This window comes from Melanotaenia boesemani, chromosome 11 (genome assembly GCF_017639745.1).
Source record: "Melanotaenia boesemani isolate fMelBoe1 chromosome 11, fMelBoe1.pri, whole genome shotgun sequence".
In the NCBI taxonomy this organism is placed as follows: domain Eukaryota; kingdom Metazoa; phylum Chordata; class Actinopteri; order Atheriniformes; family Melanotaeniidae; genus Melanotaenia; species Melanotaenia boesemani.
The window spans coordinates 30,285,609-30,429,787 of NC_055692.1; the positions used below are offsets into that span (position 1 = coordinate 30,285,609).

Genomic DNA, 144,179 nt, shown 5'->3' on the forward strand with positions numbered 1-144,179 from the left:
TTTGGACTTAATTATTAATTTATTTATTTATTTATTTAGTAATAGCAGCTAACAATGTGAGGATTTGTTGTTATCCAAAAAATGCTTATTTATGTCTGTTATTTCTGGCATACTTACAGATGCAACAAAACAAACTGGAAAAACAGAAATTAGTTATTCATTGGGTTGTTTGCTTAATGTGAAAACAGTGGTTCATCCCCTGAGTCAGGTGCCTTTTTGTGCTTGAATGACTCACAGGTCAGTGTTATGTGGCTTACCTAACCAAACAACACAAAGCATTCCTCAAAAAATGGTCAGATACAAGAACTGAATGAGCAGAATGGAAAGAAGCCAACATCCAAAGAAAAACATTGAGAGACTTTTAGCGGATTAGAAATGATGCACAAGACTACTTTAAAGATTACTGGAAAGTCTAGCTTCTTCGAGGCAAAGTATGAAGAAAAGAGGGGTGGCTCAAAATGTTTGAAAATCATTGTGTATGTTCCTGGTTCCAAAAGACCGAATCCTGTGCCAAGCCTTGATAATCATACGGAACCTCCACAATACGCCTTGTACTGGTAATTCCTATTTTTCTAACAACACGTAAATGCATCACAGGGCCTGCATCTTCTCTACTTCCTGTAAGGGAAGCGCAGTCAGCTGTCACAATCTGAGGCGACAAGAGGGAGCACAGACGAGGAGGAACACACAACAACAGCCAAAATGTCCAGTTTTTCCAACAAGTTTAGCGGTTACACGATGACCCAGCTTAACGAATTTTTGGAGGACGACGATAAACTCACAAAAATGATACAGGATATGGACGAGGTATGTTAATCCACACGACATTGAAATACAATGTTAGCTTCTCACTCTTTTTTTTTTCTTCTCGGTCACTGTGTTTTTTTCCTCAAGCCTTTGTTGTGCTTTCCCAACACACGCTCGGTACAGTTTCGGCAACGGTTCAGTCGTGGCTAGCATGTGATGATAAATCTGACCCCAACGCCAATACGGATACTAATCGTTAACCTCGGGATGGAGTATGATCAAGCATTGTTTAAGTTTTAGCACTTAAGGGTTCCCAGTTTAAGACACAGTTTCTCGAAAACCCCCTCCTTCCCCAGACGACAGAAGCCAGACTGTGCTTAGTAATGTTTATGGAGGAGAATACATTTGTCGTAATTATGCTAATGTTATAGCTATTTCAGGAAAAAAGTATTTAAAGAAATGGGCTAGCTTCCACATTGTGTGAGAGGTTGTCATGCCAAACTCCACTCACACTTAAACCAGTTTAAGGCTGACTTGTCTGTTATAACAGGTAGACAGGTATCGAGGAATACTGAAGTTAGCATCTTTAATTATTATTAATATACTCCGTTTATGAGCCCAAAAACCGTACATCCCAACAAACGGGCTTGTATCGAAACAATTGTTTTGTGGATCAAAGCTAGCTACTGAATTCACTGGATTACCTCATAGAGTCGGAATCAAGGTTTTGTTAAAGGAGCCCGACTACATGACTCAACTTGGCAAAGTTACAAAAGAGTTGCATATCATTTGGCTCATAACTGAACTCCATGGCCTGGAAACAGCGCGAGAACCTTGTATTTCCTAATTGACGTGTACCTGTTTTGCCTGCCCTTGTCATGATTAGCGGCTGATAAGCCTCACTTTTTCCATCATCAGAGTGACAAACAGCCATAGTCCCTGGTAAGATTTTACCACAGGCAGACAGATATTTGGCATATCAAAGGGGACGGCTTCAGATTAGCATTTTATACAGGATTTGTGCTTCTAATTATTTCATGCTCCTTCCAAAAATGCTCATTGGCTTTTAATGCACTATAATGTCCTGCTGAATCAGCCCAAGCAGTCTCTGATTTTGGTACAACTTTCCCACCATGTGCCCTTTCATTACTTTTTTTTAGTGGTGAAATCTAAAATCTTTAGAGGACACTTCTCCTTGTTTCCTGTCAAGCTTAACCAAACATTCATTGTCAGGACACATGGATTGGTCTTCTGTGTGTTGTCATGGTACTGGTACATTTTCTTTTCAACAGGCTAGTTTCAGCTTGTTTTGTAGTAGTGGGGACTTGCAGTTTAAACATTGTAAAAGTCTCTTCATAGATGTGATGAACTACAGTGTAAACTACTGTATGTCTGTATGTAAGTGCATCACATCCAGTGCAGCTGGTAAGAGCTAAAAGAAAACAGTGTGCTGTCATTATGTCTGTATGACCGAATGCAGCGCAGTGAGCTGGCCTTTTGTGTAGTTTTGATCCACACCCTGTGGATGTTATCAGTTTCATTTTCCTCATCCCATAGGTTGCAGAGAGGGAGGGACTCTCTTCAGTACACTGACATCAGTACAGTTGTTGACTTAAGTTAATCATGAGATCATGGGATAGATGGAAGAGCATCAGCCAAGTAAAGACATGCCTGAGCCAAAGACTAACCCTCTGTGAATTAGCTTCTTTACAGTAATGTGGATGGGAGCACGCACGGAGAGGAACCAGAAATTACAGAGAAGTACAGTACCGAGTATGTAGTATACAAATACAAGCCCTCACCTCAAGACTCATGTTTTACTGTGGCCACTAATCCTCTCACTTTTTTGTGAAACACACACTAACTACAGCACATGGTGTGTTTTGAATAATGCAAATGGCAATGTCAAGAGTTTGTTTTCAGTGCATCTTGGTTTCCTCTTTGCTCAACTTTCAATGTGTCTGTAGGCTATCAAGCTGTTGGTAGCTTTTATTAAAGATCAGCTATGGCTGTAAAACTCATTTAAAGTTGTGACACATTGCTGAAGCAATACAGCTGATATAATCATCTTATTGATTTATGCATTCACACAGTGTTTTTCATCATATTTCCTTCCTGCTATGGCTGCAGAAGCTGTGTTGCTTTTCAGCTTGTCAGGAATCTATGACTGTGGTTGGTCATCTGCTGGCAAGCCTACCTGTTTGTTTGTTTGTGTGTGTGTGTGTGTGTACATTTTCAGTCAGAAAACTGAGCTGATAACCAGTGTCACCATATGTTTAAAAGAAAAAAAAACATGGTCATGTTTAACTTGCTTTGTACATGTTCCTTATTTGTTGAGTTTTTAAGTTCAGAGTTGTCCAGCCAGATTAGGACTCCAGAGTTCATCAGTCTGTTACTCACTTATTTAAAAACTGTGATTTTAGTTGCGATAGTAGAAGTCATCGTGGTTTGTGTTTGCTCAAGAGGAAGGAGGAAAAAATACATATAACTGCCATTTTGGTAAAAAGAAAAACTGTGGTTGCTCAAAGTAAGGAAGAAAGGAAATATAGCTGCCATTTAAGAAAAATATGTATCATTGATTAAAAAACGTGGCTCCAGTTTGTTAAACTAAACTGTATCTTGTTGTGTTGTTACACCAGCTCTCCAAAATTGATGTCTATGGTTCATCGAGGCAAGTGCTTAACCTACATTTCTTGTGATTATTTTGGTCTTTGTGGAGAGAAGGGAGCAATCTGGAGCACTTCTCCCACAAAAATTATGTGTTTGGTCTGACAGAACAGGACTGCAGGTATAGTTGCTATATAAGGGTCTGCTGCTGCCGTGGGGCTGTTATGAATTAGCCAGTTTCAAATGAGAGACTGGTAACTTCAGGATGTGATGGAAAAAGAAATTCCTGCTTTTTCTACATGATATGTAGTTTTCTTCCATCCAGTCAGACCACCAAACAACACTTAGAAACTGTTCCATAACCATTACCTACGCTGTTGTGTATTTTTACACTACAGTTTTCCCGGGTTTCCTCTCCCAGTCTTGGTTATGTTTGCACATATGATGTGTTGGCTGAACGTGTGAAATGAGTCAGGAGACATTTTCTTTATTTAGTCCTCCAATGTTCACGCTGTTGCTCTTCCCACTTGTCCTCATCATTTGAGTTCAGATTTGCTCAAAAGGCACTCCTCACATAATACTGCTTAGCTTTTTAACCAGCTGTGGATGTACATGTCATTTCCAACATTTGGGGAAAAATATCCAAATGTTGATTATGACTTTGTCAAGGTTTTTGAAAACAAAAAGTGTCCACTTAAAAGGAAATGTAGAAACCAGCAGTTCTGCAGCATAGAAGGGACAAAAAGCAGAATGCTGCATTCTCCTTGACCAACGACTTTTAAAATCTGTCATAGGAAGCTCCAATTTTTATTGAATCATAAGGCCAACTTTTACTAAGCTTTAGCTTGAGTTGTATAACTGAGTGTAATGGTCCTGATGACATGTATTCCTGAGTGTAGATAGGTTGGAAATGGTCTGTGTTTGTATCCAACATTCTTATCAACCAGCATTTGGACATATGTATAGTTTATTTTCTACTTTACACATAAAACTACACAGAGCTGCTTCCCACTATGTGTTTTTATGTGTGAAGTGTCCTAAGATTGCTTTTTGATTTGAATTGGCACTACATAAATAGAATTGATTCATCGTGAAGTCCACCAGTGCATATGCTGGCTTTGCACTGCTTATCAATATACCGGTACTACAAACTGATCCTGAAGAAGAGTGAGTAGTACAATACTTTAGAAGTAGGAAGATTATTTGATTTGACTTAATGTACTTTGAAGTGTTAATGAAGTAAAACTGCAAATAAACTAATAGGTAGATTACAAAACAGAAGTATTTATCCTGAATAAATTAAAGTTCTAAACTGTGATGGAGGTTTTTGTAGATCATGAAAAGACAACGTGAAGTTTGAGCAGCTCGGGTGTATCTGTGGTTTTTTGAAAACACACACAGAGGTTTACGGGAGTGGTGTGAAAACATGCAAAGTTAAAGATTTATGAAAGCTGCTCTTGTCTGTTAACACTGCTTATCTCAGCAAACAGAATGCCATTACAAATTTTACTGGTGTGCTTTTGCTTTACTTTGTAGATGCAGGAGGTCCAGCAGAGCAAGGAGAAGACACTGGCCATCAATCGAACCCTGGCTGAGGAAAACCTCGCCCTGCAACCCAGGCTGGATCACAAGAAAGAGCAGCTCACCAAGCGCTACGGTTGTCTTCAGGAGAGCTTTGAGTCTTATCAGCTTCGCAAGTCGGCTTTAGGTAAAGCAGCTGTGTGGCTGCAAGACACTGAGAGCCATTTTTTATTGACCACTGTATCACAGGGTCCTGAATGTTTAATATTATCCAGCCTTCAAGAAATTTGAGCACACTTGTCCACGAAGTCATGTTGAACTGATACTTTCACAGAAATTAGGGGAAAGCTTCAAACACAGATCATGTTCTCAAACGCAACCAACGTTCTTGTAGTTTTATTCTACAGGCTTCAGTAGTATAACAGGTTGTGATATGAACATCATGTCTGGTCCAGATATTAAATTACCTAATGGAGGAGATGTTAAACTACAAACACTTCAGTCAAGACTTCTGAGCATTTTAAAGTATAATCAGAAAACAAACAATGACGTTAGATAATTTATTAGTTGATGAAGCAGAGACTACAAACATGGATGGAGAATGTACAACCAGAACTGGAGACTTGTGTGTTTGTTTTTACCACATGTCCTCCAGGATGAGCAGAGAATTTTGATCTTAAAAGCCACCAGGGTGACCCATTTAGGTAATAGTTTTTTTTTTTAAAATGTTTATATATAATTTAAATGAGACTACAGCTAATAAATATTTTTTGGTCATGTCCATGAGCCATTTCTTTAGAACAGGGGTCGGCAACCTTTGGCCCTCGTACCATAGGTGGCACCCCGGGGAATAAACTCTGGCACGTTGGCACCTCTCAGTGTCATGACGACCGTCGCTTTATGTGTGGCCTGATGTCTTGGGTTTGAGTGACAGCTCCCTAGGGTTGGGCATCGAGCATCAATTGGAACCGGGACTTACTTTCCAATGCTCCCACAATCGTTCATATTTTTAAATTTCGATTCCTAATTTCAATATTCAGTCCACCGACCGGAAGACGAAGCAGAAAACCAACAAAGAAGAATCCTCTGGACGTCTTTTGCGTTACCGCCCAGTGATTGGCAACACTTGTAAGTGATTGGCTTGAATGACAGCCTATCATCAGACTTCTTTAGGCCGCGAAGAAAAGGAGCGCATGCGTTTTGCGTTAGTTAATTATTCTATTTATTTATTCTGTTTTGCACTTACTGGAGGGCTTTGAAATTTCATTGCACTTGTTGTTCTATTTATGAAATCAGTTTTTGAGTTAATACCAGAAAATTATCTTTAAAAATATGATTGGATGTCCTCTGTATGGATGTAATAAAATTCCAGGTATGTTGGAAATGTTTTTATATTTTGTCATAATTTAACTTTGCGTTTTAGTTGATAATGGCACACTGGTTGAGAAGAAAATTTCAAACTGGCACTCCATGTCACAAAAGTTGCTGACCCCTGCTCTAGAGTATAATAGTAGTATATATATATATATATATATATATATATATATATATATATATATATATATATATCTATATATATCTATATATATCTATATATATCAGCTAAGAGTGACTATTGCATTATTAGTGGTTAGTGCAATCAATAAGTTAACATACAGTAAATTAATAAGTTATTTTCATTTTTACCCCTTTAAGACAAAGTGGGCATGTTGAAGATATCATTATGAAGGACATTATTCAAAATTATTTGTAAAGATTTACTAATTATTGACTAATTAAAAAAATAAGCAGCACATTTGCAGTGAAATGAGGATTAGTTGCTTTTTAAGTACCATATTGCTGGATATAGCTGTCAATGAGATTTTGTGAATCTTTCTAAAATGATATGTAGTTTTAGGTTTTGTGCTGAGCTTGTTGTTTTATTAACTTTTTAATTTAATGACTAGTGTTTGCAGCTTTTCATTATATTCATTTTGATGGGACGGTAACCTCATGGTCTTTCCAATACTACTTCTTATCATGGGAAGTCAACCTGGTTTTCAGTTCCTGTTTTTTTTTCCTGCTCATTGTTTATTCTCTGCGTCACTACATGCTGAAGAGACCTGTTTGACCAGTTCCCTCATTTCCCATCAAGCACTGTAGCAGCCCTATTACCTCAAGCCTGTTTGTCATGTTACTGCAGCTGTAATACAGTTGGCTCCTGGTTGAGCACATTCCAGATCTGATTTAGATCTCCTCTGCTGGATCATAAAAGACTCGCATGGAGGTAAAATCCTTCACTGAAACAAGTTAACATTTCCCTGTATACGAAGAAGACTGAGAGACAATACTTGTGACCTTGTTGATGCAGTGGTTGCCAAGCAACTCTCTCAAAATAGCTTGCCAGCTATTCACTTTTTTGCTACGTTAATAAGTTAGATTTGCCTCCTTCGCTGCAAGGCATCCTGCCTTGTCTGCTCATTGTTGGTTTTAAGGCTTTAAAGACAGTCTTCACAATCTGAAGCGGCATTCAAACTGCAAACTCCTGCTGGATTGCAATTCTCTGTAGCAGCATGGTTTTTTTTGATGACGGCAAGCTCTGGCTTTTGTGAAATGTAGGTTACCCAGTGTCCCCCTGCCCCCCGCCTTCCATGCGCTAGCCGTCCTAGTTGTGGATTTGCTGTTGAGCAGCTGGGCAAGGACAGTCATGCTTGGAGCTGAGAGAAAAGTAGCTGTTTGACCCAGATGAAACATTCAAAATGCTGTTGCTTGTTGTTTTGTTGTTTGCATACATTTGTACCATCAGTTCCACCCCCTTCCCGTCATGTTGTCAAGGAAATGGGACATTGCTTTTTACTGTCCAGTAGCTTCAGAGGGTTAAAATGTCAGCTCCTTGCCTTCGAACAGAACCATCTCCCACTGCTTCAGTAGACCATTGTGCTGCCAGGCAAGCTGTGTATAACACCCTCAGTGGGTGGGAGGGAGTGGTGCATAATGGAACTGGCAAGCAGAGATTCAGAAGGGTGGGAAAGAGGTAGCAAGAGACTGTTGGGCAGGCCCAAAGAACAGCCAAAGTTGATTTGGTTTCATTTACTAAATGGCCATCTCATGATCTCAGGGCCTAGACTGTGTTCTCTCTCTGCTCACACAGAGAAACACAGCTTTGTGTGGAAGAAGTGCCACTTAGATGCCAGAGAGTGCACATTGTTGTGAGCCTGAGTTAAACCTGGATAAAGATTTCAACTACATCTGTAAAGCTAAGTGTTTTTGGAATGTAGTGCCAACAAGTCACAGATAAGTATCAGAGAATCTGAGTTTAACAGAAATTTCACTTCATTCTCTCAAAACTATTTTCTTTTGTCATATTTCAGAGACAACCAGATTTATATTAAAACATATACAAGTTAGATTGTTTATTTAAAGCTTCATTTAGTGACGTGAAAAAGGCCGGTGTGCTGCTTTTCAAGTTAGTCCATAAAGTATTCCTGATCCTGATCATGTGGACTCTGACAAGTCTCAACTGTGCCAACCAGTTTTACAGGCTTGATGGCAGACGTCTGTCATGTTCACGTACACTGCCACTGTTTTCAACATGGCCTTATTAGAAAAGCGTGTTTGAAGCATCTTTGTCTTCACAACTAAAATAATTTGACATTCAGTTAAATTTTTATTACCCACCATTACTGTATGACAGGAAGTTGGCCAAGTACTCCTATTTCTAGGTTTCACTTGGCTGTCAGTTATTTACAGGGTGTGTCTGAAACAGCCTCCCTTATCTGTCACACTTTGTACAGCCTTTTTTAAATGTCAAGTGGCATTTTATGATGTCCTTTTCCCGTTACTGATTAAAACTGTACGTTGTCGTGCCTTTACAGGTTGTCTTCAGGATGTTGTGGCATAAGTTGTGGATTTCAACAAAGTTTATACCCACACGTGTCGGTGTTTTGTTGCTCCTTCTGGGCCACTGTAGAAAGAGGTTGGTGTAAAATGGAGGAGTATGAGGAGAAATTAAATAGATCTTTTTAATATATTAAAGACAAAAACTGTCTGTTTTAACATGGTTCTGTGTTAAAGAGAACATAACTTTGGATGGACATTAATGAGCTAAATCCACTACATCTGGAGATGATTGACCAGCTTCATAAATATGTGTCTAACTTGTTACTCATACTTAAGCTGGCATGCTCAGCAGCATCGCTGCCTGTTATGTGACGGGATGCACGTGGAGAATCGCCCAGCTGTCTGAACAAGTGGAGCTACAGAAACGCTGCACCTGATTAACAGGAGGGTGGAGGAGAAGCTAGCTTGGCAATACATTTATGTCATCATTAGATTTGGTTACTTCTTTTTGTTTCTTTTGCTTTGCACACACTGCCACCACATATTTACCTTTTTAAACTGGCCTTTATGTAATTGAGGAGAGGTGATAAATGACAGTACAAACTGGAGAACTACAAACTTTAACTCAAATCTTTGACAGGTCTTAATAGATATAATTTAACATGTTTTTAACCCGTTGGTACCAGATGTTTTGTGGGCAGGACATGACAAATATGTTTCACTCCCTTTCAAGTACCCACACCTGTTATACACCATTGTAAATCTAAGATTCTTGATATTTGACTTATGTATACCATTGCATGCTACAGTCATAACTACTGTAGTTATCTTTGCATAATTAATTTACTGTAGATTCAGTAAACGCTTATTTCAGACCAGTTGCAAATGCATTTTATCTTTAAAGGCGTACTGTACTCCAGTAGCAGATGCTACTGCAACAAAACAGCCCTGTTGCATTAGCAAGGGTCCATAAAAACCAGTTTTAGGCAGAAATTGCAGGATTTTAAGGGGTTAAAACAGAGATTAACTTCATTTGAAACTCTTATTTTCTCCAGTCTGGCTGTAAATCTGTAGCTTAAAATAAGTTGGTACAGCTGTCTGTGATCCCCTGACTTTCCCGTTAAGCCGTCAATAGGTTGGCAGTTGGAATATTCTACTGACCTTGAAAGATATTTTTGTCCTCCTCAGTATAAATTATAAGGACTTGATTATCTCTTGACTTGGTATTAGTAATCAAACAGACAAATAGAAACAAAACCAATTTTCCTGTGAGTAGCCCCACTTTATTTTTACAAGGTTATCTAGAAATAAAGCAATAACCCAGCTAATAATCCAGCCTAGTGAACATAAAAGCAACAGTATAACTTCACGTTAAGTAAACATAATGCCGTCTTGTTGGAGCTCAAGCTTTTCAGCAACATTAATGGGAGTATTGGGAGGAGGAATAATGCCACAAATAGGGAAAAGGCAAGGTTGGCATACACTGCCTGGTCTGTGAATGAATCTGCATCTGTGTTCATGTTTTTAGTATGTCAGAAAGCCCCAAATAATAAATCAGTAACCTGTGATTAGAGATCTACTATATTAGGTCGAGGCCTGGTGAAATGTCTTAAGTTTGCAGTGGTAACTAGTGCTGTGTCACTCTTCTCATTATCACACTGTGTGCTGTCCCAGCTCCAGTGGGTGTTGACTTTAAGCCCTGCTTCAGCACACAAACAACACAGTGTTCCTCCCCAGAGGCACCAAGGCAGTTTGACTCAGTCCTGCTTTACAGGTTCACATTAAACACAGGTGATACGGCTGTTTGGATGTGTCGGTCCCAGGACCATAATAGACAGATTTCACATTCCCCCTCAGCTTCTGTAAAAGCAGCTCATTCACATTTAAAGCCAAGTATAAATCATAGGAATTAAATGTATTGAAGTTTATGCAGAGGATGCGATTATTTGTAATGTCACAAACGAATAAAAAGGATGTTTGTCACAAGTCGACTAGTAGTATGTGTGCAGTTTGCAGAAACAAATGATCACATCAGCAGTTATTTAGTTCAGTTTCATCAGAAGTGCACATGTGGAAATTATGAGCACATTAACACAAGTTAAACATTTGTGTTGCGCATGACACTGCATGCTGCTTGTACTTTACTGTACTGAATACCGAGTGTGCAGGCTGCTGTGGTTGAGCTACCGGTCTTGATGTCAAACACTATTAAGTCTGAGTAGTACAAAAACACCAGGCATGCCCTCTCAGTTCAGGCCCAGCAGAATAATGTTTGTTTCTCTGTCTTGTTATTTAACAGACCACAAGTCAGGAAACACCTCCCTGGACATTCTGCTGGCCCTCCTGCAGGCCGAGGGAGCTAAAATAGAAGAAGAGACAGAGGTAAGTATTCTGTGGCTCTATCCATGGATGACCTGATGGATCCCGAGTCAGTGATTTGTGTACCTGCTTTTCCAGTTGCTGGCCTTCTTTCCCACAGAGCTTTCATTGTTCTAATCTTGGACCTTTTGTTGGGAAGCCGGGTGCTTAACCAACATGGAAATCACATATTTGACCACCAATAGCTGCCTGTCCAATTAGCATTATAAGCTATCAGTCCAACTATGAAGTCATTTAAGTAATTCTGCATTTTAACAAATAAGAAATTCAATCTGATTTTGTTGCTGCACTTGATGTTTGCCAGCCTCCTGAATTCTGGCCATCATTTGAAACACTGCAATCACAAACCTTCAAAACAAAAGACTGATGACTTATCAATAGTTTGACTGTATGTACAGGAATCTGTAATGTTTACATTTTTCATAAAGTACAAACGCCCTAGTGGTTGATTGGTATTATTATAAACTTTGCAAACAAACCAACTCTGTTACAGTGCATTTAAGCAAAATAAATATCAAAGATCTTCTGAAAGTAATTCTGAAAGTTTTTAATTTTCTGTATATTAACAGATGATTGGCTGGGAACACACTGCTCATTGTAAGATCTGGTCTGACATTAATGTGTTCTCATTGGTGTTAAATTATTTAACTTAATCAGGTACAATTTTTTTAACAGCCTGAAAATGTGAAACAATCAAAAAGCAAATTCCTTAAAGATTTATCACTTCTAGCTTTATTACGTGTATAATTACTTTAGTAGCAATATCTGATAAAATACAAGTTGTTTATGCATGTGCTAAAAATAAGTCAGTCAGACAAAAAATAGCATTTTTTGCACCAACAATATGATTCCCAAAGATTTATAACCTGACTGTTTCTCAGCATGGTGTGCAAAGTGTCTTCAAAAATAAAATGGAGAAACGGGGCTAGAGGTGGAGAAAAGAAGTGTAAGGCCTGTCTACAGCAGATTAACTGGATCTGAAAGTGATGTCTTTAGAAAAAATAGAAAAAGTCCAGCAAAGACCTGAAACAGGATCTGAGAGATGCATCTGGACCTTTTAACTGGTTCATCTACGATGAGACTGAAGTCTCATCAGGTATGGCCTCCATAAGGGTGGCTGGCAAGAAGCAGTTTTTAAGGAAGGGAAACTGGGAGAAAAAAGATGAGGTATGCTAAGTGACACAAAGACTGGACTGAAAATCCGTGGCAACAGGTCTGATGCAGGGATGAATCCTCCCCAACGTCCAGACCTCAATAATACTGAAGCAGTGTGGACGCTTTATACACCTCAACCCTCTCCTATACATGCAGATAATAACTTAATTTCTGCTTTGATAGATGTATTCTGTGCCCCCTCTAAATAAATTTGTAGTATATGGGACGGCATGTGTCATTAATTTAAACATTTTATTGAAACTGAATGAGTGTAAAAATGATTAATTGGATGAATCTTTTAAAAGTGATTCCTGGCCATTTATGTAAGCGGCTGGCTTCATTTCTTGTTCATTCTGGCTCGGTGCTACTTCCATCTTCCTGACTCATGTTGGCTCTTCACTCTGTGTTGAATCAGTCAGGGTGGACGTTAATCTAAAACTCTTCCAAATCTTTTTCCTTCTGCCAACAGAACATGGCTGACTCTTTCCTGGATGGTGACATGACTCTGGATGCCTTCATCGATGCCTATCAGAGCACAAGGAAGCTGGCCCACTTGCGACGCGTGAAAATTGAGAAGCTCCAGGAGATGGTGCTTAAGGGCCAGCGGCTCCCCCAGGCATCAGTCCCTCCCTCCCGATCTCAGGATGTGTCGACAGCGGCCTCCCTCCTCACTGATGATGGCAGCAACAGCTCTTCTCCGGTCGCCCAGCCAAGAAGGAAACCACCGCCTCCTCCATCCCAGCCTGCTCCTGTCCTAAATCCAGTCCCACCTCCAACCACCGCCCCCGAGTCTCCTGTCTTCTATTCAGCTTCACCATACCCTCCAATCCCTCCCAGAACGGGGCAGCCCTTTCCCAACGTCTCCTCTGCATACCCCAGCCACTACCTCTCTCAGTACCCCCCTGCTTTGCCTCAGAGGCCCCCACCGCGCATGGCCCCTCAACCAGGCTTCATCATGCAGTAAATAAAAGAATTTGCCATTCGGAGGACATGTGGTGTTTGTCAAAGACTTCTCACTACTAAAACTCCTCTGAGAACAATTTTTCTATTTCATCTACCTTCTTGGATTACGACCAGTCACAACACAAGAAGGCAGATCCTCACCGGCTGGTCTGGTCATGTTCAGCTGAAGCAGATCTCCAAAAAAACCTCTGAAGATCAGCATTTACCTCTCAAATGCGCCAACACTCCCAACAAAGAATAAAGAAGAAACAAAATGGGCTGCGAGTCTCTCTTAGCCAGAGTCCCTGTAGTAAAACAGACCGCCACAGTGAGGCTGCAGTGACCGATTCACGCCATCAGCCTGTTGGTCTCTGAGCTGGGCCTTACCAGTTAATCAGCACTTTGTCTCTAGTCAGTCCTCAGCCAGTCTCTGCTCCTTCAACCATGTTCCTCAAGCTTTTAAGGAACACTAAAGTTAGTAGAAAAAATTATAAAAAAAAAAAAAAGGGTTAAAAATAGTCATACCCATGTGCAGCATACTAATTTACTGGTAATGTATATGCAAGCAAGGAGAGACCCTAATTACTGTGCAGTTTTAATGAAAATATCATTTCTGGGAATATATTCAGGCAAAAACTGCATCTATGCTGTGATTTTTCTGTTTTTTATTAGTTTATTCTTTGATTAAAAATTGACAAGGTACGTAGGAATATTTGAATTCCAGCATCATCTATTGATATAGTTCTAATGGAGTTATGTTGATAATAGAAGGATAGACTGATTAACATGTGTTAAGGGGCTTTGGATGGTGTCTCTTCTTCTGTATGTGGGTGTGTCTGCAGACTCCAGACCTGCCTGGTTCGAAACAGCCGACTGGTCCATCTCAGGGCGCAAGTCAGAGGGGAGATGAGAGGATTAGCAGCTGAGCTGATGTTACAAGAAGGCCGATGGAGCCTCATCTGAAATGAAGGGTTTATGTATAGCCATACAATACACTCCAGATAAGTGTTTTTATGGGCTCCTGTTGTAATGCAACACTGTTTCTCTGATGTCTGATGTCTTTAACACCCACAGTTGGAACTTTATGGGGAAATGATGCCAACAGTTCTTTGGATCTCATACATGCTGTATGGTTCTGTTCAGTTTTCTGTCACACTGAGCACCAAAGACTTCCCTCCTCACTCTAAGTTTTTAGTTTTATTTGTGAGTGAAATATTTAGTATAATTATCTACCATCATTACCAACATATCTCTTTGATCTCGTTGTGGTCTTTTATGTTTTGTTTGTTTTGGATATTTGGAAGCCAAAAGTCTTCAAGAGGAGCAACCTGGCTTCGGGACAAAGTTGTTTTTCTTTTTTTTTTTCTGGTGTGATCTTTTAAATTCTCCCTATCCCCACCTCTTCTTTTCGACTGCTGTTGCTGTGCACTGTTGAAGAGCCACGAGTGCCTACACTTGAAGTGACGTTGTTCACCTTCTGCTGATTACTTCCTGTGTCTCTATGCTCAGCTGCAGATGTTACGACTTCCCACAGCTCCTCAGATTACAAAGAAGTCTGGTTTAGAAATTGGTCTCCTCGTGATACTCACTTTATTTTTCCTAGTAGGTTAAAAAATGCTTTGTCTCCATTAGACTGACGAGCTTTGCTTAGAAACAGAAATACTTCACATATGCCAGAGAGAAAAGAGACACCCACAGGCTACATGCCAAGTATTTCTGCTTGATCTCTTCTGATGCCTGGGGTGAATCCACATTTTTGCATGTGATGTTGTTTTTGTTTTGATTTAAATTGGTAAAATAACAGGGCTCTGAAATGATTTGTCATATCTGTGAAATATTTCGCCTCAGAAATGGCAGGCAGATACATGAAAAATAGCCAAAATGTCCCAGTGAACCAGCATTTGCAACTAACCACAGATTTTTCTTTTCTGCATGGCCTTTGCCCTTTGTTCAGTTTGAAGACTCCTCTTAAATACTACTTTTGTTTTACCTAATGAGCTGCTTAGGTGTGAACTGATCCTCTGCATCCATGGTTTTATATGTGGTTGGTGATAATTTCAGTGTAATGTTGTAGGTATTTACTTATAATGAATGTTTAAGTGGAATATAATGCTATTTTCAAGTTCAATAAATCTCAGTTTTTTTGTATGTTTTCATTCAGGTTTATTTATTTCTTCACTTCCTGCTTAATGTGTTAAGTTGGAATGTGGTTTTAGATCAGACTGCAACAACTTTGGATGCAGGAAGACTTTTTGGTACTTAAGATAATACAGCACCACCAGGCAATATTTCCAAAAATTAACTACTCACTTTCAGTAATGTGCCTCAGGAAGCCTCCTTTGCCCTGTACTAGAGTATTAAGTGTACAAAGAAAGGAACAAATTATTTGGCCAATAATATTTGCACTGAGGAACTAGACGGTTAATCTGGCCATTCTCTTTATAGAGTGAACCATCTAAATTTAAAAATACCATGGGTTCTCTGCTGTGTAATTGTTCATTTTTTACTCAAACTGTCAAGTTGTCTTAGTTTAGAAGATCAGTTTTACCAAAAGCTCTAGATTGAACCAAGATAGGACTGCATGCTGGTGTTGTGGTTAGCACCGCAGCCTCACTGCAAGAAGGTTGCTGATTCGAACAAACCTGGGGAGGCGGTGACCTTTCTGTGTGGAGTTAGCATGTTCTCCCTGTTTATGTGTCACTGTAAATTCTCCCTAGTAGTGAGTGCGTGTGTGAATGGTTGTTTGTCCTTATCTTTGTTGGACTGCGATGTACTGGTGACCTGTCCAGGGTGTATCCTGCCTCTCACTTACCATAACATCGCTCCAGCCTACCTGCGACCCGTAATGGATTAAACGGTACAGATAATGTATGAACCAAGTTAGCCTGAGTGCTATTGCTTCATCACTGACAGGATTCATAAATGTTTACCTAAACTCACCCTCTTAATTTCTGTCAGAACAGTTTCTGCCCTCTTGTGGTCAAGGATGGAAACTACAACAACAATCAAGATCTATTCAGAAATATTTCCAGTGAAGGCTAATTTTTATTATTTTTTTAGTATTAGAGCATTAGATATTGAGTCATTGGTAGGTACCATTAAAATTATTTTGTTAAAAGCTCTTTTCACATTTTCTCACAATTTTTTTCCACATGCTTCCACCTTATGGAATAATTGAGTAATAACCATTAATAGGAAGCCAATTTTTAAACAAAATTGGTATGAAAGAGGCATTATCTTTGTAATGGACGTTTTGGACATAAATGGAAATATTTTGTCATTTTTCCACTAAATTTATTTTTTATTTTCCTAAAATAGAATTCATTAAGGTCTGCAAACCATTCCTGTACCCCTGCTTATTGTCTTACACAATGGTTTGCAATATTCTCATGTCAAACCAAGTTTAACAGAAACTGCAGTAGAAGGACTTAATTTAATGAAAAAAGTGGATTAACAAACTCATTAGTACATTGTTTAAATCTAAGAAATTCCATAATTATGATCAACACATCAGACAAACAGCAGATTCTAAACTTTTCTCAATGAAAAAGCCCAGTCTTCCTTCATACCTTCTGCAATCAGATGGCATTTTATTCGAAACAAGGATTGTAAATCTTTGTATATAGGAAAACATAGGAAAGGTTTTTTATGTGTATATCATTATTATTATTATTATTATTATTATTAATAATAATATTATTAATTATTATTCATTTTATAGTAATTAATGTTACTGTTATGTTATTACTTTTGCTATTATGTTATTAATATTATTATTATTATTAGCATATACCAATGCTGCTACAATCATATACTGTTATTATTACATGGTCACTTTTACTATTATTATTATAGTATCATCTCACAAGTGCCCTTGAGTGTATCTATTTTTTTTTCTACTTATCTACTTCATTTTATTGTGTATTTTTTTTGTATTTTGTGTACTATACTGGAATTGCTTGTGAGACCCAAAGTCAAGGAAACACATTTTATCACCCACAAATGGCAGAAAGAACACATAGTCTGTTTATCCATTTAAAAACAACTGGTGACTCAAATGCTATGACTAAAACAAAATAATAAGTAAGTCAATTAGTTCCAGAAAACATTAACTACAGCCAGCAGATAATAAGCATCTAAAAAGAAATATTAAACGTGGCAATTCTTTTTTAAAAAGCTGAGTAATCCATGGGTGGTGGTTGGGGCATAAGAAATATTCGACTGAATCTAAATCTATTTAGTAGCTCTGTGGTGATGAGTCTAAGGACCACAGCACGGACCACTGATTTGTTGCCACCCAGTGGCAGGGACCACTCATTGCAGCGGTCCTTAGCAAGAACCACAGAGCTAGTCGCCCCCTAGTGGTCGGGATGACTCATTACAGTGGTCCTAGTCAGGGACATTTTATTTATAGAGCGCTTTTCATGACATGCAAACACGCGTTATAATGAAATACAAGAATGAAAGTGCAATACATTAAAAATATAAATCACCATAATCATACATTAAAAAGAGTAAATCAGTTGCAATGATTAAAAATCCTTTAATGAAAGGATTGTGTGTGTGTGTTTGTTTCTTTTTTCTCTTCTATTGTTTTGCCTTTCCCCCACAGTTATCCCTCTACGCTGCGTGGTCCTTGACAGGTGCATTTACCAAACAATTATACAAATTAGAGTGATTTTAGTGACTAAAAATGAGCCTTGCTTGGTTCTGCACTAGGCCTCATCAGCAGCCATAACTTTATTTCTGTAGGTTATATTTTAAAAATTCTAATTTAAGGGCTTTAAAACATCTCACAGAAAAGGATAAAAGTGTCACAGTGTTGGTCTTTTTCATTACTGTGATGCAACAGACTTCGTTCCTCTTTGGGCTTTGGCGATGAGACACAGCAAAGTTCTGATTTTAAATTTTAAGCACTCTGTGTTCATGAATAATAAAGATGTATAGTGTAAGACTATAAAGCACTTTGAGACACATCACAGATGAGGATCAGCAGGCAGTTTTTACCAAATTTTGTTCATCTGAGGAACTTGGGGCCCAACAGTGTTACTACACAAAAAATGAGCCTCACTTGGCGTGCAGAGTTCTGCACTGGGAGGCTTACACATCAGCAGCCATAACTTTATTTCTACAGGTTATTTTATTTATTTATTTATTTTAACCTGTCCTATCTAGCATCGTAGCAAGCAAAATGATAATCTGGTTGCTGTATCGTGCTGAACAAATTTGCTCTGCCAAGAGGAGGCTTATGGGTATAAGGCTCCTCTTGATAATCTGACTTATTTTTTATTTATTTATTTACTTTGAATAATGGAATCTATGAAATCTTGCTGGACCTGACCGGAGGGGACAGAAAAAAAAGAAAGACAGCAAAAAGAAGCAAAAGGGAAAGAAGAGAGAGGAAACAAAAACACCACAGACAGAAGGCAACGACCCTTCAATCCACACTATCACCAGACAACAAACTGCTACACCCGCACATAAACACACCAAAAAACTTCCCACGGCTCCCACTGGAAACAGAGCTGCCAGTTATTAAGAGTTCTTATATAATAACCAAATCAAAAAGACATTTCACAAAAGTATCACAACAACAACCAGATACTAACTCACAGGGAGAAAAAAAACAGAGAAATTATAAACCCACTGGACAACTCAGTGACTGTGTCAGCATGCAGAGGATGAGGAATAAGGAGTGATTAGTGATGAAGAGTGGTGAGTGAGATCGTGCAAATGCAACCACGCCTCTACAGAGGTTAGAGACAGACCTGGGCAGTCCAGAGACCTGGGCCCTCAGCAGCAGCCCCGGAGCACTAACCCAAGCTACCCCACCCTGAAGACAACTCCAGCCCCTGTGTGTGTGTCGGCTAATTAGGTCATGTGTCTGACAAAGTCCAGTTAGTAAAACTTTATTTTGAGTGAATGACATACAAATGAAATTTCTTGCATACTCATAAATGACCCATCAGTGGTTATCATATATTTTTAAACACCTTATTTTGAAGTCAATTCCGGAAGTAGTATTGTGTTAGATTGTTGCTAACTTTATGACTATGTCACCGTCTCCCTCTAGTGGTCAAAATCTGTAACTGCATTTCACGGACAGTAAAATCAATATTGAGATGAAAATTGGGCAAACTTAGGTAATCTGCTTGAAATCAACATTAGTGCGGGCCATGTTTTATTTTTGTTATTATTATTATTATTATTATTATTATTATCATTATTATTATTATCATTATTATTATTATTTTCATTATAGCAGGGGAGTTATTCCTAATCAGAGACCAGAAACTGACTTGTTGTCTCAGCCAGTTCAATTTCAGAACTGAAGTTTCTACTCCCTCGTGGTCAATATTAGTAACAGCAGTGGAGACAATCAGAAATACCTGTGGCCAAGTGAATGACCTACAAGTTAGACGTCCTGGCATTTTATTCAAAATAAGTATAAGAAAACAAGGATTTAGCGAGAATAATTTGTTTTTTTTGTGACATACTCTATCAAAATTTGTTTTAGTTATCATTGTGTGTTTTTCAGAAACAGATTACAAAAAAATAAAAAAAGATCAGTGACATAGTAGATATTTAGCTAAACCTTATGGGATTTAAGACTTTGACTGTATTTGACGTTATACCAGTGGAATCATATATAAATAAACTTTCTATAGTACTACCAACTCTGCCTCTTTGCTCCCTCTGATCAGAACAGTGGTTTATGCCCCTTGTGGTTAAATATAGTTACTATTTTGAAAGTCAAGTTATTGAAATGAATTATTTCAATTGTGCCATTGTACCATAACTATCACTTGTATAAAGTTTTGTCTTTAACAAAAATAATACATTATTTTTATGATTTTCTTTAAATTATTATAAACCAAAAATGTGTTTTATTTATAGTATTTTTTCAGAACCCTACCCGTTGTTCTACAAGTAGTATTGTGTAATTAATTAGTAACTGTCTCCCTCTTGTAGTCATAATCTGTAACTACATCTTCAAACCCACATTTAAATCAATAATTGGCAAAGAGGTATACAAACACAGGTCACTATTGGTGAGATGGTAAGTAGAGTATTAATCTAGTTGTTAATATTAACTTTGTCATTTTATGCAAAATACTAATTGTAAATCTTTTTGTATTTAATAAAAAGAAAAAATTATGATAGTAAAGTAAACCTTACGTGTAAGTACTTAGACTTTTAAAAATGACTAGCTATGCATGATCTTAAACTTTTAAAACAAAATGATAAAATAATTAACAAAATTATGACATTTTGTAATACATAATGTGCAAATTTGGACATCCAGCTGAAGCTGAGCCATCAAATTCTCTTAAACAATCTAAAGGCTTCCTTTATGTGCATAAACAAGTGCATTTGTTTCAGAAGTCACTGCCTATGTACTCCCATACGTCTCTACCGTTTTCATGGATGTGAGGCAATACATCCACCAGTTTAGAGTTCACCTCTGACTTTCAACATCAGTTTCTGACAATAGCAAACATGGAAAAGATTACAACAATGTATTTTCTCTGCAAGAGACATAAAGGTAGACAGAGCAGTAGACAGCGATATTTTGTGCGCCCACTAATTGCTTCTTCGTTGTTCTTGTTGCTGGTTGCACATCAGCAAGATTATTAACTCCTAGTACTACTAGTTACAGTTACTAGTTACTTCATTCAAAATGTACCTAGGTTTCTTTGTTAATTACTTACACCAAAAAGCAATGTGTTACTGTTAAAATGACCTTTTCAGTTACCTTTTAAAAAACAAACTTTCTTAAAAATTCTGCCATTAATATTCTTACAACTTAGTGTTGTACAAAATATAATACAAGCTCAAACACAAAGAAATTTTTTCAAAACTAATTTATTTAACTCAAGCCAGATTATTTACATTAAATAAGTAAATAGAAAAAAGTAATATAACAGCTGCTCAAAAATGTAATTTATGCTGCATGTTGAGCCCTCCCGTGACTTTCTCCAACTCTTTACGGACATTGTCACCGTCTCTGTCAGATGAAGTGCGTGCGTGCGTGGGCATGAGCGTGCTGGTTAGGATGCCTGCGGTAACCAAGGAAACGGGGCTGTGAGCACTAGTCAGTGTTTCTCGGTCCGCATCCAGTGGTTATTAGTTACTGACAAAGTAGTAACGCGTTACTACCCAACAGGACACACATCCGCAAGAGTCCTGGAAACTGACCAAATTTCGCATGTAAAGGACACATAGGGCTCCATAACTGTTTTTAGCGTGGAGCAGTGGTCTTGGAACAAGGACCACCATACAGCCGAATGGTGTGTGTGTTTCCAACTTTAATATAACTGTTTGTTTAGCACAGAGAAAATATCAGTAGGCTGCCCCCCATCACTTTCATTTTAACCTGTGGTTTCTGAGGTGGAGGGTACTTTTCTTGCGCTCATGGAGTTTTTCCAATCAAGTTACAAAAAAATCATTTTTTTTTCATAAAAAATACCCCATACAGTTGGCAACAGGGACCCTGACAGAGCCGTCACGTGACATGGAGCCTTGTGATTGGCACAGAAGCAGCAGGTTAAATTTGTGCTGTGAGTGAACTGGTGCCCAGCTTGAGATGGTCACAGACCCCTGTTGAATACTTTTTGCATCGAGTATAAATTGGCCTTATGGCAGATTTCTTGTCACAAGAAATCTATCCCTTCTTCACCTAATTTGAGCACAAGATTGTGCTCAAATTAGGTGAAGTTGATATTAAATAAGTAGATAAATAACATGTCTTTTGTCTAATCATTAGAATAATAATAAAAAAAACGATAAATATAATTAGCAATCTCACAGTGACCAGGATTGGTAAGAAAACAAGTAAACCGGATGATCAGAGGATACACAAAGAGCAAAAGACAGACAATACACGATAATACCTGGATAGAAGAAGAAAGTGTCCTGTAAATACAGAGTTTAAACAGTTTGACAATTCTGTCGCACAATACTAAAACTTCTAGGAAGCATAGGCAAAATTGTAAAATAAATAAAAATAAAATAAAATAAAATATAAATAAATAAATAAAATTAAAAACAGATAACTCATAATATCAAAATCAAGACAAATTTTTACTTTTATTCCAGCTGCATAAAAAAAATAATAAGATAACTACACTGTACTCATTTTTATTCTTTAAAATGTATGCAGTTTATTTGGTGTAAATCACTTTAAAATTATGCAACTTTTGAATGAGAATTAATAGATTTATACAGGCTGGGTTGTGCCCACAAAGTTTAAAGAACAAGGACAATCCATGAATTGACCTCATGTAGACAGACGACAAGCAATGATTACAAATATTAAAGAAATCTACAAAACACGTTAACAGGTATTTTAGAAGCAGATATTTTACCTCGTTACAACAGCAGAAGTATCTAACTTAATTTTTTGAGCCCCACGGGACCAAAGAAAAAATGTCAGATTCCTTCCTGGAGATAATTCATGTTATTGAACGCACCCCCAAACCACGTGTTACGTTTCCATAGTCACGTCACATCGCTTCCACCATGTTGTAGGAAATCCGCCGCTGGCTGCTCCTCACTCACTGTCAGATTAGAGTTTAATCCGAGGAGTAGGACACACTGTCAAGACGCTGCCTGCATCTTGGAAAGACTTGCGCCGTTTATGTACACTAAATAAAGGCGATTATACGTGATTCTACCTTTTTCTTTTTTACCATCTTCTTGTCTTTTTTCTTCCTTACAGTTAACGAGTAGCATTTACAAGATGAGACCCCACTCCTCCGTTTTTGCTTATGCCTGTCCACCGACTTGCCAATACGTTAAGATGTTAGCTGGCTAACTAGCTGAAAAAGAGTAACTAAATCGGATTAGCTGCTAACGGCAGCCTCCATCTGGGCTATATCCAGGTATTGTTTGCAATTGTCAATAACTGTTACACACTAGCGGTTGCCTGTTTTTATTTACTGCATTTAAGCAACTGTGTGAAAAACTACTACTTTGAGCTGTAATTATTCGTTAGCATTAATGTTGCTGTGAGCTAGCTTGGTAATTGGCTAGTCAAAACTGCGACAAAACCTGGACCTCCTTTGCTAGCATCTTTACGATTTTCTTTTAGAAAAAACAGAGATTAAAGTTGTGCCTCTGACCATAACCAAAAGTCAAGACGGAGGTGACCGCCAGACTTGAGTGCTAGCTTGTCCTTACGCTAGCTGGATTGTACCAGAACTGTACAAGTTTTTTTTAAATAGCCTCCAGTCGAAAAAAATATGTCAGGAAAAGATAAAGAAAAAGACAAGGAGAAACAGTCCACCACGGAACGGCTGATCAAAGGTGAGTAAACCTTATTACATATGATATTGATAGGTTTAAAATGTTTGCCTAAAAATGATCTGACAGGTTCATTTAGTCGAGCAAATTTAAACCACCTGTTGCTTTTGGAACTGCTTGTCTCTTTAAATGATTTGTGTCAAATGAAAGTGTGATTTAGAGCGGTTAGATCAGATGCCAAATACCATGGGATGCTTGTGAATGATCATGAATCACAGCATCTTTTATGAGTGATTGCTGAGACTGTAAACTTTCACGGCATCAAAGCTGACATACACAATTCCTCCTGATGGTTAGTATGGGTGAAAAGTAACACAAGAGAGATCCAAATCCGAGCCAAATCCGGACCAGGATCAGCATCAAAAGTTAATCACTACTAAGCTGATCCATCCCTGACCACTTATAGAAAAAATATATTATTATTTCTCTTCAGCAATCCACCTAACAAATACAAAAACAAACCAGCTGAACCACTCAAGGGAAAAGCCCACTCATTGTGTAGCAGAGCTTGAAAAGATGAATTCCTTGACAGTGAGGTTGTTATGACTCACTGAACTGACAGTACACCATTTGTTATGTTGGGTCAAGTAGAGCAGAGCGTGAGACAACTCCCATTGAAAAGAACCCCACCCCTTCAGCCACTACCACCTTCACCAGTACCACTAATTAATGCCAGCGCAGCCCACATCCCTGGCTGTGCACAAGGGCACTGGGAGAGTGTCCTGCCAGAGGACTGGAATGCTGAAGTGTGAGCCAGTAGGGAGAGAGTGAGTTAATTGTGGAAAGAATCTCCTCAGTGATGTTCCAAACATGGCCAGCCGTTGTGGAGAGAGAGAGAATGGGGCTGTTACAGGAAAGAAAAAAGAACTGTAACATACTGTAAAGACAGCTTTGGTTTAGGAACACTGGTCAGTAGATTATTTTTCAGCTGAGAATTGACTTCCACTTGTTTGCTTAATAGTTTTCAGCAGACTGAAAAGGTATGCTAAGTCACATGACCTCACTGAAATCAGTAATGCCACATTTGGTTCTGGGAGTCTTGCGTGTTGTTTGTGGTAATGATTTGTTTCATCTTTGAAACATATTGAAATCTGTTATAGCAAGGCCCCTTCTGTCTGGAAAAACAATCAACCAGACCAGAAGGGAATAAATACAAGTACCACTCCACATGACTGACGGCAAATAAACCCTAAGCCTGGCTATTTAGCTCGGGAGGGTAATGCATTCACTGATAATTAGAGCAATCTGAAGTGGACTTCATGATTCATCCAGCCACAGTCCACTCCATTCATCTCTACCCAGCCGCATCTTTGTAATTCAAGCCTCCTCTATTGTGCCCGTTTTGAAACAATAGTGAACATATTCTAGATGCTGGCTCATATCGCTGTTGAAAACATTATCCTCGGTGGGCAGCATGGTAGATAGACTTGTCTTTGTTTCTTGAGTCGTTTGTTGTCACGCCAGAATGTGGGTGTTGATGCAGTGCAGCATTGGCCTACTGTGTTTTTATGGTTTTGAGGCGTTCATCAAACATTAATGCAAATTAGGTCATGCAGTCTGTAGTAAGAAGCCATTCTCAGGGCTGTGGTAGCTTATTATTTTATAATTAGCTTATTCTTTTGAAAAAAAAAAAACATTTCTTAAGCAGGTTATGTGTTAGAAAAGGTGACTCCCTTCACTGTTGTCTTTTTTTCATTATAAACTGGTGTGCTGCAGCAGATTTATTTTTATCTGGTTACACCTTGTGCTTGCAATGTAATCCAGAATTCACTACTTTTCTTTTTGTCATTATTGTTATTGAAAAGCAGGAGGGTAAATACGGTTGAGCTGGAGTGTTCAGTTCTTTGGCATTGAAGCCAGTTATTATGGTCCAGTATGGGGAATAACTGCCAGCCTTCTGGCAAATGCTTGTAAATTTAGTCAAAACAGCAATGGCTTGAAAGGCTTCACGGTCTGGTTGCTTCATGCTCATGATGCTTCCCGTTCTGTCTCAGTGTTTTCATACAGCCTGCTTTGTTCGCATAGGCCCTTCCTTCGGTGTGATGAGGCTTTTAAGTAAACAGTCCCTGAATCTGGAAGCCCTTGCTAATAGAGGCTTTACCTAATCTGTTCTTAGGGCTCGTACCTCAGCTTACAGCTCTCTTCGTGGCCGTGCCTTGTAGGCCTGGGAGCACTTACTGTTTATTTATACCACACTGGCTGCCACATTACAGTCTGTCCTCAACTAGGGTAGCTGCCCACTCTCTGTGGACTAACATCAGTTACCTGTAACTATTTCTTGCAGTCAGACACCACCTACTGTCTTTTTCCTGTTATTGCTAAGACAAAAAGCCTCAAGTGGACCAGCAATAAAAACAATGTTCCAGTATTTCCTTTAAAAAACAAACAAACAAACAAAAAAACCCAACAAACAAAAGCAGTAGATTTTATGTCCTGTCTCATTGGGTCTCTGTACTCATGCACTGCATGACTGATTGGTAAATGCACCCACTCTAAAAATCATTAATACTGCATTCATATTTCACTTTGATTTGCTCTGTGTGGGTGTGGTAATGTTCTCTTAAAGCCGTTCTCTTTCTTGTTGACTACGCCTGGCTCTTCTTTATTATACTGATCTCCACATCCTGATATTGGTATTTGTCCTGTTGGATGGCCCAGGAAATCCTGTGCACTGACCTGTGAATGGATTTGTGAAATATCGGGTTTCTTGAATTATATCATCAGTGCAAGTGAAAATGTTTTTAACCTTTAAAGCTGTAGAAATGTAGTTTATAACTTTCATATTGAGTTATCGCTTTTAATTTTAGTCTTTAAAGCATGGTGGCTCTATAGGCTGACTTCACACCATAAGTAATTGGTGGCATAATGCATTTGTTGCCGGAGTTGTTATTGGGCATACCAGCTGTAATCCTTTTTACCTCTTTTAGTCCTAGGAGCAAAACAGCTTGGATCACAGTCCACAAATGCAGATTAATCTGCTACTATCTGCTTATAGAGTTTTATTAACTGATGAAGCTGCTGCTAGTGTTTATGCACTAATACAGAACACAACCTTTTTTTTTAAAAAAAAAGAAAAACCTTACATGCAGTAATAAAACAAAGATTGATTTGGTAACTTTGCTATTGAAAAAAATGGTCACCATGAGCCAATATTTATATATAAATCTATTTTTCTTTAGTATGCCAAATAACAAAGAGTGTAAAAAATCTTCTCTGTTTCGTGTTTATTTACTACTCGCTCATTTCATTTGAGCTGAATAAAAATCTTTAATAACAAGAAAAAGCTGACTGACAACTAACAGTAAGATGGGCATGGACTCATTTTATATTAGTGCTGATGATGTGCAGATAAATGACAACACAGCAGCCTATAGCTGGGTTCAGTTTACATTACTCAATTAGCTTGCTTTTGCTTTTTAGTGCAAGCATCGTAGCAAACATACAAACACTGTGGCCATTTTCACGTTTGGGTACTTAATTTAATCAGTGATGCAAAAAAGACTTTCTTGTTGACCTGCCAATGTTCTTTGCAATTCACACTACCGAACAGGTAACAGCTGAGAATAGTTATTGTTGCACCATCAATTGAACACAAATAATAACAAAACATTAATAAAAGCCACTGTATGCCTTCTTAAAGTAGAGAGTAGTGGTTTTATTTAAGCTATACCCGATGTAGACATAGTACAACTTTGTCTTTACTACACCGTTGTCCTAGTGATAAACACTCAGTGATTAATGGCCCAAAATTTTCTTGTTGTGCACATAGCTATGTTTTGATGATGAAACTCTCAGGTCTCAGCCTTAAAAGCATTGACCTTTGTGATGACAGTAAAAGGATTGTGTAGGTGGTATAGAAGCTTACTGTGGGAGGGGGGAGGGTTAAGTAAGGTGCTGGTCCTCCAGTTGTTTTTCTTTCACATTTCTTACCTTGTATGATTATGAAGGTGTATGCTTGATTAATACAAAATTCATATCTAGTAATTGCAACTTAAGTAAAGCAACCTGACAAAGAGCTTTTTATTGCTTCACACTTAATTCCTGGATGATATTACCTTTGATTAATATTTTCAGCTAATTCATGCAGACCATAACAGTATAACATTGTTTTCCCTCAAATTACATTGTACTTGTGGCAAGATTATATTACACATGGTACCTTTTGCTTATGAATATCTGCACTGATTGTTATTTGTGTTACAACAAAATGTCAGATGCCATGTGGTCCTGGTTCATTTTGTCACTCATGGAGAAGACTGTGGTGGAGTAGTTACCTGCCAGATACAAGTCTGTATTTTTATCAGTAAATCAGTGATAAAAGGTTGTGCTTGAAGCATAGAGCAGCAAGGCAAGAGACAGTTTTGCATAGAAAGAAAAAAACAAAACAAAACATAAAGTTCTGAAAATTGTCTTAAAATTGCTAAAGTTGCAACTGGGACTGTGTCATGATCCAGTGTGTTTGTGTTGAACAGGAAGGGGCTGATGTAATGGTTTGTTTTGCAAGAAAGAAGGAAGTGGTAGCTGAATCAAAACACTGCACCATGTTCTACTATAGTCAATGTTATTCATTTAAACTTTAAAAGAAAAACTATGTGTTTGCCAAATATGTTTAATATATTGATGATATACTTGGTTTACCCACCCAAGTAATAATTTTGTGTGGGGAAAGAGTGATAAGCTGTTTCTTTGTAGATGTATGGATGCCCTTAAACATGAATACCTTGGCTTAAACTCTTAATTTTTAATACATTATTCGGTTTCTTTTTGTCAACAGCTGTGCCATACCCTCCACAACATAAGCTGACTGTAAAAGAGCTGTTTGAAGATGGAAAACCCAATGCCGAGCTACTCCGCAACCACCTGGTCAAAGAGGGGAGGGTGGAAGAGGACGTGGCTCTCAAGATCATTAATGACGGGGCCAACATCCTCCGTCAAGAGAAGTGCATGCTGGAAGTAGAGGCACCTATTACAGGTAGGCCTGCAGATATACCAAATATCTAAAATATGGAAACATGTCTGATTCTGCTGTAAAGCAGGAATGTTTAACATGGAGGTTTATGATGAATGACTTGCTAGTAGAGGCAGCCTCAAATAGCTATTCAAGGAGCTGCAGCGTTGTCAGTTTTCATGTGTCTACCTGGCAGGTTGCTTGACAGGGACTACTTTGTGACAATAGGTAACTACAAATCTGAATGAACAAAAATAACCTTGGAGTTCATCGATGCTCCATCTTGGGGCCACTGCTGTTCAACATCTGCATTCTCCCACTTGCTAAAATTATGAAAAATGACAAAATATGTTAATATTATTACGCTGATGACAGACAGATTTACATAACCATCTCAGCAGGATACTACAGCCTAATCTAAACACAGATCAAATGCACTGATTAAATTAAAGGTAGGATGTGCTAGAACTTCCTTCAATTGGGACCAGTCTGATCCATTATCGGTATCGGGCACCGATATTGACGTGTTTCATGGTCAGATATCGGGCTGAATTTCCCGATCCACCTCACGGATCCACGGAGGGAGCGTTTGTGGTCCTGTGTTACATTATTATTATAAGTGTTATGCAGGTTTAAGCCAAACAAAATATGTTTACGCAGAATCAGTTCATGAAATATTTCCATCAGAACTCAATAAATAATTACCTCAGCCAAGGCAGAGGTTATGTTTTCAGCAGCTTTAGTTTGTCTGTGTTTCTGTCTGTCTGTTAGCAACATTACTCAAAAAGTTATGGACGGATTTTGATTTAATTTTCAGGAAACCTCAGAAACAGAATAAGGAACAAGTGATTAGATTTTGGGGGTGATGTGGATCACTGCCTGGATCCAGGAATTTTACTATGGGGAGATAGGGCTAAATTTGACAAAGAGCTTCTAACTCTCGGTGTGCTTCTGGTTATATATGATTTAGTTTTTACCTGAATTTCTACTTTAGATGCAGCGTTACCAAACACCTGGTCTGACAAGTCTGATGAAAAAATGAGTTGTCTTTGCTAATTTAGCATGTCACTAATTTAGTTATATATTACTCTGGAAAATTAAAACACAAGATAGCAACTTGAAATGTGTAAAGAGCCAAGCTTTCTGGGGTAAAATGTTGTTCAGCTAAGAAGGGAAGAAAAAATAGTCCAGCAGACACTCCTTAAGCGTTCTAGAGGAATGAAAAACTTCCAGCAGACAACGTGAAAACTGACAGGATTAACCCACAGAAAAGTTGCTCCAATTCGTCTTTCTAGCTAGTCAGTCTATATCTGTCAGGATAATTCTGGAAAAGTCCACTAGCTAAAATACTGTAATACAATGTGACTCACACGAAGAAGGTGAAGGAAGATGTGGGAATCTTCAGCTTGGGTTGTTTTGCTCATAGATGCAGCTTGTTGAGCATGATGGGCTTATTTTACAGCACAAAGTTAGCCATGCTTTCACTAATGTACGTAAACCTGTGGAGCATTTTAAACATTCACAACTGCAATGCAATCAGACTGTCTAGCGTTCCCAGATTATTCACATGCTTCTCTTTCAACACATTCTTTTGAACCTTAAATATTAAAAAGCTAAATTATTACTACCTTTTTTCGTATTAAAATTATGTAGCAGCAACAGACATTGTCTTTGATTTATTTTAGAAGGTTTTTATAAATAATTATTTAAACTGGATTAATTTAATTTATCAGTTGCTCTCTTATTAAGAAGGGACAATCTTCTACAATCTTACTACAATCTAATGAAACCTTACACAATAACAACAACAGCAATAATGACCATAATTACTATAATGTTCACATAAACAGATTTGGTATTGGAAAATATCAGGATCAGCTCGAAATCCCCCCAAAAAACTGACCGGCGCGTTTCTACTTCCTTTAGTTAAATGAAGACAAAACTGAAATAATTGTTTTTTTTGAGCCAAGGAAGAATGATTAAAAGTCAGCACTCTGCTTCAAATAACTAAGTTAAAAACCACCAGCAACGCCAGAAATCTGGGAGTAGTTATGGACTCAGATCTGAATTTTAGCAGTAAACTGATTTTAAAGGTCCCATATTATACACTTTATTCCCAATCTGAGACCATTCATTAATATCTAAATGAAATATTTCCGCCATGGTATGGACAAATCGACCCTCAGTTTGAGTGCAGCGGCTTCTCTTCACCTCCCTCTTTTTAGCAGCTTCAGAAATGTGCCGTTTATGGTGGGCGGAACCCTGGTGGAGCAGCTCAGCTGTTGGCTCCGCCCATCGCATCGCCCGTCATGAGGTGATTGACAGGTTAGGCCTTAGCGGTTACTAGACGCTGATTACAGCGTAGTGAAGGATAAACAAACGCAGACAGTTACCCCTGTTTACATGGTAACTGAAATCAATAGTAATATCCCGACCCAAACCGCGACGCACGGAGAACACAGCTAGCTACGCTCATCAATCTGATGCACAATGGCACCGGATACAAACAGTAGAAACAGTGACTTGGCTACATTTACAACAGTGCTAATGTAACGTGAAGGAAAAAGAAATGTAAAACATTCCACCGAAAATCCTTCATTCGTTTTAAGATTTTTGTTATTATTGTTTTTATTTGGTTTACTGTTTGGAAGCATTACCTTTCTATTTTCTTTTGGAAAGAAAAAAAACTAATTTGGGGTTTCGTTGTTTTAATTTACGTTCGGGATGTCATTGTGGGTGCAGCACTTCCTCCCTCAGTCTGCTTCCGGCTGCTGTGGAGGAAGGAGTCTCAGGTCGGCTGCATTTACACGGTTTCTCATATGCTGCATCCTGTTATTCTGTACAGAATAAATACGCCAAGTGTTTGGGCTGAAATTCCCTGGTTTCCGTGGATAATTCACACAACGCAGAGGGCTGGTGGCAGGTCAGGGAGTCAGGACCGGCTACACTAATATATTTTCAAGCTATCAGACTAATAAGGCCGAAACGATAAAATAACTGCCAGCTCTTACCTCTCCAGCTGTGTCACGGACAGTTGGTATTGAACCTGGCTTCAGCTTCAAACGGTCGGCGAAGCCTGCTTTCCATGCCCCCATGTTGTGGAAACAGTCCTCTTTGAAATGCTGGCCACAGACATGCAAAACCTTTGGAAGTTTTCCGGGTACATTTCCTCCAAAAATAAAATTAATCCACTCAGTCCTCGTGGGTTCAGTGGATGGAAGTAAAAAAACGTTTTCGTGTTCATTTATGCAGCCACAAACAGAACAGTGCTTCTGTCGCTTAGCCATGTCCGCTAACGAGGGTTGCCGAAGAGGGAAAAACACTGGGTGCTAGGTGATTTTTAGAGGGCGGGCTTTGAGAGCCGGTTGGCGGGTCCATCGCTCTGTGGGGAGTGGTTATTGTCCCTTATGACGTCATAACGTACACGCTTTCAAACAAGCTCATTTCAGCGCTTACTTCCCTAGAGGTGGAGCAGGGGGGAGAGAGAGCGCCTGAAAGAGTTTCACACTTACGGGTCTCCTACACATGCGGGGGGACCAGTATGACTGTTCCAAAACCATTAAAAAGTGAATTTTGCATAATATGGGACCTTTAAGAGAGTTGTGAAGTCGGCCCGATGTCACTTTAAGACGCGCTACTGAACTTTTGCAGATTTTTCCCCATAGACCGCTATTTTGGCATCCATCTTGCGTTCACTTTGAGAGCTTTCCAAACAGTAAAAGACAGTCTTATCTTGACTAATTTTCTTGCTCTGTCCCTCTGTCTCTTTCTTTTCCCCTCTTCCTCTGATAATGTCTCATCGTGTTTCTTTGCTGAATCAGCCACTGGCTGTGTTCAAAATGTCCGATGTGTTGATATCCACTTGCTAGCATGAGTGAAACTCAGCTGCAACGTCACACTGCTCCCCCAGAAGAAAAGGTCGTATTGTGCGTTTTCTCAGATTTGGGACATTGCTGGGCAGTGACGGCTCCAGAAATGTGCGTAATAAATGTCCCTGTGCCATCCATCAAGTCAGGAATGCTTTAAGTTCAGACAGTTATGTAGTGCTTCTTTTAAGAACATATTGAGGAGTAAGTGACTGATGACTCAGCAGGATTTAGTCCACGCATTTATCTTTAGTAGACTAGACTATACTGAAACACCGCCCTCACAGGTCTCCCTAAAAAGTCCATTTAACAGCTGCAGTTAGTCCAGAACGCTGCTGCTCGAGTCCTCACTAAGACCAAGAAAGTAGATCATAGAATTCAGATTCTCAGATCTTTAAATGGCTTCCTGTCTGTCAAAGAATTGACTTCAAAATCCTGCTGTTAGTTTAGAAAACACTAAAAGCCAAAATACATTCAGGATTTTCTGGTTCATTATGAACCAACCCGATCCCTCAGGTCATCAGGGTCAGGTCTACTTTCTGAGTCAGAGCTAAGAGTGGAGAGGCAGCGTTCAGCTTTTATGCTCCTCACAAGTGGAACAAACTCCCAGAAAACTGCAGGTCTGCTGAAACTCTCAGCAGTTTTAAATCAAGGTTAAAAACTTTTCTTTTATTTGTTGCTGGCTTTAACAAAACAACCGTTAATTCCTTTTATTCCTTTTATTTCTTGCATGTTATGCCTTGCTTTGCCTTAGGTTACTGCTTAGCAGATCAACTCTGAAAGCCAAAACAGGGCGCATCGTTTACTGTGTTGGTCAAATCTTGAGATGTGATTATTTTCATGTCTGGGTTTGTGCAACAAACTATCAGATGGGCACACTCCTTAAACCAGAGGTCCAGGGTTTTAGCTGACCTGGTTGCCTACCTGTACCATGTAATGAAACAAGAGACCGAACCCCTTGAAGTATTAGCACTGCTGCTCCGTAGCTGACCTTGAGCTGACATGTGAAACATAAGTGCACACATTCTGTGTAGGATCAGCTGTGCGGGATGGTTTTAACTGAACCAAGACAGTGTTGAACACAAAGAGTAAATATGGCACCTGCCTCAGTGTAATTACATTGGAGTGTTGTGTTTCTGTTACTGACAGCTGTTAAACACTTACGTCCTTGTCAGATCAAAGGGCCCCACAAACCAAGAATCAACAGTCATCTCAGTTCTGGAAAACTTTTTCTTTCTTTTCCTTCTCAGCTAATATTGTGTGGCCTCAGTCCAACACATCAAGCACCAAAACCTTCAGATCCATATAAGAGCATTAAGTTTTTGGGTTTTCTCATAACCTAAAATCTAAATGCTGGTGAGAGACTATATATTTTCAGGTTGATTGGAGAAGTTTGTTAAACCTGTGCTGCTGACAGCTGAGATTTTGAAAGTACAATCCAGCCGTGCTGGTTGTTGTGTCAACATGAACAGCACTGGAAACTATTTCAAATAATGTTTAGTTAAAATGTGCAATATTGGCACGGTGCTATGGTGGTGTAGTGATCAACATCTAAAGTAAATTGCTTTCGATTGTGTGAGAATCACTACAAAATACCTTTTCCCAGATGCGTCCCTCCAGCCCTGCCATGATTAGAGAGCTTTGAGTGGTACTGCTATAAGCAGGATATTAGTCATCTTTGCTGAGTACTAATGTTAGCCATTAACAAACATGTGGAAAACTTCCACTTGAAAATATTTGATCTTTGTTCAGTTTACAGTTTGCTTTGGACAAGATGGATTTAATAGATATTTTGTTCAGTCATTAGGGATGTGTAACCCCCGTTTTAACAACTAAATATGAATATGATTATGTTTGTTCTTCGTTTTTTCAATAGTGGTAAAGTTTCCATTTGCTTAACACTATATATGACTGTTTTTAAAATAGAAAAAAACACATCCTCCATATTCAGAATAAGAAAATAGTCCTTGTTGAGCAATTGAAAACTGTGTTATTTTTTTGTTTGTTTTTTGGCAGTGTGTGGAGATGTCCATGGGCAGTTCTTTGACCTTATGAAGTTGTTTGAAGTGGGGGGATCGCCCAGTAACACGCGGTATCTCTTCCTCGGTGACTATGTAGATCGAGGATACTTCAGCATTGAGGTAAGCTTTAGTATTATTACATTTTGTTATCTTGTTAGACATTTATTGTATCCTTAACCTTAATGTAACCTGATGTTAGAGTAGCTCTGTGTTGTCAGGAAGAACACATTACAGAGAAACACAGCAAATGTGTAGAAATTCTTCATGACTTAATCTCTAAGTACAGTTATTTAAAAGTAAAAATTAGGGCTGTCATATTATTACAATTTTTAATCAGATTAATCGCAGCTTGCAAATGAATTAATCATGATTAATCATCATTCACGACTATGTCTGAAAATAGTTTTTACTGTATTCTATTAACAGAAAGAGCAAGTCAATGCTCACTTGTTTTTTTCTTTACTTTTAAACATTACATGATCACTTTAGTTGTAATAATCAGTTCAATATGACATAAAATCAAGACATTAAAAGTTATTAGTGCCTCTGCCTGACCCCCTCATCATTTTCTAGACCTGCCCGTGCATAGCTGTTTCTTCTCTAACAACAGTCAACTACTTTGTTAGAGAAGGGTCCTGCTCTGATTTGTGTTTTAGAGCCTGTTCATAATTTATCTCTCCACATTCATGGTCCATAAATGATCAGACCTGTGTCTCCAACATCTGCACAGCACCAATGATTTAGAGAAGACGTCCCCTTGTTTCCTTTTGCTGTTTCACTCTCACTAGATATCTGAACCTGATCTGTCTTCATAGATGTGTGCCTGGCTGTCTGATGACTAGTAGATTTTACAGCTGTTTCGCTAGCAAACCTCATTCATACTGAAAAGTTATAGGAAATGAAGGGAAACAATATCTAACTGAAATAGTCTGCTGTTATCAACATTTTTCTTTCTTCAGCTTCAGTGACAGTGACTGGTCTGATTGATGCAAGACTAGGTGTGAACCTTGAACCGCTAGTTTCCTCTTTCTCAGCTGAACGATAAACAAACGCAACAAGAGAGACGTACTAGCAACAGAAAAGTTGATCAGCTGATCACCGACAGCCGGTCACGGAACAACAGTAGATGGAAGGAGATGGAGGGAGGGACACAGACCGGAACAATAACGTTTTTTTTTTGTTGTTTTTTTTTTAAGTGCTGGTGTTAAACCTTCACACCAGTAAACATGTGGGTGTTAAAACACCCTCATCCGACACGGGTGTGACCCCCTCAAATCCATCTATAGAACCAGTCAGCTGCTCTTCTTCCAGCTGATCACCTAAATGCCTCACAGTCATATATGACGAATGCTACACACACATTGAATATTTTAATGCAATTAATTACATAAATTAGTTACTGTCGCTAACTCGTTCTTCACAGCCACAGTTAAAACATTTGGGGAAAAAAGAAAATATGTAAATTGTAACCCCCCCCCATGATAGACACATCAGATTAAACTATACTGGAACTTAAACAGTGTAGTACTAACGTGCAATGACGGGTAACAACAAATAAAGTCAGGTCTTGATATAAACTGAGCTCCTATCTATGTGTTGTTGGCATGTATTTTGTGTGAAAAAAGGTCTGAGATTAATTTATGAGGTTCAACATGAAAATATGCCAAATATAGTCAGGCTAATTTTCATTTGTAGTTTATTGATTCTCAGAATGTTTAAATTTGTTGTTTTATGGTTAAAATACAACCAAAAGTACTGCTGCATAGATTCATTGAAATATCTCCAGTTTTTTATTACCATATGGGCTTTTCTGTTTGAAATTTTGTTTTCAAAACGCTGCCGAAGAGTGCTTCATACATGTCAAAGAAATAAGGGAGTAATAAGGCAGAGGACTGAGACATAAAGCTTGTTGTTGTCACTGCTCAAAGGGGACTGCAGTTTCCTCATAATGACCTCTTTCCTGAGAGGTGTGGTTGTAATGGGTTTGGATTCATGGCATGATTTACAAAGAGATATTCATATAAATCCCTGTGTTGCAATAGTTTATTTATGTAGAAAAAAGCTTTTTCATGGAACAGTCCTTATAAGTATTAAATGTGTTAAACAACAACCTCGTTGTTGACATTGTCAAGTTAGGGTGGAAAATGGAATGAAATGGCCTAAGATGTTTTTGTCAGTATAATGCTGAAAAATAGTCATAAACTGTGACGGATTGCACTTGGAAAAAAAGATTAAAGATATGTATCTTGTAGGGGTGGTGTAAATTTCAGAAATTACCTCAATTAACCATATTTGGTGACAATGCCTCCATTTAGAGGTCATGTGGAATTGCTTGTGTTTAATCTCAGTGATGGAGAGGAAGAAATAATTACTTGCTTCTGAGTCAAACACCATGTAAAGTCAAACATCTGTTTTTGGCTCACTCTTTATAAAGCACACTTGCAGACATTTGACAGTAAGAGATAAATATTATCTAACAATGATGCAGAGAGAAAGGAGTGCCTGAAATGATTTGGGATCTAGAAGAGATCTCTCTACATTTTAAAAGGAGAGAGATTGTTAAATCATCACACATAAAGATAAGAAAGAAAAAAAGTGTTGTGGCAAACAGATAAGATGTATCTGCTGCTGGAAGAAGACAGAACCAACAGAATTTCCTCCTGGTTAACCTTGTTGGTTTTAAATGTTTTGTAGAGATGAAGGTGACATGATTTGAGTAACTTAAACACATTCTCAGAATCATTGCAGAAGTGTCCTTTGATTTCAGTCTGGTTTTAAATTGGTCCAGAGAAAAGACCACATCAAGCACAGCTGGTGTAATGCAGCTCAGTGATGGTCAGAGAATGTCTAAACTGTCTCTCATCGCATTTCATTTAAAAAAAAACCCACTTGGATATTAACTAATAGTATTTTATATAACTTTGCAAAACAGTTCCCAAATCACGTCAGAACTCTAAACTCTATGCTCTACACTAAAGAAGGATATAGAGCATTTCTTCCATCTTTTGCATCATTTATGAACGTAATTTAGTCTGTCTTCAAGGCCCCTGTGTATGCGTATCCTGACGGAGCAAATGGAGTAGTACCACTGGAAACCATGAAGGTAGTGTTGAGCAGTATAGCTGACATGTAGCCCATGAAAGGAACAACAAAGAAGCAGAGGCTGTGATTTATTTTTTTCTTTCTGAGAACCTATATAGTATCATGATCTCCCCCATCATCACCATGTTTGTGATAGTCTGAAACTGACGTCAGAACTCAGAAGTGAACTTCTAATTATATATGTAAAAAGAGCATAAATGCATAAATCTGATGGCATGCTCACAGGCAGACCTCAAGAGTTTGATGATAAATTCTCCCGTCTGTTGTCTTTTTTAACTTTTGAAACCAATTAAGCTACAGGTCTGTTTATTCGTTTTTTCCTAAATATTACTAATTAAATTAAATATAATTTTGATATAAAAAAAAAAAACATGTGGAAGCTGAAATTGCTGTGACACCTACAAAAATGATGCAGTTTCTTGTTCAACCATTAGGTTCTTAGCAAAGTGAGAGCTGTACTTTTATTCAAGAACATTTCTGAATAAGGGTGGTGTGTAGCTCAACTGGTCGAGCAGCTGCCCCATGTACAGAGGACACAACTCCTCGGTACAGCCAACACAGGCTCGAGTCCTGGCCTGGGGCCCTTTGCTGCAGGTCATTCCCTGCTCTCCCCAACCTACCTTTCCTGCCCTGTCCAGCTAATATTAAAATAAAGGCCAATGGAGCCCAAAAATTCTTCCTTTTTTTTTTTTTTATTTTTTTAAAGAACATTTCTGAGTATAGGTACTAGATGGCAAATTCCACATTTTGCACCCGCACATAAAATATGCACAAATCTGTGCTTAAGAACGGTTGATAAATAAGCCGAGGAACTTACCATCAGGCTGCAAAGTGGAGGGGGCTGCTGTGCAACAAAAACAATGGTACAGTCTATCAGGTGGGGATGAGCACAGAGTTAAAAACAACCCAGACAGTACAGAGTCTGAACATATTTAATTAATATAGACGAAACAAAGGCAGAATGTAGAATGTGTAAGATGAAACTTATGAGCCAGGTTTTTAACAAGTTCCACATATCAAATATTTTAGAGTGTCCTGAATCACAAAATTGCTTTGTTCAGTATAACTAAAACTTTCAATACACTTTAGAAATTATGTTTAATGTTTTCATTTTAACATTTCTAAACTTAACAAAATGTAGATTGTTGTATTAGTATGATTACTTTGAATATATTTTATTAATGTAGATAGACGTGAGTGCATACATAATAACAATCTATCAAAACTTTGTGAAATTCAACAAAATTACAAAAGCTGACTGGCTCTGTTTAGGTGAGCCAAATGATCTGGATCTCTGTAAAGAGCTGGAGTTCTCATCACTATTGATGATCATTTGGACAGATTTTTGTTTTAATAATGACTGTGATAAACTTACCTTTCTTTAATGGACATAAAAGTGAGAGTTGAGACACTATCAACTAAAGACAAGTGGTTGAATTTACTTATCTTGCCCCATTTCCACCAACGGGTGTGAGGCAAGGCAGGTCAGGATGCATTTTTTTTCTGTTTCCACACGCAAAAAAAATCCGACCTGACCCCTCCTACTTTTTTGGCACCCTTCCGTTGGGGTACCAGTCTAACTGATTCACCCGGATTCACCCCAAAGGCTGGCGTTTGACACACAATCTGTTGAGTGGTTAAAAAAAAAAGTCACCTCCCGTGCGACCTGGCATAAAAACAAAGCATGAACAGCTCCTTGTTTAGAGCAACTGATTTTCTTATTGTTGATTAAATCTCCGTTTAAAATGTAGCACCACCAAGATGAAAGAACACAAACTGTGGGATGATCGCCATTCTCTTCCTTTGTTTTTGAGTCGTATTTTGGTTATACTTTAAGGAAGGCGTTGCTCTGCGATGGCGTCATGCTATTATGTAGCAGAAATACCTAAAGCTGCTTTCCCATTGTAGGAACTTTTTAAAGTTCCTGTAACCTTTTTAGGAACTAGGCCGTTTTTTTTCTCACATTTGGACAGATAGGAACTAGGGATCACTGCCTTCACCATTTTAGTTCCTACTACGAAGCAGGGTCTTCTCAGGGTTCCATAGGAACCAACATGAACTAGGTGTTTGGTGATTGGTAGCTATGCCCCTTGCCGGATTTCCGCTTCTTCATTTCTGCTTCTTGTGGCCCTGCCATTTTTAAAAGCCACTGTTGCAGCTACGGACAACAGCTATATTAGCTTCTTGGTGGTGTTTTTTTCACGTCACTGTTGCAGATGGTTGCGTCACATCGGTCCCTGACTTGTGCAAATGCAAAATGAAACAGTTCCACTGGGGAAGGGCCGTTCATAGAACGAAAGTCATTGAACAAAATTCAGTGCATTGTTAGAACTTCTCTGTCTGAGTGCAGCTTATCACTATCCAACTGATACTCCGCCTCTCAAGTAAGGTTACGGTTGGCTGTGGGAATGCAACGAGATTACAGTTTACAAACCATATCCGCGCCCTAACCGACCCAACGCACACCCATTGGTGGAAACGGAAGATTCGGAGTCACCTCATGTGTCAGTGTAATTAAAGGTCCTCACTCACCGTGTCTCAAGGGCATACTTGATCAGAGATTCTACATCCCGCTGCCAACAGTGGTTCAAACCTTCCTAAAGGAATCCGTTTAATCTACTCAGCTTTTACTGAGTGCACTAAAGGAAAGTATATTTGTTATGAAACATAATCTTGTATGCCATTGGCGCTTTCAGATCTCTGATAGCAATGATTTCACACAGCAGTTGATTGGTCAGAGTGATCAGCTGATATAACAGACAGATTATCTTCCACTGATCTGTAAAGTCAAATAAAACAGTTTCAGTAGAGTAAAAACTCCAGTCGTCTTTTTATTTCTATGAAGTCTGGAAGTGGACTGCCGCACAAAGCTGGGAGGGGAAACACCTGTAGCAGGTGAGTCAGAGCTTGCTGCAGGTGAAGAGACCTGATCTGCTCTGGCTGGGATTTCTAAATAGTTTTTTTTTTTTATGTATTCAAATTTTAAATGTCTTTCATATGCTATTAGTTTGATAGTTTTTAATATTATGTGCACATTGCAGCACTAGTAACTTGTTGTTTTTAAAGTACATTATTAATAAAGTTGCAGTTGCAGTTAGAGTTGAGAACCGTCTGGATCTAAAACTTGCCTGAGTATTTTATTTGAATAACATTAGGTCTGTAAGTGAGGTGATTTACTGTGATAGAGGGAGGGGGGACTGCAAGGGAAACTGAAAATCCTGGTCATTCTTGTGTTAAAGCAATTGATCACAGCAACTTTAACTATGTAATATTAAGTACAGCAGTGATGCTTATATCATTGGAAATACCATCAGACCCATTAACACACTGAATGCAGCCAAAGACGTACTGTTTGATTAGCTGCTACCCAAAGCATTTTTGACTGTTCTGACCTTGATTTGTAATCTGCAAATTCTAATCTTTTTAATTCCACTCAGATTTTCATGAATTATGATTATGATTACAAGACATATGGTAACAGCAAAGACACAAACACACTAAGATGAGTTAAAATAAAACAAAACTTTCAGCTTTGAAATCTGACAGTCTCTTTGCCTTTAGCCGAGGCAAATTCTTTTGGTTTATGATGAATGTTTGGATGAAATTTGGATTTTGAAAGGTCATCCTGAGCTTAAGCAGATAAAGCTTTTCCTGGCAATTTTTAGACAAGCCCTGGTCAGACACGCGCTATGTATTAACATTATGAAATTAATAATGATTTTTCTTCACCTTTCTTAAATATCTGTACCTCTGCCTCTTTGCTGACTGCTGTGTGTTAATGTCCATTGTCAGATAAAGAGAGAAGATAAACAGTTTGCTTATGTCAAAGAGAAGCATGATGGTACACAATCCGACATTAAGCTGACATATTTAGTTGTTATTTTATTTGAATGTCTGAATGGAGCTTTAAACATCTAATGCGTTAGTGAAAGAAGATTAGTAATAAAAAATCATTAGTTAGTGACTCTCAGAGCAAAATGTGTGAAATTTGTCATATCTGTCTGCATAAGGACTTTTTTTGTCTTACAGTTGTAAAGTCGCCAAAACGCAGAACCAAAAGACTAAAATCTCCTGCTTTCTGTGTAATTGCTCTGACTTGTAGGGCTAAAAAAATAGTCTTGATTTTAAAGGCCACATAGCTCACTTCAGTAACACATGCAGTAAGACAGATATAGGAGAACAGTTATCAGGATGTGGTTGCCTAGGTAACATAAAAGAGTCATCACTACCTCTTAATGTGATGCATTACCGTTGCACACCAGCAATTTGTAAGCAGTGTTTCATTCTGTGTGCTCTTCTTTATCTACCTAAGAAATTCTCTCTGATCCAAGATAGTGAGTCCTTGGACAAACTCTCCTAGCTTCAGCCTAGTCAGACCAAAGTGTGTGCACATGTGCAAATGTGTGCATGAATAAGTCTGAGGTGAAGGTAGTGTTTGTCTGCATCAGAGAGCTTTGTACCATTTTCTTTATTCTCCTCCCCCCATCCAGGCTATCTAAAAGAGAGCAAAGGGCTCTCATTAAAACTCATGTCAGCTTCCAGCCGCTCCAAGCATAGCTCTCTCTTTCCGCCTCCGCACTGAGATGAAGTCACACTGACAGCTCCCTCAACACATTTACCTAAACTCCACAGTTCGATATTCTGCCCAATAATAGAAGTGAATAAGATGACAAGAGCCACACCTGCTGGCTGTTGTTGCTTTGGCATCTTGCTCCAGTGACTTAATAACAGACCACAGTTGGTGCATGTTAAGAGTGGGCTGAGAGTGGCAAGTGGCAGCTATTGAACAGCACCTTGTCTGTGCACCGAGGAGAAAGCATGTTCATTTGGATTGTAAATGAGGGTCTCCTTTTTTTTGTTATTTTTTATTAGAGCCTCCAATGTGGTCTGAGGAAAAACGTGCTATTGCTTCTAAAATGAGTCGGTGAGAGAAAAATCTATTTTTTGTGGAAAGATGATTGCACACATCTTTGCACAAATTTTTAGTGGTTCAAAATGATGGCAATATAATGGTAAAAGTGAATTATTTCAAGCTTGATTAGATGTCAAGAAGTCTTGACCTCAAACTTGTAATAAAGGTTTGCTGTTAAATGTATTTGAAGAGAAGAGGCGTTGTGCATCTCTTGGAAGCCTAATCATCCATATGTGCTGCATTGGACAGTATTGCCACTCGGTTAGGGTTATAAATAGATGGTTGTGGTTGCACAAGTGTGAGGATCAGAGACTACTGGAGGTAGAGTAAAAGCAAAGCTTTATGTGTGATTCCAGTGAGGGGAAAAGATATTGTGGGACGCAGCCCTTAAATCCTGCCTAAATGAATTGGAGACTCTTGAGATTTCATGATTATTCTGGTACAAACCTTTACCTGCCACAGATTTACACAAATGCAAAACAAACTCCTCTTTGGTTCTTGGCTAATGATAATTTCAGACCCTTTAAAATTCCATATGATGGGAATAAATAAGCATCCTGTTAAAATTTAAATCTTTTGTCAGCAAGTGTGTGAACTGTGTTGTTATTATTATTAGTTTTTTTTTAATTTTATTTTGAACTTCAACTAGTTTATGAAGCTGGAGTTATTTAAAATCTATCAGAATGATGTAAAAAATTGCAGCCTTGAAATGAGTTGCTCTGACAGCCGTGCCAGCTGGAGTGCAGCAACACCTTCAAGTTTCATTGCTGCAGATGGCTGGATCTACATGGATGTTTGTTTTTATATGTGTGTGTGTGTCACAGTTTTAAGCAAAGGATTTCAGGATTTTTTTGACTTGAGCTTTCCTGTGCTGAAATAATGTTTAAGATAGCAACATTTGACCATGTTGGCCATCAGTCAAACTTCAGTTGAATATGTGATAAAAATTAAACTTTTGTTGACTGATTATTAGTCTGTTCAGTAATATTTCATATGTTTTGTGGCTCCCAACATTTTTTTGTTGCTTCTATTGTATAGTTGAGCTCAAAATATTCATTAGTTCATATCTCTGACCTTTCCACTTCTGCTGTCTCCCCTCCCAGTGTGTTCTCTACCTCTGGTCACTCAAAATCAACCACCCAACCACACTATATCTCCTGCGTGGGAACCATGAGTGCCGGCACCTAACAGAGTACTTCACCTTCAAACAGGAATGTAAGTGCAGCGTTCTTCAGACATTATAAAGTCAAGCAATATGATGTGCTCCTACAGGCTCTGCATCACTTCAGGGCAGCCTGTACCAGTCAGTTTTCAAGGTCTAATAATAGGGCTGTCACAATTATGAAATTTTAATAAACAGTCATTTATAGTCAGTCAGCTATATAGTTGCAATTGATGGTTTATTTGTCTTTATTCATTTTTATGTCACTATGATAGCCTAAAGGCCAATTTCCACTGGGGGTGTGTGTGCCTTGTTCCAGGTGTGCCGCGGCCTCCGCAGCTATTTGCAGCCGTTTTAGTCAATGGTTTGGTTCACACTGGGCGCGTTGCAATGCGTGTCAGAAGCGTCCCAGAAGCTAAACATGCGCACCAAATCTGTTTTTGATGGAGCACGCACCCAGAACAGGGCCAGACAGGAAATCAGACACGGGAGCAGTGTAAAAGTTTCTGGTAAATTTTAAAATAAAAGCCTCCGTGTATATTTGTGATCGCCGAACTTTGTAAACATTACGTCATTAATCAGTCAGGGTTTTCCAATTTTCCTGTGATTTTGTGAACTCGTGGATCCAGCTAGGCGGACTGCACTGACACTCTCCCGATATGGTTTGACTTGCCACGGAGGTCGGAACGAAACCATGGTGCAGCTGGAAAGCAGCACACACGCACCTAGTGGAAATTGGGGGTTTAATCATGCTAAAACACCTCATGAAAAATAATAGTCTTTTATGACTCAAACATAAATAAGAATTCATTCCTTCTTGGCTGAATGTTTGTAGCATCCATGCTTAATTGAAACATTTGACATGGTTGTTTCTGAGTTGTGTTTTACCTAATAATAATTTTAAATTGTTAAACAGTACCATTTCATTGAACATTGTTTTTTTCAACCTTGTTGAATGGCTGCATTTTTGGGGGGTTTTAGAGTTGCATTGTAAAGTTGCACCATTAGATACTGTCACACTTTTGTTTAGTCACTGACTCAAAAGCTTTGTGAATTACCAGTTACAAAGGGAGACATGCAACTTTGACTTTTATTCCAAACAGTGCACTGCGTGGTGTATGCAAAAATGATTCCTGTAGATTAGTGGTGTTAGCACTTCTGATCACCTTTCTGCTGCCAATTTTTCATTTTAGGTCTCCCTTTTCATTTGGCTTTAAACCATGTGTTCCCATGCCTGCGCTGTGATATTGGGTTTAAAATACTGGACTGCAGTTGGTCAGATACTAGTGAGGTGCCTCAGAGTAAACATTGCAGGTGCACACAGGGCACAATATTGAAGGTGCACCAGCCTGTAACTTTATCATTGAATTTAACAGTTGAATATGCCATGGAAATATATTTGTTTTGTTTCACTCTTAATTATAGTAATATATATTTATCTCCAGGGCTTGAAATTCATTGCGGGAGTTGCGTAGAATATAATAATTTCTGCAAACCTAGCTCTGATAATGCGGGAAAAACCGCCACCGCATATAAAGTTATTATTGTGTACACATTACACAGTGGTAAATGTTGAATACTTTAATAATGTAACTGTGGAATCCGATGTCCCAAAGCAAATTCACATTTACACACTGCTGGCAGAGGGTGGAGCTTACTCACCAATTGATGTCAGAACACCAATAATGTGTCTGTTGTTCTGGTTAATTTATTAGGTTGAAGACTGCATTTGTGGTCTGTATTTCTTTTGAATGAACACATTCTGATGGCAGACATGATGAACCAGGTTACCCGTCTTATAACCTAGACTGAGATAAAAGAAAACAGAGGTGCACTTGCAGTTTGAAAATAAATAAACAGGTTTTTAAAACCTTTGTAGCTTTATATCACAAAACTACTAAGCCCGTCTGATGAGATCGACAGAAAAAAAAAAAATAACATTATCCCAATGTCACGCATATAACGTGGACTCGTGTTAGTTAAGCACACATTTATGTGCAAATATCATTTCATTTAGTTGTATTTTAATATTGAAGGTAATTATAAAGTAGTAACTGAGCTTACTGGGTTGTTGATTCATTAGTAATCGTGCCAACCATTTAAGGATGCGTGGCTCTGAGTGTTCTTATTTTCCTTTTTTATTGTTTTATTAATGTCACCAAACGATTTAAGTCCAAAATGAATTGGCTAATGCAAATTTCTCTCATCTGGTTAAATTCATGAAAGAGATTGAGTATCCTTCTAAAAACATTAAGCTATGATAGTTACATGAATGAGAAAGGGTCAACCAGGAATGCACCAAGAATTTACAGGTACATTTGTGAAAGATATTGACAAAGCTGTGCTAAAAGTCCTGTTTTTATTAGTATTGGATGAATCCACTATAAGTAAGAAACTCAATATAATACACAGATTATGATCAGATTAAAACAAAACTGTTAAGGAACTCCTAAAATCATGTGAACATGGATTCAGCACAACCGAGGATTAAAAAACAATTAAGAAATTCACTGAATAACACAAACCTCACCAGTGTTACTCATTCAGAAATTGACCCTCCACAAGACCAGTTTGATTTTACTGCAAGTTTTTTCAAATGGAAAGAGATGAGGTAGAGGAGACAGAGGATAGAATAGAGCATGGAGGGATATGACTTATTACACTGATGCAGCTGAAAGACTTAACAGGTTACAGCAGTAAATTTAGTGTTTATACCAAGAAGGTAAAGACTGATATGTGAGCAGGTTAAGAACATGGAGATGAGACCAGAGAGTTATCTAAGATGACGACTAAGAAAGGAAAAAGAGACGATAAATAGAAGCTGCATATTTATCTGAGTTACGACTAGGACATTGCATGACCTGTAGTTAAGCTCACTGATAATATCCCCTTCAAAATGATAAATCCCTCCTTTAAAAAAAGAATTTCAGGCCCTGATCTCAAATAATTGTATCTGTCTATTAAGTAATAAGCATGTCAGCCATAAGTATTATTGCTGATTGTTTTTGTTTCTTTGTTCATTCTTTTCATTTTGACATACCACAGGCACAAATGAATGAGTTAAAGAGAAAAATATAGACATCTTTAGATGATGACTGTGGTACCAGTGACCCTTTAAAAAACTGCCTTCTGATAAGCAGGACATGCTTATTACACAGCGTGTGAATTTGGGAAGTGCCGTCACAAGATGCTGCAGTTCATCTGAATTAACATCCTGACAGAAGAGTTTCCTTTTCACATTACAGATGAACTGCTGGAGGATGAAGAGCAGCCAAGCACGCTGTTGATGCTTCACAGACAGTTACACACACACACTGACTTCAACACTTTACAGTTGCGTGTGTAAATATGTGTTCGTGTGCAAAGCAGGTGGAGAGAAATTAGTATGCCAACTCAGAAACAAAGACAGTCAAAAAAGACAGCCTTGCCAGCTGCAAAAAGGTTTCACTTGTTAGATCTTCCCTTTACACCCACGCATCTCCTCGTGCACTCATGCACACTGTGCCGCTTTGCAATGCATTTGGCTATGATATAACTTTTATAAAACGTGTCAAGAGCTCTCCCTTAGGGACGGGACTTTCAGAAAAAAGGGGGAGGGCTGGTGATCGTCTTCATAATAAATAAATATAAAACACAAATAAAATAAAATAAAAATCTTTAATGGAACGTGTCACTGTCATCATTTGGCCAATGAAAATAATGCCATTGCTTTTCTTTGGTGATAATAGCAGCTTTTGACGTCTCATTTAGGGACATCAGCAGTTGTTTGGATTGTTATTTTCTGTCAACAGTATAATATGCTGTGTAACACTATGCTGGGAGGAGAGGGGGAGTTTTTTCACACCTTCAGGCGTGGGTTTCTTAAAGTTTGGATTTTGTGCTGTCATTAGAATTGGGAATTAGGGATTCAAAATATAGAAGAATCAATAATTACTAACAAACAAAACCCGGTTCCAGGTACCCATACAAAAAACAGGTTGTGGTTAAGTAGGTTATGTATAATCCCCCACTGGACTGGCTGCCATTACCTCTCTGTAAGAACTGTTGTACTTGATTATGTTGTGCAATGGCAATAAATAGCAGTTTTTGTGAGGAGGTTCCTAATTAATAATAAAAAAAAAAACATTACATTAATACAAAATAATTCATTTTCTGATTGATTAATTAGAATTAAATATTTTTGTTTTCAAAACATTTGATTATATTAAAACAATTCAGTAACATTACTGTCAAATATATTTAAAAAAAAAGTTAAAATGCACATCTGTTATTCTTCAAACGTATTGAAGGCACACACAAAAATTACAATGACTTAAAAGTCCTGGATTTCATTTACTAAAGCCATAAAAAGTTTTCTTAGGCTGGTCAAAAGTCTGTTTACAAGTATTAACATGTGAACATAAAGTGTGACCGTTCACTGAGTAGCAGACATTGCCACTAAAAGAACTGTGATAATGAATTCAGATGCATATCAAGTCTTCACCATGGAGGACTGTTTACTACACACATATTGTCATTTTGTCTCAATTCTCACCATGTGTGATGACTGACTTCTTGGTCTTGTAAGCCTGGCTGTGACCCGTTCTTACTTCAGCTGCACAGTGTGTTAAATCTCTTTATTTGTAGACTTTGGGGATTGGGGTAAATTGGTTTTGTAATTAACTGCCTTATGCATAACATTATTAAAGGTAAATCAGTGGTCAACCTCCAGACTCAAGATGAATTATAAGAGCAAGCAAAAAGCTCAAATTTACACACTTTTTTTCCTCTTTTATATGACCTGTATGTTGTGTTGCATCATAATGTGTTAGCTGCTCCTACTTTATAAAGAGCTGACTTCCGCCCCAATCTGACGTGCAGTATACTCCAAGCAATGATACAACCTAGAAATAATCGTGAGTTGTGCTGCTGCTGAGCCTTTTTTTGTGTTTGTCACCATGTTTTTTTGCTGTAGGTAAAATTAAATACTCTGAACGGGTGTATGACGCCTGCATGGAAGCCTTTGACTGCCTGCCCCTCGCTGCGCTACTTAACCAGCAGTTCCTGTGTGTACATGGGGGACTCTCACCAGAAATCAATTGCTTAGATGACATAAGGAAAGTAAGTTATCAATCATAACGCTATCACATCTATCATAACACAATGGATTGTGTCATCACTGACAAATGAAGTTATGTAAAGTAATGCACCAGCGAACCTAATTATCTGTGCCATACTGATATTTAAAATTGGTTTATTTTTTAGGTAGTTAGTTTGTACATTTACAAAATGTATTTCCTACTGTTACCATGTGTTCCTGAATGTTGTCAGGACAACAACTTGTTGGTATTTGTGGTACTGCACTAAAGTGGTTTACCTCATACCTGACCAATTGAAGCTTTTGTGTACTGCTTGATGACTTGTCCTCCTCTTCGGCATCTTTGTTTTGTGGCGTACCACAAGGTTCTATACTCAGCCCTCTTTTATTCTCACTTTATATGTTGCTACTTGGTTAAGTCATTGCCAGGCACAACAATATCATCGGCATAGCATTTCACTGCTATGCCGATGATATTCAGCTTTATCTCCCAGTGTCACCAGGATGTGGTGATTCGCTGTATCGCTGACATTAACCAGTGATTGCACCACAATTTCCTCTACATGAATGAGGACAAAACTGAGTATGTTTTGTTCGGTGATCCTAGAGCTACTGATCTTGGTGCACTGACTTCTAAACTTAAACCTACTGTGAAAAATTTTGGGGTCATCTTTGATAATTTCAAATTTAAAAAAATACACAGCGTAGTCAAATCTAGTTTTTATGAACTTCGAATCTTTGCCAAAGTAAAGCCATTTTGAAATCGGTCTGAACTGGAGAAGGCTATCCATGCTTTTATTAGCTCCAGAATAGACTATTGCAATGCACTGTATATTGGAGTCTCAAAGCCCTCCCTCAGATGCCTCCAGCTGGTGCAGAATGCTTTGTTTGTAACAAACACGCCCAGGTGGGAGCACATCACTTTGGTTCTGCAGTCGCTCAACTAGCTTCCAGTTTCTTTCAGACTTGATTTTAAGATTTTATTGTTAGTTTTTAAAGCTCTTACTGGCCTCGGTCCATCTTATTCATCGGACATGCTGTCTCTACGGAACCCAAACAGAACTCTGAGGTCATTTAGTTAACTTTTGTCTCTGTGGCTGGGCCCAGACTCTGGAACAGACTCCTCCTGATAGGTGCACTTTAACCGACCTGGGTCTTTTTAAGTCTAGACTCAAAACTTATTTATTCAGACTGGCCTTTAATACATACTGTGACATGTTATTTAATTTTATTGTATTTTATTGATGTACTTCTTGTTTTATAATTTTATATATAATTTGTGTATAATAATTTGTATTTGCACTGGCTTTATTTGAAAGCACTTTGGTCACCTTTGAGGGTTGTAAAGCGCTATATAAATAATTATATATTGATTCATTGATTACCATTAGATCCTGAATGTAAGAAATGTGTGTAAATCGTAATATTTCTAACAAGTCTCTGTTTTGTGCTCAACAGTTAGACAGATTTAAAGAGCCTCCAGCATTTGGACCAATGTGTGACCTGATTTGGGCTGACCCTGGTGAGGACTATGGCAGTGAAAAAACATCTGAACACTTCAACCATAACTCTGTCAGAGGCTGCTCTTACTTTTTCAGGTATAATTTAAAACCTGTGGCTCTGCAGTCCTCATCTGTACTTCTGTTTTCATGAAATTCTGGACTAATTTTTATAAACTAATCTCCCAGAAACTATTAAAGGAGATGTAGTTTCACGGTTTTATAGTTTAATATATTGCAACAATAAGAATAATAAATGCTGTCTTAAGCTGAAGCAGTAGTGAAAGCACAAGCTCAGTGTTCCTCTCATTTTCCTGCTTTTTAACAGCTTAATGTTGCTACTTGTGATTGTGAAAACTGTTCAATTAGCTGCATGGAGCTGCATTCATAATTACATTTCTTTCAAAATAATTTAGAAAAGACATTTGCCCCTTCCTTTATGAAAACAGTCAGGTACTGTATGTACCTTTTCTGTTGTACACCATATTGTACCGTAACTGTGTCACTGCAGTTTCATACAAGCCGCAATGATAAACCTGCCTATAATTCAGGAGAGCTGTCTGCAGTGACAATAACCTTGTTTAAGTTATACAGTACTGTTCCATGCAATAGAAAAACACAAGTAAAACTGCCTTTTGCAGAGCCTTAGGTGCCTTAAAACTCAATTCTGTTTGTAAAATGGATGTTTTAAACAGCGTATATTTATTCTGTTGGTGAAATTACTGGTTTGTTGGAAAAATCAGATGAATCTTTGATTCTCTAAAGAGAAATTAACTTCAGGTTATGTGCTCTTCTTTAAAAAATCTTGGGCGGTTCGAACATGTATTAAAGAGACGTTTTAAGTGATTGTTAAAGAACCAAGTTAGAACTTCCTCTAGCCTCAGTACTGGAATCACTTTTATTTAAACATTGATTGTTTATGGGTTTTCAGTGAAATATCTCGTTGGTTGAGATGTTCATGTTATCTTCATTATTTGTCATGGTGTGGGAAATGCAGCTGAACTTGACTGCTTCTTTTTAGCTGTAGTCGTCAACTTATAAGGAGGCCAGAAGAGTACAGAAGCAACAGAATCAATCAACTTTAAACTCCTGGTTTAACTGGCCAGAGGACACAGCATGCTGAATATAAATATGACAGTATTTCCTTAAGCCAACAACAGTCAGTTTGTAATTGGTCATAAGTGGCTCCATGCAGTTCCCCCATGCAGATTTAAAGTTGGGGTAAGCTTTGACCCGACTCAGTGTTGTAATGAGTCTGCCCTTTCTTTCTCCATTTCTCTTGCTGTTTGCAGTTACTCAGCAGTCTGTGACTTCTTGGTAAATAATAACTTGTTGTCCGTGATAAGAGCCCATGAAGCACAGGATGCAGGGTAAGTGTGATATTTCAGATTCTTTTAACTATATTTCTGTAAAGAGTCTGTTTAATTGGGCCTCTCTTCTTCTCTGAACAGATATCGGATGTACAGAAAAAGCCAGACGACAGGCTTCCCATCATTAATCACAATCTTTTCAGCTCCAAATTACCTAGATGTCTACAACAACAAAGGTTTCTGTCTTTTTCATTCTTTTTGTCTTCCCCTTCTATTTTATTGCATTCATAAGCTTCAGTTCTTGAACCTCTTCATTTCTGTCAATCCTAGCTGCTGTATTAAAATATGAGAACAACGTGATGAACATTCGGCAGTTCAACTGCTCCCCCCATCCTTACTGGCTGCCCAACTTCATGGATGTCTTCACATGGTCTTTGCCTTTTGTCGGAGAAAAAGGTGCTCTTCTGTTTTATTACCAGGGGAAATTAAGTCTGTATTGACTTTTTAATGATTTGTTGACTTTAAAGAATCCAGAATATTTAGCTTCCTATTTATAGTATTTAATAGGAGGGAATTTTAAATATTTATCTAAAAAACCGAGATAAACATGTTACACATATTAAACAAGATACTAAATTGGCCATATTTGTAGTTTTGTATGTTTATGAATGTCCAGTTCTGTTTCTTACAACCTTCCATGAGTAAACCTAAAAAACAAAAACAGAAACTGAATCTGTCTTATTTTGTGGTATGTAGCTGTAGCTGCCAGTTAAATGTGATGAAATTGGGAATGTAATATTTATTAGTATATTTAGATAAAAAAAATGCTCAAGTAAGATTAAGTAGTCACACAAATGTTAACTTAAAATGGTTTTAGACTCTTCTACAATTTAAATATGTCCTCTGTTCTGCAGTGACAGAAATGCTGGTGAACGTACTGAACATTTGCTCTGACGATGAGCTCATGTCAGAAGGAGACGACCTGTATGAAGGTAATTATGAAAATATCCCTTAAATGCATCTTGTCATAAGTGGTTTTGTGAAATAGCCGATTGTATAACAGAAATTGATTCATTTCTGGATGCTTTGGTCTACAGATGAACTTAGTAGATGTAGTAAGCCTCGCTTGTCTGCACGTCTTTCTTGATGTAGACCTGCCAGATCATTTACATGCTACACTTCACTACATCTGTCACACATGGCTGATGTTGATGAGAGTTCTGATCCCTAAAGTACTTCTGCTCTGCTCTCTAAAGCATCTTTAAACACTGAAGTTTATTCTCTCACCTCGCTCATCCCTTCATCATTTCCCACAAGTATTTTATACAATCCATTTTTTCCCTTTGAGCAGAAAAATCAGTAGCCAATGGAGGAAGCGTCTGTGCAGTGTCTTTTTAATCTAGCAATCTGAACTGTTTCCAGGTGGCACGTCAGCGATGCGTAAAGAGGTGATCCGAAACAAGATTCGTGCTGTGGGGAAAATGGCCCGAGTCTTCTCCGTTCTCAGGTTTGCATCTGTCATTTTAATACTCTTCAGCCTTTCTTTTAATTAGTACTGTCACTGGAAAAAAAGGCTTGTGAGCTTGTGACACTTAAATCACTGGAGTCGGTTAAAAGCATTAAGTATCTCTCACAGACATTAAACATTACTAAGATTAATGCTGATGTTGGAGTGTCAGTAGTTCTTTTTACAGTACGAGTCAAAAGTTTGGACATCATTTACCATTAAATCTAATGGGTAAGTGTGTTGAAATCTTTGACTGGTGATGTATGTATCATACAATCGATCACTTTTTTGTCAAAATTTATAAATGTACTAATTTCTCTGCAGCATGAAATCACTGCAAAATGGTCATGTTCAGCGAATTTTAAGAAACTTTTACATTTCTTCATTTGTTAACTTCAATTTTTTTATGACTCCTGAGAAAAGAGTGAAAACAAAAAAAAGAAAAAGAAGAAATATTTCCAGTGTGTCAGGATAAGTGTATTGACACAGATCTTAACACTGACAACCAGTCCTCGACAGTATTTCTTCAGCTGCTAAAGTTGACACAAGTTACCGGTGACCTGCTTACACAACCAGAACACGTTAGCAGTTTGCTTGATGTGTGTGAGAGAGCGTGGTCTAAATATGCACTGATTATCCAACTCATGGCCTCGTAGCCATCAGGCATTTACAGACACCTTTGCTGAAAGGTAATCTGTTTGTGTACCATGTGTCTCTGTGTTTTGTTTGCAAATTAGGGAGGAAAGCGAGAGTGTGTTAACACTCAAAGGCCTGACCCCAACTGGAACTCTTCCAGTGGGAGTGTTGTCAGGGGGGAAGCAGACTTTGCAGAATGGTAAGTGAATTTTATACTTTCAAACCCTTGTCCTTTATTCCTTCATTCTGGCTGCTGTTTAACACAACCTGAACCTCAAAGAACATTTTCTCGGGTCATGTCGTGTTTTGTTTTTGTAAACACAAAATTTACTTCAAGCAAAACCAGCTTTTTTTTGTTAGATACCGGTTACACAGCAATATACAGTCAACAGCTCCTTTTAGAAACTAATACAAAAAAGTCAATAAATTCAATACTTTCACAATAAATACAAATTCTTCTTGAGTCAGTTGGCTTGCAAGGTAAACGCATGGATATTAAAAAAATGGATATTCCTCAAGGCTAATTTATGCTCCACATACACATACAGACAATGCCTTGTATTCATCCTCTGCCGTCTTTATGTGCATATTTTGGTCTGTTTTCAAGCCAATTTATAGATACGTAGCCCGTCATGTCAAACAGAGCAGTAACACCGGAAACGAGGCGATGTGCGGGATAGCTGATATGCAATCAGCGAAAGGAACAAAGAAGAAGTAGCTGACTTTAATGGTTGCACAGACCACTGCCTCTTTTTGTGTCTCCTTCTGAGAATATCTGTGATCTCCACGTCACCATGTTTGCTATAAATTAATGTCAGAACTCAGAAGTGAACGCTGAACTCTGCACTGCACTCTAGCGGCTGTGTTTATATATATAGTTATATTATTATATTATATAGTTAAGGATGCACAGGAGTATGTGGGCAGTGGCATTTGACAACATTTGAATTAGAAGTAGCTATTTATCTATGTAACGGGAGCATAACTGAGTCTTTAAAGTGTTACATTTATGGAACATGTATGTACTAAGTTAGTAGTTCTGTCTTTGCATAAGGATTGGAAAACCCAGGGAAACCGAGAGCCTGGTTTTGTCCAAGGGTAACATCAGCTTCACTGCACTTCTAAATCTAACTAGTCCACACCTTATAACATACATACTAAATATGAAGTGACTATGTAACAAATACCATTCGCTATTTTCTGTGCCAGACTTAAACCTAAGTTGGAGGCATAACTCCCTAAAGTATCTCGTTTCTGTACAATTACTTCCAGTTCCTCTTAGGACAGAGCCAGCCTAGCTGTTTTCTCTGATTTGATTTTTTAATTTTGAGTAGTACAGATTTTATTTGTCCCCATCAAACCCTTGTTAGCAGCACAATAAAAGGATGATTCATATGCATGGTACATGGCATACTGGCATTGTTCTTTCCTGTTTCATCTCTAACAGTTTGGATTTAACACCTTCAAAGGAAAACTCAGAGATCTCCCTCCTCTCTTGACAACAGATTATTTTTAGCTCCTTTGGTGATGGTGGAGTGAATGTTTTCCAACCTGACATCTAGTTTGTGAAGACTAGCTTCCCTGTCCTGCCAGTCTCTTTGAAAGGTTTCAGATCAATGACAGCACGCTCGCCACAGGAATCACTGGCTAGACTTTCAGTCGAGCCCACCCCCCCCTTCTCACAGTAAAAAGTTTTCGGGATGGCTGGGCGGGGAGGTCAGCCTGTCACCTGGAAGTAGCGACTGCCCCTCTGATCTAAAGGCCAACGCCTGGCCTCGCCTGCCAGAGGACATGCTGGGAGCCTCGTTCTGCCATGCTGGAGGCTCACAGACGTTGTAGAGCAATCGAAGGAGAAACCACATGTTGTGACCTTTTGGAGAATGTCATTGTCCATGTCAGCTCCAATAGCCACAGCTTTTAGATCAGCCAAACCAGTTAAAAGAAAAGGCTGAGCAAATAATTGTTTATTTTTCTCCATTCCCTTTTTTCCCATTTTTTTTCCCATTTTTCCTCAATCATGGCTGTAGTATTTTTTTTTAAATTAGCTGTACCATTTCTGTTTTTGGGGGGGAGAGTATGTTCATTATGTTTGAATGTTTTCTCCTTCTGAGTGTATGCACCCAGCTACACTATCAGGCATTTTAACCAAATATATCCCAAATTTAGACTGACCCCACATGTGTGCACCTTCTCATTTGATACAGTTTTGTATTTGATGTAACTTAATAAGGGTAACTTATTGTTGACAGTTCTCCTGCAACAACTGCAGTAGAAGCCAGTCGAATCAGCAAGTAGATAAAAACAGGAAATGATCAGACTTCAAATGGATAAAAACACAGTGTGGATAAATACAGCAGGTGGAAAGCCCGGTGATCAGTGGGTACTGGAAACTTTTCAGATACTAATGTAACTGTGGGTTCTTGGAAAAGCCTGGCAGGAAGTTTTGTAAAGTGAGTCATGTGATTTCTGCATATTTTCTTTGCAAGTTTGTTGAAGCTGTTTCCACATAGTTTTTTTTTTATTTGTGTATTTATTCCTAACGTGCAAATTTGTGTATAAACAGCTGGATTCGACAAGAGCATTAAAACATGGTTGTGACTACAGTTCAGCATCTGCAGACTGATATCTTGACACAGCTGTGATTTATTGGGAATGCTAGCCATTCTCCTGAAGAGGTTATTTTTTATGTAGACATATGGTTGTGCTTATTTAGAGATTGAATTAGACGTGGCCAATCCTCTGCATGAACGGCACATTGAAGAATAAATAAATAAAACAATATGGTTGTAATTAATTTGGTATGTAGAGTACTAAACATCCATATTCATCAAATGTAAGTTCACCTGGGGGATATTTCCAAAGTCCTCCTCCCTTACTTACCCTACTGTTACTTCTGGAAAATTTCCTCTCATTTTGAATTTGAAGCCATTGTACATAAGTAATTGAGTGCTTGTCTGAATGAACATCTGACTGCATGTGTGCTGCAGCCTCGTCTTTGTGAAAGACCAGGATGTACCAGCACGTCACCCTGCCTGGTCATTGTTGCACATCTCGCCCCAGACTTGGACTATAAGTACTCAGCCAAATCCCCCTCAGCTCTCTTCACCTAAGTCCTTATGACCCTTTAACACCAACACCATGTTAAATCTCTGACAGGCGTTTTCATGCTAGCCTCCCTGCCAACTCATTAACATGTTTCGATAATGTTTTACAGCTGCTGCCATTTTGGCCTCCATGTGATTGCGTCATGGGTGTTGGCTGTACTCTGCCACCTGTTCCTCCCTTTATCACATAGAGGTTTTTCAGTTTGATTTTGCTGTTGGATTTACTGTTTCTGGCTGCCTTTGACTCATTTTTTCCTCCTTCCCCAACTCCTATTGACATAGCTACCATTGAGGCAGCTAAAGCAAAAGGTACGCATTGGCTGTGTGGCCTAAGCTTCTTGTGTGTTTTGTGTGCGGTATTCACCCTTTAAACACAACCCCACTTTCAAAATGTGAACTTCCTGTGTGTGTGTGTGTGTGTGTGTGTGTGTTCCCACTGTTTTTATAATAACTGATTGTCCTGTTTTGTGTATATCGGTACTTCTATATGATAATTGCTCTTGCTCTATCAGTGTCTGTTGATCATGCTGTCATAAATAAGTTTATGTATTACTTTCTATTAAAGAACAGTCAGTCATTAATGTAATATGAGATTATAAGATGAGAGGAAAAGAATATCCTATAACATAAAAATATAACTAAAAACGGTTGTAACGGTTATGAGTTGGCCTACTAAAGTGCATTTAAAGAGAGACTTTGAGAATATTATTTTCACCAGGATTGCTGAGCAGTTTTGTTTCTGTACTTGCGAAAAGTAAAGTCTCATATAACAAAAAGGGTTGGGTTTTGGATCCGGCTTGTCCCTTGTTCGTTGTGGTCCTACAGACTTTTCTGGTCCACTCTGGCTCTCCACACAAAGAAAAGCCTGCTAAGACCTGGCTGAGATAAGATCAGGGACATCCCTTCCAGAGATATTTTCAGAAGCTAATCCTGTTACACCATTTGGCTGTTGCTACACTGTCTGCGCCTTCTGGTTGATGGTGATGGTCAATGGCTTAACAGGCTTCATCTTTGTGAAACACTTCAGATCACATCAGGGAGAGATTATTTCACTTAGAGAGCCAAGGTGCCGGTTTTCTTAGGAACATAACTTAAAGCAGTGTTTTCTAACCGTGCGTGCTGGATGTAGTGTAAATGGACTGCATTTATATAATCTTTTTTTCTATTAGTGGTTGGTTGATACCTTATAACTCTTACAGACCTTTTAACACACTGTTAAATGTGTTGAGAGACGCTGTAACATAGAGACTGGGAGGCCAGAGATAAAACTTAAAACTGGTTTGAAAACCATCATTTGAGGTAATAATATTTTAGTTATTAACTTTTGCTTTTAGATAATTATTTGAACTCAATAACCATTCATTTTATTTCTTTTAAATTTAAATTACGGTTTACAGAATATTTGACAATTTTCTCTTTATTTGAAATAACAGTTGATAAACTGATTAGCTAAAACCTTATGAGCTACTTCTAGTTAACCATGTAGTAGTTTAATTATTGGTAATGATTTTAACTAAACCATTAATTGTTGCTTATAATTTAATGTGATCACTACTGTAAGCTTTACATTCAACCATTATTTTTAGATAAAAAAAGTATTTTTTTTTATCATTGTATGGTATACAACATAACTTATTTATATTATGTTATGATTTTTTAGTCTAACACCTAATCAGACAGTTCTTCATTAATTAACAGTTAATCATTTAGTTGTTGAACTAGTTCTTTTCAATAACTATTTTAACTACTCGACCATTATTTTATTTAATCATTGAAAGTGTATAATTCAGTTAAAATAACATCTACTCACTTTCACATCATTAACAGATGTTCACAAACTTTAAAAGTATATGTTTTTCCAGACGAAATTTCAGTAGACTTATTAAAAAATCTTTAAATGCAACCGTTTTAGTGCAGAAGTCGCCCTATTTGAAAGTGAGTGCGCTGGGGTTTGAGTTCAAGAGGATTTTCACAGATATCTGGTTGTGCAAGAGCAGTCTTCCCCCTAAACATTCACCCTGTAAATAACTCCCTTGTTAGTTTAAATTCTGTTTAACTTGGTAGCTTAAATGTGTTGCAAGTGTGTTTAAACATCCTTTACAAGTTTGCTTTTTATTTGCACGTTTTCTGTCTGGTTTCCTTGGCTGTTTCGGGATGCCACCGTAAGTCCACAAAGCGTGAGGTTGTTGTAGGTTGTTGTATTGTTGTAGCTTGTCCCACTGGTTTTTTTACACTAGGAGTCATTGTTTACCCGTGCATGTTTTGTGTTCATGTATCATCCGTACTGTGCTAGGAAATTGTGTTTTGTGTTTATCAAAATATTTAAGGAATTTGATTGAGACTGGTGAAAAGAAAAAACATAAAAGATAGTTTGATTTACAGCAAATTCTTCCAGTGAAGTTTCTGCTTCTGATTCATTTGCTTCTCCTCTGCTCTTCAGCCATTCAAGGATTCTCTCCGACAAGAAAGATCCGCAATTTTGATGAGGCCAGAGGTCTTGACAGGATTAACGAGAGGATGCCACCACGCAAAGATGGCAAGCAGCAAGACGGCACCACGATCAACACAAACGCTCCCAACAAGAATGGCACTGATGGATAAGCAGGGGACACCACCCTCATATCTTCACATAACCCACACCACCTGACTCCCAGACCCCCATCACGCTCTATGTCTCTCTCTATCCCTATCTGTCCGTCTCCTCTGCTGAAGCTTCCTGTCCATCTTCGGCTCACCCAGTCGGGCAGAAAATGGAGGCAGACATATCAGTGGATAAGAACAATAGGAGGCTGCAGCGCTGGACGAAAACTTCCCAGCTGCTCAACAAAACAAAGAAAAAAGAAGACATACTGAATGGTCTGAATGTCTGGGGAAAAAAATCTCATCTTATTTATTGAAAATTGAATATATTAGATATATTGTTTAATAGCAAAAAAATCATTGGTTGTTCAAATGTATACCAATACTGAAGTTATATGTCAGAATTATTTTAAAAAGATTTATGAATTGATTCACATAGAGAAAGTCCTTGTTATTCAAGAGTTTTAGTCAATTTAAGTCTTTTTAAAATGGTTGTTTATGTGTTATATAAGGGAAAAATTACAAATACTGTAGCCTCAATAGCCTCTTTGTTTCTTACAAGAGATCTTGACAAGGCATTTTAGGCTCTACATTCAGTGTGGTTTTAGCTTCTTCTATGTCACTTGAAAGATAAAATTTATATGTATTAAAAAGTGGGAAAAGGAAAAAGGGAAGTCTCTCAGATTAATGTTAAGAATTACAAATAAAGATTTTTATACTTAAAACTGAAATTTAAAGACAACTGAAAGTCTTATTTATATATTTCCAGTGGATCCCCAAAGATGCCGAAGCAATTTTTATTTCAGTATTTTGTTCACTTCCAGCTTGCTGTATTATAATTTATGAATGACACAAAGTGATGGATTAGTTTTGTGTACAGTCATAGTTGATGTTGCTGTCTGTGCTGGGTACGACTTGTGTTCACTTTATGGCAGCTAGGATGTTCTTGCTCCGCAAAACCAAAAGAAAAAAAGAAGGGATTTACATATACAGCATGTTGTATTTTTTCCACTCTAACCAGAGCCACCAGACTTTCCAGAAAACCCAAGTTAAAAGCTCTTCATCTTCTTCTTCAGCGCTGATTGAGCCGACCTCTCTGGGTGTGAGGATTTGGAGTGAAAATTAATCACTCAAGAAGTCACAAGAAAATCAACTGATGCATTAAAGATGAGATTACGTTGGACTAAAGAGGACACATTTGCTAATTGTCTCACAAAGCAGTGGAGCTTCTGGCTGTACTTTCCACAGAACAGACTGACGTTCATCATAGCTTCAGACACTTCAGTGATTTAACAGAATTACGGCAGATTTTCTTTTACAACACTACAGAAATGGGGTTTGTTTTCTAGGCTTTCCTTTGCTTCGGTATTTCCATCCACTGCTGATTTACTGTTGTATGAATAAGGGAAACATTTGACTGAAATGGCAGCACGTTGATGATGCTGTACCCGGACACAAAGGACTGAGTCATTCCGCTCAGCAGGGATGATGATATAAAAGGTACCACCTCCACACTCACAGCTCTCTCTTAAGGCATCGCCGTACTGTAATCATCTCAAACATGGCCGACTTGATGATAGGTTATTTTTACAACTCCTGATAAGACGAAGATGGTGGGTCATTAACACCTGCAGAGATTGCAGGTACTTTTTTTCCGTATTCACGGATCCAGCTCTCCTCTGGTTTGAACATTTTCACTCCTCATCACAGGCACTCCAGACCCTTTAAAGCCTGCTTCCACTAAAGTATTCGAAACTCACTTTACTGGTGCTTTGACACACCTGACTGTAATTCTGTTGTCTTTTTGTCAACGAATGAGCGGACGAAATAAGCTTTAAGATTTATTATTGTCTTGTAAATTTACTCCTTTTTTTTATTTTAAGAAAAATGTAAAAATATTGAGCACCCATGTGCCATGCCACCTTGGCCACACATGTCAAGATCTGTATGTGTGTGTGGATGGAGAACAGAGTCAAGCCAGGAGGCTTTCAGTCTCATGATAAAAGGATTCATATTCAGTAATCTTGATGTTTTTCAATTTCCAAAGTATTGTTGTTTGCTGTTCCGTTAGTAGACTTCTGAGAGAACCTTGAAGATAAAGTATTTCAGTTTACACTGATAACTGTGATGTTGAAATTTGTTGAAGGTAAGGCTTATTGGGTGAGCCATATTGACCTATCAGGTCCTCTACATATCTTGCAGAATGTAAAAACAAGTTCATCTTATCAAATCTTAAAATAGTTGTAATAAAGGATGAAAAAATTGTACCGTATTTGTCATGCAAGGCCATGAAATCTTTTACATAGCTGTATCACTTGGAAAAAAAAAATAAAATTCACTGTGTTTTATTTGACTGGTCTTGATGATGTTGGTTCGTTTAAAGATGCTTCTGATATTTGTGACTAAATGCAGGTCTCTATTTTTTACTTCACAGTTTAACTGCACTTTTCTGTTATTAACTGGCTAAAATACAACTCTAAACTATAACAGGGCCTCCACAATGTTTTACAGATGGCTGACAATTTAAAACAATATCACATTTGACTATATTACTCCATCAGACCTGTTGCTGCTGATTTTTCAGTCTAGTTCTTGTATCAGTTGGCACACCTCAAGTCTTTTCTACCCCATTCCCTTCCTTAATAATAACTTACCAGATGGAGAAGGGTGTAGTCTTTAGCATTTCTTTTATAGTTGCAACTAAAGAAATGCAAACAACTTAGTATTCATCCCCCTTTCATGTTCTGTTGCCTTACAAAATGGATATTTGTTTTATTTTTTATTTTAATTTATTAATTAATTTTTTAAATAGTTTGATTTACCCAACCTGCCAACGGCCTTGAAGATATGTTGTAAATTAAACAAGAAATTGGGAAGCAAGAAAGAAATAATGAAAAAAACAGAAAAACATTTGAGAATTCATAACCATTCAAAATCAGGTTTTAAAAGTCTCTACTTTGTTTTTCCACTTTTTGCTGTAGTTAGAGCTGGATGTCTCCAAGTATGTTTGAGTTTGGCACATGTAGCCACTAGCATTATAGCAATCCTCAGATTCTCAGGTCTGGACTTTGATTAGGTCATCTCAACACATTTAAACATTTCCTCATAAAACTCTCAAGTGATACTTTGACAGTATATTTAGGGTTATTGTCTTGCTGGAAGGTGACCCATCTGCCCCAGTCTCAAATCTCTGGATGAGAAAACTAGCTTTTACTCATGGATTTTCCATTATTTAGCACCATCCATCAATACTTCACTTCTGACCAGTTTTACAGCCCCTGCTGATAAAAATTGTCCCTAAGCATGATGCTTCCATAACCATTCTTCACTGCTAGGCTAATAAATCCAATTTTAGTCTTATCTGACCAGAGGACCTTCTTCCAGATGTTTGAAGTGTCTTCCACATACATTTAGAGTAACTCTTACATCCTCTCTTGTATTTTTTTGGTTTAGCTTCCATAAAGCCCAGCTCTGTGGAGTGTACTTCTTAAAGTGGTCAGATTCAGGAGTCTATGTTGTGGAGCTTGCCAGCTTCCTCAGGGTTACACCTTTCTGATTAATGCCCTCCTCTCCCGGTCTGTGAGTTTGATCCTCTTAAAGCAGGTTTGTTTTGGTGCCATATTTTTTTTCCATTTTCTGATGTTGGATTTAATGGTGCTCAATTGGATTTTCAAAGTTTCATGGTTTTATAACCCAATCATATTTATATTGTACCTTTTTCCAGTTTTGTCCCTGACCTGTTTGGAGAACTGCTTGGTTTTCATAGTGTCACTTGCTTGGTGATCCCTCTAGGTTAGTGTTGTTGCTGTAAGATATAATTTAAAATGGTTCCTTTATTATTTTGTGTGTAATATAAAGACAAATTTGGTGCCTTTTTATACTTAAATAATTTATAAGTCAGCATTAAGTAGCTTAACAAACAAAAACATCTCCAAAAACAAGAACTGGACTGAAAGCCAGTGAAAAAGCAGACAGTATCTAAAGACTTTGAAATACCTTCAGAAAGATTGGATACCTATTGCTCAAGACACTTTAAAAGATGACAAGAAAGTCTGACTTCTTGGAAGCAAAATAAGAAAAAAAGAGAGGGGGGGTAAAGCTTCCACACGGACATGAACTCTTTGTTTCTGTTTGTGAAGACCACCGTCCTGCCCTCTGCCAACTCTCCCTAAAACCACTTAGTTCAGTAACACAGCACGGGTTTATCTGTAATCATCATTTAAGCCACCCTGACCTGTGGTTAAACATGAAGGCGACACTGTTTCTCCCTCTAAAGTACTTGATTCTTCTTACATGAGCAGTTGGCTGACAGCCTTATGCTAACAGCTAAAAATAGCAGCTACTATCTGACCTGTGGAGGACTCTTATCAAATGTGCTGTTTTTCCACTTACAGGAGACACCTCAGGTGAGTAGATAGTTTTTACCTGGACTTGGAGACAAAACAAAAAAAAATAAATAAATAAAAAAATAAATAAGAATTACCCAGGCCATCTCTGAATGTGTTCTGTAAGGTTGGAACTCAGTATGTTGCTTCATTCATTTAAACAGGGCACATGCCAATGTTGGGTTGAGTTTTAAGATGTACATACATTTATCCAGTTTAATCTATATTTGAATAAATTAATTCCTTTTCATTAAGCATTTTTAATTTGAAAACGTCAGCAACAGTCACAACCCCACCCTTCCATCAGTAGCTTAGTCTAGAATTAATGCCTTGCTGAAGATGTTAAAGTAGATGAGTGTGTCACTTCATTCTGTGAGACACTTAGCTGTGTTTTAATGTCCTTCTTAACACAGAACATGAGACAAAATCATTATTTACGTCTAATATATTTGTTGAAGTGGAACAATTAAAGTTGTGTGAAATATGGCTGTTTTAGGATTCTGACTGATATTTACAAGATTTTCAATTAGTATCTCATCTGTTTACTGTTCTGAGCGTCCAGGAGGCATCCTAACCAGATGCCCGAGCCACCTCATCTGGCTCCTCTCGATGTGGAGGAGCAGCGACTCTACTCTGAGCCTCTCCCGGATCACCAAGCTTCTCACCCTATCACTAAGTGAGAGCCCGGCCACCCTGTGGAGAGAACTCATTTCGGCCGCTTGTACTCGCGATCTTGTTCTTTCGGTCACTAGTCACAACTCATGACCACAGGTGAGGGTAGGAACTTAGATCAACCGGTAAATCGAGAGCTTTGCCTTTTGACTCAGCTCCCTCTTCACCACAACAGACTGATGCAGAGTCCGCATCACTGCAGACGCCGCACCGATCCACCTGTCGATCTACTGCTCCATCCTTCCCTCACTCGTGAACAAGACCCCGAGATACGTGAACTCCTCCACTTGGGGCAGGACCCTATTGCAGACCCGGAGAGAGCACTCCACCCTTTTCCTGCTGAGGACAATGGTCTGGGACTTGGAGGTGCTGATTCTCATCCCAGCCGCTTCACACTTGGCTGCGAATCGCTCCAGTGAGAGCTGAAGATCACATCCCTATGAAGCCAACAGAACCACATCATCCGCAAAGAGCAGAGACCCAATCCTGAGGCCACCGAACCGGATCCCCTCAATGCCTCAGCTGAGCCTAGAAATTCTGTCCATAAAGGTTATGAACAGAATCGGTGACAAAGGGCAGCCTTTGCGGAGTCCAACCCGCACTGGAAACGATTCTGATTTACTGCCGGCAATGTGGACCAAGCTCTGACACCGGTCAGACAGGGACCGGACAGCTCGTCCAAGTGAGTCCGGCACTCCATACTCCTGGAGTACCCCCTACAGGAGTCCCCGAGACACACGGTTGAATGCCTTCTTCAAGTCCACAAAGCACATGTAGATTGGTTGGGCAAACTCCCATGCCCCCTCAAAAACCCTAAAGAGGGTGTAGAGCTGGTCCAATGTTCCACGACCGGGACGAAAACCACACTGCTCCTCCTCAATCTGAGGTTTGACTATCCGACGGACCCTCCTCTCAAGCACCCCTTAATAGACCTTACCCGGGGAGGCTGAGGAGTATGATCCCCCTGTAGTCGGAGCACACCCTCCGGCCCCCCTTTTTGAAGAGGGGGACCACCACCCCAGTCTGCCAGTCCAGGGGAACTGTCCCCGATGTCCACACGATGCTGCAGAGGCGTGTCAGCCAAGACAGCCCTACAGCATCCAGAGCCTTAAGGAACTCTGGGCAGACCTCATCCACCCCCGGGGCCTTGCCACCGAGGAGCTTTTTAACCACCTCAGTGACCTCAGCCCCAGAGATAGGAGAGCCAGCACCAGCTACCCCAAACTCTGCTTCCTCATCAGAAGACGTGTTGGTGGGATTGAGAAGGTCTTCGAAGTATTCATTCCACCGCCTCACAACTTCCTGAGTGGAGGTCAGCAGCCTCCCATCCCCACTGTACACAGTGTTGACGGAGCACTGCTTTCCTCTCCTGAGCCGCCGGATGGTGGACCAGAATCTCCTCGAAGCTGTCTGGAAGTTATTCTCCCATGCCCGAGTTTTTGCCTTAGTGACCGCCAAAGCTGCGCTCCGCTTAGCCCACCGATACCCATCAGCTGCCTCTGGAGTCCCACAGGCCAAAAAGGCCCGATAGGACTCCTTCTTCAGCTTGACGGCATCCCTTACTGTCGGTGTCCACCAACGATTTCGGGGGTTACCGCCACAACAGGCACCAACGACCTTACGGCCACAGCTGCGGTTGGCTGCCTTGACAATAGAGGCACGGAACACAGCCCATTCGGACTCAATGTCCCCCGCCTCACCTTGGACGTGGTTGAAGCTCTGCCAGAGATGGGAGTTGAAATTCTTTTTGACAGGGAACTCTGCCAGACGTTCCCAGCAGACCCTCACAATACGTTTGGGTCTGCCAGGCCTGACTGGCATCCTTCCCCACCATCTGAGCCAACTCACCACCAGGTGGTGATCAGTTGACAGCTCCGCCACTCTCTTCACCCGAGTGTCCAGAACATGCGGTTGCAAGTCCAACGACACGACTACAAAGTTGATCATCGAACTGCGACCTAGAGTGTCCTGGTGCCAAGTGCACATGTGGACACTCTTATGTCTGAACAAGGTGTTCGTTATGGACAGTCCATGACGAGCACAGAAGTCCAACAAGGAAACACCACTTGGATTTAGATTAGGACCCAATCACGCCCCTCCAGGTCTCACTGTCATCGCCCACGTGAGCATTGAAGTCTCCCGGCAGAAGAAGGGAGTCCCCGGAAGGGGTGCTCTCCAACACCCCGTCCAAGGACTCCAAAAAAGTTGGGTAGTCTGAACTGCTATTTGGTGCATAAGCCTCCCCCCACCCGAAGGCGGAGGGAGGCTACCCTTTCGTCCACCGCGGTAAACCCCAACGTACAGGCGCCAAGTCGGGGGGCAATGAACAGGCCCACACCTGCTCGGCGCCTCTCACCAGGAGCAACTCCAGAATGGAAGAGGGTCCAGCCCCTCTCAAGGACAGTGGTTCTAGAGCCCAAGCCAGGCGTCGAGGTGAGTGCAACTATAGCTAGCCGGAACCGCTCAATCTTGCGCACCAGCTCAGGCTCCTTCCCCGCCAGAGAGGTGACATTCCAAGTCCCTAGAGCTACCTTTTGCAGCTGAGGATCAGACCGCCAGGGTCCCTGCCTCTGGCATCCGCCCAGCTCACAATGCACCCGACCCCTATGGCCCCTCCTGCAGGTGGTGAGCCCACGGGAGGAGGCATAATAAATCTGTAAAAATCTATTAACATCCACAACCAAATCAGTAATATTAACTTAGAGCCTGTACTGTCACACATTTAATCCAGTCTCAATCTTTGATGGCAGTTTATTCAGCTCAAAATTATTTTAATCCAGTAGCAAACAATTTGTGTATTTATCCTGACAATGTTACATATTTTACATGCAGTATATATTTTTATAGAAAATATCTTTAATGAAGTGATGCACTTGTAAATGATGCAGAAAATACTTAAAAATACTGCTCATTTGTACTCTACATAATGTAACTATAATTTTTATAAACAAAATATAAATATAAACAACTTATTTCACAGTATTTTTAACAAAGACAAAGTGAACACAAAAGTGTGTGGCAGGGTAATTTCAGGTTGCAGTCACACACAGTGCTAGAAATGCTTAACCATCACAGCAAAGCCAGTGTGACACAGTTTAATGCAATGCTTGACAATTAAAACCAGTTAAAAGCGTGTGATGAAAAATATCTTGAAAACGTATGGCTCACATTCAACGCCTGGCCTGTTTCTGCCAGCACTGACTGAAGCCCAGTAGTGTAAAAAAAAATAAAAAATAAAAAATAAAAAACAAAACCGATTTATCAAACAAAAAGTGAATCCCTGCAACAAAGTCCCCACTGCATGGCACACCAGTGTTAGAGTCCAGTTTCTCCTTGCAGATATAAAACCCTTGGTGCTCTAGCACTGCACTGAAGAGCACTGGAGTAACATGTGGAGACAGGACAGCTCTGCCTCTGTGGATCACCAGCAGCCTCTTGCTGAAGGCAAAAGGTGAACCTCCGCTGGTTTGTGAACAGTTGGCCCTGTTGCACATCAGACCTTTGGAGGAGGTACTGGTCTCAAAGCCTAGTGTACAAAAAAGATTAATTCAATAACCAGTACAAATAACAGAGACTTATTTATTTCATCCAGCAAAGACACATTTAACTCAATGTTTTGGTTTTATGGTACAGAATTTCCTTTGTTGGTGCTCGTGCAAACATTTTAGCTGTTTTTGCTATCCATAAAGTTGTAACGCAACCTGTTTCCTAAGGAAAAGTGGAGACAATAAATTGTGAATGCAATGATTTGCAAACTATTTATATCATTTAACTAAAAATAGTTTAGTAGCAGCTGTAGCATCAACCATGTTTCCCTTTGAGGTCAATGGATTGCTGTGCATGTCCCTGTCAAATAAATAAATTAAAATTAAAAAAGTTAAAATGGAACCCACAAAATTTTGGAACTCAAAATTTTGTTGTCAATATATGATAATTTTGAATTAGATGTCAGTTCTATGTCCCACAGAGTTTAGGCATGGCCATGTTTACCACTGTGTTGCACGATTAATTGCTCTGGAAGTGTTTGGGAACTGAGTTTTGAGAGTGAAATTCTTTTCCACTCTTGCTAAATATTAACAGTTCAGGGTTTCCCTTATTGTGTTTTTATTAACCTTTTAGTGAGGAACAGATCTGGGCTGCAGGTGGGCCAGTTTAGATCCCAGACTCTGTTAGTCCAAGTGTTAGGCTACATGTTTCACCTTGCTGAAATGATCTGAATGACATCACATGTTGCTTCAAAACCCGACTTGCAAGGCAATAATGGTGATGTTAAATGTGCAGATTGCTGTGCATTAATCCATGTACCACCACAGATACTGGAGACCGGTGTGCATCAGTGTGGATGCAGTGCATGTCTACTGGCTTAGGTTCTGCTGTGTTTTAACTCGTAAATTTTTAACTACAGAATTGTCTGCTCGACCTGATGAATTTTATCTGCACATGTAAAGTTTTCACATGTTAATACAATGCTCTGTGGGGGTTTAAAGATCATAGTCAGTTCATATTTGTTTTCAGATAACAATTTCTCTAAATTTAGAGTCTTTGTTATTTTTTAAAAAATATGATGATGAATGTTTTTTCCAAATTGAATTTTTAATTGAACTGTTGACAGTCTTCCACAGAGACCAAGATGCTCTTTTAGACCCTGTCATGTTAATATTTTCTTGCCAAGCAGTTTTACTCACTTTTTTTGTGGGATTATGCTCCACCAGCTTATTTTACCTACAAAACTTTTCCAGTCTTATTTCCCCCAGTTGCAACATGTTGCTGGTGCCAACTTTAATGTAAGAATGCACCTTTAATAGACATCTAAAACATTTTATTTAGAAAGTATTTCTCTATTGTTAACTAGATCATTTTCAAATGTATTTATATTCAATTACACAGCACCTCATGTTATTTGAGAACTGTGTCCCATCATTAAGTTGTATTTACAGCTTGTACTGCCCTCAAGTGGTAAAGGTTTTTTTTTCTTCTCAGTTTACACAAAAAACTCAAGTCTGTTTAATGAATTATAAAATGGACTAACACAAGAGCTAACTAGATATTTTTTTCATTTTCTTGCTGCTGAGTTGCATGATAGTGAGAAGCTTGTAAGTTGTGTGCAACAGATCAGCTGAGTCCTAGAGGAGTTGGTTACCTGACGTGCAGCTATGTAGGTCTGAGTTGGGGGTTTAGGCCTGTTTCCTGCTGGAGGTGGTGGAGGTGGAGCTCTGTTGGGCTTTGGTACTGGAGCCTAAAATTTCAGCCAGAATTAGATAGTGTAATGAACAGCTGACATACAGTAGTTTGACGCAGTGTTTTGTTGCATTTTACCTGTCTGACTGACATGGGTTGACCAACAGTCAACTTGTTGATGTGAGGGGCTGAACTGCTCACTGCTGGCTGCTTCCTCTGCGTCTGTGTGCTGTCATTGAAAGAAAAATAAATTTAGCCTGATACCCAACCCTTGTAAACATGCTGAAACCACTTAAAGACCTCCTATTAGGTGAAAAGTACTTACGTTGGTAATATGGGACTTTGCCGTTTTTTCCATATGAATCCCACCGTACCAAAAATGACACCTAAGACCACTAGGATAGCCGAAATAGTGATAGCAATCGTAGTCCCTGTAGAAATCAAATACAAATGAGTTTGGTTAGGATGCAGCATGATGCAGTGTTTTAATTTCACTGTTCACTATTAGACACCTGCTGATGGATCTTACCTATAGGCAGGGAATTGAAACTTGCATCCTTTGAATCACAGTTAGGAGGCAACCAGCCAGGCTCACACTGACACTCACTTCTGTGATTGCACACCTGTAGAACGCACAGATGTTAGCAGCTGTTTGGTTTAAAGATGAAATGGTGCATATGTGATACTAAACTATGCTGAAACCATTAAAAGATATGAGGATTTTCTGCCTTTATTTTCTGTTTGATTATTTTATAAACTAATCAACAGACTGGTTTATAATGAAAACACATTTATTAGCATATACTTACAGCATGGCCTGGGCATTTTGCTGAACAGTTCACATTTCTGTATGCTGTCTCCAGAGTCATACACTGATTCTGGCTGCACACCTTGAAAACAGAGGATAAAACAAGGGTTTTGATTTGTATGAGCAACAACTCATTCTGCTACATTTCTAAAGAGAAAAAGTACCTTTCCATCTCCACATTTACTCCCTGCATCCACCTGGCCATAGTCTTGGGTGTAGTCATCAAAGAAAGCTGCCTTGCAATCCCCAATCATGAGCATGCGGCCGTAGTTTGGGTTGGCATTACCATTGTGACAGAATAATTTCCCACATAAAAGATCTCTGCAAAGGAAACACAAAGTTGGTGTTAACTGCAGTTGAATATCCATCCACCCGTATTCCTGTTACACATTGCTGCTGAGTAACTGTCACTCTTTGCTCTGCTGAACTCACGCTTGTTGGCAGGGGATAAACTGGTCGTTTGAGAGACGTTTGCAGAAGCCAAAGTTTGATCCTCTGGTGTTCTGGCTGTAGCAGGACTGACGGGCCTCTATGGCACCTGAATGCAGGTGGGGATGACATGACATAACCAATTATATATGACCAGACAGTGGATCAGACCAGCTAGTTTGTAAGAACAGAACACTTACCAGATCCATAGAGTCTGATGCACTGGTTTTCTCTCTGTGGACACTGGCCATTGAAGCAGTATCCCAGGTCTCCGTCACATGGGAGCCCATTTACAGCAAACACATCCTCGGGACAGGTGAAGCTCTTTCCATCGCAGTACTCTGCCAGATCGCAGCCATTCTGCTTCCTGCGGCATTCCCTGGAGCGAGGCAAGATCTGTGTGCAACAAGTCCCATCTCATTACATATAACACCATAAATAACTTTTGTTACATGTAAGGTTTTTGATGCTCAACAAGAAAAACACTGAATGGAACATCATGAAACTATATGATTGTGTAAATATTGTTATATAAACACTATAATTTACTTTTTATTCATTTAATTATAGTATTTTGTTTATGGGGCAGTTAACACACATTGTAATATACTATACTTGTAAGTTAAATGTGATTTCTATATTTACTACAGTCCTTATTTCACTGCAAACGGAACAAGTCCAACACATTTCATGTTTAGTCTCATCCACCTTTATTCTACAACACAGCCTGAACAACCTTAGATTAGCTTTCTTGTAATTTCTTTAAGAAGATTCCAGGAATAATTCTCCAGACTTCGTAAAAGTCTTTCCAAAGCTCTTTGTTGAATGTTTGCTGTCTTTTATTTTGTTCTCTGTCAAGATTATCCCACACTGCTTCAATAATGTTGAGGTCCAGACTCTGGGGAGGATTCATCCCTCCAGCAGACCAATGACTTTCAGTCCAGTTCTTGCATCATTTGGCATACCTCAGTCTTATGTCACTGTTTCAGTTCCTTAAGAATGGCTTCTTGATAGTCCTCTCTCCAGTGGCACCATTTCTGAAGAGGCTTCAGTGAACAGTAGGTGGATCTCTAAGCTCAGTTCTTTTTTTCCCCCTATTTCTTATGGACATCACTTTCAGATCCTGGTCATCTGATGTAGGTAGTTTTTTCTCCTCCACTTTCCCCAAATGTTTTAAGGCTACACTGCACACCATGCTGAGATATGCCAAGTATTTAATAATGTTTTGGAAGTCACCATATTGATGCAATTTTTTTTTCTCGTATTTTTTAACGTCTGTCAAACTGTGTTATCTTTGGTGCTTTGTAGATAAAAGAAATAGAAGCAAAAGACCACATTTAAAATTGGTTCTTTGCCAATTTATCTGTTATGTGTCAATACAACAGTGGTTCATCCTGTGAGTTTGATACCTTTTTTTTAACTTTGTTGATTTATATAGGCATAGCAAAAGAAAAACAAAAACAAACAAACAAACAAACTAAACTAAACTAAACTAAAACAACAACAACAACAACAACAAAAAACAAACAAAACAAAACAAAAAACCAACACATTCCTCCAAAAATGGTCAGCTCAAGAAAGTCTGGCAGCTTGTAAGCAAAATATAAGGAAATGAGGAACTGCTTAGCACCCTTTTGACAGAAATATAAGGTTACATTATATCATGGGTTGTGCTTTATCTTCAGTGTTTATCATCCTCCATAGTGAAAATCTATCATTCAAATGACAACATGAGTGTTGAGTTGGAGGTGAGCCTCATAAATATGATATGACCCTGTTGGCACAAGTATTTGTAATACCACAAAAGTCCACTGGAGGGCGGTAGCTGAATAAAGAACTGGGCTATTTTTTGCAACGAGGAAGTGCCAGACATAAAAAGGTGGTAGACACACTGATTAATTTGCATTGACTCACCTTACAGTTGTCACAGCACTCGCCTTCGGCACATTGTGAACCAGCCGTCAGGGTGCAGGTGGTGGCATTGCAGCATGGGTTGGTGCACTCCTGTAAGGACAATATTAACAATTTCTCAGCAGGTTATTGTTATTCATTTAATCTAATAAAACAGTTATCATGAGATGCTGTCCATGATCATTCCCTGGCATCAACACATATCTGCTGCATGCCATATCAACCCCACCCAGCAAACCAATCTTGTTTTGGAAGATGGGAATGAGGGGTGATGAGGCCCACCCCTGTGTAACTTAAAGTCTGCCATCTAAGGGCCTTCTTAATACCAGCGAGCTGGTGACAGGTCTACACATGATTCAGACTGGAATGTTCTAGGTGAAAATGACTTGTTCTTTAACTATTCTGTGCATTTGTTACAACTTTATGTTCACATGTAGAAACAAAAGTCATCATCATCATCATCTTAAAATGCATTTGACAGTCCAAAATGAGGGAATGTGTAGTAAGAATGTGAATATAAATATACATAAATGTAGCACACTGAAAATAACAAAATTTATTTACACAGTAAATGTACTATCTTAATAATAATTAAAAACAACTTATACTAAAAGAAAAAGGATTATAGTGCCATAAACAATGGAAACACTGTACACAGTCAGTAAGTGGCTGAATGAGGTCAGCTGAATGCATCTGTTTCTGTGCATGGATGCAAATGGCTCTAAGACAACAAGACTTTGTTTTGAGATTTTCTCTTAGTTCGGTCAGCAAGAGTTTAAGATAAACATGTTGCAGCATGCTAGACAGATACAAGCTAACAGAACTATGTGTCGAGTTTAGACAAAGAAAAACAAGTTGATGAATTTTAATCTCAAAGCAGCAACAATGAGGCGATGTGAATCATGCATGGAAACTGGGTAAATCTGTATTGCTGCAGTGTGATTTGATTAGTTTTCTTCTTTTTTCCTTTTGGCTTTTTCCCTTCAGCGGTTGCCACGAACAATCTGCTGCCACCTGCATGACCCGGTATAGAAGTTGTAGGATGCATTTGCACATTTATTTGACACATTTTACGCCAGATGCCCTTCCTGACGCAACCCTCTGCATTTATATGGGCTTAGGACCGACCCTCAGAGACCCTCAGAGCTGGCTTTTGCCCCCCTTGGGGCTGCAGACGCCGGGGATTGAACCCTGGAGCACATAAATGCAAAGCACGCATGGCAATTTGATACGTTTTCATAAGCTTTACTCTACAGAAAATATAAATAAATTAGAGTATTAACATGAAAAAAATAATTTTATATATCACAGTTTATCCCAAATATTAATGCCATTTAGGTTTTCAGCACAAGATAAATAAATTTAAGCTCTTGTTAACTGTACTATCTGTGGATAAAAATCACTTAAGTCAACAACCCCTGCTGTCCAAACAAGTGAAGATGATGTTGAATGTCATGTTTTGACTAATTCTATTTGAAGTCTATTACATGAGATGTATCATGCGGCATGCTGGAGCCTTGCCAGACAGCTTTGCTATGTTGGCAGAGGTGATTCTAGGGTCTAGAGACCCAGGCTTTCACAGGGGCCTCTCCAACCAGCGTTCATTGCCCTTTTATCTTGATAATGTATACTTATTACAATGACAATACCATGTTAATAATATTTGGCTTTGTTATAATAACATTAAATTCTTCATTATGCAACTTTTAGATGTTCTTTGGTAACCTTCACTAATCTTTTATATTTTATTATTTTCTATTTTTATTTAAATTAACAGGGGCAATTTAACGTAGGTCAAGTACAGGAGATTAAATTATGTGCTGAAGCCTGCATTATGACTCTTTAGGATAACGTTTACGGCATAATACAGCACATAGATGAAATGAAGCTGTTTTCTGAGGCATAAAGCCTCCTGAGCACATGTGGAAAACAAAATATAAATACCACCTGCACACAGCACACAATAACTTCCATCCATGCATCTTTGTAGTACATTATCTAGATTTCTTGATCATAAATTCTATAGCTCCTTAGCTTGAAAGTTTAGTTTAACTGGAAGCAGTTTTAATTTGACAACTAGAGAAAAAGTGTTGTCCAAGCTATCTGTTTTTATTTTTCAGCCTTGTGACATCCAGGAACTCAACAGGAGGACAGACTGAGATGCTCTGAACTACATTCTATTCATTCTTTTGTAATAGTCAGGTACAAAACCGCTTTTCATTTTAATAAGCCCACTCCCATCTGTTTGTTTACATAAGACACACCTAGTTGCTGTAGGAGCAAGACTTGCAGGTCAGGGCCCCTTTAGGGAGTTCTGCACCGGCCGGCTACTGTTATTGCAAACCATGCACATTGTCACTGCTGGTCAGCCCTCGGGGGCCCCCTTCTGGCTCAGGGCCCCAAGCATTTGCCTGGCATGCCTGTTGGTAAGCAGAGCCTTTGTATACTGGTACTGAGTAATAGGTCAGCCAGTCAGGTAAGTAAAGTAGCTAGCAAGCATTACATGATATTTAGTTTTAGTTGTAATTCCTTTGCTTTTGACTTAAATGTTTAAACCTTTTTTAAGAAAGTCATCTCAAAAAAGAATTGGTTGCTGTGAGGAAGCCTCACAGCTTGCACCCCTGTTTCAGTGAAGGAAAGAACCCACTCCACTTTCATTAAGGCATCCAGAAAAGATGCACATGATAAACACTATGAAAAGGAGGTGGTTGCATAAAATGTCAATAGTAGTGTATAGAGTTAGATTATTCAAGGCCATTTCAATAACAGCATATCAACACTCAAGGGACTGGTGTAAAATACATTCAGTAAGGTTTACTGGTAAATAATGACCCTTTAGACCTGTATTGAGTTTTTGAAAAGAAAAGCTCCATGTCATCACATGAGAGCATGAAAAGGTTGCATAAGAGAGAAAAGCATCAGTGAGAAATGAGTGATTAATTGATTTTACCTTCACAGTGCCACAATCACATTCCTCCCCATTCTCCTTAAAGCCATTTCCACAGAATGCAGGAGCCACTAAACTCTTGAAGTCAGGTTTGTCCAGTATGCAGCTGGGGTTGCGGTCTGTCAGGTACCTCTCATAGCTGCTGCTGCTGCAGCTGCTGAAGGTGCGAGGAATATTATAGCTGAAGAAAAACACATATTCCTTGTTAACTCCACAGTTACATCCTTCCAGCAACATACAAGCCAAATGGTTTTAAGCCGGGACTTCTACTGTTGACTGTCCATAAGAGTTAAAGCAGACATGTAAACTATTAAATCTGTAGTGTACAATTAAGTCAAAACACTGTAAGAGTTCTCTAAAAGCAATGTGAAACTGCCACAACATCTCACTGCTCCTTTCTCCTCGTGGCCACCGGTGGTGTCGCAGTGAAGAAAATCCCTACAGCCAGACATTTTTTCACATAGCCCTTCATTATTAAACAAGAATTTGTTAAACTGTTGGCTATGAGCTATAACCAGGATTCGCTTTACTTTACTTTCTACTTAAAATCTGAATCAAGCTTTTGAAAAGCATCAAAGAAGAAATGTTTTGAAGCTAATTAATTAGGCCATATAGTGGATATTAAATCATATCTGTAAAGATGCCCGTCAGTCATGAGTTTATTGTTTGATCAAACCAGAAACAGTAGATGAGTCACCTCATTTTAATCTTTGCCAGGTCAGATAAAAGTCATAAAGATCAGCTCATGAGAACTTATTTTACTTTATTTTCACATTGGTGGAAGTTTTTGTTTCCTTGTGGTTGTCATTTACTTTGTCACATATTTTAGATGCAAATCCCCAAAAGAAAAGGACACCACCTATTTGAACTTCTCTTAACATCTATGATGCTAGAAGCACTCAAACAGGGTAGACCTCTGCCAAGCCATTGTCATTTTTCTTTTTGTTTCTTTTCTTTTCTTTTTTTTTTATCCCTATTTCCCCATAGTGAGGAACCCTTTTCTGAGAATAACAAAATTATATGTCAAGACATGTGTCTTAACCCTGGCTTCTTAAAAGAAACAAACAAGAAGTTTTGGCTGCATTTTGTCTTTGAATGAAAAATGTAGATGTGTCGTTTTCCTAAAACATCTCACATTTCTGCATATTGTTAAACTAGTAGTTCTCACACTTTTTCTGATATGCCACCCTCTGAAGTTATCAAAGGTAGAGGAAGAATCTAATACAAAGGATCAATGATTAACTAAAGTAAAACTAGTCAGTGTAATTGCATCAGCTTGTTTATTTTCTTATCTAAGTCATTTGCCCTACTTTAATTTCACATTTTCCACTGGTCCCCTCACCTCACTCAGCTAACACATGAGGTAAACAAAACACAGATAAACAACTCAATCTTTGACAGTGCACACACACACACACACACACCCTTTGATTGGGGCTTTATGTTTCTTTTTATTACCTGAGGGCTGCAGCCATGATGCAGCTATCCCCAGAGCAAGCACAGGCACTGGAGTCATCATGGTTCATACCCAAGTTGTGACCCATCTCATGAGCCAGTGTCGCTCCCACTGCAATAGCATTGTCATTATGATCCTGCAATAAGAGGTAGCAAGGCTCACTTTGAGTGGAAACATATTAAAAGTAATCAGCATCCACTCATCCATCATTTAACATCCATTTAAAGCACACAGGCAACAATGTTTGACTTCAAACATGTGAAAACAATATATGTTTCCTCAGTTTGCTTATCTGACCACAGCAATTATGAAAGTGACATATTATGTAATCTTATGACAGTACTCTGAGATTAAAATCTTGTTTCCTAGCAATGCTTCTTACAACTTTGCATATAATCGCAACATTTAAAGTCAGACTCAATAAATACTGAGAGTGGGACTTTGCTAACATGTAGCAGGTGGTGTTTCACACATATTTCTCAGGCCTCTTAGTTTTATTGCAATTTGGTAACAGATCAAACTATACTAACATTGGTCTCTTAATGGTGCTTGAAAAAATTAAGGATCTAAAAGGTCATTTAGGGACAATACGAAAATTTGTACTGATAATGTACAAAAGTGAGGAAACATTTAATTCAAATCCCATAATTTGAGCCACAAGGTTAAACAAGTCCATTCAAATCTGCACATCATCTGGGAAGAAATAAGTTGTGTAAAATATTTTGTTCCGATTCATGAGGTGAGATCTAGAAATATTCATTAAGTATAGTAAAGCAGCATCAACGTTAGGATTCATCCTTGGCTAGCTCACCTGCACTACACCGACTGAGTGACCAGAGCAGAGAGTCCCGATAAAGGCAAGACCCACAGTCGCTCCTTCAAAGTCAATACCACTGAAACACAAAATGAGACACACTTACCCCCTTACACTCTGTCCCTACTTAAAAAAATAAAATAAAAATAAAATGTTCCACAATGTTCAGCCATTCATTTATCAAAATGATGCAGTATATATTCTGTTAGTGGTAAAATCAAACAGCCAAGATGATAATTTTTTTGCTACAGCTGTGCTGTGGGTTGGTTATGAAATGTCATGCAAAAATATATTGCTTCAAGCAGTTCTGAAGCTCTACTAATCAAAAGATAATATTCAAATAAACATTTGTTCAGCTTATCAGTGGACACACTGGTTCCCTTTGACTGTAACAATAAAAGCCATTGTTTAAAGTGTGATTTCTTCTTAATACACAATTTTCTCTGTACTTTCCAAAATTTTGAGATGTGATAATAAGAGCACATTTTGTGACAACAGAACAAGCCGTACAGCCAGTCATGTTCCACTGTGTGAGTTAAGACAAGTTACAAAAGCATTATGTCGAAACCTAAAGAGTCCAGGACATTAAGGTCTTATGTGAGAAAATAGACTTGTGAAACAAACCACGACAGCTTGAGAAAAAGAAGCTGCACGATGTAAAGGTCAGTATGTTAACAAGCTAAATCTGAAAGGAAACTTCACTTTATGCAACATCCTGTAGTTTACAGTCTCCACATAGGATACAGTACATTTTAATGCATTATCCTTACATGGTCTGAGATACACTGGGTTCCATGTATAGAGTTTATTCAGACCTGAGGAGGTGGGCGTTGTCATGTGGTTTTCTCTTCATCAGCTCAGAGTTCCTCCAGTTCATGAAAGCATCCAGGTTTGCCCCAGCTGGGGGAGTCACGGAGATTAGGTCCCTGTCAGACCAGACTTCCAGACCTATGAGAGCAATGAAGGTCCTCAGGGGTTTGTATGCCTGTAGAAGATCAACAGACATTAAGAGAAGAATAACAACTACACTTTTTAACAAAATTTGGTAAATTATGGCTACTGTTGTACAGATAGGGGAGATAGGGAAATGGAGAATATATATTTGAACGTAACTAAAAAGTTATAAACTGTAGCTGGGCAGTTTATGTGCCATTTGTCCAGTGGCGTTTTCTCTGAAAGAAGAAAAGCCCAGACTCACCATGTTGACAAAGTTGACTACTTCAAACACCCTCTTTCTCAGCTCGGTCAGGTCTTTGTTCATTTTAAGGTACTGAAACAACAAATCAAAGTCACATCCCCTAGTGAAATTTTAACACCTTATAAATTCAATTTCTAAGGAAGCTCTGACTCAGGTAGATAAGTTTTCAGGGACTTATTTACAGATCAATAGATCAGCTGTTCAGTCCCTTACTGTTGAAGTGTCCTTGGACAAAACACTGAATCCAAAACTGACCCTAAAGTGCTCAGACAGAAACCCTGTGTTTTTTAGATTAATGAGTAACACTGTAAAGTGCTCAGCAGAATCCAGCCAAAGTTCAAGGTAACTAAACATCTGTGAACCTTTATTTTGAGAAATTATCCACAGGATGAGAAAACCTTACCAAACGGTTATCAGCAACAAGGAAGAGCTCAATGTATTTCTGTTGCTGGACAATAGATGTACCCTGAATAACATAAAATAAAACAAGTTTACTTTATTTGATGCCACATTTAACCTCATATTGCCTAAAGGTGCAGTGTGTTGAGGTGGTAATATACTTGCCGCTGATCTGGAACGGCTGCGGCTTGTTGGAGGTTCAAAGTCATCACTCCAGCTGGTGTTGGTGACGCCACATACAGCAGGTGTTGGAGTCTTGTCATTAAGAGTTCTCACTGCATGGTCCCCTTCATCGTCACCAGACAGGGGTTCAATCAAGTATCTCTGGGCAGATGTTCTGAAGTAACCCCTAAGATTAAGACAAACCAGTCACTCTTTTCAGAAAAGGTAAGTAAAGCAAATAAAGCTAACATTGCTGTTCTTTAATCAGCTTTACAAAGCATTCTAGTTATCTTTTTGTGCCTGTAACCTCATTGATTTGAAGTTATCAGCAGGCAGCTGCTTGCAACTGATAATATACTCTGTCACCTTGCGAGAAAAGGTTTAACTAGCTAACAACAAACATTTAGCACCTGCCTGGCTGGCATTATAATGATTAATTAGCTTGTGATGGGATAGCATTTATCTGTGAAAAAGACACATATATGTCTCCTGAGGTGGTAGACAGTAAACCTTTTGCTCCATACCTGCCTAATATTTACCTAAGCTAACGCTACCTACCTGTGTAAGGTAGGGTTAGCCTAATGTTTTTTTTCATTTTACGTTAATAACAAGGACTTTAGGTTCCATATTATAAACTTAATCCACAACTCTAATTGTAAAAGTGGTTCTCTGGCTGAATCTTTTGTGTTTTACATGAGGCCAAATTTGGTAATACCAATAAACTATGGTTTATATCTACAGACCATAAGGTTGCTTCTCTAGTAACGTCTAGGAGCTTCACAAACAGCTGGCAAAAATAGTCATCTTTTGAGGCATTAATGCAGTTATTAACAGCTGAGGCAAACCTTGGATGCAACATTAAATTTATCCATTTAGCTCATACAACCCTTTACGTCAGGTGTTAGCCTAAAAAATATATCCAAGCAGGATTTCAAGAGAATGAAAATGTAGACAGTTGATTAAAGTATTTAATTAGATCTGTTTTCTTTATTAGTCAATGAGATGAGTTGCTAGCTATCTAGCCATATCATTGTTCACAAACCACTACCAAAGCCTGAATAAACAGCAGGAATTGGTAGACACCCTACAGCCAATCAAAATGGAGCTTTCACCCCAAGCATCACATGATGAGAAAATAAATTGTGAGGACTCACCTGAGCCCATCACAAGTGCTGATGCTAACAGATGATTCACTGTCATTCACAATCTTCCCATGGTAGTAGCAGTGATCCTGTCAAGGACACAAAAGTGATAAGTGAGTTTTCAAGCGAGAAAATCTAATTATAACTTATAAGTATGTAAATATTCAATTTAGTAAGCACAGTTCCCTACAATCTGTGGTGAATCACATCCGCTGGGAACTGAAACTGGTCTACAAACACAAAGACTTACAATGTCATGTGGGACTGTGGTGACTCGAGTTCCATCATCTTGATAGTACGTCTCACTGTATCCACTGGTGAGTAATTCACTGATGATGAGAGTATATAAATCAATAAAAGCTAACACGTTTATCAGAAATTCAGCATTTCTGTTTATATGTGACTTGGTAAAATTTCTTTAAACAGACCAGAAATTCTGTGAAGAAGAAAGTAAAACCGGGAAGTTGCAGTGAAGCACTTCTATAAAGACTTATCTATTCCATATTTCTGTTCCTCTTATGTTTTCCCTCACACATGCGCTTTTATTTTAACAAAAACAATGGTGAGATTAACTGGACAGGGTCAAGTGATCATTATTTACAAATAGTTATGTTTCATTCAAAGTAATTCTTTTAAGGAAGTGAGAACTTACTTATTTTTTTCCAGTTCTATTTCAATGTCTTTTCCTCCCACCGTCATTGCATATTTAGTCGTCAGTGGTCGGAGGTTCTGTAAAAAACAAACTAATTGAAAATTCTGTTCATTTTTTTAATTTCCCCTTTTGCTTCGTAACCAGAATTGTTTGCATGCAAAATCTGTGCTGGAGTGACATGGATATTTTGTTTTCAGTGATGCTTCTGTTAACATAAAAAGTACCTCTGCATGTCTTTTTCTCACTGTGTGAAGTCTAACAGGTCGAACCAGCTCATAGTCTTTTCCCACTTCAAACTCAGGACTGTGACTTTCTGTGGACACAGAAAACAAATTTGAGACAGGTTGACCATATACAATAATGAGTGAAAAGAACCCCAATCACAACCTCTAGATGTCAAGTCAGCCTTGAGAGCTACGATTTTGTCCCATTTTGGTGAGACTGACATTTTTGTTTTTCTAGCTTGATGGAAACATGGTTATGAGTGAGAAGAGGCTCTGACCAGAGATCCTTTTATAGCACCTTGTCATTCGTAATGTATCCATCCCCAACCCTGCCTAAAAAAACCCTATTCTTATTATAAACAGAAGACAAAATCAATCTCCTAGTATATTCTATATTTAAGAGAGCATGAAACTAAGAGTTGACATCATGAACCCATTTAGTTAACAGTTAATGATGTAATGGAGGAGAGGCACAGAGACTTTTTTCCAACCGTGAGCACTGCATCACTGCTGGCCTTGATGCAGGTTTCAATTTTAATTTCTCAAGCTGAGTGAGTGGTATTAAAGTTCCTTTCAAGACTTTATTGTGTTATTTTTCTCTGTTTTTGTCCACCCAAATGGATGCTACTGTTTAGCTGAAAATCTGGAAGTTTGCCTTAGTCTTATTGCACAATGATGCTGAACTAGATAAATTTAAATGACATCTCAATTGAGCTCTCATCTCAAGGCAGATTTCAGTTATGGCTGACTCACTTTTAAGTCAGACAGTTACACAGACTAGAGTTGCAACATGGGTCATGTTACACTGACCACAGGCCAATCTGCATGCAGACTTTTGGGGTTTGATTTGTTTCTAGATTGTTCACTGTCTGAGCCATAGTCCACCAATCAGGACTCTTCTCTGATACTTGCTGATTGCTGTCTACTGCAGGTAAGACACTAACCCCACAGGTCTGTTAGAGGCAACGCCATGATTCATGTCACACAGTACACTACAGTGCTCTGATGAAAACATAATGGCTTTAACCTGGTTAAAAACTATAGCTTTAAAATTTTTACAAATATATTACAAAATGAAACGCTACCTATAAGAAGGAACATAATGCCGCCAAGAAAAAGTGAGGCAAAAGCTGGGATTTAGTGTGGGATATGTGTAACTTCATGAACGAGTAAATGTTAAAACTTAATAGTCAGACACATCGTAGTTTCAGCTTTTGTCAGACTTGATAGAAGTAAAATCAGACGCATTGATCAATGACAGAAATTCTTCCATCTGATGTTAGCTTGCATTCATTGCTGGCATGACTGTACTGAGGCATCCCAGTACAGGAGTGATCTGTACTGGAATGCCCCTTTGACCCATTAGTTGAGGTGTTGGAAGAAAAGAAGATAATGGCTAAGCTCTCGTTAATGTTGAAAGACATTTTATTACCACATTAGTTTGTCTCCTTACATTTATGAAATTATTTGATGACTTCAGTGTTTCCAGCAGGAGAACAGCTGGTTAATTGGTTGTATTCACTGGTAAAAACAGCAGATCTTAAATTGTGTTCTTTTATGTCTTCCTAATTGAAAGTGAGAGCTAAATCATTCAACATTAACAGTGAGTCAGCAGATTTCTGATTATCTTTATGAGCTTATTTGTTATTGGTTGTGGGCTGATTGCCAGACAATTTTGTCTATAAAATCTTTAAAAATTCACTAGGCAATTATGCCATGACAATGTTATACTGATGCAGCAGTTTGTCTACCTGAAAATCCAATATCCAATCCATTATAATACATGACTTAATCCAATCCAATATCCACAGTCTGGACCTGAATGTGTCATTTTGTAAAAAAAAAAAAAACAAAACAAAAAAAAACAAAAAACAAAATCAAAACAAAGAAAAAAACAGACACAGAGACACTATTTCTACACTTTGTCCAGGAACAGATTTCTTCTGATCCATCATTTCTCATTTCTATTCCTTCTGTTTTCTCCATTAAACTCAAAGTGGGATGAATTTTGCTGTAATATTCATCAATGTGCTCCCGTCTAGATTATTATTTTATTAACAAATGACATGTTTTATGGAAGTATTTAAAGTATTCACTCTCACTGCATGGTTTTAGTATCTTTAAGAAGGAGCACAGTAAATATTTACATTTAAGGGGGCACAAACATTTGTGTGAATGATCACATATGGGCTGGTCTTAGCCAAAATGCCAGGGATGATTTTTTTGTCCCAGTCTGCCCCATGCCGAGTCCTACTTCTACTCTGGCTCCTGGTGTGTGCAGCTCATCATATCAAGTACAGAAAAACAGCAACTAATGAGCCCTAGTTGCAAGTTAATATGTGGGCTTAAAAAAGACTGCAGCTTTGCAGACAGGATCAGGATATCATGCTTCACCACACATCAGGTATACAGTCTGGAAAAGATTAGTACAAAGATGCTACTGATTTGCCTGCAAGTGCACTTGCATCTCTGACTTGTGCTCAAATCCTTGAGCAATCATCCTGTACAGTGATTATGAGATTTTCTTTTGTCTGTTTAGCCAGTCATTACACATTAATAGTAAGTGTAGTATCAACACAAAACCCAAAGGGCTGAACCAAGTTATGTTATTTGCTTACAAAAAGGGTTTAAAATCATGAAAACGTGTTTCTTCACTTGAGACCAAAGTATGCATACATCCTGTTGTTAAAGACAGGCTGTGTGTGAAAACATTACAGCATCAAAAGTCAGAGTTCGTTTTATTTAGTCTTATTATCAAATAATGGAAACAGCATTAATATTCTTAATAGTAGTGAAAACATTAACCATTATTATTGTTATAATGTCAGTCCATTGCTGCCAAGATGGATAAAACCAGTGAGTGTGCAGTTTCATTTGATGTTATCTTTTTAGGGAAACAAAACTCTTTGACCAAAGAGACTATTCAGTCAATAAAATCTATTTTAAATAACTGCGTCTGAGTCATGTTTACCTGTCAGCCAGGTACACAATAATACCAAAGGGAGTGGTACCTTTTTTTGTGATCCAAAGTCCATCTCCTACGGAGTGCCATCAAGACATTTAGAGTAATTCCTCTCATTTTGTTGAGAGGTATTATTTTATGGTAACAAGCATGTTACAACCAAATGACAGCAAGGTGTCCTGCCAACCAGGATAAATCCACACAATCCCTCTGCTTCAGCAATCATGTTGTACAAAAGCTTTTGACCCAGTGGTGAGCTTATCTAAAGGTAGATCACCCATAAATTAAGCAGAAAAAGACATCATTCATTACAATTGAACTACTGGAACACTCGTGGATTTATAATCTTCAATTCTTACAATCATTTTACTTAAGATAAATCATCATGCCTCCTTTAGGGAATTCTGATGATCAGTAACAGAAACCTGCACAATAAAGTACTAAAAAATAAATAGGATAGAGCAAAGCTAGGCTTTAGTTATTAATTAGCCTCTCTGCTGAATGGCGGTAATGGTATCCAGTGACTTACCTGAGGACTTTAGAGAGGCATTTAGGATGAGAGCCCACAATAGGAGTGATCGTGTCATTATCCAAGTGCAGACAGTCTCTGTAAAGAAGCAGATCAGGGCTCTGATCAGGCTTTATGCCGTCTACCTGCACGTTGTGTTGCTGTTCTTGTGAGGCCACACCTTTGCCGGCTCTCCTCGACCTGTCACAGCCACTTCCTTACAGACGACAACCTTACACCACACTCCTAAACTGGCCCAAGCACGCCCCTGCTTCTCTGAAAGAATTCAGGAAGAATACTGTTGAGTTTGTGGTGAGAGCGTAACTTCCACTCAGCTGCATGTCAAGACCTAGTCTTCCTGTCTTTTTTTTAATTTATCAGCAGTAATTTTAACACAGAGATTTTCCTGTATTTACTAATAACTTATGGTTTCTTCTTTGTTCACTCATTTGAAAACTACAAATCAAAAGTTTGACCAACTATAAATTATGACTCACTATCTCAATAATAGTACTTACGCCATATGGTAATTTCCGCTTCATCACTTGACCTCATCACATCATAAAGTGTCAAGATGTTTGCCAAATATAGACAGTTGCAGTCAGCTCCATCCGCTGTAGTTTAGGCACTTCTTCTCCTGCCTCTCTGACCCTCACCCACTGAACACATGCTTGGAGTCACAGCAGAGACAAAGTGCCTGAAGACAATAGGGCCAATGTACATGCTCCCTTAATGGCTGACTGGGACAATTCAGGACACAGGATTAAAACTCTCTGGTAGTGTCATAAAGATATGGTGTCAGTTCTGCTTTCTAACACCAAAGTTATTCATCTGAAAATATAAGGAAAACTTCCTTAATAGTTTTTTATAAAAGAGTTTCAGTACGTCAGTGATACAGGAAACAGAAATGCTGAATCTTGCATGTTTGTGGTGTCTAACAAATGATTTCAAGTACACAATGATAGTTTACACAAGTAAAAGAGCAGGTTTATACCAGTTATCTGAACTCTAACTGCAGTATGGAGTGAACAAAACACGTCTGGATTTGTTTATGCCAAATAAAAACTTACATGATTTGTTAAAAAATAAAAACATCCCGATCATAAACATGTTCTTGTAGTTCTATATTGCTCATTTGTTTCATGACAGTCTGCTTACAGAGGACATGACCTGACTGAACAATGCTTCACTGTGGCTGTGGTGACCCCTCTGCACTCACACTGAAAGTCAAAATCTCCAGTTTTCTGGGGGGAGACAATGCATCTTTAACATGAAGTCAGAGACTAACAACATTTCCCTCTGCTTCTAACTCAACATCATTACAAACTCATGCTTTATGATATTTTTTGGTAATTATGCTTGTGGTCAAAATGTACATCCTGAAAATAACAAATAGTTAATTAAATGTTTTAACGAGAACAAAGACTTTTATCTTATGTGTTAGTGTAAATTGCATTGTACATAACAATAAGCTGAAAGATATGACATTATCATGTCGTGATCTGACAGAGACAGTATGCTGTACTTGTGTAGGAGCTTGAAACAAGTTTGGCACCAGGATTCTGTTCCATCATAAAAATCCTGCAGCAGCTTGAAAGAATACTGGAAAGAACAACAACTATGCTTCTAATCTTTTTGCCTTAGGTTCAGTACCTCCCCTGACAGTAAGACAATAAAGAGACTAAATAATAACATGTTTCAGTTCATTAACCCATTGGTACCAGACGCTCCATGGGCATGACCTGACAACTGAATATGTATTTTACTCAGTCTTCCTTCCAAGTACGTACACATGTCATACACCATTGTAAATCTAAGATTCTCAAGGTTTTAAATGATGCATACCATTCCAGGCTACAATCATAGCCATAAACTCAGTAAACACTTATTTCTGACAGCGAACAATGCAATTTATCTTTAAAGCCATACTGTTCTCCAGTAGCAGTGGTTGCTGTTTTACAACAACATAAATGCTCCTGTTACACAAGCAAGGGTCCAGTAGAAGTAGTCCAGTAAAAGAGTTAGTCTACAATGAGATGATATTAAAGGGAGTTATATTAAAAGGAAAAATTTATACCTGATTGGAAACTAGTGTGATGTGTCACTGTGTTGCCTAAACATCAGCCAGGACTGTTCCCTTTACATGCTCTTCTTCAAAAAACACAGAATTCATGTATCAATACAAATGTGTCGACATTCAAGGCAACTGCAGTATGATGACAAAGCTACTTTAAACTGATCTTTTGACATTTGCTGAATTTTATATTGTCTACATAAAAAAGTTTCTACTTCCACAGACTGAATAAAGTGTAGGGTTAAATGTATGAAAAAAACTGGTCTTTCTGTTGTGTTTGTCCCTTTATAAAGCAATAACATCCATTTAAACACAGACAAATACAAGGAAAGAAAGAAAGAAAGAAAGAAAGAAAGAAAGAAAGAAAGAAAGAAAGAAAGAAAGAAAGAAACCTATGTCTGTGCAGAACTGCTGTGAGCTTCCAGCTCCTGCTTTGCATGCCATGCATCACCATCATTATAAAAATGGTAGTATCTTCGTTCGTCTGTAAATTTACATTTATGGTTCTGCATTTTCTAGCTTGATAGAAACTGGACACTGAGATACAACTTCTGAACAGCTTCTTTCCCCAAGTCATCATATCAAAACACCTCGTCTTCACCTCATGTAGCTGGATTCGTTATTTTCCGTTATTAAGCTGGAAGTGAAAACATACTATGAAGGTAAAAATGTGCCAAAATGAACAAACTTGTAGATTTGATGTGAAAACTTGTAGAATACAATGTGAGAAGTTGCGCATCAAAAATCTGAACTGTTTAACAAGTAGCGTGGCCTAGCGGTAGAGAAAAAAAACTAAATGTTACCCCAAGGTTTTATTACTCAGTTTAACCATACAAAATGTCAGCAATCTGAACAACTTCAGAGAAAATATATTAGTAGTAATTTAATTGTATGCCCTGATTATTGTCTCCAAGAAGGTTTGAATGACATTAATGGTGTTTATTATGATGATGAGATGACAGAGAAAAAGTAAGAACAGCCTTTCATTTTCCACATCTACAGATCTGTAAAATTAGATTCAGGGTTTTGAGAGTAGGTGTTACTGATTAAAATGACTTCAGGGAGAAGATAAGCCACATGTTTCAAAAGACTGTCTTTGTTGTGCCACCAGATTAAACCAAAGAAAATTTCAAAATGTCATCACAGGATGTGCAGGTACAGCAAACTTTTGCAACAGCTAGTTTCAAAGTTTTCCATCTGCAGTCAGAGATTACACACATTTAGGCTGTATGGGAGAAAACAACTGAAGTCTCCAATTTGCCAGTGAAATACAGGCAAAGACCAGACCTTTTTGAATAATGTGCTCTGACAGATGGCTCAAAGAGAGCATTGTTTAGCTACTGTAACAGCAGATCGGATCGGTTCAGACCAAATGCAGCTTCGTTCTTTGACGCATTGTGGATGAAATGTTATGGTTAGGGCTACTTTGCTGCCTTGAAGACAGTGTGAGGGCATCTGTGGCAAAGTTGTCTAAAGTGAACTTCTCTGCATGACAAACATTTCCCATTAACTAGAACAAATCTTCCAAGGAATGACTCAAATAGAAGAGACAGAGGGTCATGAGAATGACCTAATTCAAGCCTAGATTTGAGTCTAAGTTATTGTGGAGTGATTTGAAGCAGACAATATGTAAGAAAAATTACAAATATCTTAGAACTGAGTTGAATTTATTACAAAACTGTATAAGTTTGTTTTGCAATGATGCAAATGTAAAGTGAAAAATCTTGGTCCAAATGCAACACCATGGACCCGATGAATAGCCCTATTGTGTGAAAAAAAAGTAAATCAACTGGAATCTATCAGATGCATGACTTAAACCAGCCTAACAAGTCTCTGCGGTAGAAAGTTGTGATCAGTAGTATCACATGTAGCACTAAGCTCCAACAGGACAGGAGAAAACACAAATCTATCATCTGAGGCCATGAGAAGGTCATTGATAACTGTCATCAGTGCTTTTTCTGTGCTATACTGACAGAAACTCTTTAGAATATAGATTCTAATCATTAAAGATACTGAAATGTTCTCAAGGACTTTACCAGTACGAGGGAAGTACATCATGGACTATTGCTGGCATAAACCACCTGGATAAAAGGGGTACTTTAAAATAAAGATTTAATCATAGCAACCTTGAAAGCCTTTAGTATGTAACTGTGGTAACCTTAAAATGTGCACCCCTGTTTGTAATGGTCACCTGTGCCTGAGGGTAATTTATCTTTGATTACTGTGTGGGAAGAAAATATTGCAATGTCCGGCATAAAAACATAATTAAGTTATTTCATATTGTGAAATGTGAAATAGTGATAATCCATGAGGAATTGAAGAGCAGAACCAATGACGCATAACAGTGCTGCACACCGGTTCCTTAAGGTGAGGGACTTCCTCCCCCTTCCCTCAGAGGAAATTCGGGATGAGAAATACATGGTTTGTGTCTTCATTCCTGCGCACATTTTACCTGTGTTTTCCAGGTTAGTACTGTGTTAAAACTACAGAAAACTTTCTCTTGAAGTTAGACCTTATGTATTGACATTATTTACAGCGTTAATAGCAAATTGCAGTGTTAAATGATGAGTTAAAACTATGGATGAAAAGAGAGAATTGACACTCCTGTGAACCTCTGTGCACAGCATTAGCATTACTGTTTACAATAATAAGCATGATTTAACTGCTTGGTCTCGGAATACCTGACAATGTGTTGTGAATTATTGTTGTTTATATTGTTAATGAGTTTGAGAGGTGTGTGAATGGGTTTTGACTCTTTGAATTAATTAGTTTGGTTCTAAACTGGTTTTTCCCGTTCAACCCCTTAAGTGTCAGTCATTGGCAGATCTGTTCAAGAACTTCATTATTTTGGTTTGCAAAGCCATGAAGTTGTAAATAAATTGTAACTTGTAGCTCTAACTACATTGCTTATTGTGGAGGAGCTAGCAAAGCTGCTGAGAAAGATAATTGCACAGAGATAATTGTGTTTTATTTTGGATTAGACTGTGATAAAAGTTTGTGAGAAAAGATATCTGAACTATGTACTTCAAAGCATAACAAGGACTTCGCATTTAGTCCTGGACATTGAAATGGAGACACTAATGCAAGGGAAATAGTGGATGTTTATTCTATGTTCTTTGACACTATAATAAATTCAGAGGAAATTTGGGACGAGAAATATGTGGTTCGTGTCTTCAATCCTGCGCACATTTAACCTGTGTTTTCCAGACTGAAGAGCGTGGACCAAAAATCTCCTGTTGCCGTGGTTCAGCCCTTTTGGGGACCCGTAACATAACCTAAAAGAAATACACTGACCAGATGTATAAGGATAAAGCAGCAGTCTAGTTAGGATGGGTTTTGTTTTTGAGGTTAGCTATTACTATCAGGAGCAGATAAGCAGCAATATTAATACTTCAGGTGATACTAATGGAAAGGTTGTGAGCATTGCTTTCACTAACAGTTTTAACTAAATAAGTTCACAAAGCCATCATAGCTAAAGAAATACAGGGCCTGAGTGAGCTCCTCATCAGCCTTGGAATTGTTCTTGTCCTCCACAAATAATGATGATTAACCAATAACTCAATGAAGCTTCACAGAAAGCTTTTTCATATGTTATCAAATTACATTTGAAGTGTCTGAATTAATTCTATATTAGTGCAGATCTGCTTAAATCTGCTTTAAAGTATGCCACTGTGAATTATATCAAGGAACCATCCTGATCTAAATGATTACAACAAGGGGAAACATTGTTGTATATCAAATCAGATCGAAAGTCAAGACTGTTGGGTAACACCTTAAAAGCAGTTATAACTCAACTTTAGCTTTCATTCTCTTAATAAGCCGGAGGCAGAGGTTTTTGTCACATGCTCTAAAAAATTCAAGCTGACAGCACTTTCGACCACTATTCTTCCTGGATTCTCTGCTCTCTCTCTCTCTCTCTCTCTCTCTCTCTCTCTCTCTCTCTCTCTCTCTCTCTCTCTCACACACACACACACACACACACACACACACAAGTGCATAACAATTACTTAATTCCTTTAGTAAGGTTTACTCATTTCCTGGAACAACTGAGCACTACTAGTTTTTCTGGACTTACTCAAGCAGGGATAATGATGTTTTTGTTTTTAACTGTTTCCATTCATGGATTAAGACATGGTATAAAATTGGTGTATGTGGGACTGATAATCTCTTGTGTCCATATTATCATCTGGTTCCAGGGTGTGTCTTAGTGAAGTGTTTTGAATTGACAACAATGCACAATAACATATAGGAGTGTGACATATCAGGCCTTACATCACACAACACTTGTGCAATTTTGATGATATGACAGGAGAAGAAAAGGATGTCATGCTAAAAGACCCTTATGTTTGTTAAAGGGCTACAACTTGTCCATGATATGTAACTGAAGTGGCAAAGATTAATACGGAAGCTTTTACTGGACATAGCCAGGCAGTGGAGATTTTGGATACATGCAAATGGGAATGTTTTTGTTAAATTTCTATTTCACTGGTCAAAGAAACTATCTTTCCAAAATGTGAAGTAGGTTAGGAACCTGAGGAGTCTCTCATCCTTACAGCAGTCCATACCAGCACCCCTTCTCCTCCCTTCTTGCTCCTAACTTAGAGTGATGTAATTGTTCACATTTCATTTGTCTGACACAGCTTTAGACTATCTGTCTTCAGGAATTTATTAATCAGCCTTAATCTGTGGTGGTGTTATTCTCAGAATTCTTCTCTGACCAAGTCGTTCCTGGACCTCAGGTATCTTCTAGAACAAATAGGTGCAGGTGTCACAGCCCCTGTTCCCAGGGAGTCCTAGCCTGGGTCTGGTTAAGAAAGCAGGTTAAACTAACACTGAGTCTGAAAAGAAACTTTTGGTTAACTTACTGAGTAGAGCAAGTCTGACTGTTTGGTTCCAGAACAGCTGCTTTTAATCAACTCTGAGTATCTTTAGGCAGAGTTAAGAACCATAATAAAAAGTTATCATCAGTGGAGGTCTGATATCTGGGTCTGATACCATGGCAACCTCTGGCAAAATGTCTGCTAGTATTTTCACTCCACTGGAACAAGAGGTTCTCATACAAGCGTATGAGGGATATGAAGAGGCATGCCAATGAAAAAGGAGAACACTACAGCCGCTGCTACTAAGGACAGAGAAAACGCAGAATGCTCACTTTCATATATATATATTGTATTTTAAGAGCAACATTAAAATCAACCCAAACATGACCATGAAGCCTTTCAAGGAGGCCAGTATTAAGCACTATGTTGTTTGGTCTAGAAAATATACACACAGGTGAGCACAAACAGCTGTGTGTGTGTGTTAACTTGTCTTTATGTCCATATGCAGACCTGATCTCTGACATTTAACCAACATTGTGAGGTCATTTGTGTTTGTGAGGACCTTTTGGAGGCACTGAATATGGCCCCTATGGACTCAACGTCCCCTGCCTCCCTCAAGACCTGGTCTCATTTAACTCTGCTCCAACTCCATCCAGTAATTGGTTCTGCTGGTTTACTGTAATGGAAAATGTTAGTTCCCAGCAGGATCTTTTGCAGGTTTAATCTTTAAGAGTCCTTAAAGTGGTCCTGTGGACAGACACCCCAGTATCAGCTGGGGTGCTAAGGAAAGTCTTGACTACAGTATGTCAGATTTTATATATAAAAAAATCTTTTCATTTCCCAATTTTTCCCACAAACATGTACATGATCATAAAGGGCCTGTAGTAATAAAATCTACATTAAGCCCACATCAAAGTACAAGAAAACATCATTTTGAGCATGCTCAATGGGCTGATTCTCTAATAACTGTGTAAAATATAGCTTTGTATCTAAAGTCAACAAAACATTTTGGTTTGTTATGTCATGTTGGTATTTACCTAAATAAGCTGACCAGAATTTTTCTAATAATTAAGAGGGAAAAATTATAATTAATTTAAATATCAGTTAAATACCGATTCAAGGAAACTTATGTGTGTTTCTTGTAGACATGACCTAATATTTATCACCTCATGAAGGAATGTTTATCTATGTTCATTCTGAAACCAGAAACAGATCAGTACGATATAGTCCTCAAACATTTGTAAAGAATACAACATTTGCTCACTGAGTAACCGAAAATAAAATCATATAAACCAAACAGTGGACATAAACCACTGTTAGGACTGATTATGTGACTGTACCAGAAAATGAATGGATGAGTATCTTTAGCCAATACAGAACGAAAGTGTGAATATAGATGTGTTTGGCGGAAACAGCTTCTGTTGCATGTGGTTTTATTGCAGAAGTAAGGGCTACTCTCTGTAGCGTTTTTCTTTGTTGTTTGATCTGATCTTTCTCTACCAGTGGAAAATTACAGAAGGAGGGGCGTCATGTCACCTAGCAACATGTGCCTGCAGCCATGTTTTGGTAAACAAGCTACGTTTCTGTAGTTCTCATCCACACATCACATAGAGGGAAATAAGGTGAAAAGGCTAAAACATTCAGTCGAATATTGAAAAGACTTTTTATACTAACCATAAATGGAAACATAGCTCAAACCACACTGATGCTTATGACAAAAAACACAACAGACATCAGGTGACTAAGCAGCTAGCTAGTTGGGCAGAGTTTTCACTCCATTTATTCCTTTACTGGATGAAGAACCATATTTGCACACTTCTTTGGACATACATGGACTAGCCTCTGCATGTTGGTCCATTAAATCACCACACTGAATTCTCCACACCAATCATCAAACATCAGGCTACATTCCAGCTACTCCCTTGAGATCTGATTGAAATTAGCAAAAGCTGTTAGTACTAACCATCTACTACATTATAACTTCTGTTATTTTAGAAAAAATAAAGTCTTGTAATATCCACATTATAACAATCACAGTATTTTCATTGGTTGAAAAATTAGTTTTTCATGTATTTTAGGGAGTTCCAGATGAAGGGTTAAATAGGGCGATGAGCTGGGGCATCAGCTAGATGATTATCATTGAACATTATCACTGAACAAGAGGCAACAAATAATTAATAAATAAAAACAAATAAATAGATAAAATCAGAAGCAAATGGTAAAATAAATTAGTTAGGCTCAGACACAAAAACTCACATGGTTTATTGTAATATATAAACTGAATGTAATATGGTCACAAGCAAACCACTGTAGAGATTTACAGCCAAACAATGGATGGGAGCCGTCTTTAAAATTAAATAATCACATTTTAAAATGTAGAACTTTGTGTAACATGATATCTAGGAGTGGTAAAGGTATGCTATTGTTGAGTCAAGCTCTTGCAATCCCATTCACAATCACTGTCCCTTCTCAGCCTTTTCCACCAAGAGCCCAACGTGGAGCTTTCTCCCTGGCAAGATCACTTATCAAGTCCTGAAGTCCAGCTTTCTACTCTATCCAGCTGTTCTATTATATAGTATCTCCAATGATGTAATGTCATGTGTAATAGAATCACAATCATTATTTCTGGTGGCCTCCAACTACTTAAAGGTGCTTTCAGTGATTTCGCCAACAATGTCAAGAGAAATTGATTTGACTACCAGTACTCCATGTCATTGTCTCCCTTGAAGTCTAATTTATCTCCAGGTCTGTAGACTCATAGGTGAACCATTAGATTAGTGGGGGAAACATATGGTGCTATATGGTTGTTGCTAGTTAATCTTCTAATATCTAGAAAATTTAAATATTTCTCTGACTGGATTGAAAGCAGTCACCCAGTCTGCTGCACTAGAATTGGGTGTGTGTGTGTGTGTGTGTGTGTGTGTGTGTGTGTGTGTGTGTGTGTGGGTCTACCATGCATCTGCTTTGGTTGCTTTCGTGTCTGTTCAGAACATGCATGATGTTTTTAGCAGCTTGCTAATCGTTTGCCTGCCTTGATTATTTGACTAAAACTGTGAAATTAATAAAATCCAGAGTTTTCTTCAGAAATATGAGCTAACATGGGAGCAAAGTGAGCTAGATTATATTAACAAAGCTTAGAAGAGACAACAAGCTGATGTTCCACAACTTTCCATCAGATGAACTAACTGACCCATCTTGCCTCTGAAAGAACTAGGTGACACACTGTCCACCCCTCTGTTCTCTCTCCAGTCTCAGCTTGAGTATTAGATAATTTTGTTAGTATTAAAATTGCATTGAGGGCCCTTCTGGGTCCCCTGTCAGTCATTGGCCCCTAGAATCTTTCCCCTTTACCCCCCCTTTTCTGTGCCCCAGGGTGTGTGTGTCGCTCCTCCCACAGCAGACCTCTGGACTCTCTTCATGAGAAAGTCTGACAAGCATCAGCTCTGACTCCTCCTCCATCACACCACTTTTTATTTATCTATTTATTTATTTATTTTTTTTACTTGTCCTTTTCAGCAGGTAGCAGCAGAATGATGGTCTGGCAGCTGTGTTGTGCCGAACAAATTTGTTTCACCAAGAGGAGCTTTGTGGGTATAAGGTTCCTCTTGATAATCTGACTTTTTATTTCTTTGTTTAAATATATTGTTTTATCTTATTTATTTGGTATTACAGAATTTATGTAATCGTGTTGGACCTGACTGGAGGGGACAGAAAAAAAGGACAGTAATGAAGAGAAGTTTAAAAGAAAGTGGAAAAACGGAAGAGGAGACAAAGACAGAGTAGACAGAGGAAATGACCTTAAATCCAACCCAACACCAGACCGCCAACTGTTACATCTGTACAGAAACACAACCGAGAATTTCGTACAGCTTTTACGGGCAAATTAGGCTGACAGTCATCAGCAGTTTGGAAAAAAAATAACAGTAACAAGATGTATCACAACAACAACGAAAGTACCAGAAACGCACACATTAAAAAAAAAATAAATGAAAAATACCCTAAATAAAGCTAGCTAGTGTATAAATCCACTGGACCACTCAGTGACTGTGTCAGCATGAACAGGATGAGGAATGAGGAGTGATCAGAGATTAATGTGATCCTGCAAATATGACCATGTCTCCATGGAGGCTAGAGGCAGACTAGGGCGGCCCGGAGACCCGGGCGATCAGCAGCAATCCCGTAGCACAAACCCAAGCCACTTCACCATGAAGATGACCCCAGACCCACCCCAAGGGTGGTAGAGGAGAGCCCCAGCCAGAGCCCCCCGCGGTCATGGGGCACAGGCCCCGGCGGGCCAAGATCGACAGCCGTCGACCCTGCCAGGCACTGCCCATCCAAGCCCCAATAGTCCCAGGACCACCATTATTTCCTCCTCTTGTATATCCTCTTCCATGATAGGTGTTGTGTTTTCTGGTTGTTGCCAAATTTCTTTTTTCTAGATTTTAGATTAGTAGCGGGACAGTAACGTTATGTGTGTGTTGTTCTGTGCTGATATTATCGGAGCCACCACACACAGTACAATCAAACTGTTAAATGCCCGATTTTTATTTTCATGTGTGGGATGAAAAATCTCATCAGATTAAAAAAATCCTTATGTGTGTTAAAGGCCTAAGACCATGAGGATCATGCGTGCAGTGTTAATTACCATCACACCTCTAACATGATCTTTCTGTTTTCGGAAACCAGGTGGACAGATGGATGAAGAAACGTTTATTTCTACCAGCAACTCTTTGACATGCAAACAGAAACGTGTTGGCAGATGAATGTGAGGAAGCCTGAAGTCCACTCTGAGCTGCAGCTCCAGCTGCTTCCTGAGTCTATCTGGTGGCAGCATACACAACATGTGCCTGCAGATGTGTCTCTGATGCAGGCCTGCTGCCTCCTCTGGCTTTGGCCTGGAAACGTAGAGCTGTGTAGTTCACATCAGCTGAGTCCATGTTCTGAAAATCACATTTATTCAGTCACACAACGTCCAAGAGTTTGTCAATAATTATGTAAAAAATGTTGATTTGTTAAATGGTAGATTAATTATATTTATATAGAGTTTTTTTAATCTGGTTGATCCCTCAAAGGGCTTTCATGTGATCACTCATACAGATCCTCTAATCTATACAGTGACAGAGCAAAGCTTTTCTCTGGGTTCACTTGAGTGACCAAATGAATGCTAGGACCACGAAGCAGCCATGATACATATGCTAACAGTAGGCAATTCCAAGCCCTTAGGATAAGTAAGCAAGTAAAATTTTATTTATATAACACCTATCAAGATAAAAATCACAGAGTGTTTCACAAAGAGAAACAAAAACCAAGATAATATGAAAAATAAATGAATCAATAAAAAGGACAGTGGTCCTACTCTAAGCTCCTCCTGGATGTCCAAGCTTCTCCCCCTATCTGTAAGGGAGACTCCACCCACCCTGTGGAGGAAATTCATCTTGGCTGCTTGCATCCAGAATCTTGTTCTTTCAGTTACTACCCACAGCTGGTGAGCTTGGGTGAAGGTAAGAGCTTGGATTGAACGGTAAATTGAGGTTTTGCCTTTCAGCTCAGCACCTTCTTCATCACGACTAACTGATGTTGAGTCTGCACAACTACAGATGCTCCGCTGTGATCACAGTTTATTTCACTTTACGTAAATTAAATTATAAAGGAGATATCTGACAGAAAACCACCTGTTCTGTTTAATTTAAACCAGGAAAAGACCTGATGAAGGTTCGAAGGTTCTGAAACAATAAGCTGATGAATGAATGGTGATGCTGAGCAAATACAGTATGTTGGTTAAAGGTCCCATATTATACACTTTATTCCCAATCTGAGACCATTCATTAATATCTAAATGAAATATTTCCGCCATGGTATGGACAAATCGACCCTCAGTTTGAGTGCAGCGGCTTCTCTTCACCTCCCTCTTTTTAGCAGCTTCAGAAATGTGCCGTTTATGGTGGGCGGAACCCTGGTGGAGCAGCTCAGCTGTTGGCTCCGCCCATCGCATCGCCCGTCATGAGGTGATTGACAGGTTAGGCCTTAGCGGTTACTAGACGCTGATTACAGCGTAGTGAAGGATAAACAAACGCAGACAGTTACCCCTGTTTACATGGTAACTGAAATCAATAGTAATATCCCGACCCAAACCGCGACGCACGGAGAACACAGCTAGCTACGCTCATCAATCTGATGCACAATGGCACCGGATACAAACAGTAGAAACAGTGACTTGGCTACATTTACAACAGTGCTAATATATTTTCAAGCTATCAGACTAATAAGGCCAAAACGATAAAATAACTGCCAGCTCTTACCTCTCCAGCTGTGTCACGGACAGTTGGTATTGAACCTGGCTTCAGCTTCAAACGGTTGGCGAAGCCTGCTTTCCATGCCCCCATGTTGTGGAAACAGTCCTCTTTGAAATGCTGGCCACAGACATGCAAAACCTTTGGAAGTTTTCCGGGTACATTTCCTCCAAAAATAAAATTAATCCACTCAGTCCTCGTGGGTTCAGTGGATGGAAGTAAAAAAAAACGTTTTCGTGTTCATTTATGCAGCCACAAACAGAACAGTGCTTCTGTCGCTTAGCCATGTCCGCTAACGAGGGTTGCCGAAGAGGGAAAAACACTGGGCGCTAGGTGATTTTTAGAGGGCGGGCTTTGAGAGCCGGTTGGCGGGTCCATCGCTCTGTGGGGAGTGGTTATTGTCCCTTATGACGTCATAACGTACACGCTTTCAAACAAGCTCATTTCAGCGCTTACTTCCCTAGAGGTGGAGCAGGGGGGAGAGAGAGCGCCTGAAAGAGTTTCACACTTACGGGTCTCCTACACATGCGGGGGGACCAGTATGACTGTTCCAAAACCATTAAAAAGTGAATTTTGCATAATATGGGACCTTTAATAAAGACTCCAGTGAGACTCTAGCACATCCATGTCATGAAACAGTTAAATGTCTCAAAACAAGAAAAGACTCAAACTTGGTCTGCTGTATGTCAGGAAGAACGATGGTTGGTGGATTAATCACAGATCATACGTCTAAGTGTCCTTGGACAAAACACTGAACCCCACATTACCTCCTATCAGACCACCAGTATGAATGATGGATTAAAAAACACAGCGATTATAAACTAAGAAGTATTGTGTGTGTGTGTGTGTGTGTGTGATTAGGCAGAGCAAAAAAAGTACATAGAACCACTGAGTTAATTAAATGTCTCAATAAAACAACAAGCTTTAATTTCTGGTACATGCAGATGATTTGGTTTTAAATGTCAAAAGTTTGCATATTTGCACCTAATCCCACACATTACACTTCTTATGAGCCGGGCCAACACGGTTAGTAGTGCCACACACATTATGTCCTAATGTACAGTACCAGTCAAATGTTTGGACACACTTATCTATTAACTCTAATAGGTAAGTGCACAACATATTTTTAAACTAATTTGTATGTTACAGCAAAAATCATGAGCAAATATAACCTGATGGCTGGGGGATTTCTGCTTTGAGTCTGCACATATCGTCTCTCCAGGTCTGAAGACGTGTGTCTTTTGAAGTTAGTGGTTCAGCTGTCTGTCTTTTCATCTTTCCGTGTTACCTCTGTGGTGGACTTCCAACCTGTTTTCTGTCTCCGGACTCCAATCCACCAATAAAACACAGAACACAGAAAAAGGAGCATCAAAAATGAATGAAAAGGCAAACGTGGATGGACAGAGAGTTAGTTTTCTCCTTCCTAGCTGTGACAAATTTTGGCATTGTACAGGTTACTCCTATGAAATCATCATGCTCACTCGGATAAGAAAACATTTAATGGAACACAAATCCATGAGGTGGAGGCCACTGGCAGAGAACCTAATAAACCTAATAATTGTAAAAGTAATGGAGTTTTAAAATAACATCAGTCTTTGCAATCTCCAGTATCACCAGCAGATGGCAGCCTCTTCATTTCATTAGCACCCAGCTACAGTGAGGCTGAACTACCTGCTGTAGGCTTCAACACATCATATTAATAACAAGTCTGATACTGACAGCTTACATTAATTCTGCTGGAGAGCATGTGTGAAATTACACCATCTTCTTACTTGTAATTACAGACAGTTTATTTGCTCTCCAAACAAGATGTGTTTATGATTCACAGAGCCTTAAACATTACTGCATGACCATTTTACATGATTTCTGTGCAGAGTTTCTCTGTCTGCTCAACTTCCAGCTGTTGGCACTGGTTTGTGCTGGCGATGCTGTATGGCTTCACTGTTAGCCAGAGGACAGTTGTTTAATGCAGTCTCTGTGGAATAATGAGCCTTATTGATTCCACACACACTAGATAAATGCATGGCTGATAGGACCCATCTAGAGACACTGTATTCTCTTCCACTCTGCTGGTCTAATCCTAATGATCACCAATAAACACGGTTGCAGAATTTTCCATTTCCCCTCTGGCCAAGATCCATATCTCACCAGTGAGTGTTGGGTAGGTTCTCGTTCAATCCCACATTTCACAGGGAGTCTATAATAAATACTACAGCTATCCAGATGTAATCTGAAGGTCGGCCTCTCTCAGAGACTGCCTCAGACCTTTATTTGGTCAGCATTAAGAGCGATTTAAAGGAAATACTTATCAAATTTGTGCACACAACTTATAAATCAGATCCAAGCTAAGAAATGACTCAGTTTTTGTTGCTGAACCGATTCAGAAACTCTAGATGACAAATCTCTATATTTTTTAGGAATAGATGACACTAATGTGTGTGGAGCATTTAAAGCAGTGTTTTTGACTAGTAAACAGGGAAAACTACAATATAACTCTAACCTACATACGGTCAAATAATGTTAATAAAATCTTTTAAGGAAAATTAGAAAGAAAAAAGAAAAAAAACACATCAAAGATTATTACACATTCTTTACTTAACAAATATAAAATAAACATATAACAACATACAACAAGCCCCACAAATGTAAAAGTTCACAATTTACAGACTGGTTCTTTTAGGAAATAATAGGATGATTAATCTTATAACAACAACAACAACAATAATAATAATAATACTAATAATAATAATAATAACCAGGATTATGATTATGATTATTCTTTTTTAATATTATGTGTTTCAGTGCAGTGGTTCTAAGCTCATTTAGTCTCTTAAAAGGCTTATGTTGTATGTTGACTACTGCAGCGACTACACTTAAATCAATTAATCAGACATGATCTGGCAACAACTAGAGCATGAAATTAAAATCAACGGTGAAGTACATAAACTGCAGCGCATGCTGGCTCCACTTCTGCTTCTAAAATACTCTAAAATATAAGAGTCTCTCATGAAATGTTAAGTCAGTAAAGTTGGTTCACATGGAGATTATCTTTACCTAAATACCCTCCATCTGATCATCATCTGGCCATTAATTAAATAACTCTATAATTAAGTTGATATTAGGCTATGAGAGTGTTATGTTTGGAGGATTGACAAATGTACTGGGTTTTTAATGAGGGGTAAGTACTCTATTAAACCTCGGGCCTGACAGGGAAAAGCATTTGTTCTTTCAGTGTACACTGCAATACAGTCACCAAAATACAGAGGGCTTCTAAGCAAATCACAAGACCGTCCTGGTGATGATCTGGTGCAAGCATTTATATAACACCACACAAACATACATGTAGAAAGAGCCATCTTTTGGTTTTTCTTTGTTCTTCCACTGCTATCTATTCTGTTTCTGCAGCTAGTCTTTCCCTTTTCTACCACAGCTGTGGAATTACAGTCAAAACAAGTGTTAGTGAGGCTTTCGTCATTTATTTCTTCTGGCTGGAGAGAGTTTGTAGACAGCTTGAAGATGAGGCTGCATTAGTTCCACACATGGCTGGTTATTTATTTACACCACATGCTAATGCCAAAACTAGAGCATGGCAGGATGATCCCAGCCCTGCTGTTCTTTCTGCAGCAAAAACATGGACTTAAACTCTGCAGTCTCGCTCCTCTTTGTCGTTGTTTTTGTTAAATATATTTCAAGATGCGTCTCGTGAGGTCTAGAGGTCAGAGCTCAGAAAGGAGATTAGTGTTTTCCCTGTTGATTCCTTGCTCTCATGCCAGCTTTCACAGGAGACCCCACAGTGGTGACCTAAGTCTACTACAAGACTGATTTGCCTAACCACAGACCGGTTTAAACCAGCCTGAAGTTGAAACTAGCCGTTGCTCTTAGTTCCACATCCAACCCTCCACACTAAGCACTTTTAAACCTCTCTGAGCTCAAAGAATTTCCTATAAGACCAGCTGATTGATTTCCTCTTAGTCCATCAAGCTTTGGTCACAATCTTTTTTGCTGTTGTGCACTTTTTTTTTCATTTCTTTGAAAATATTTAGACACCATAGCTATTGACTTGTTGTTTTGCAGTCTAGACAGTTACAGGAAGAATGTCATGGGGTTTACAGTCAGTATCAGTCCTGTTTAATAAATGTATAATGAAAGCAAATAAGTGGTACTTTGTTTTTTAAGTGGCGCTTTCCCTTCAGCAACCGTCGATATTTGTGACTGAAAGTGTCGATCCATTGTGTCTAAACCCCTTAAAAACGGGATGAGTCATTTTCATTGTTCCCATGTGTCTGCTTCTGGATACAAATATGTGTCATTGAGTGCCAAGAAGCTCTTCTGTTTTTAAATAACTGGAAGAATTACTTAATGACACACTTCTCTAACATTTACACCACTTTTAAATGACTCAAATAGCAAATAATTTAGAGTTCAGATTACTCTGGTTGCCTTTTTTTTTTTAAAACATTGAATTTCTATTGCTGGGAAAAGTCCAGAGTCACATCCTGATTTATTTAAATATTGATTTGAAAACAAGAAATGGGTGCAGCAATGTATAACATGAAAATATGTACAAGAGAACTGAGTTTTTACTATTTAATTGAGCTTGAAAATCAATATTTGGTCTGAGCGGCTTCAACGCTTACTGAAATATCTTTGACAAGCTTTCTGTTTTTTTCTTTAATTAGTCTTCAGTAAGACTAATTAAAGAAAAGAAAAGTAAGATTAGTCTTAAGTATTTCCAGGCTTCTTAACCCATTAAGGCCTGACCCATGAAAAATATGGGGTCTTTATTTGGGGGGGGGGGGGGGGGGGGGGGGGGGGGGGGGTATCCACCATTTATTACCATGTGATATATTATAATGTGGTTTTCTGCTTCTGGGTATCTATTAGGGGACAAAAGACAAGTATCACATTGTGTTTAACAGGATTTTGAGCAAAGTTTATACCATAAATTTAAGCAAAATGTCTTGGAAACTGTATGCGACATATATGTCACACCGGGCTCTTATGGGTTAAAATACTTTCCAGAGCTCTTCTTTGGATGTTGGCTACCTTTTGTCCTCTTCTGTTTCAGTAATGTTGACGTCTGGACTCGGGGAGGATTCAACCCTCCATCAGACTTGTTGCCACTAATTTTCAGTCCAGTGCTTGTGTCATTTAGCATACCACTGTCTTTTCTTCTGTTCTCTGTTTCTGTCTCTAAGAATGGCTGAAAACCCTCTCGCGTTCATATATATGTTAAAATAGACTACATTCACAGGACAAACCACACTGGTCCGTTGTCACACACATTCAAGCTACAGTTATTTTTGTCAGCCTTTGCAATGTTTTTCAGTGCCTGTCAAACTTTGTGCTCCATGCATATTTTGTATGTGTGTGTCTGTCTGTGTGTGTGTAAGAACACCTGCTTCACCTGAATGCAGCACTTTCTAACGTTGCATTTCAGAAAACTGCAGGTCTACTGAAAACTCAACTGTTTTAAATTAAGAATAAAAACTTCTCTATTTGCTGTTGCCTTTTCTCAAAACAACCTTTAATTCATCACATTGTAACGTAATGCTTTTAATGTTTCTTGTAAAGCACTTTGAATTGTACTTTAAATGTGTTATATAAATGGACTTCCAGCATTATCAAAATGCATAAACACAAGCACATTCACACAAGTGGCACTTATCATCAGAGGATGTATTCTCTGAGATTTATCAATACTCTGGGCACAGATGACTTGTTCATCACTCTAGACTTGCGTGTTGCTCCCTCCAGTCTCTCTGATATGACCTTGCACTCCCACCACGGTGAACAATGGAAACGCTGTCATCTGGTTCCAGCACTTTCCTTTACTTGGCCCTGAACCAGGGACCATCAATTCATGTGGATTTCTGCTGTTCCTAATAACACAGGGTCAGTGCATCTCACATCCGTCCATTTATGTACAGCAGAGGTGGAGAGAAAGATCCAAAAGCACACTTGGGACTTGAATTGCTCCTAGAATTGCTTATTTGCAGAATAATAATAAAATATAGTCGAATAAATGAGGGGAAAGTGACCAGGGAGGTATGAGCGTATACACTGATCTTGTTAGTTGTGATAACTTACTATTGTTTACAAACAATTGTTTACAAAAGTACACAAATGACCCCCTAAACACTGCAACCTTTTCCAGTTTCGGAGGTGAGTATCACAAGCGTCACCCTGCTTCCTCTGAGACTGCCACTGCGTGGGACATTACAGTTGGTTAGACGCACTGACTCACTGCTTGTTTGGCAGTGCAGTATTATGGTGACCCAGCTAAAACTTTCTTGTCATTCCACCCACTCATACTCTTGTTGTCTTCGACTGCATCGCTATGGAAACAGTGAAGTGTCTGAGCAAACGTTAAGCTGTTAGTAGTGGTGTATCCACGGTTACCTCATGCTGTTGTGAAGAGCACTTTACTGTGCTGTCTAGCTCTGCAGACTCAAAGTCTAAACAGTTATACTAACAATAAATTTAGACCTGCGATATTTTGCTCTCCATGCAAAATTATAAATAAAATGAAAAAATGCATTTGCTTACAGCTCCTATAAAGTAACACTAACACTAATAGAGGCTACATGTGCATCAAGAGTGGTTTCAGCAATTTTACTATCCATCAACCTTTAAACTGTAAAGAGACTGTATCAGAACCCCATCCCTCAACCACCAATATGTCGACCAATGACCTTAATACGATCCACCTGATCCAGCGGGGCCCAGCTGTGTGTGCAGGCACAGTTAAGGATCCTGACTGGGGAGCATCGTGCAGATAGATGAACAGTAGGTTTGGCCCTAGGTTTCTGCGGGTCAGCCAACCGTGAATGCAAGGCAGCCGGATTGAACCGGTTCAGTATAATAGTGCCTCGCTTTGCCTGGGTGTCTATGCAAGCTCAACGATGACACATTTAATCTGCACACACCACCCGGTCCTTTGAGGGAAGCTGATGTGGGGTGTGGGGTGAGGGAGCAGAGAAAAAAGGAAATATTAACTCAGATTTGCATACATCATTTTACTGCCTGCTGTACTTTGGCTCTAATGCTCTTGTATAACATAAGATGAAGCAAAATCTGACATTCAAAAAGATGAGACCATTCTTTTGAGATTTTTTAGTAGTTTTGTTTTTAGATAATTTAAAAATTAGGATGGTTTCCATTTTAAATGCATTCTAATTATTGCCTCTATGTTTTCAGCGGTGTTGGTTTGTCTGTCTGTCTGTTAGCAGCATGACTCAAAAAGTTATGGACATATTTTGAAAAGATTTTTTGGAAATGTCAGAAATGGAACAATGGATTACATTTTGGGGGAGGTCTGGATAACTGTTTGGATCCAAGAATTTCTTTAAAGGATTCTTTACTACGTATTGGAAGATAGGGATAATTTTTCCATCACAGAATCTAACTCGACAGATAACTTCCAGAACCATTGGCAAAATAATAATAATAATAATAATAATAATAATAATAATAATAATAATAATAATAATAATAATAATAATAATAAAATTATAAGACAACATTCTGGTAGATGTTAAATACATTAAAAGCTAATTTAGATTGCCACCATTAGAGAAAATGCAAATTTCCTCAATAACTTCAAGACTTTTATAGCCATTTGCTTCATCTTGGTGTCTAAGGGTATGTTTACAGGATCAAGGATGCTAAGTATGATGTGGCATCTATCCTGGTGATAGGAATAGATAGTAATATTAGCTTGACATATACATAAGAGTGCTGGCATGAGGTTGGTTACTGGGTGGGCTGTTGGGCCTTTGGGGGTTTTTCTCAGGTGAGTGACCCTGTGGCTTGGTGGAGGGACGTCGGAGAAAGTTAGCTATGAGAAACTGCCTGGTTTCTGTCAGAGATTTCACCAAAAGTGGAGGCAACAGACCAGAGCAGCACAATTATTAAACTGTCACTAAAATGTTGCTTCAGGAGCAAACAGACCAGATGGAAAGACAAGGAAAACAACTGGTTTGTGTTGGAGCTGAACGCTCCTATGGACATGGTCCTCAGTTCACCTGGCATAGCAGCCACCATATTTACATAGCCAGCCCAGGTTCAGCCCTGATGTCTGCCTGACACACTTTCTTATCTATCTGCTGTACAATAAAAGACACTAAAGCTCACACAAGCCAATCCCTAACTTTAACAAATTGATTTAACTGGTGTTTTTAACACTCTGTTAAATACATACAATAATTTATTAGATGCACATGGAAACAGATGTGTTAATTGTTCCTGTAAAACACACACACACACCCCACACACACACACACACAACACACACACACACACACACACACACACACACACACACACACACACACACACACACACACACACACACACACACACACACAATTTTCCCAAGAGACTTCCACCCAAATGTCCTTCCCTTCCTGTGCTCGTGTTACATAAACAGCTACTTACCAAACAGAGATATCGAGTGTTGCTGCCAGCGACAGATTCCAGTAAAATCCCACTGTCACATTTAAACACAGGCTTGAATAAAGGCAAGTGTTCTGCTACTTGGACCACAAAGCCCACAGGGGTTCATTACTCTCCATTGCCACCCGAGCATGTCCCAGTCACTAAATCATTCAGATGCTGTGAGTAAATTTAAATCCTTTTACCGCCACTAAAGACTGACACAGCTGTTTGTTTTCATGACCAAATATATTTTCACATCATTAAAATTCCTTCTTATGAATTAAATCCCTAAAATAGCGTGTTCTTTTTTTCTTCTTTTTTTCAATGAAACAAAATCATTGTGAACTTCAGGGTCAAAGTCTTTCACAAACTGCAGACTAAATCCTGATAAAAACAGTAAATAGTGAGTCGAAACAGTGACAAACTCTTCATGTCCATATTAGAGAAATGCAAACACCCCAAATAGTGAAGTGCATCTGCATTACTGAGGATTTAGTGTGAACAAATGGTGTTGTGTTGTCCTCTTACATCACATACTGTTTTTAAAACAGTATGTGTTTGCTCTAAGGCTTTACCAGGCACGTCACTTACCAAGAATATGTGAACTAATATTGAATGAACACGTTGAAATAACAATCTGTACATGCCTGCTTGTAAAAGAACAAGGACTGCAAGAGATGATTAAAGGGATAGTTTGTCTTTTGATAAAAACATTGTACCATGAGACGATTGACTCCATTCTTACATCAGTCTTTTAAATGTGAAGCCAGCAGCTTAGCTTAGCATGCAGAGGGAAACAGCAAGCTGCTTTTCAGCTACATCCTTCCAAGATGCTGTCTCAGCCGCTGCACATCCATCACCTGACAAATCTGGAACTTTTAATGGCTGCTGTGTTTTCAACTGGAAACCTAAATTACAACAACAATAACCACAAATGCAGAGAGCGCTGACCCAGACTTGCGTAAGGAATTGCATAATTTTTGATCACATAGTGTAGTGGATGCCCTCAATCCACTCTGATGAGCACCAGCAAATGATGCTGTTAGTCTGTAGTTAATAGTGATAATTGATTTCAAAATAGTCATTGTCTGTCTAACCCTGGTGGACCAACCTGCTGGCATTTGTATTACACCAGCAGTGGAGCAGAGGTTAACCCTTTTGCCTTGAGGTCCATGTACCAGAATCAGGTCATATCTGTTATTAAAACACTATTTTCAGAAGGCTAAAGAGCACGGCCAACTGAGACACCGGTCTGCCTACTGCTACTATTAAAATGACTGCAGATTTCTTTCTACCCCATCAGATGGCAGTTTAAATAGAGAATTTTTTATGCAAGTTCAGGTTTATCATCGTGCACAGCATCATTATCACAGGGCTGTCTACACTGTTAAACAGAAGTAAAAATGCAATATTTAAAGTATGGCTGGGATAATAATTTAGTTTCACTATATGGTTGCTGTGGCCAAAAACATTCACAAAAGCAATGTTTTTATGAGGCTGTAGTTTATGTTTCACTTTTAACTCATCCATGCTCCGTTTAGCTGAGTCATGTTTTATATTCAAGAGGATAAACGTCTATGAAAAAGCAACAAAAAACCCCTACAAAAATTCGTTATTTGCTTTTTAAAAATGATAAACTATACCTAAAAAAAGCTTCATACAAACACACTAAAATATTTTTTCTGTCTCACACTAATAAACACTGGCCATAACCTCAGTGTCTCACTAAGAGAAAGTGAACAATAACTTTCAATAACAAGTAATCTGTGTGGGACAACACAATTACAGCCTCTCATGTATTTTCATCTGGCTACCTGCTGCATTATACAACATTTTCTATCAAACTGTCAAAACATATGAAGTCAGTTTGGAGAATTTCAGAGATAACAGATTGTTTTAACTGATGATGAAAATCTCACTGTGCAAATGCAGAGCAACACTTTGTTGTAACTTAATAAAAATCTCATGCCAAGCTGACAAATAATTCTAAGTGCAGTTCATGCAACACATAATGAACTATGACAATTTATCACTCAAAGTACAACCATAAATACATGAGGAGGAAAACACTGCAAATTGCTCCAGCAAGATAACAGTGAACACTGACCCTGTTACTTAATCAAGAAGACATAAACTTTGGACGCTCTGAAGATCTCAACATGAAAAGTCTTATCTACAACCTGGACTCTATTTTAGGGAACATCTAGGGGAAATGTTTATACAATCAGAGCCAAATGTTAAACAAGGGACAAGCTACATGAGGGAGTCAAAGCTCAAAGCTGACAGACCTCAGTGAAATGTAATCTTTTTTGTTCTCAAGTCTGAATGCTCATGTGGAGTATAAGAGCACGGTCAGCAACTCAAGGCTCCAGTTTCCATCCTTTGGAGCCTCAAGGACAACTTTGCAGTCATAAATATGTCATTTCAACCATTTTTTTCAGAGTGGAAGTGGAACAATATTTTTTGTCTCCAGTTGAAAATGTCATGCCAGCTCAAGACAAGGCAGGTATCCTGTGGCGACGCATTGTTCACACAGATGTGGCAAGCAAAGCTGTCAGCAAGGATCTGGCTATTGTTTCCCTCAGACCCAGTTTATTGTTTGACTCAGCTAACAAAGCCATTGCCACATGCCGGGCATACCATGCTAGGACTTCATTCTGCAGAAAAACGAATGCACTTCCTTTCTTTTTTCCATATAAGGTGCCTGCCGCGATGACTCTTGTACAGGGGACACTTTTAGGTTAAAAGAAAGAGGGAGAGTTCCACCAGCATGAGACTGAGACTTGCAGTTGTTTATGAGGAGAATCTAAAGTGGGGGAACGCCTACAGCCTTATCAGAGGAGGTCAGCCAGGCTGCATGAGCCACAGGTCACCTCCAGTTGTAAACAAACCGTCCTTGTGAAGTGCAAAATATAAGCCAAATATTTTTAGCACAGTTCTGACTGGAAAAAGGAAGATATAATCTGCCGGAGCAATTTTAGGAAAAGTAAACAGTATATGTTGCTTTAAAAATGACGCTTGTAAAAAAAAAAAAAAAAAAGAAAAAAAAAGTTGCAAACACTGGATGATTTTACACACCATTTGTTAATTACAACACAGGATTCAGTAAGAAAAACTTACTGGACTTACTGCCTGTCACCTGATTAATACAGACACATACATTTAATCTCTACTGTTACATCATGCAGATATTATGTTCAAACATTACCATGCACTATACCGCATGTCATTGCTGTATGATTACTGCCTGTTGATCACTGACATATGCTTTCCACATTTTAGAAATAAATATTAATGTCTATGCCACTTATGTGATTTGAATGAAACAATACTGACAGGTAAAGTGAGTAACACTGTTAAGCTTTTTATTATTAACATATGGTGATCAAAATGCTCTCCTGGAAGACCTGCATCCTGTCATTCAAGATGTTACTTTGACACTTGCCAGCTATAGTACCATGTAATTTTTGAGCTACACAACCAAAGATTTATTCATAATCTTTTGAAGTGTTCTTGAACAACAGTTCTTTAGGATTTCTGAAAGCCTTTTCAGGTTTTTCTTTGGATATTGGATGTTTCTTCACTCAAGTTAGCCGTGTGTTAGAACTGACAGGCCTATAAATCTATTTACAGCAGAACCTGAAAGCAAAGCCTTAAAAAAAAACAAAAAAACAAAGAAACAGGCAATGGCCTGACACAGGACTTGAGGGATGCATCTGACCCTTCAGCTGATTCATCCACTGTCGGCTAAAGCCACATCAAAAAGTATCTCCATGTCAAGAAGCCATTCTTAATTTGGGGAAAAGGCTGAGGTCTGCAAAATGACACAAGAACTGTACTGAAAATCAGTGGCAACAGATGGAAGATGAATCATCCCCAGAGCCCAGACCTCAACATTATTAAAGCAGTGTGGTTACAGCTTAGAGAACAGAACAAAATGCAACCAGCATTCAAAGATGAGGTCTGGAGAAATATTCCTGAAAATCACTCAAAGAAATGAAAAGAAGCTTGTAGTGCAGTGTATTAAAGAGTGAAGCTGCTCAGACTAACTGACTTCCAAGCTGGTCAGAAATATATAAACTTATTTTTTGTCTTATAAAATATATTTCTATTGAAGATTGCACATGATAAAGGAGGATAAAGATATGATGAGTGGCTCAAGATTTTACACAGTGTTTACACATAAACAATTTTAAAGACCCAACAAATCTATTGGCAATGTCCCAGTCTGAGATACTTCAGAACACCCTCTGACATTTTTAATCCTGATTGGACAGAGCTGTTTTGGCTTCAAAAGGAGGGTATGTCTAGTATGTGTTTGTGGTAACTGGATCCGTCAATTTTCAATTTGTTTTCCATTGATTTTATTTAATGTTGTCTTGAATGTGATAGATTTTTTCCCTGCATTGCATCTAGTGATCCTGTCTTCAGTGTTCTGCATACTTTATTATTAATGATTCTTATAACATTAGCATTTTTATATACAATATATACAAATTTATTAAATTATAAATGAGCCTATAGGAAGCTCTGCAAAGATGATCTTGAACAACTTAAATAAAATAAACTTAAGTGCAACTAAATATTAAAATAATCTTAAAAATGCTTTCATTTGAATGCATTTAGAAATGAAATATATGACCATTTATTTTTTAGATTTATTTAAAATGTGACAGTAGTTTTATGCATTAAAATGGATTTTTAAAGGTCTTGTGTTATTCCTTCACAATTTCATTTAAATACAAGTGTGTTGGGATTTGCTCTAGTTAATATGATTAATGTGGAGCCTATTGTACCCTACAGCATCTCTGTATTGAAGTTGTTTACCAAAAACAGGGCATCAGAGTGATGAAGGGATGGTTTGCAGTGTTTTCATCATAGGCAGGCGCGGAGCTGCGGATACTGCGCCGTGCGCACCGAGAGGCGGCGCTTCTGTCTGCTTCACGACTGCTGATGTCAACGTTGGAAGTGAGTCCTGCAGCACAACCCACAGCAGCTCTATAAATACCGCCAGGCTTCGCAGTCCTGCACTCGCTCCCTTCGCAACAAAAGCGCGTGAAGCCGCTCCGGCAAAGACTGGGCTCACCGAGCAACTCATCCTCACCGAGTTGAAGGGCCACAGTTAGAGCAGTGAAACGCGAGGACAAAGAAAAGTCAAGATGTCTTCCTACGTGTCCTCTGAGTGCCGCCGCGTAAGCCCATCTGTTCACGGCAACAAATTTGCCACGGCTCACCGCAAGAAAGCCGTGGCCAATATTTTCGAAAATGTCAACCAGGACGCGCTGATGAGACTTTTCCAGAAAACGGGCGACATGAAGGCGGAGGAGAGAGTTAGGAGCATCTTCTCCTTTACGCAGGATCCAGAGGAGACTGCGCGAGCTCTGATGGCTCTGAAGCAGCGAAAGAAGGACAAATTCCTCCAGATCGCGGGGATGGTCCGGCATCTGCTTAAACTGCGTTGACTGTGTTGTAGCAGTTTTTACTGTCTGTCCCTATGTCGGCTTATAGCCGAATGTGAAAACATTGCCAATGTGACTGGGCTACTGCCGCAGGTGCAACTCACCTGACGCCTGGAGAGTGGCGTCAGGTGCGGAGGAGAAAGTGCAGCCAGCCCCCTGAAGGGCGACAAGCGGCAACTGTGGCCTCGTAATCGGAGGTAGCAGCGGAGAGCCCTCCCTGGATAAGGTGGCACGAGATGAAGTGACTGGGAATATAAATGGAAAACATGTCTTCCCCCAGACTTGAATTCATCAGTGCATTTCTGTGGATGCCTGACTGTGAGGCAGCACCTTGCAAAGGTGCATATCACTGAGTTGATGCCATGCGCTGCTGTAATATAAGACTTTATGGTGCCGAAGAACTTGCCTACATGAATGCCTGTCCTGAACACATGCCTTGTCTCTGAGCTTCACTTTGTTGTATGAGCACTACTCATTAGTGGCCACTGATGTGTCACCAACTGTCATAGCACAATGTGAAACCTTCCTTTGATTGTTATTTTTAATAAATTATTTCCTTTTATACTTAAGTTGTCTGTCTTTATTAGGTACAGCATTGACATGATTTTCATTTGTATGACTGATGCATCACCATCAGCTTTTCAGCTCGGCTTTTTTCCAGCTTTCAGCTTTCAGAACACACATAAGGTTTACACATTTTCTGCTTAGCTGTGGTATAATATGGTTTAGCCTACGATGGTAATAAGGGAATCTGAGATTTTCATCATTTAAAGAATAGTTACACATCAAGAGACATTTTCTAAAATTTTCACAAATGACAAAAGTTTGCTGTTAAAAATTACATTTAATTGGGTAATTAGCTAATGTTACAGTCGTGTTTAGTGATTGAATTCTTTTTTATCTAAGTGATAAAAACATCTGCTGTCCAACATGTTCTGGTCTAAGTGTTAGTCATACAGGGAAATCCCTTACACTAAATAATTTAAATCACCATGGAAACAGGAAGCTGACCTCATGTCTTTGACATTAGCTGCAGATGGATAAAAGACAAAAGTATTCAGCAGTAGTTTAGAGTCTTCAGGGATTACATTATTACTCACTCAAAAAAAATAAAAAGTGATGTTCATTGTGACGCAGGCGAGAACATTAAAGGGGAATAGAGTAACTGATGATAGGATGCGGTTAATCTTTATTGGGTTTCCCCCCACGGCGCTGTACAGTATGCTTCACCAAACCGGCGTAAACCAGTCAGGCTCAGGTTGGCCTGAGAGGGGAGGGGTGGTGTAACAGCTTTCTGTGCCCAGCGTGTTTATATTGGAGTCTATTTAATAATCGTCCCTGCTCCCTAGATAAGAGACTGTTTAAGTAGCATTAAGGCTTAGATGTAGGAAAGCTTTGCTTCCTCACTGTCTGATTCTTTACCCCTGGTCAAGCATAATGACCCTTCCATTACAGTAAACCATTGACATTAACACCCCATTATAAAAGCTTTTTGTTATAGTTTGTATCAGCGGTAGGGTGAGTAAGCAGGCTTAGCTGCAGACACACAGATGAGTAGAGTGGATGTCTGCTAATCTCCTTGCTTTGATAGTCCCTGTACCGGCTCAAACCAGTTCACTGGGTTGCTGTGCATGACAACATCTGATTGCAGGCGCTCCTCACATGTGCCAAGAGATATGGGAGGCTTGAGTACCAGTCGCCCTAGGGTGTGTAACTCAGGTGTGACGGTTAAAGCAAGGATTTGCCTGCTGATGCACTGCACAAACAAATTACCACACAGAAAGCGTCCCACACTTTGTTCTATTTACTTTCATGCAGCTGTTAATGGTGAGAGGATTTTTCTCTGAAGAATAAATAAAATGTAATTTAATCCCTGTTTTTAAAGACGGAAATAATTTTTAAGGCAGTTGTCCATTTTTTAATCATAGTCCAAATAAATGTTTTCATGACTTTTGACAGATATTATGTTACAGAGCAAAATAGCAAAAACATGTATTGGCATTTGTAGGTGAAAGAGAAGTCCAGTATATATAGCCAGTGTTTTTAGAAGAATGTAAAAGAGGACAAAGAACCAAGATGAAAAAAGTTTAAGCTAGCAGTGACAAACACAACTATGCAGAGTTTTAGGTTAATTTTAGCCTTGTTGTTTCTAACTCACTTTCGGTTTGCAGCATTATTACAGAACATAGCAGGCAGGTGCTTGTTGTCAATATCAACTTGCTGTTGTACATAGTGCACTTAAAAGAAGAAGTGGAACATACTTCAGTTATTCTGAGAATAAGAATCTAATTTTGTAATAACTGTTTTCAGCTAAGGTTGTCATTTTATCACTTGTTTGATGGTCTGACTATTTTTATTCTTTTATCTTGCAGCTGTCCCTTTTGTTTGCCTCGTGTATCTCTCACCAGGCGGCTTTTTTTTTTATTGACTCCCTTTTCCCTTTTAAGGCTATCCAATTGTTTCGGAAAAGAAAGATAAATATTCAAGGTACTGGTCCAGGCCATCTTTGCCTTGTTGGCAGCAGTGTGCAGCAATGGACGCAAGCTCGTCCTCTCCCACCCTCTTCCTGCCTTTCATCGGTCTTAGAAAAGGCATATGCTTTCATGTGGCAGACACTGTGGAAGACAGCCGCAGGGAGAGGAAGGTATAGGCTGGAGATTATAGAGGAACCGGGTCAGGCATAAAATAACCTTATATAAATGAGGATATAACAAAAAAGTCCTCAAAATTGAATTTAATTTCATTGTTTGTTGTATTTCATTTTCATTTCTCCTTATTTGGGCCTGTTCCTTTAGGCTGCATACTTGTGGTTTTCTTGTAAAGACGCCAGCGAGTTAAATAGAGAAAGAGACTGAGGGAAGTGAAAAAGAGGTGTTTGATTAGTGATTACAGGCAGGGAGTGGCAGTGAGCTCAGTTCCAGTGCAGACCGGTTCAAACCAAGGTCTGTGGTGTGGAAACCAAGCATGAGCAACCCACTGGTTTAGGATTAGTCAGCGTTCAGTGAGATGATCATACCAAAAAACATTAACAGCCCTCAGAGTAAGTTGGAGTGTTGTTTGATGAAATGGTGTGGGTTGTGACACTTGGCCACTTTAACATTAACAAAAGACTTCTCCTGAAATTCCAGTAGCTGGATCTTTCCTGGGTAATGGATCAGACCCAGATCCAGCGGGCTCACTGACAAAGATGACTATATATCCATTTATCAGAAACTCAGTTTTAATTCACAATGCTTATTCTAAGAGGCTTTTTTAAACAACCGTTCAGCCACCCACCACTAGTTGCTAACGACTATGGAAATACACTCAGTATTTGGAGATGTTTAAATTTCTGTGATGTGTCTATAACTCATCGCTTCACTGTTTAAAGTCTGGATGTGAATGATCCTCCAAATAAAGCTGCACCCTATGATACAATATGATTTATAATTTATTAGAGGTTAGAGGCTAGAAAAATACACAATAAGGGCCAGCATCTGAGAAAGTTTCTGGGAAATGTATAAACTACTGGAACAGATTACTATAACCTGCTCAAATAAACATATGCTCAAAGGCTGACGCTTGTTGACTATGGTAAAATTTTAATTAACTTGTGACGTAAAAGTTTATTTTAACATGTAGTGAATGGGTTGCAACAACAATGGGTTTTCCCTCTAGCACTCTGAAAAGGAGAATATTTATAGCCTTAAAAAGCTAATTTACTATCTAATGTGGGACAGACATACACATTTTTTCCATCTGTAAAAAAACAAAAACAAAAACAAAAAAAAACCCCTTTCATTCCTTATATTAAAATAGTGATGTTTTCATCAGCCATAGCTGCACTTTATATGTAGGAATTATCACCAACATTTATGATACATGAGATTTGCAAAAAGTTAATATGTTGGTGTTTATTTGTGTGCTTCTTTGTTTAGTCAGGTAATTGTATTTGTATCTACAGCAAACACAGCAAAAATTATATTAGTTAAATTATCTCTCTCTTGTATTTCTTAATTTCTAATTCAAACTGGTAAAAATACTAAACTTTTCTTTTGCTACAATTCCTGCCATGGCTGAAATACAGTTAGGCCAGATATGCAGGTATGAATTAAAACTGTGTCTCTGAAAGGGAGTGATATAACGCTACAATCATTAACATTCTCATTAAGTTGAATAGCAAATAATTATTATTTATGACTTTTTATGATTTCCAATAACACACGCACACACAAAAGAGAGTAAAAATAACCTGCTTCAACATTGGAATTTCCTTTTGTGGACTTTTAGGTTTTCATCTGATTTGATTTAATTTAACTTTAGGTGGAGGAGTTTGGACTTTCAGTGTAGATAAGGCCTCTCTTGGAGAAACTCTACATAAAAAGGTAGGAGGTTGTTGATGGAGGGAATTATATTAGCTTAGTGTGAAACTTGCCTTAAGGACCAAAACTAATTTGTTTTGGCAACAAATCTGGATAGTTTAGAGCAGCCGTTCTCAAACTGGAAATCTAATGTATATTATCTTGGGTGTTGTGGCTCAAAAAGTTTGAGAACCACTGGTTTAGAGCATAAAATTACTTAAGAAAGTTTGGGTTAAAATCACAGTCTGGCATCCAATACAGCCTGCTTGATCTTAAATGTGCACACTGAAAGAGACTAGCAGACTATCATTTGGGGGTTTACCATCTTAGAGCAATTTAGTATGGCCTGATGAAGATACCCCCAAAAGACAAAATAAAATAAACAAAACAAAACTGTTATTTGGATTCTTGAACAACAAAGCAAACTTTTCATTTGTTCAGGAAACTTAGATGATGCAGATTTCTAAGCTCTGAGTTCTTAATCAGGGCATGACAGTGAAATTAAATCCGAATCTGATATGAATGACTGTTCAGAGTCCAACCCTAAAGTCTAACTGAAAAAGTTTAGTCAGTGAGTATAATGAGTTTCTAATGATTGTAAAGCACTGCCCTGTTTTCTGTACCACGTGCCAAGCAGCTGGTTGACAGGCGGGTCAGGATGGAGCGAGAGTCAGACAGTAAAAGTGATGTCAGATACATCCAGAAAGAGGGTCAAATGTATAAAAAGAAGAATGCAGGAAATGAAAGGGCATTGACTGAGTTTTCCTTGAAGCGTCGGCCTGTCTGGCTCATTGCTCTTCCCACAGGGGCCCCAAGTGTGCAGTGGAACCATCCGGAGGAGCTTTCATGACAATGCAAGAGAAACGCACTTAAAATGAAACACATACCTCACCATAAAACTAAGGACTCCTGGAATTTGATGCATTGGAAGTCTCTGATTGTCACTGGATTGATGTTGCTTCCGCAGACACAAAAGTACTTTGTTGATTTTGGAAGAGTCATTGCAGTGTGCGCTCCTGGCACTGCTGTGTTATTTGCTTTGGATTCATATTAACATTACTGTACAGGTTGCGTCAGCAGTCTGCGTAAAAAGTGACCCCTGCTTTGGAATGGCACCTGCAGAAGTTCCCATGTAGACACTGTGACGCTTCATTCACATCCCAGAGGAAACTTTTAAACCAACATGGCAGCTTAGGATCACACCCTAGCTTGCGACAGCAATCCTTCCTGTCACTGTGATAGCTGGTTAATCTGACAAACATGATGGACGGTGCGGATGACCACAGTGTGGTTAATATGACCATATATGGCAACAGCGCTTTTGTTCCGAGGAAACAGTTCCCATGTGGTGTGTTTGACAAATTATTTTTTTTCTCTGGAAACTTGACAATATGTGTTCCTTTCTGTGGGCTGATTAACTGGTAATTTCCTAGTACGTCTACAGTATGTGGCACACATAGTGCTTAATCCAAGCATAAACCCAGTAGTACAACTAAAACAATGTAACAACTAAACTGCATCTGGTACATTTCTCAAACATTTCTCAAAGTCTTGTCAAATATTATAAGTCTATATAATGTTTAGATGGAGTTTTGGAATCAAGGTGGGAATGAAACAAAACATCCCAAAGCTAGATTAATAAAACTTTAACTCATAAAGTATCAAACAATAGTATAAAATCAAATCAGAGGTCAGTTGCTTCATTAGTCTTTACCTGGGCAAAATATGGTTTTTAGCTGAATGCTAACATTTGCATGCTAACATCTTTGTTAGGACACTTAAAATGATTTAAAATAAAGCATCACTGAGTTGATAAAATGGAGGGAGAAAAAAGGGAAATCATGCAACAATAACCAGTCAACTCCCTGACTCCTCCTCATTACAAATACAGCCAAGTCTTTTTGTATTTTTGTTAGTTTGCATTCTGTGAAAAATCAAAATATCAAACAAACAAAACTTTTTAAAAAGAACTTGTGTTGTTTTTAAAGCACTTAATGATAAGGAGATGAGTGTTTTTATGGAAATCCAGCAAAGAACTGCTGAGACAAGATAATTATATCTGGACTACAGTTGACTGTTGGTATTGCAACGTTGCTGAAAAAACTATGCTGATAACATGACATTGTGGACGATGCTCGGCTGGCAACATAAGAACCATGTGCTTTGTGCTTGAAACCTGAATATTTAACATATACAGTATCTCACAGAAGTGAGTACACCCCTTGCATTTTTGCAAATATTTCATTATACCAAACTCTAAAAACTAAACTTTGATATTCTGTATGTCAAAGTTTAATTTCTATAGTGTTGACATGTCATCAGTGTGCATGAAAAGATGTAATGAAATATTAGCAAAAGTGTGAAGGGTGTACTCACTTCTGTGAGATACTGTACATACTAAAATCAAGTTTTCAATCAAATCCATAGATATAATAAAAATGTAAAACTCTGAAAATTTGTACACTTGACCTAAAATCTTTTTTTTTTTGTCATTTTTGTGACAGGATACAAAGCATCACAATTATGAAACAAAATAGTTGACAGCTGATAGGGCTGCTTTATGATGATTACCAGCTGGGCATCACACTGGCTGTGGAGTCTCCTGTTGCAAACATTACTTGCACATAGAACTGACACATAGAGCTCGGTCCATCTTGGGGAATTAGTGCTGTGTAAGCAGAGAAGGGGCAACCCCGTGGGCTGAGTGTTCTGACCTTTTTTAACCTCTGCCTCTGTAACTGTCCTTCTGACAGGATGGTCTGTTCTTTGAGTTTGTGTGAGATGACTCCCTGGAGTTGCAGCGGTGTCATGTCCAGGGCTTGGTCAGGATGGGGGCCTCTATTGTTTGCCTGTATTAGTGTGTGATTGTATGTTGTGTAAGAATCTGTGTGTGTGTGTGTTTCAGGCACTTCTGGAGAAAGCCCTTTCCTGTGAGGCGCTGTAGGCTCCTTGTCGGGCTGGGCGGCCGACAGCTCTGCAGACATGCTGTCTCGGTCAGTTCCACCACAAGGCCTTACCATTGTTCTACCCCTCACTCCCTTTGTCCTGTCCAGTCTGCCAACCCCCCTGCCTGCTCTGCAGCACCTCCACCCTCTCCTCCTGTCTCTTGCCCTGCAGGTGCAGCTGATCTGTGGCCCAAAGGAGGAAGCGCAGGCCTAGAAACAATAGCGGTCTTCAGCTCCTATTTATACATCAATTCTTTGTTTTATCTTTGCATTTGACAACCTATTTTGGGTCTTTGACATCAGTTTGTGCAAATTTGTAGCCACTTTGGATTGTATAATCCCCTGCATCAGCATATGAATACAGTTATGTTCATCTTGATGTTGCTCGGATTCCCTTTTGCCCAAGGTTTCAAGTACATGCAATATCGGATCAGTGCTTCATGTTTACTATCAATTACATATGCACTACAGTATATTGACTTCTTTTTTTATTATGCATCTGAATGTACCATGAAGATAACCCATAACTGACAACTTTATATTTTAGTAGCATTACCTTATCAGAGTTGAAAAGTTAAAACAGTCTCAAGCAGTCTCAGCATTTATTGAGGGAAAGGCAGAGAAAACCACACAACAGGTGCAATAAATGCTATCTCTTCTGGTCAAGTGCAACGTTTCAGCGATAGCATCGTTATGAGTGTTCTGCGACTACTTACGAGGTCGTGCTGATGGACACAGATGGCATAATACAGATCAAAGTGCTTGGCAAGTGTGGCAGACAGATAACATGTTATAGGGCATCGAGTGCATCCCCTGGGTACAGTACAGCAATTCTAAGTGCTTTTTCAGAGTGACTGGACTCTGGACACTGACTTAATGATAGTGCAAAGTGACATTATTCCTGCACAGTCACATGTCAAACACAAACAGAACACAGAGTACCCAGTCAGTAGTTTCCTTAGACACACTGCCTGAAATACGAAAACTGTTTACTGAAGAAACTATTGGAACAACTTTTCCTAAAACATGTCAAACTGGCCAGGAGATAATTTTTTTTATTTTTCACTACAAAACCCCTAAAATGTTTGTTTTTCCTGATTCACCAAGTTTGCTTTTTATTACAGGAAGGAGTGTGGGACACAGTAACACTGTAAAGTTATGTTGTCAAAGCTTTATCAATTTAGGGAAGTAAAATGTACTCAAAATATGACTGTCTCATGAGTATGTAGTAAACATAAAACAACATGAGTACTACTGCGCACATGCATCTTTTTGTTGTTATGGCACCTAAGCACTTTAAAGTTTCCTAAAAATGTAGAGTTTGATGTTTTCTAGATGTGGATAGAAATAAATCTTTTTTCTTTTGACAGCCGATTTACCACATGAGAAATTGTGACTGAAAAGTGGCCAACATATTAACTCAAGTGTTTGCTTTTTCTTGTAAAATACTGATTTTATATGCTGAATTTAATTAGACAAATCAGGGTTCAAACAACTACAAGACTTAGTCTTTGCTGGAAATTTGGCTATATAGTTTGCCCCCTCAAAAAAAGTTAGAAGTTGTAGGATGTCCCAAAATACTTGTCCAGTACATAGTAACATTGGGTATTTTGGTCAATAAATGAATTTCCCTTCCATTTATTGACACAACTCAAAAGGGGAATTATATTCTATCAACACTCTGGACTAGGACAGTGACAGTGCTCCAAATAAATGGCCAGATTGAGCTAATAGTGTAGCTGACAGCAGGCAGATTATTGACAATGGAGCACTATTGAAACGGCTCAAACCTCAAAATGTGCAAAAACTATATTGATTTTAATACTCTTGCAATTTTGCATCAGAATGTTGTTTACTTTGTGACCCCCAAAGGACTCAACAAAAAAAATGTTCATGTCGCTACAAGTCATTGCTTGGTGGCAGCTCAACATATCCTGCTACTGATCAACTATAACCACAAGGTCAAATTCCAAAGCCTGGACTAAGAGACTGTAAGAGTGAATGAAAAGAATGAAATTTTCCCAAGAAAACTGACACAACCCCTGATGTAGTAACAAATAAACAATCCAGACATGATCTGGTGTATAAATTGACTGCAAACCTCTTCTTTGGTCCCATTCAGAGCAGTTTTCCTAGCTCTCTGAACTTTGGCATAACACTGACAACTCATAAATTCTTCACACAATCTCCCTTAAAAACATAAATATATCCCATCAACGCCTCCTTTTCACTTAGTGTTTTCTGTAATCTTATTTGCTATTGTTTTTTTTTACTTGTTCTCAGGTTGTTCCTGTGGTACCAGTCATTTGACTTGACATTAATTGTACCATCTGAACAATAAAACATACAAGCCATGCATGCAGGTTTTTCTAACTGTCCAACCATGTTATTTGTACATGCATATTAGTTTTGACATTCTAAAACAAATATGAGGGGTTTTGGAACTGCATCTTTCATCATATAGAGGTTATATGTATTTGGGACCAAATAAACACTGATTAAACTTATAGTCAGTCAGTCGACTTTTAAACATTTAAACACAACATATGTTGACCAACTATTTGTTAACAACTAAGAGTGATCAAATAGAAATAAAAATTTGGGGACCTAAATAATTAAACAGAATATAGAAGAAATAAAAGACTATAGAAACACAAGCACAGAACAAATAATCAGCAAAAAAATGCCAAAGCTCAGTCTGGTTAAAAAGCAAGAGAGTAAAAATAAGTCTTTAAATGAGATTTAAAAATGTCCACAGTTGGTAAGGTCTTAATATGAATGGGGACAGATTCCACAGTTCAGGGGCAACAACAGAAAAAGCTCTTTCCTTTTTTAATTTCAGCCTGGACCTCAGGACAACAAGAAGTGACTGAACAGCAGACCTCAGCAATCTAGTAGGAGTGTGTGGGGTTAAAATATTGGTGAGATAAGAAGCGGTCAGCCCGTTTAAAGACTTAAAAACAAACAATAGAATTTTAAACTGAACTCTAAAACTAACAGGTAGCCAGTGCAATAAAGCTAAAATTGGTGTGTCGTAGTTAACTTAACATGCGGGGAGCTGCATTTTGGACCAACTGCAAAGGCACAACAACTGACCCACACCTGAATAAAGGCTGTTGCAGTAGTCAAGTCTAGATGAAATAAAAACATGAGTGACTTTTTAAAAAAATCTGATAAGGAAAGAAAATGCTTGACTTTTGCAGGAATTCTGAGCTGATAAAAGCTGGTGCTTACCACAGCACCTATATGTTTGTCAAATAAAAAGGCACTATGAAAAATGACTCCCAGCTTTTTTTTTATGGAGGTTTTGCAAGGGACCAAGATCAACTTTCTTGGCCATGCCAGCATGGCAGTCTGGAGGTCCAAGCAACAGAATTTCCGTCTTGTTCTCATTTAAAATTTTTTGCCATCTAGGTATTGACATCTTCTAAACAGTTCAAGAGTGTGTTTATAGGAGTCTGGCTGTTTTGTTTCAGAGGGACGTATATCCGTGTATCATCTGCATAGCAGTGATACGAGATGCTATGGTTTTTAAAAACGAACCCTAGAGGAAGCATATAGTTAAAAAAATAAAAATCGACCTAGAATTGATCCCTGGGGACTCCCGCAGGAGAAGGGGGCTTAAGAGGAGGAAAATGTTGACAGAGAAACTTCTGTTAGTGTGTGAAGACTTGAACCAGTCAAGTACAGTACCTTTAAGACCAATCATTTGTTCAAGCTGTGATAATAAGATGCCATGAGCGACCATATCAAAAGTGGAGTTAAGATCTAAAAGATCTAAAATAGCAGAGTCCCCAGAATCTGTAGCGCATAAAAGATGATTAAAAACCTTTAAAAGTGCAGATTCTGTACTGTGGAGGGCTTTGAAACCAGACTGGTAAACATTGTTAAGACCGTGATCATTTAAAAATGTCTTAAGCTGGATTATAAAGTGAATGCTCTCATGTAATTGTGGAGGTGTAGAATGGCTCAGGAATAGATTTAAAAGTGCATAACTATATAATTTAGCAAACCATTAAAAGTAAAACTGTGTGCGTCTTCAACATTGGTCTAAGTGGAAATTATTTTCAAACAAATGTTCATGTTCATAGTTCCAGAAGAGTTGCACAAAACAATAGTTGTCTACAAAACACAAATATGCTCGCCATCACTGGGCTGGGACAGGATCTTGTTAAAGCCAAGGGAAACAGATAAGACTCAATTGCTCTGTAGCTGATCCATATCAGAGCGGGCAAACGTCAGGCATTGCGCTACTGTGAGAGCGGATATGTAGTTCATCTGCCAGAGTCACGCTTTGGTCAGGTCTACAGTCTGCAGTAGCAGATGATGTCCTGAGCAGCTGCTGTTGGCAGTTCATTAGGTCTTCCAGCACAATGAGTGTTAAAGTGATTTTCAAGTGAACAATGCACTTTGTTCACAAGTGCAGAGCATCATCTACCTCCTCCTGTTATCCTGCAATATGATCAGGCCACATCTAGTGAGCAATATCCAACTATCATGGCACACATTTAACAAATACTTTGGCAGACACAGCGGCTCCATCTCAGGCCTGAACCTGAACTCTTTTATTTTTGCAATCACACTTTTCAAACTTTCAAATTCAGCAAAGATATGATCTTTGTAAACACAGCGTGATTTGAAGTCATGTAAAGATTTTCACACACTTTTGTGTAATTTAGTGTGTAATTTAATGTTTAAGTTATTAAAATGAAAGACAGAGTCTACAGCTACATAACTGTACTTTGAGCCTTTAATTACACACAAGGGGAGTTTTAAGCTGAATGTTTGCATCAGCATGTTTATATTCACAATGTTAATGCTAGCTACTTGGCAATAACTGCAATTTCAGATTAGTCTTGTCTTGTTTGCATTTGTGCCTCAAGACAAAAATAAGATGAGGAGCAGAATTTAATGTAGCTATTTAAACTAAATCAAATAATTTAACTTTTTGAACATTTTTAGTATTATTAAAATTTCAGTCATTTGTAAACCATTTGGTCTTTGCAGCCCTGCTCAGTCAGCATAAACTCTCTTAACTCTGCTCACATATACATTTTGTCCTCCTCCTTTGTTGTTCAGCCCCTTCTTAGATGTGACTGTATTTATCGTGACCTATAATCAACATCACTTTGATAATCAGAGCGAGAGGGAGGCAGGCGGTAGTTGTAAGACCATGACGGTAGCTGATGAGAGCTTTTAATCTTGCTACTCATGTCAGCTCAGTGCAGCAGTGACGATAAAGACTTTGGCAAACCAGTGAGGCCACGTGATGATATTATGACTGGTGCAGATGAGAGTTAGTTTCAATAGGACCTTTAGGGGGTCTGCATTGCTGCTACACATAATGGATGACATGACCTTAACTGCCTGCGAGAGGATAAAACAAAAACTAAAGAAATAAAAAGGTCAGAAGACTTTCTTAGGCTACTGAATATATAACATACCCAGAATGAGTCTATCTTCAAATTAGTTGACAATATTACAGCTTGTTTCACCAATAAACTCAATGTCCATCGTTCAATACCAGATCCAATGGTCTTCCAGGGTCTTTGACTTCCACAGTGCTTTCTATTGGTCACCCTCTGTCTTCTGCGGCCTGAAGCCCACTCTCATTAGTTTATCACACGAAACTATCTTCATAATGGATGCTTCTTGTTTCATTCTGGACACTAGCTGTAATAATCCTCTACCCTCATGTTTCTGTTGATCATGAGTCCTGCAGTGCTGGAACCTCCCATCCAGGGTAAGCCTTATCATCTTTGGCATTTATGCACTTCTGAGGCCCGCTTACTGTTCCAGCTGGGTCTGAATGTATTTTACATGATCATGTTCATTAAAATTTATACATATATATATATTATATATATGTGTATGTATATATATATATATAAAGAGATTTGTATCACTATGTTATTATAGCACATTTTAAACTGTCTTGCTTCATCATACTATGATCATGATTTGTTTCCTCTCTTCATCTTTACCAGTCTGCATTGTAGTCAACTGCATGCAGCCCAAATCCTGTAATTATGTACACCTGGGTCAACCTTAATTCCAAAAGAATATTAAATATAAGACACAAGTAGGACAAGTAACAGAAAAACAAGGTTGTGTGTTTTGAAGAAAATATATTCAGGAGAATCTCCATCATCTACAAAATGTTTGTGTAGCCGACCCACAGGAAGGATGTTTGCATCAGCAGAGTGCCAATCAGTTTGTCCATGCAGACACAGATACATCAATCAAACCTTACTCTTTTCTTTCAAAGGAACTGCTTGCTCCAATCATGTAATAAAAACAGATTTCACAAAAACCTGACATTTTCAGTGATAAACTAAACGTTATACATAAAGCACCAAATCATATTTTCAGTGCCCTCAGGGCACTTCACATTGAGAAGTACAAATAAACCTGTTCATTCCTGCCAGCAGTCACAGAGTTTCTAGAGATGTTGATAGCTTAAAAGTGAGTTGAGGACAGCGGAGGCTTTGAAAAAAAAAGTGATTACAATCTACAGAGTGTCTGCCTGCATGTGCTCAGACCAGGCTGTCAGCTCCGAAACCGGTTTCAAACCTGTTGAGATTAACCCTGTGGGTTAAGTCAGAGGGAGCTGGAGAGAGCAGTGGAGCTCACCACTGCTTTATCCAAGCAGCCTGGCACCTACAGTAAAGCCTATTAGCAGATCAGCTGTCAGCCGGGCAGCGGAGACGCACCATACCACACACAAAGTAGTCACATCACTGAACAGGCTGAATTTTGTAACAAAATTGTGACAAAAGTGACAAAATTTGGTTAAACCTTTAGGTATTCTCAAAACAAATGATGTGACGAGCACATGACGCAATAAAATGAAAGCCATGACTCATTCCTTTAGATGTGAAAGTTATACACATTTAATCAGATTTAGAGCACTGAAAGCACACAGGTGCTGCAATAAGTTACTAAGCATATTGTTGCCAGCAGCTCCGTGTCATTGATTTCCCCTGGCTGGAGTTATGACACAACCATGGAGGTCGGCTTGTCTCTTTTTGCACCAGCTTGTTGTCTGGTTTGTGACCTTTCTCCATGTTGATCCAAGCCTCCAGCAGCATATACAGGTGTGAAAAATACCTGAATCTGTGTCAGCCAGAGCATGGAAAGAGAGAGAGAAAGAGAGAGAGTTTACAAGAGAAGGACAGATAGAAATGAGCATGCAACGTTGCTTCTTTGTATTACTGGGGCTTTTGTGCTACCTGGAGCGGGCGGGCACTGAGAAGAGGTGGATAAGATTACTGTTGACATTCAAGTGAAGCAACCAGAACTGGTTCTAACTCGTTTTTGCTGTTTCTTTTGTCCTGTGTAGTTGTATCAGCCTCTCGTAATGTTTGTTCTCAGTGTAAATGATCTGAGCACAGATGGCAGGATAGGGGTACAGGTGGTGTCTAGAATGATGGTAACCTGCAGTGTTTCTCATCACTTACATAAATATTCAGCCCTATTTTACTGTGGACTTTAAAGTGTGTCCAGATCCCAGCAGCAGTGGAAAACAATCTGTATGTGTGTGTGTGTGTGTTGTTTTTTCTCTTTAGTGTAATTTACACCATGATAACACAGTGAATGATGTCCAGAAGGTTTCTTAGACTAACTGGTGTAGAATATAAAGATCCAAGGACAAGGTAAAGTCTAGAAACACTGGTGTGGATTCAGTGCGGAGAGCGCCATCTGGTGTTACCAGTTGGAGTGACAATTTAAAAATTCCAGAAATGTCTTTCTTTTTATTGTTTTAAATTTTTGGTTATAAACTATTTGAAAGGAAAAAAAAGAGTTATTATTATGAAACAAAAAGGTACAACATGCATGCAAACTATTTAATTTATTAAAAAGACGCAGTTAACATATTTGTATGTTAAAAAATTATGGAAAAATGCGGATCTTTGCTAAAATACTAGTGAAGTATTCACTGACTAATCATTCCACCAAGCCAGTAAGGTGTACCCTGCCAGGACTTGATCGCATTCATTGACATTTATATAAAGGCTCTTGTAAATATACTTTTAATTGGTATCATGTTGGAATATTGACGTTTTAAAGTTACAGTGGGAATTATTCCTATGACAGCAGCTTTTGGAGCAGAAATAGGAGAAGCACAGCAGTCAATGTGCAGAGTCTGACAGGACTTTACTGACAGCATGCACACACAGGACACTGAAAGTGAAACCACTAAATGTGATCCAACCACCATTTGTTCAATTATTTATGCATCTTCTGGGGTGGGGTGGCTCAGTGGGTAGGGTGGTCGTCTTGTAGCCTGAGGGTTGCTGGTTCGATCTTTTGTCTGTTGAGCTCATGTCGAGGTGTCCCTGAGCCAGACACCAAACCCCAAATTGCTCCTGATGGGTTGTGGTTGACAGTCTTGAATGGCAGCTTCCGCCATCAGTGTGTGAATATGTGAATGTGATGTATAATGTAAAGTGCTTTGGGCATCATTCCAGGTACAGAAAAGCGCTACAGACCATTTACCACCTCAGTTTTTGTTTTAAAGCCAATATAACCAGTTCCAAAGTTCTGGAGCTGCAACATTTTACCAGAATGTACTTGAATGTAGTTTTAAATAATTAGATTTATTGTCTTTTGTATGTTAATGTTATGTTGATGTTAATGCAATGTATGTTATGTTATTTACTGTGAAATATTCTAGTACGGCGAGAATATATATATAAAATAATATATGTAGATATATATATATATATATATATATATATATATATATATATATATATATATATATATATATATATATATATATATATATATATATAAATATAATAAATTGCATCTTCTGAAGAAACTAATCCTTATATGAGTAAATGTATTGCAACTAGCTTTGCAATCACTCAGCTGACTTACAAGTTAAAACTTTAGGCAGCTGTAACACATCTCAGGTGTTTCGTTCCTTTGGTGCCCATCACCACGCTGTTCCGCATAGAATAAAGTCATTTTCATATTTCCGACTGAACTGTTGTTATTTCAGAGAAATTGTAATTTATTTACCATCTAAATAGCAAATAATCAATGTTTTATTTTAATTATAATGGTGAAACACTATACAATTGTATATACAATCTAAAATTTATTGATATTTTGATATGTGTATTTTGAGATGTTTTTCACACAACTCAATACAGTCTAATGAAAAAGCTAAAAATGATTTCCCCATAATTTTTCTTTGTACAATTTAGTCTTCTATGTGGGGGTACTGATGCTGTTTCTGTGAAGCATTCTCCCATCTAGTGGTCAAAATGTAAATCTCCACTTTACAACAAGGGTGTTCGAAAGAGAGGGGATGAACATTTGTATTCTATCAACTCACCAGATAAATCACCAGATAAATTTACCTTGTTAAAAGACAAACTTCTATTTCAAGGCAAAGTTGATTAGACATATGTCTTCATGTTGAAACAATAAAGTCAGTTTCCTCTGTTTGCATTCAGGAGCCAAAGCTATTTTCTGTTCTTACTAAGTCTTTACATTTTGCTTTGTTCACATTCCACTTGTCATTGTTCTTTTGCTGTTAATTCCACAAATTTGTCATGGGCAATGCTACACAAAAAGACACAGGGGATGGAAAAAAAGAAACCCAGAATAAACATGAGGCTTATGAGTTACATCCTTTGATGTTTGCTGGTGAAGAGGAAATACAGTGCTTTGATCCACTCAAGGGGGAATTACATTATAGATCATTTTCTATTATTCTGTCACAAGATGTACAGTAGGATAAAAAAAAAAAGATTGCTAATTGCATAACTCATTAACAACCCAGTGTGCAAAAGAATCCAGAGAGAAGTGTGAGAACTGGTTAAATCACTCTTATCTGAGCTCAAGAGAGAAGGATTTACAGAATAGTTGCCTTTAATCTGTTGTGCAGTTGTCCTTGGAAAATAATGTTTATGTTAATAGGTATTTATTTCTCTTACATATCATATAAGCTGCAGCTTAAAGTGCTTCACAATGAAAATACAGGCACTGAGTGCTACACATAAAATTTACAAAATATACATAAAATAATTGTAATAACTAACATATGATGTATATTTTTTGTTAAGATGACTTAAAGAATACTGAATATTTTATATCTAATTCAGAAGGTAATTTCTGTTGTGAAATGAAAACATCACTCCTTCAAAGTCACATGCGGAATGACAAATTGGTTTCAACATTTCAACAACAGTTTGAAAAGTGTTGCAGTATTTACAGTCAGAGAACTCACAAGTTGGAGAAATCGAGAGGAAATCTAACAGGGAAGCGAAGCTAAAGCTGAGCTAACAGCTACTACTACAAAGGAGCAACTTTCTCCATCTACAACAACTTAATACTCTCAAATTTTAAAGCGTTTTTGGCGAGATTGTGGATTTTTACAATTTTGCGTTGGTTACTTATTTTATATTGTTACAGCATATTTCTTGAGTGCAGAGTGAATGTGCATTTTGCAACACTTTTTACTTGAGCAAAAGTATCTAACCAAATCTGGCGGACTTGAGTACAATCCTCCAATAAACTAATAGTGTGTAACCTTTGGTGATTATGCATCATGAAGGTTGAGGTCAAATACTGACTGGTTGAAAGTTACATGAATGGGCTGACAACAATAAATATTGTCACAAATAAAAGATTCATTCATTTATTTATTTTCTATACCTTTTATTCCATTTTGGGCTCGTGGGGGAGCTGGAGCCTATCCCAGCAATTAGCAGGCGAGAAGCAGGGTACACCCTGGACAGGTTGCCAGGCCATCGCAGACAAATAGGACAAAGTGTTAAAAATAAAAAAAGAAGTAAGATTGAAACGCTTATATAACTACAGTACACAATCTTCATCATTTTAACAATCAGACTGAAAAAAAAGAATATCCAGAACAGAAAAGAAGGAAAAGACAGAATAGTTCATCAAAATGGTCAACAGTATCAGTAAAGCATCAAAATGGAATAAAAGTTATTTTTTTTCCATTGAGACACATGAACAACCTAACTTTAGACTGTTTCTGTTTCAGTCATTTTCGTGGTTAATTTACTGTAATAAACTTTCATTTTATGTGTTTCGCTGTTGAGTTTTGTGTATTTGTATGTGTAGATCACAGGTTACGTCTCTTGATCCAAGGAAAACTGGATTTACAATTTCTGAGTAAAGACTTAAAAATGTTATATCTCAATTTTCCTACTTCAGTTCTTTGCAACAATGCAGCTCTTGTGCTTCTTCTAATGTCATGTCATTGTATGAAATGTTAATGTGGGGAAGTAAAGGTTGGTAGTTGCTCTGTTTTGCACAAACTTTTTCATTTAACTATTTAACTACAATTACTTTTCCTCTTCACTTCCACCTACTAATGGTAATGCTGAGGAGTTTAAAGCAGAAAGATTTAGATGCAATGCATGTGGCTAAGTTTACATGTCAGAGAGTTTCACAATTTTATTGGACAAATGAAGAAATATATAAAAATAAATAACAATAGGAAGAAATATCCTAGTTCTCTTGCTGAGAATAGGGGTTCTATTGTGATAAGTTTGGCTTAAACAATGACATATTGTAATCTGACCTGAGCTGAGTTTAAAGGACACTGAACTGCTGGGAAAGTGGTGAGGTCTTTGTGGATTTGTTGAACTATGCAGGCCAATCAGTTGATTGAAAGCACATTGGCCCTCAGATGGCACCGCAATGTTCCCCCAGCGGCTCTGAATGGGCCTGAAAAAAAGGCTGCACAATGTTTGCCCTTGGTTAGTGCTCACTGCCCCGCAGGGCCAGCAATACAGGCAAACCTGACAGATATTTCTATTGTTGCGCTATAATCCAATGCTGAAATGGTCCGATTTACTTCTCCGTGTTTCTGTAGGCTGTATTTCCTCCTGTCCTCTTCCTCCCATTATGTTTTCTGTGCCTGAGCTGAACATCAACAGCCCACCAAGATGCTTATAATTATCCTGACAAATGGAAAAATGGCTGTTGACCATTTACACTTTAATTGCTGTTTAGATGCCAGCAGCCTTTTGTTTTGTGGTGTAATCACTGGAAGGTGGGTGGAGAATGGTGTGTATGTAGCTGAGCTGGGTTGGATGTCACACTTATAAACAGCTTAAATGACTGTTTACTTTCAGGTGAGTTTGGCTTCTGAACTCTCTTCAGAAAACATAATGTCTGCATCCTCTTGTTGGTGTTCCATCCTTTAGGTAATGATTGTTTGTGTAGAGAGTAGCGGGAAAACAGAAGAATCACACAGAAGTTCAGGAGCTCATGAAACTCTCCATTTAATATTATGTCTATGGATGCCTGCCTACTTCACATACTTATTATGTATTCCTGAATCTCCCCTTAGAAAAAGTGTGTTCCCTTAAAAAAATTAGCAGCTTTGTCACATAATTTTTCCTTGTTAGGTTTGATTTAATTAACCTAAATGAGCTCTTTGTTAGTGTACTGAGTTGGAGATAAATGTCCAATACGAGTAACATCCCATTACAAGCGGAATAATGTTATTTTAGCTTGCTGTTCAATAGCCAGAGTTGGGTTTAGTGATATTTAGCAGCAAAACTAGAGAATGCAAGGCTTCACCTCTTTAACACAAAACACAGGCTGCACATAGGGCTTCATGATGGGATAGGGCCTTATTTTATGTGCAAATGGGGCTCAGTGTTGGCACAACAGTGTCACTAGAACAGAAAACAGCTAAGGCCCCGAGCCGCTGCTCTTTATGCATACCAAGTCTAATCAATACAAAGTAAGAGGAAAGGTGAGATCAAAGGTAATATGTCTATGACTCCACACAGTATGGCTGCAAGGACCAACAATCAACATCTAACCAATCAATACTCAGAGCAGGACACAAGAGAAAATTACTAAAAGATGTCTTGAAATACAGCTGAGCTTTATGACAGTTTGCTTTTTAAAGGAAAACATGTTGATAAATGTGTTAAATTTATAATCCTATGAAATATTTATTTTACTTTTATTTCTTCATTTCAGGCTGAAGTTGCTTTTTAAAGAAGGATATCTACCTTTACTCAGTCTAGTAGATGGAGAAGGGCACCCACTAGCTATATTTACAGGAGCGATCACAACTGATAATAGTCATTTAATGAACAGGTGTGTCAGGAGACAGGGTGAGATGTTAATAAGATTAACATTCTTTCAACTCAGGTGTGTTAATGCTGGATAATGCTTAGTATCTGACGGCATTGTGACACGATCTCTGGTGTTACTGATGCCACACATACAGTACGTAATCTCTGAGAATGTTGATTCATTTGCACATGATGATCGATCACTACCCATTGTAATAAAAAGATTTCAGTTCCTTTTTTGTTCTGTGAAATGTCTTACTGTAGCGACTGCTGCTCATAGGCTGAATAATGACTTACAACAGTGATTAGGGTCTGTACCTTAATTCTGTAAAGAGTAGCATGTGGACACAGTTAACACACACACACACACACACATGGGCAGCAGCATGCTCTCTACCAGCATTTTCCAGCTTCTGCTGGGAAGCTGCAGCAACCTCACACATGCGACCTTATCTGACCGAGGCTCAGCGTTGGCACAACCTCCTACAACAGGTGAATAGGAACTATGAGCGTAGTAGTAAATTAGTGGAGGGATTGGTGGTAGATTAAAACTGTGACTTGACAATTGGAAATATGATTTTAAAAAAGGTTGTGTGAATGATGATGAAAACGAACAAATATCAAAAGAACAAGCAGTTAAACAGAGTCTGATTTAACTCAAGCTAACATCTAAACTAATTCACTCATCCCCTGGATCGGCTCAAAGGAAATTACACTCTGACCTCATACTAAGGATTTCAGTCGGACTTGTATAACCCCATTAATCTGAGCAGCATGTTGACGTCAGACATGGGAAGAGCAAAATTGGATCAGATAAATCAGACGATCAGATCAATTTTTACCACTATCTATATATATATATATATATATATATATATATATATGGTGGTAAAAACTGCATACATTTGTTTTCCACCTGCAGAGGGAGACATTTCCTGTCACACTTGAGCTAATTGTTTAGTAAAAACAAAAGTCCTAAAATAAATATTCTACTAAAACAATTATTAAACATTGGTGAAAATACATTTATAAACTTTCAATAATATGTTGATGTATATTTTTTACAGGCTCCTAGTAAAACCTGTCAGCACCTCAGCACTAGCAGTAACAAGGTGTTGTTCTACCCTGATATGTTTCTGGTTACAACTGCTCTCTAAAGCTTTACTGGATTGATTTTTCAATGCACAATTTTAAAGAGTTCTAGTTTCTGTAATGTTACCTTGAGACAACTTGGTTCATAACAGCAGCCAGTAAATATAGAACCACATAAAACATAAACAGAAGAATGCAAATAAAAAACAACACACAATAGTTAGTTCTGTCTATTAATTTTAGTTTTAATTGAAATGTATTCAACCTTATTTAGTGTGATAAGCAGCGAGACATGGGTCTCCCTCCTTTTGTCATTTTGAAAAACAAAGCCAGATTACTCAGGTGTCTTTAGCAAGAGTTCTCCAGGTTTTCTAAAGGTTTCAAAATGTTTTTATTTTGACATTGGCTGGTTTATTTTTTAACAATAGCTATATAAACCAGTGACGTGTGGTCAGGAGAGGCAGTGCCTCATCTATAATGATAAAAAAGAAAAAAAGTACATTAAAAAATATTAATATTTTCCACTGATTTGTGTTAAAAATACATTTTCAGTATGACTATACACTTTTTTTTTTTTACATTTTATTGAGTAAAAATCGCAGAATTTGAGTATTTCCTGATCAAATCCAGAGCAGAAACCCTGGGTGAGACAGTGGCGAACTGTGCCTCACCTCTGACTGCGCTATCCAATACAAACTAGGTTGCATGACGCGTGCCCATTTCTGTTCCTCAGCATATCACCAATATGAACTTTACAGAAATATTTGTTATATACCATGACTCTCAATGGTCTGTGTAATGTCTTTAATGTATGTGTGGAATAATCATTCCTGCTGATTGTACAATAAAGTGCAGAGAAAAGTCAGCAGGTGAGACAGGCAGTGCTCTACCGCACCTCACAGGGGCACACTCACACAGCGTAATTGAAAGAGGAATGATGGGATATGAAGCATTACCAGTAGTTGCATGCTGTTGGATGAATAGTGAAATAAGATGCTCTTTTCAGTTTTTAGAATTGTAAATCTGACTCCAGAGGAGTAAGTGTTCCACCAGCCATGAACCTCAATGAATGTCACTAATATAAACTACAGTTTATGTTGTTGTGGCTCCTGAAACAGAATGTTACTGTATATTTTGGTGGTACATTCCTCAAACTTAAGCACTGAACCGTATATACAGGAGCTGTTATCCTAAACTGTGCTTGTATCAAACTGTTGTGCACAATATCAAACTGATGCACATCAAGAATTATGCATGTATCCTTGTTGTTTGCAGTAGCATGTTTAAAAATATGAACGTAAAGCTAGATGTATAGATAAGGTAAAACATCTCTTACCCTTTAGAAGCGGGTGCAAACCTTCATTTGTTTGTTGCTCACAGTCATTTTAGACTCCGGCTGGAAAGAGAGAAATCCAGGAGCATATAGTTCCAAGGAGTGTAATAGTACAAAACCAACCAAGGAGCTCTGAAAACCACTGCAGATAAAATCATATGAAATAAGGCTGGATGGCATCAATGTTTATAGGTCTGCTTTCCAAAGAGATGACACACATTTGAGTTTGTGTGTTCAGAAGGAGGAAGGGAATGTTCTAAGATTTTTTACAGTTTATAGAAAATCAGTGATGACACTTGTCCTAGTCTGGGACATCTACGTCCAGTGTGTTCATAGGAAATATTATATTCCAAACCAAGAAAAAGAAGAATAAATCATTTTTCTTTTTTCTTTTCACTAAAAATAAAACTTTAAAAGGAAATATAAATCTAATCACAATTGTAGGGTATCAACACCCTTGCACCTCATCTAACAAGTCCTCATTGGTTTGGTGTCTGTTCATGGTAAATGCTTTTAATCAGCAGAATATCACACTACCTGGGAAAAAAATGACCCAATACAAGCTAATTCTTAATCAGTCCATTTCATTTGTCTTCCAGTCCTTGTATGATACTGAACTGTCAGATGACACATGGCAAATTTCAGTTATGTGACTCATTAACAGTGTTCATACGTCGCCATCCTCATACTTCTGTGCTTCTTTTGCGATTCCATAGTTGTCACGTCAATTCATCCACTAGTGGGCAGTGCTGAATTCAGAGTTCACACACCGTTTGGCAGCTGTGATGCACCGGTATGAAGTTGTTTTCAACCTCCCAACATGCCCTAAACATTAACATATCTTCAAAAACCCGCGTAGTTTCCACAGCTGTTGTCCTCACCTTTATTCTTCTGCTTTTTTGTTCCCTTCCTTCCCTCCTTCTTCTTCTTCTTTGGTTTGTTTCTTTCACTTGTAGCATGTCAGATATTCTGATCAGCACTGCCCTTGAGATTTCCTGTGGTACTGCTCCATCTTCTGCGTCAAGCAGCGGCTAGCTAAGCTCCCTGAAAAAGGACCAAGTTCCATGCAGAATCAATGCAGGAGGACGTCAAAAATATCCGTCCATCCGTCTGCGTATTTGTTTTCTGTGTCGAACATAAATGGGCCTTTAGTTGCTCCTGGAGTTTATAGTGCTCATTCCCACTGTTATTTATGCAAAGAAAACTGAACTTCTACTCACTTATCATAAAATGTACTTTCACATTAACTTTCTCCAGAAGATGTGTCTAATTTCAACAGACAGCAAACACTTTATGAGGGACGTAGGGAGTAAGAGGAATAAATCTGTCTATGTTTATGAAGACTGTTTTTAGCTCTGAGAACTTGTAAGAAGTCTGTCTAGTGCCTCTTAATCATAAAAGTAAAGATTAGTAAAGTTATATTATTCCAAACAGTGGTGTTAAGGAGTAAAAAATATATCAGCAGATGCTTCTGCCTACTGAACTAGCAAAGTTCCTTATTATTTTCTGTCCCAAACATGCTCTGAAAAGCCTCCAGCTGATCCAAAATGCTGCAGTGAGGATTCTGATGAGAATTAATAGCAAAGATCAAAGTTTTCCAGTTTTAGCTTCTCTTCAATGGCTCCATGTTAAATCTAATATAGAATTTAATTTTTCTTCTCCTTACTTCTAAAGCTCTTAGTCAAGCTCCATTGCATATTCGAGATCCCAAAGTAGATTTCCCCAACACAGCACTTTAATTTCAGACTGAAGGTTTACAAGTAGAAAGGGAGGCAGAGCTTTCAGTTGTCAGGCCGAACTACCAGTTTGGATTCAGGAAGCAGTCATCCTCTCTACCAATGTTAGACTTAAAACCTTTTTTAATTAAGTTTATTGCTAGGACTGGCTTGGGTGGCTCTTCACCATTCCTTTAGTTTCACTGACAAAGGCTTACGTTGCTGGGAGATGTCTCATAATGCACTGAGCATCTCTCACTCTTTATTTGCCCTTTTGTTTCTCAGGCAGTGTCTCTGGCTTAGACTTATGGCGCTTGTTGACCCCACTTTCCTGTCCTTTTCAATTGTTCGAAGCAGTTGGCTGAGCTTCCTGAGTCTGGTTCTGTTGGAGGGTTTCCTTCCTGTAATAAGGGAATTTTCCTTTCCAGTTTCACCCGTAAATACTCAGAATGGGGTACTGAACCAAGCAGAAGATTCAATGGACAAACTCAGACAAAAATGGATTGTATGGTGAATTTCTTTTAATCAGAGTGTAACTGGAATACAATTAATTGGGTTAAATTGGACTTTAAAGGGACTTTCAGAAGACTTCGGGAATTAATACTATAAAAATAAATCTGCATTTTATGGGACTTCCTCTAGCTCCAACTTGGCTCTGGATAGAGTATTTTTAGTGTTGTAACATTTCCATTTTTAGTACTGTGACAAATTATTAATGTCAAAACATACACATGGTTATTGAAACTGCATAAGTTGAGCTGTCCACTGGCTTTTAAGGATCGTTCCAGTATGTCTCAGGAGGTTACGCGGTTGTCTGCCATTTGGCCTTCCAACCTTGAATCTGCGACATTCTTGCTGTGAGGCCTCGGTATTACCTCACGGTGCTTCATTTTCAATTTTCATTTTGCTTTTACAATTTAGACCTTAATACAAGGACCTTTGGTTCAATATACACGAATCCTTGAAGCCTCTGGAGTAAAAGCCCTGTACTTTTAAAAATCTGAATCCATCCCAACTACCTTCATGTATCACTGGAGCTGTGGATTAATAAATCACTTCCTGCTTAAAAAAAAAAAAAAAAAATCTGTTAACATAATTATGACTGTGGTTATATTCTCCTAGAAAACAGATAATAATAATAAAATAAAAAAAATGTAAACCCTGTAAGTCACGGATTTAGGCTGAGCGTGGTTCATGCCCTAGTGGTTTCAGGGTCAACCACAGGTTCTCTAAAAGTCAATACACGGGTTCCCCATGGATTTTCTTTTTTCAAAACAATGCTTGATTGCATTTTATCTCAGTTGTCCCACCAGCACCAACTTTTCCTTGTTTTTCCTTTCCTTTCCTTTTCTTTTACTTTTTACAACCTGTACTGGGAATAGCAAATGGATTGAATATTTCTTTTTCCCCTGTTTTTTTTTTTTTTACATGATGGATTGCGGCTTGCCTCCAGTCAATTCCTATCTGTCTTCATGTTTTTTTGAAATGTGAGAGTGGAAGGACTGACATTTTCTAATGTCAGGGATCACTGTGAAAAAGCTCTGAAATATTGATTAGGTATCTCCTGGCACACATCTGTTCCCTACCTCCACATTCTCCCATGCAGTATTTATCACAGTTATTTATGAAAATACTGATACCTTTAAATATTGATATGGCTGCATCATGAGAGGATTGTCAATTAATTTGCAAACAAAACACTTGACCTGCACCACTGGGGGAAATTAGTGCCACATGGAGTACTTTTTCCAATACATCATAAAGAAGAGATAAAAAAAAACACAATGCTACAAATGCTTGAAATGTGTTTGGACCCCTGACACTGCCTCTTGTGGATTTGTACACTTTATCTTATAGAGGTTCAATGTTTTAAATAGACACATTTGGTGTCAAAAAAGAGTAGCAAATCATGGGTTTTAAAGTGTTGCAAAATACTTATAAAAAACCTTTCACCCTGCTGAATTTTGGGATCCTGACATCATTTGTTCCCCTACTGTCTACAATTAATGAGTTAGATGCAGCCTTTTGCATGCAGTCTCATTCCCCTGTTTAATTTTGCCTTCAGAATAACCAGAGTTATCTAAACAAAACAAATTAGGCAATATAACAAAAATTAATCAAGCATAAAACCAGCAGAGCGAATAAGTTGAAGAATTATTAGGTACCTGCAAAAACAAGTTAAAACACTAAGTGTGTTGGCCATTTTGTGAATGAAAACAACCTTTTTAAATTTGACCTATTTTGAAAAATAGAATGTAAATGTAAATGTAAATGAAATCATTATTATAATGACAGCTGGTTGTGCATAGTAAGCATGTTCTCAATGATGGCCATCCTATTAAATGTCCATTACTGCAATAAAGCCGAATAAGCTAAAAGAGCATTAAAGATGGGTCTGATCACCTCAGGAAAAATGAACTGCATGATGACTGCCTGCTGGTAGTGGTAAGTCCAGCTTCCAAGTTCTGGTTCTGTTCTTTACTGACACCAGGCTGAACCAATCAGAAACATTAGATAGCACACCTGGCCTTGTGTCAGCGGATGCAGCAACCTGTCAGAACTAAGGAGAGAAAACAAAGTGCAAAGAAAAAATAAAAAGAATGGTTTGCCAAATGTCTCTAGAAATGATTGACAGCACACTCTAAGCCCAGATTTTGTTTGAACATAAACAAAATATTGGTTATCATTTTATGTTTCATATAAAAAGTGTCTCATTAATAAAACAAATAAGTTGTTTCTAATAATTTTCTACACCGTGCAGTATAATAATAATCATTAACAAAGAAAACTGAACATGTTATGTTTCTGTCAGAGGGGGCGGGACTACTTTCAAATCTCAACATCTCGACTGCAAAGGCTCTTGGGAAAGGCAGATTCAGCTGAAATTTAACCTTTTTGTTTGCTGTGCAATAAATTTGAGTTCTGTACTTTAATTCCTGTGCTATGTTAAAAATTAGACAATGTTAGAAAGTTCTGCCCTGTTTGAATTTGAAAGTTGGCACCATGACTAAAAAAGGAGAGTACAGGAAAACAAACCCACCACCAGCAGTAGATTTCATATGAAGTCATCGGTAAAGAGGTAATTACTACAGTGTGTGCAGAATTATTAGGCAAATGAGTATTTTGATCACATCATCCTCTTTATGCATGTTGTTCTACTCCAACCGGTACAGGCTTGAAAGTCTACTACCAGTTAAGCATATCAGGTGATGTGCATCTCTGTAATGAGAAGGGGTGTGGTCTAATGACATCAACACGCTATATCAGGTGTGCATAATTATTAGGCAACTTCCATTCCTTTGGCAAAATGGGTCAGAAGAGAGATTTGACGGACTCTGAAAAGTCAAAAATAGTGAGATGTCTTGCAGAGGGATGCAGCACTCTAAAAATTGCCAAGCTTTTGAGAATAATAGTCAACAGGGTCGCAAGAAGCGTGTTGAAAAAACAAGGCGCAAAATAACTGCCCATGAACTGAGGAAAATCAAGCGTGAAGCTGCCAAGATGCCACTGGCCACCAGTTTTGCCATATTTCAGAGCTGCAACATCACTGGAGTGCCAAGAAGCACAAGGTGTGCAATACTCAGGGACACGGCCAAGGTAAGGACGGCTGAAAAACGACCACCACTGAACAAGACACACAAGATAAAACGTCAAGACTGGGCCAAGAAATATCATAAGACTGATTTTTCTAAGGTTTTATGGACTGATGAAATGAGAGTGAGTCTTGATAGGCCAGATGGATGGGCCCGTGGCTGGATCAGTACAGGGCAGAGAGCTCCACTCCGACTCAGACGCCAGCAAGGTGGAGGTGGGATACTGGTATGGGCTGGTATCATCAAAGATGAGCTTGTGGGACCTTTTCGGGTTGAGGATGGAGTTGAGCTCAACTCCCAGTCCTACTGCCAGTTTCTGGAAGACACCTTCTTCAAGCAGTGGTACAGGAAGAAGTCAGCATCGTTCAAGAAAAACATGATTTTCATGCAGGACAATGCTCCATCACACGCATCCAAGTACTCCACTGCGTGGCTGGCCAGAAAAGGTCTAAAAGAAGAAAAAATAATGACATGGCCTCCTTGTTCACCTGATCTTAACCCCATAGAGAACCTGTGGTCCCTCATCAAATGTGAGATCTACAGGGAGGGAGAACAGTACACCTCTCTGAACAGTGTCTGGGAGGCTGTGGTTGCTGCTGCATGCAATGTTGATCATGAACAGATCAAGACACTGAAAGAATCTATGGATGACAAGCTTTTGAGTGTCCTCGCAAAGAAAGGTGGTTATATTGGTCACTGATTTGTTTTTGTTTTGTTTTTGAATGCCAGAAATGTATATTTGTAAATTTTGAGTTGTTATATTGGTTTCCCTGGTGAAAATAAATAAATGAAATGGGTATATATTTGGTTTTTGTTAAGTTGCCTAATAATTATGCACAGTAATAGTCACCTGCACACACAGAAATATCCTCCTAAGATACTAAAACTAAAAAAGCCCCACTCCAACTTCCAAAAATATTCAGCTTTGATATTTATGAGTCTTTTGTGTTCATTGCAAACATAGTTGTTGTTCTATAATAAAATGAATCCCCAAAAATACAACTTGCCTAATAATTCTGCACACCCTGTACTGATATAACCAATATTCACCTTCTTGATTCTGCTGATTGTAGTTCTCAGGGCCGCCAACTTTTCATAACTTTTTGAGTGAGATTTGGTGGAACAAATCAAAATTCTGTTGAATACACGGTAGCAAGCCACAAGACTTATTTTGACTCATTTTGTGCAGGTTTAAACATAAAATACAGCACTCAGGAGGAGTAACTTAATGTAAAAAAGGTAAACAAATAGGTCTTCAAAGTACCAACAGAAACTTTAAAATGAAACAGGAACCAACCACCAAAGACAGAGAGAATTTTACAATAATAATAATTTGTCAATATCTGTGTGCCTTGAAAAAAGTGATAATGGACACCTATGAAAGAAGTTCTGGTCAAATAGACTTATTGCTGTAAATTATTGCCCTGACTAACCGGTAGTTGTAACCATGGCAACAGAAACTCAGACGTGGGGCTATAGATAGGCCAGATCAAGTCTGTGACATGCATGCAGGCTTATTGGGCTCCGTCAGTCCAGGATAGAGAGAATGGCAATAATTTCTATACAAAAAAAGAAAAGGGTGACAACCCAGCTGGGGAGTTAAAACTCCCAGTAAACCTAAAAAGGGTAGGTTCAAATAAACTGACAATTTTTCAAAACAACCCTATATGCCAGGGTTCAGATCGTACAGAGGGCCGATGAACTGGAGGAGCTGGCGGAAATCCAAGCGGAGACAAAACAGCACCCTCTCCTCATGCACAGTATAGCGAAGGGCATGCTACCGCAATGCTGCAAATACCCAAGAACCGCCACAGCCCCAGTGAAGAAGGAAAGAGCCTATGGCACTTAAGATCGCAGGGCACGTTGGCATGCTAGCCACACAACTGTCAGTGTACAGTGCAAAAGGACAAACACCTGCCCGGATATAAGGGCGCTCTACTCCGCCCCGCAATTACTGCCATATTCGCTACACCTTGTGCCTTCGATGGGGGAGCGAGGAGATACTTGATACAGAGTGAATATGTTGGATAATATTATAAAAACGATTTAGGATAGAATTTCTTGATACACGTTTTAATGATCAGAGTGGTGGATAATATTTCTTTCAATAAAAAAGATTTAGGAAACTATCTGTGGACTTTGACTGTTTGAAACAAAATGTTGCATCGTCCCCTGGATACACACAAGCTGTAAGAGCTGCACCCGCCCTCTGAAATGTTGCAGCCGACTGAGCTGCAGGTTCTGTGTCAGAGCCGGTTACCGTGGCAACACATCACAACGAAATAGCCCACTCAACCGCTTCTTGTGAAAAACTTATGAGTAAAACAGGTAAAAAACAACATTAATGCATTAATAATTTATTCGCATCGGATGGCTCACGCCTCCGCGTCATCCATTAATTTATGATAATGGCCACCTCATTGGGGCTTATCCTTTACGTAAACTGAATAACTTAAGCCTTATCTGGACGTAATGATGGACCTGCTGCTGCTGCTGGGTCTGAAACTGAGGACCACGTGGTTCACGATGTTAATCTTTACCAAAACTGATGTTACAATATTTAAGTGGTCCTGAAAGGTTCATTATGATTGTTATACAATCATAGTCAGACAGTTCCCAATCAAGTATTTAGCAGTCAGACAGTTCCCAGTTAGGCAGTTCCCAGTCAGACAGTTCCCAGTCATGCAGTTACCAGTCAGGTAGTTCCAAGTCAGACAGTTACCAGTAAGGCAGTTCCCAGTCAGACAGCAGCTTCAATACAAAACATGACTCAATGACATCTACTGGAGAATGAAGTATAACCTAAGTTTTTAAAACATAATTGTTGGAGCAAATTTCCAGCAATCACTTATAAAAATTTATTTCTGTAAATATGAATGAATATGAGTAAAGTCTGACTATATGGCTTTTATTATGCTAAATTTTAAAGCAAACCTCCAAATTCATGTAAGAGATCAAAATGACATGCATTTACCACAATAATTTGATAATCACTAGGAAGGTTTTTTCTAACTTAAATCCATATGAATTTATTCATTTGATTAGATTGTAAATTCTCTATTTGTATGTTTCACTTTTGTTTGACAAATTACAAAAAGAGGATTTTTCTTTAGAAAGTCTATTACAACCATATTATTATTATTTATATTATTTATTTTTCCATTTATAGCAGTTGTTGTTTAGAAGCAGCAGTAACAGTCGGGTTAGCAAAGGGAAGCAGATGGAGCATGATGCTGCTCATTTCATAAACATAGCAGGTCTTTATAATGAAAAATATAATCTGAGTACTGGGGGCCTGGGCCCCTGTAGAGCCCAATGTCTAGCAACGCCCCTGCCCTTACAGTCTCTGTAGGCATAATTATTGATCACTTATTGATCACAAAAGTCTTTTTTCAGGCTCAACTGAGACAATAAATAAATAAATAAATAAATAAATAACCTCAGCTTTTAGCAATGCCGGAGTGGCTGATATTTATTACTGCACATATGAACAAAACAGTGAGCCTTAGTTTTAGGATTGCCGGGACTCCTGCTGTTTAAACACCAACACAAAAACTTAAACCAGCAGCAGGTGGAAATCACTTCCCCAAAAAACAGTGACATTGCTACATGTACAATATCCTCCAGCTCTACATTTTCTCCCGCCGATGATACCTGATAGTACTTAATATTGCCTGCTATGACCTGCCTGCAGTACCAAAGGACTCGTCTGTCTCTTCCCTAGCGGCACCTGTCCTCCTCCTCTCCTCTCTAGTTCACCTCATTACCTCTGCTTCTGTGTTATGGTAGATTCTCTGATGTTTAATGAAGTTTGTTTGCTTCACACCCACATTTCAAACTGTGGATCGTTGCCATTTGTGGAGCTGAAATATTTCCCCTCATCACCGCGAGTCAGACTGATCACTGAGCAGTGAATGAACCGCGTCTTCTCCACATATGCCTACAAGC

The 144,179-nt window shown here is 38.5% G+C and overlaps 4 protein-coding genes across 6 annotated transcripts; 3 read left to right on the forward strand and 1 right to left on the reverse strand.

The window, feature by feature from the left end:
* The first annotated feature begins 604 nt into the window (after positions 1–604).
* vps37ba (VPS37B subunit of ESCRT-I a) lies at positions 605–15,318 on the forward strand. Its single transcript, XM_042000368.1, has 4 exons — positions 605–807; positions 4,891–5,062; positions 10,994–11,076; positions 12,698–15,318. Exons 1-4 carry the CDS (start codon positions 703–705, stop codon positions 13,190–13,192), a joined length of 855 nt encoding a protein of 284 aa, XP_041856302.1. The 5' UTR covers positions 605–702; the 3' UTR covers positions 13,193–15,318.
* A 7,408-nt stretch (positions 15,319–22,726) lies between these two features.
* Positions 22,727–60,179, forward strand: ppp3cca (protein phosphatase 3, catalytic subunit, gamma isozyme, a). Of its 3 annotated transcripts, none has more exons than XM_041999855.1 (14): positions 22,727–23,478; positions 28,250–28,447; positions 34,306–34,430; positions 43,428–43,539; positions 48,441–48,586; positions 50,022–50,161; positions 51,355–51,432; positions 51,514–51,608; positions 51,703–51,828; positions 52,287–52,364; positions 52,795–52,879; positions 53,617–53,714; positions 56,902–56,928; positions 59,060–60,179. In XM_041999855.1, the coding sequence occupies exons 1-14, from the start codon at positions 23,415–23,417 to the stop codon at positions 59,218–59,220; spliced, it is 1,533 nt and encodes a 510-aa protein (XP_041855789.1). In that variant the 5' UTR covers positions 22,727–23,414; the 3' UTR covers positions 59,221–60,179. The 3 variants fall into 3 exon arrangements, with proteins under 3 accessions (XP_041855789.1, XP_041855790.1, XP_041855791.1); XM_041999856.1 differs by having other exon boundaries at positions 59,069–60,179; XM_041999857.1 differs by lacking the exon at positions 56,902–56,928.
* A 6,815-nt stretch (positions 60,180–66,994) lies between these two features.
* adam28 (ADAM metallopeptidase domain 28) lies at positions 66,995–85,748 on the reverse strand. The gene is made up of 23 exons (XM_041998304.1): positions 85,565–85,748; positions 85,068–85,322; positions 81,577–81,665; positions 81,353–81,429; positions 80,951–81,029; positions 80,713–80,789; positions 79,562–79,745; positions 79,401–79,463; positions 78,998–79,069; positions 78,615–78,784; positions 77,797–77,878; positions 76,988–77,121; positions 75,533–75,710; positions 72,586–72,675; positions 70,872–71,067; positions 70,675–70,780; positions 70,407–70,563; positions 70,244–70,324; positions 69,964–70,057; positions 69,760–69,865; positions 69,573–69,663; positions 69,397–69,492; positions 66,995–67,782 (listed from the first exon to the last, which is right to left on the reverse strand). The coding sequence occupies exons 2-23, from the start codon at positions 85,123–85,125 to the stop codon at positions 67,750–67,752; spliced, it is 2,313 nt and encodes a 770-aa protein (XP_041854238.1). The 5' UTR covers positions 85,126–85,322; positions 85,565–85,748; the 3' UTR covers positions 66,995–67,749.
* Positions 85,749–111,679: 25,931 nt separating this feature from the next.
* On the forward strand, positions 111,680–112,692 carry tcima (transcriptional and immune response regulator a). The gene has a single exon (XM_042000530.1). It carries the CDS (start codon positions 111,829–111,831, stop codon positions 112,129–112,131), a length of 303 nt encoding a protein of 100 aa, XP_041856464.1. The 5' UTR covers positions 111,680–111,828; the 3' UTR covers positions 112,132–112,692.
* Positions 112,693–144,179: the final 31,487 nt, after the last annotated feature.

Coding starts and splice junctions, on each gene's coding strand:
- tcima (XM_042000530.1), top strand. CDS start 111,829: ATGTCTTCCTACGTGTCCTCTGAGTGCCGCCGCGTAAGCCCATCTGTT.
- vps37ba (XM_042000368.1), top strand. CDS start 703: ATGTCCAGTTTTTCCAACAAGTTTAGCGGTTACACGATGACCCAGCTT. Junction 808..4,890: donor TGATACAGGATATGGACGAG/GTATGTTAATCC, acceptor TTTACTTTGTAG/ATGCAGGAGGTCCAGCAGAG. Junction 5,063..10,993: donor GCTTCGCAAGTCGGCTTTAG/GTAAAGCAGCTG, acceptor GTTATTTAACAG/ACCACAAGTCAGGAAACACC.
- ppp3cca (XM_041999855.1), top strand. CDS start 23,415: ATGTCAGGAAAAGATAAAGAAAAAGACAAGGAGAAACAGTCCACCACG. Junction 48,587..50,021: donor GCTTAGATGACATAAGGAAA/GTAAGTTATCAA, acceptor TGTGCTCAACAG/TTAGACAGATTTAAAGAGCC. Junction 52,365..52,794: donor AGGAGACGACCTGTATGAAG/GTAATTATGAAA, acceptor AACTGTTTCCAG/GTGGCACGTCAGCGATGCGT.
- adam28 (XM_041998304.1), bottom strand. CDS start 85,125: ATGACACGATCACTCCTATTGTGGGCTCTCATCCTAAATGCCTCTCTA. Junction 80,790..80,950: donor CCACAGTCCCACATGACATT/GTAAGTCTTTGT, acceptor TGTCCTTGACAG/GATCACTGCTACTACCATGG. Junction 69,866..69,963: donor TTTCAATTCCCTGCCTATAG/GTAAGATCCATC, acceptor TGATTTCTACAG/GGACTACGATTGCTATCACT.